Source organism: Musca domestica, unplaced genomic scaffold (assembly GCF_030504385.1).
Source record: "Musca domestica strain aabys unplaced genomic scaffold, Musca_domestica.polishedcontigs.V.1.1 345, whole genome shotgun sequence".
NCBI lineage: Eukaryota > Metazoa > Arthropoda > Insecta > Diptera > Muscidae > Musca > Musca domestica.
Genome location: NW_026712314.1, coordinates 1 through 144,179, shown reverse-complemented (window position 1 = coordinate 144,179; position 144,179 = coordinate 1). Strand labels below are relative to the sequence as shown.

At 35.6% G+C, this 144,179-nt stretch overlaps 4 protein-coding genes, 1 non-coding gene and 1 pseudogene across 5 annotated transcripts; 2 read left to right on the top strand and 4 right to left on the bottom strand.

Moving 5' to 3' along the window:
• Positions 1-27,006: 27,006 nt before the first annotated feature.
• On the bottom strand, positions 27,007-28,365 carry LOC131803866 (KRR1 small subunit processome component homolog). The gene has a single exon (XM_059125659.1). The coding sequence runs from the start codon at positions 28,171-28,173 to the stop codon at positions 27,136-27,138; it is 1,038 nt and encodes a 345-aa protein (XP_058981642.1). The 5' UTR covers positions 28,174-28,365; the 3' UTR covers positions 27,007-27,135.
• A 927-nt stretch (positions 28,366-29,292) lies between these two features.
• LOC131803865 (TBC1 domain family member 17-like) lies at positions 29,293-33,885 on the top strand. Its single transcript, XM_059125658.1, has 3 exons — positions 29,293-29,612; positions 29,716-31,050; positions 32,691-33,885. The coding sequence occupies exons 1-3, from the start codon at positions 29,436-29,438 to the stop codon at positions 33,342-33,344; spliced, it is 2,166 nt and encodes a 721-aa protein (XP_058981641.1). The 5' UTR covers positions 29,293-29,435; the 3' UTR covers positions 33,345-33,885.
• A 3,648-nt stretch (positions 33,886-37,533) lies between these two features.
• On the bottom strand, positions 37,534-140,917 carry LOC101899924 (uncharacterized). The gene is given in 20 exon segments (XM_059125657.1): positions 37,534-45,102; positions 45,175-45,546; positions 45,620-45,884; positions 46,044-46,284; positions 46,345-46,573; positions 46,643-46,907; positions 46,983-47,280; positions 47,283-47,312; positions 47,428-49,323; positions 77,113-77,724; positions 82,279-83,458; positions 85,459-85,665; positions 89,115-89,204; positions 89,394-89,685; positions 95,002-95,140; positions 95,350-95,437; positions 99,347-108,307; positions 108,372-108,713; positions 108,787-109,671; positions 140,307-140,917. Coding segments are annotated over 19 exon segments (18,426 nt in total). The 5' UTR covers positions 108,831-109,671; positions 140,307-140,917; the 3' UTR covers positions 37,534-42,227.
• LOC131803868 (small nucleolar RNA U6-53/MBII-28) lies at positions 95,526-95,611 on the bottom strand. The gene has a single exon (XR_009342806.1). It is a non-coding gene; the product is annotated as a small nucleolar RNA U6-53/MBII-28 (small nucleolar RNA).
• LOC101899239 (coiled-coil domain-containing protein 113) lies at positions 96,915-98,436 on the top strand. Its single transcript, XM_005184875.4, has 2 exons — positions 96,915-97,586; positions 97,642-98,436. The coding sequence occupies exons 1-2, from the start codon at positions 96,980-96,982 to the stop codon at positions 98,415-98,417; spliced, it is 1,383 nt and encodes a 460-aa protein (XP_005184932.4). The 5' UTR covers positions 96,915-96,979; the 3' UTR covers positions 98,418-98,436.
• A 1,532-nt stretch (positions 140,918-142,449) lies between the features above and the next one.
• On the bottom strand, positions 142,450-144,030 carry LOC131803867 (ribonuclease P protein subunit p30-like; annotated as a pseudogene).
• Between the last annotated feature and the right edge of the window lie 149 nt (positions 144,031-144,179).

The window sequence follows — 144,179 nt, the reverse complement described above, 5'->3', positions numbered from 1 at the left end:
ATTTACCTTCATGAGCCGAAGTATTTGCCATTTGGCTTTGGTGGCCGTCAATGTTTCACAATAAATCACAAAACAATGGCTAGCACCTGCAAAATGTGGCACAGAAAATTGGGAATGAAAAAAAAACACTCTTGGGTTGGAAGGGAAATGGTATTGGAAGTGAAAACAATAGTGGGCCAAACTTGTGACTTATAAGGGGCCGAATGGAAAAAAATATATATTATGGGAGTTTTGTAGGAAGATTTTATTTGGCTATTTTTGGGCATGAAGACCTCGAAAAAAAATCTCAACAATTCTTAAAAATCCGAAATTTTTGACAAGTGCTTGAAAATCTTAAAAATGTACTTTTCTTAGAGAAGTCATTAATGAAAATTTATAAACCCTTGGTCAAGTGTTATTACAAATTTCTTAAATTCATAAAAAATCTACACGTTATGGTAAGGTCCTTGAAAAAAGCTTTCCCGAGCTTCAAACGTGGTTTTAACATTGAATAATTGTACCCTCAGATACTTTATTTTTACAGACTTTTCGAAATATTTAAAGTCAGACTTTATTTCGTTTTTGGAGACTTTACCTGGCATCAATTGTTCATTTTTTTCCAAACCCCATCGGAGGTTGGATTCTTATTTTATGAAATGAAAATATTTCCTTTATAATATTTTTCATTTGACATTTATTTCCTTTACAAAAGTTTTCATTTCACATTTTCATAGAACAAGAATTGAGGCCCTGGTATTAACGAACGTATTACTTCTGAAAAAATGTTAAAGCCTTCCAAGATTCCAAATGTGGATTTTCTCCAAACTTCAAACCTCCAATAATATTTTTTCAAATCAAAAGCAAGATTCCTGGCTAAGTTGTTGAAAAATGTATCCATTTTAGAAATTTTCAAAATTCTCAAAGAAATCATGATTTGTGCCCATTTAATTTAAAATAAATTAAAAAAAAAAACATTTCCTTGAAAAAACGCACAACTCTCGGTCAAATTTTATTAAAAAATTAAGATTTAAGAAAAATGAGGTTCTGATCAGATCCTTGACAAAATTCATGAAAAAGCCGCAATTGTACATTAGGTCCTTGGAAGAAATTGCTTAAGTTTCGCGATTCTATATCAAGATATTGAAAATGGTCCAAAAAAATCCACAATTCTCGGATTCTTGATCAATCACAACAAAATTTTAAATATCCAGAATTCTTGGTCAGGTCCTTGGAAAATATTTTCTTAAAAAAACAATTCTCGGTCAAATTTTATTAAAAAATTAAGATTTAAAAAAAAGTTTTCGATCGAGTCTTGGTCAGGTTGTTGGAAAAAAAATTCAAAAAATTTATCATTCATGATCATATCCTTGAAAAAGCATTCATATAAAATCGAGGATTCTTGAACAGATTCTTGGGGAAACAACTTTAAATATTTAAGAATCATGGTCCGGTCTCTAAAAAAATTTTACAAATTTGAAATGTACTGAAACTTTTGAACAAAATTTTCTAAAAATCCTACTTTCTTTGTCAGCTTCATGTTTATTTTTTTATGAAAAAAGTCATGGGCAGGTCTTTGAAAAAGTCTTCTTAATAATCCATGTTTTCCGTAAAGGTCCTTCAAATATTTTTTTTTAAAAAAATCCATAATCCTTGGTCTGAACCATTAATACATTTTCATAACAAATGGAACATACGATCACACACACACGATCTGTCCAAGAGTGTACGGGGATTTTTTACAATAACCTATGAGAAAGCATCAAATTTTTATGATAAATATATGAAGATCATCAAAAGGATCTAAGGAACTTTTTCTGTATGTTCCAAACAACTACACAAATACATAATATCCTGTACCATAGTGTGGCGAATGGTATGAATATAGGATTCTTAGTTGGATTTTTGAAAAAACCCAATTTTTGACCAAAAGTTTTTATGAAAGTTTTGATAACACTGTGCGACAAATTTCAATTTTTTTCAATAATTACGGGGAAATTCCATCAGATTATGAAAGTTGAGCTAAAAAAAGAATAAAATGTATCAGTGTTTTGAAAGTTTACATCGCAAAGTAAACAAAATAAAGGGAGCAAGTTCCCACGTCTTCCACACTTTTGGAAATTTTCCGATTAAAATTCCTTGAAATCCGTGTAGTTAGGGTAAATAGTGTCTTCGGCAATATTTCTGATAAAAATGCGAGGAATATTTTGGTGGGAAATGTTAACCCTCAAGGGAGTAATTATTTTTTGTGTTGCACAGTGTTAGCGAAAATGTTTTGGGGAAGTACTCGAAGGAGTGATCAAATCGAGTCTGACATAAATGATATATACCCTCTATAGCAGGAACGTTCATAGAAATGCATTTGAAATCATTTGAGGGGTCCATGTAGCCAAAAAAAAAACTTTTCCATGTAAAATATTTGAAAATATCAGCCAAATGATACGGACTTGAGGCACCCACTCTGCGTATGTCCAGGGTATGTAGCCATAAGGCTGGGTTGCGTATGATAAACTGAAATCATTCATACGCTCTAGTGGACGTAATTGATTTATTGGAGTGTTAATCCTTGAAGAAATACCCCTTAAAAATCCCCGTTTATTGGGATGAAGGTCCTTGAAAAAATATTCCTTAAAAATCCACGTTTATAAAAGGTATTATTCTTTAAAAAAATATTATTTAAAAATCCGCATTTAGGGCCTTAAAAGATCTTAAAGAAATTTTCTTTAAAATGCAAGTTTTGGGCCCTTCAAGCCCTTGAAAAAATATTCTTTAAAATGCAAGTTTTGGGCCCTTCAAGCCCTTGAAAAAATATTCTTTAAAAATTCACGTTTTAGGTCTTTCAAGCTCTTCAAAAAATATTCTTTAAAAAATCCACGTTTAGAGCCTTGGAAATCCCTGAAAAATATTCTCTAAAAATCCACTTTTGGAAGTCCTTGAAAAAATATTCTCTAAAAATCCACTTTTGGAAGTCCTTGAACAATATTCTTTAAAAAATCCATGTTTAGAGTCTTGGAAATCCTTGAAAAATATTCTCTAAAAATCCACTTTTGGAAGACCTTGAAAAATATTCTTTAAAAAATCCACGTTTAGAGCCTTGGAAATCCTTGAAAAATATTCTCTAAAAATCCACTTTTGGAAGTCCTTGAAGAAATATTCTCTATAAATCCACGTTTAGAGCATTGCAAGTCTTTGAAAAAATATTCTTTAAAATCCATGTTTAAAACCTTGCAAGTCGTTGAAAAAAAGAAACATTCTTAACAAATCCACGTTTTGAGCATTGCAAGTCCTTGAAAAACTATTCTTTAAAAATCCATATTTAGAGCCTTTCAAGTCTTTGAAAAAATATTCTTTAAAAATCCATGTTTAGAGCCTTTCAAGTCCTTGAAAAAATATTCTTTAAAAACCAAGTTTAGAGCATTGCAAATCCTTGAAAAATATTCTTTAAAAATACTCGTTTAGAGCCTTGAAAATCCTTAAAAAGCTATTCTTCAAAAATCCATTTTTAGACCTTGCAAGTGCTTGGAAAAATGTTTTTTTAAGTCCACGCTTTTTGGGGTGATGGTCCTTGAAAAAATATTTTTTTTAAAAATCCATGTTTAGAGCCTTGCAAGACCTCGAAAAATATTCATTAAAAATCCACGTTTAAAGCCTTCCCAAAAATATTTTTTGTTTTAAAACCTAAGTTCTTGAAAAAAGTCCTTGAAAAAAATTTCTTTAAAAAATCCATATGTGTTGGTCTATTGGGTTCATGTGCTTACCTTGAAGAAGATAGGAGCAGCTCGTTGTAAAGCACTCAAACTGCTAAATTACAGAAATTTTGTTTGAATTATATAAGTCTTAACAGTTTTCCCCTGTGTGCGCATAGTTCTAACCATGGAAATTTTCCCGTCTCCTCACTACAGCCTAACATATTGTATTCTCATCTAACATTTTTTTTTTTTGATTGATAAGATTAAAATTTAAAACCCTAATTAAATGAGCTTTGTATATGTTTCTGGTTGCCAAATGACCCAACCAAACGGCCCAATACAATTTTTGTTATTATAATTATTTAAACTAACTTACACAAATACTTATTTAATAAATAACACTACTTCCAATTTCCCACCTTCCATTGAAGTTATTTTTCCAATTTCCCCAAAGAAAAACTTCGACAAGGCTACATTCCATCGTGGTGGACATAAACCAATGTCATTTTCCAGTTCCTTAAACTCTTATCTATTCCCGGTTTGCCCACATCTGCATCTAGTTTTGCCACAATCTCAATCAACACTTTTGTTGAACATTCGCAAAATACAAACAAACAAGCAAACATTTCATGGCAAAACAAACTTGAAAAACAAATTTCGGGTTTCTTTCTTTCATCAAAAACTCAATACCGAGATTTGCAAATGCAGGTCAGGCTAAATGAAACCTTTCGCTTAATTGAAAATGAAAATGGCCGACTCAGCTACAGCAAAATCCAAGCAATTGACAATTAATTTTAATTTCTATTTTTCTCCACAAAGGAGGGAGGGAATGCTGAAAGGGGACATGGTCAAAAGAGAAAGTAATATTTTGCTTATAGACGGACCAAACAATTCGGCTGATGTAATTGCCTTGGCGGAATTTTTTTCTGTTTGATTTTGCCAAAAAGCAAATCGGCATGAGTAGAACTCCGCCTATTCGCAACATCTGTGACAAGTTGCCATTAAGTAGAAGAAAAAGAAGGAAGGAAACGAGCATGATTTAACATGTTTGTATTTTTGTTTGTTGTGTGGTGCGAATAACCGGCCTCGTCCACTTGCAAATAATAGCTGAAGCAGTAACAACAAGTGACTCCTGACTAGTTCCAAAGATTTGTATGTATTTTTGTAATGTCCATTAATGTTAATGATGATGACGGTGATGAGTGTGGACGATGGTGACGATGACGGTACGGTGATGAGGATAACAGTGACGGGTAGTTGAAATCCACAGACGTACTCACGCAAAAAAAGAATGTAAAAAGATGGCATCAAAATGGCTGCCATATTATCGCAATTCATATTCATAACTCCATATTTTTCATCTAACGAGGGAGGGTAAGAAAATATGGGAAATTCTAAATTATGGAACAAATTCCAACTTAAACCCCCAAATGCACATTGAAAAAATATTCTAAAAATCAACGTTTAGAGCCTTGTAAGTCCTTGACAAAATATATTTAAAAAAATCCACACTAGAGCCTTGTTAGTCGTTAAAGAGCCTTGTAACTCCTTGAAAAAATATATTTAAAAAATCCACACTAGAGCCTTGTTAGTCCTTAAAGAGCCTTGTAACTCCTTAAAAAACTATTCTAAAAATCAACGTGTATTGTTCTGATGGCCCTTAAAAAATATTATTAAAAAATCAACGTGTATTGTTCTGATGGCCCTTAAAAAATAAATACATCTTTAAAAATCCTCGTCTAGAGCCTTCAAAGTCTTTAAAAAATATTCTTTAAAAATAAACGTGTATTGTTCTGATGGCCCTTAAAAAATATTCTTTAAATATCCTTGTCTAGAGCCTTCAAAGTCTTTAAAAAATATTCTTTAAAAATCCTCGTCTAGAGCCTTCAAAGTCTTTAAAAAATATTCTTTAAAAATCCACGTTTAGAGGCTAGCAAGTCCTTGAAAAAAATATTCTTTAAAATCCACGTTTAGAGGCTAGCAAGTCCTTGAAAAAATATTCTTTAAAAATCCACGTTTAGAGGCTAGCAAGTCCTCGAAAAATATTCTTTAAAAATCCACGTTTAGAGGCTAGCAAGTCCTTGAAAAAATATTCTTTAAAAATCCAGGTTAAGAGGCTAGCAAGTCCTTGAAAAAAATATTCTTTAAAAATCCACGTTTAGAGGTTAGCAAGTCCTTGAAAAAATATTCTTTAAAAATCCACGTTTAGAGGCTAGCAAGTCCTTGATAAGATATTCTTTAAAAATTCACGTTTAGAGGCTAGCAAGTCCTTGATAAAATATTCTTTAAAAATCCACGTTTAGAGGCTAGCAAGTCCTTGAAAAAATATTCTTTAAAAATCCACGTTTAGAGGCTAGCAAGTCCTCGAAAAATATTCTTTAAAAATCCACGTTTAGAGGCTAGCAAGTCCTTGAAAAAAATATTCTTTAAAAATCCAGGTTAAGAGGCTAGCATGTCCTTGAAAAAAATTCTTTAAAAATCCACGTTTAGAGGATAGCAAGTCCTTGAAAAAATATTCTTTAAAAATCAACGTTTAAAGGCTAGCAAGTCCTTGAAAAAAAATTCTTTAAAATCCTCGTTCAGAGGATAGCAAGTCCTTGAAAAAAATCCTTCAAAAATCCACGCTTATTGATCTGTGGGTCCTTGAAAAAATATTCTTTAAAAATCCACGTTTAGAGGCTAGCAAGCCCTTGAAAAAATATTCTTTTAAAATCCACGCTTATTGGTCTGTGGGTCCTTGAAAATATATTCTTTAAAAATCCACATATATTGGACTGTTTGTCCTTGGAAAAAATATTTTTAAAAAATCCACGTTTATCGGTCTGTTGGCCCTTGGAAAATATTCTTTAAAAAGTCCAAGTTTATTGGTCTGATGGTCTTTAAAAAAATATCCTTTAAAAATCCACGTTTATTGGTCTGTTGGTCCTAGAAAAAATAATCTTTAAAAATACACGTTTATTGGTCTAATGGTCCTTGAAAAAAAAATTCTTTAAAAATCCACGATTGGTGGTCTGATGGTCCTTGAAAAATTATTCTTTAAAAATCCACGTTTATTGGTCTTTTGGTCCTTGTAAAATTATTCTGTAAAAATCCACGTTTATTGGTCTTTTGGTCCTTGAAAAATTATTCATTAAAAAATCCACGTTTATTGGTCTTTTGGTCCTTGAAAAATTATTCATTAAAAAATCCACGTTTATTGGTCTGATGTTCCTTGAAAAAATATTATTTAAAACATCCACGTTTATTGGTCTGTTGATCCTTGAAAAAATATTATTTAAAAATCCACGTTTATTGGTCTGTTGATCCTTGAAAAATATTATTTAAAAATCCACGTTTATTGGTCTGTTGATCCTTGAAAAAATATTATTTAAAAATCCACGTTTATTGGTCTGTTGATCCTTGAAAAAATATTATTTAAAAATCCACGTTTATTGGTCTGTTAATCCTTGAAAAAATATTCTTTAAAAATTCACGTTTATTGATCTGATTCTATGTTTATTCCTCCAATGATCCTTTAAAAATATTGTTTCAAAATCCAAGTTTGTTGGTCTATTAGTCCTTGAAAAAAAAATATATTTTTTTTTTGAAAATCTGATGGATAAAAAGATCTATGTCACTTTATTTCTATTTCTAAGAAAATTTGTCAACCCCTCCTTTTCTAAAATACAACCTCTCTTTCTTAAGATGGCAATCTTTTTTTTATAATTTTTTTTGCACATGATGTCTAATTAAAGGGGTGTGTTCTAAAAGTTAAGCCATCATATTCTTGCACTTCATACTCATACATGTACACATGTATGTATGTATGTTCGACATACAACAACACATCTCATAATTATCAAAAAGTTTTGTACTCTTCAACAGGAAGTAATTCAGTAATTCGCCTTCGTCCATCAGTCCCCCTTTTAAACATCATCCTCATCATCTGAGTATGAAACCTGTCATGGTGGCCGAGTCCGAACAAGGCCAGCATTTTGTTTCACACACCACAGCAATTTTGCATAAATACTTAACTCATTACACACTTTTTTAGGTTCTTAAGCTCTCTCACCCCTCTCTTGCCAAGCAATTTGTTACCCCTTCACCAAACAACATTTTTTTTGTTTTCCCCATATGCTGCTGCTCCTGCAATGAGACCCAATGTCATTGGTGTTCGTTCTTTGTTAAGACATCATCAAATTCTTGATATGTTGTTGCCTCTTGACTGACTGCCTGACTGGCATGTTGCATGTCAAGACGCCATATTGATATTTGATGTTGGCTTCAGTTTTCTGGGATATCTTGTTTTCCGAGTCTGTCTTGATCATATTGTGTGTTTTTTTTAATCCATCTTTGGCTGTATGCAAAATAGTAGTAGCTGGATGGCAAAGCAAGTAAGCCATGGCTGTGTTGTGCATGTACATCCTACTTGACAAAAGGCATAGGGGGTTGTACTTAAACGACAAGAACAACATGAAGTAAAAAATGCCAGTGGTATTGTCGCAAGTGATATAAAAAATAAAGGAGCTAAAATTGAATTTTTCGATTTAAGGAAAGTTTTCAAATAATGGGTCTTACCTTTGGTATTCAAAGGAAAAATTCCCTATTTTGTTTTTTTTTTATAACAAAGAGGAAATTAATCGTTAGCTGGGCTGTTGGTGTCGACCTTATCCGTTGATCCAATCTTATGTTCGAAAAAGTTAGATCCAATGACACCTTCGTAACATAAATTGTACTAAACTTTCACGCTCTAAGCTTCCCAAGACCCAGATACGACAATTATTCTTGTTGATGTATTTTTAACATAGAATTCCGTATATTTTGTTTTTTAATTTTAAGTCTTTGAATCAGCTAATTCGCAACCGTAGGAAAGATGCTTGAAGGATCACATAATCAATTACCTTTCCTTTGCTTCCGTAAAAAAATCTCAAAGACCATCTGACCAATAAACGTGGATTTTTTAAGAATATTTTTCAAGGACCATTCCAACAATGAACGTGGATTTTTTAAAAAATATTTTTCAAGGACCATCCCAACAATAAACGTGGATTTTCAAGGAATAATTTTTCAAGGACCACCAGACCAATAAACGTGGATTTTTTAAAGAATATTTTTCAAGGACCATCCCAACAATAAACGTGGATTTTTAAAGAATATTTTTCCGTGGATTTTTTAAAGAATATTTTTCAAGGACCATCCCAACAATAAACGTGGATTTTTTAAGAATATTTTTCAAGGACCATCCAAACAATAAACGTGGATTTTTAAAGAATATTTTTCAAGGACCATCCAAACAATTAACGTGGATTTTTTAAAGAATATTTTTCAAGGACCATCCCAACAATAAACGTGGATTTTTAAAGAATAATTTTCCGTGGATTTTTTAAAGAATATTTTTCAAGGACCATCCCAACAATAAACGTGGATTTTTTAAAGAATATTTTTCAATGACCATCCCAACAATAAACGTGGATTTTTTAAAGAATATTTTTCAAGGACCATCCCAACAATAAACGTGGATTTTTCAAAGAATATTTTTCAAGGACCATCCCAACAATAAACGTGGATTTTTAAAGAATATTTTTCAAGGACCATCCAAACAATTAACGTGGATTTTTTAAAGAATATTTTTCAAGGACCATCCCAACAATAAACGTGGATTTTTAAAGAATAATTTTCCGTGGATTTTTTAAAGAATATTTTTCAAGGACCATCCCAACAATAAACGTGGATTTTTTAAAGAATATTTTTCAATGACCATCCCAACAATAAACGTGGATTTTTTAAAGAATATTTTTCAAGGACCATCCCAACAATAAACGTAGATTTTTTAAAGAATATTTTTCAAGGACCATCCCAACAATAAACGTGGATTTTTTAAAGAATATTTTTCAATGACCATCCCAACAATAAACGTGGATTTTTTAAAGAATATTTTTCAAGGACCATCCCAACAATAAACGTGGATTTTTTAAAGAATATTTTTCAATGACCATCCCAACAATAAACGTGGATTTTTTAAAGAATATTTTTCAAGGACCATCCCAACAATAAACGTGGATTTTTTAAAGAATATTTTTTAAGGACTATCCCAACAATAAACGTGGATTTTTTAAAGAATATTTTTCAAGGACCATCCCAACAATAAACGTAGATTTTTTAAAGAATATTTTTGAAGGACCATCCCAACAATAAACGTGGATTTTTTAAAGAATATTTTTCAAGGACCATCCCAACAATAAACGTGGATTTTTTAAAGAATATTTTTCAAGGACCATCCCAACAATAAACGTGGATTTTTTAAAGAATATTTTTCAGGGACCATCCCAACAATAAACGTGGATTTTTTTAAAGAATATTTTTCAGGGACCACCCAACAATAAACGTGGATTTTTTTAAAGAATATTTTTCAGGGACCATCCCAACAATAAACGTGGATTTTTTTAAAGAATATTTTTCAGGGACCATCCCAACAATAAACGTGAATATTTTTAAAGAATATTTTTCAGGGACCATCCCAACAATAAACGTGGATTTTTTTAAAGAATATTTTTCAGGGACCATCCCAACAATAAACGTGGATTTTTTTAAAGAATATTTTTTAGGCCAATAAGCGTGGATTTTTTTAAAGAATATTTTTTAGGCCAATAAGCGTGGATTTTTTTAAGAATATCTTTCAAGAACCATCGGACCAATAAACGTAGATTTTTTAAAAATATCTTTTAAGAACCATCGGACCAATAAACGTAGATTTTTTAAGAATATTTTTTCAAGGATCATCAGACCAATAAACGTGGATTTTTAAATGATTTTATCTCAAAGACTAATAAGCGTGGATTTTTAAAGGATATTGTCTCAAAGGCCAATAGACTAATCAGATCAATAAACGTGGATTTTTTGTAGAATAATTTCTCAAGGACCATCAGGCCAAAAAACGTTGGTTTTTATACCACCATAGTATGGAGGGTATATTAAGTTTGTCATTCCGTTTATAACACCTCGTATATAAAATTTTATGTAGATTTATTTCCGTTCTTCTGTCCGTCTGTGAAAATCCCTCTAGGTTCCTTACGAAATGAAGTAGGTTGATTTTACTCAAATGTGTATTATGTCTGCAGGACTTCTGTTATTGAAAATGGGTCATGTAGGACCACGTTTTGGTATAGCCCCCATATAATGGTACTTTCCTTTTAGCGGTATTTTGGTGATTTAAGCGACATTATTCACCGGATATGTTTTAAATTTGATATTTGAAATTCGTAATGGATAGTACAGCCTAAGACAGTAAATTGTCTGTGCAGGTTTACGTCTTCGTATAGCCCCCATATAACGGTACCTCCCAATATTCGATATTTTCATGATTTTAGCATCATCATTCATCGGATTTTTTTTTTTCAAGTTTCGTATTTGAATATTGTAATAGCTCATGATAAAAGTTGCCTATGCAGGTCCTTGCCGTCGTATAGACCCTAATATAACGGCTACATTCGGTATTTTTAAGATTTTGACAGAATTTTTAACGAATTATTATTATTTTTTTTTTTTTTTGAAAATTGCCTAATTCGTTCCATATGGTGGAGGGCATTCAAAGATCGGCCAGGCTGAACATAAACCTTTTTTACTTGTTATAGAACATTTTTCTCCAGGACCAAAAGCGAATAAACTTGGGTTTTTAAAGAATTGTGGGCTCAGGAAGGTGATTATGATTGAAACTCAAGTTTGGGTGACCCTGCGTTTTTCTACAAAAGAGGGTGGTGAAGCGCTTTCGAATCCCAAGCGACTTAAATCTTAATGAACTTGAGGCAAATAGACCAATGGGAGACCACTTCCACAAGACTATGCTATCTACAAAGATGTAACCATGACACAATAATTTCCAAGGTAAGGAAAAATTATAGCCCCTAATTTTTGTTTTTTTAGACATAAAAACTTGAAACAAGATTTTAGTTTCTGGTTCTAGCGGAATTCTGTTTATTTAATAGGTTATGAAGCTTATTAAACTTTAAAAAACTGTACGTGAAATATTTGTCGTTATAAGAATATATTTTACGGAGAGCCCACGGCTATACATTTGGTATGTCTTCGAAAATAATTTTTAAATGGGCGATAATTATTCAAATTTGTTGAAAAATATCCTATTTTATGCCTTTAGGAATCTTCAAAAATTTTATTAAAATTTAAAATTGAATCCCTGATACTCAAAAAATATTTCCTAAAATTTCTGAACCTGTGCTTCTTCACAAACTCTTTAGTAAAATCTAAAGTACTGTTACATTTATTAATATATTAATATTAACAAAAAAACAGGCATAACAAGTCTCATTTATTATATTGTCGACAACCTGAGCCATGGGTTGTGGGGCAACGCATTTGCCCGAGGAATCATTTCAAACTAATTTTGCAGTGAACCGTTGCCTCCCTCTTACCCACTTTTACATGTTTTTTAACATTTCTTTTTCTTTTGCATATGTCAAAGACAAACGATTACAATTTGCGGCTATTTTACCACTACAATTTATTTCGGGTTCAAGTCCCTGGGAAATGACAAAAAAACAACAGGACCGTGAATAACTTTTAAATCCCTTTTGTTTAACAACAAATTAATGCCCACAATAAAAAGCAAACGAAAAAATCCAAACTTTTGCATAGCTTCTCAGAATAAAACGACACTGAATACCGCAACCTGGCCGACTATCAGAGAGACAGTTCGCCGTCTGTCCTGACTTGTTCAGTCGTTTTTACTAATGAAGATGAGAAAGAATTGTTAACAGACAAATGTTTGTTGCGGGAATAGATGGATGTAGAGATCACCACTGGATGCATCCACTTGAGCATTTAACTGCCGCAAAGATTTCCCAAAAACCAAACAACAACAATCACCATCATCATCACACAATCACATAAGCCTTTTTTGGGGGTATTAACGTGGCCATGATTAATGTGTGGCCATATATTAAATTCATATTTCGTGGTTTTCTTAAACAAAATATATATATATGTAAAGAATTTCGGTTTTAGGGTCTTATTTTTTGGGAACACCACCACCAACAACAACAAGAACCCGATACAGAAATCACAAATCGCTTTTGTCTTCTTCTTCTTTTGGCACAACGTCGTAACAACCGAGAGAAATGCGCCTCGCGAAAAAAATCAAATAACTTCAAAATAATTGTTGACGGATTTTTTTGGTCATTAACTGTGCAACATTGCAAAATGGGTGAGAGGGGCACTCGAAGAAAAATGTTCGTTGGAAATAAAAAATATTGAAGAAAATAGATAAAAAAATCACTTTAATGTCCTGATTGTACTGGACACATATTTTAAAAATATTCCTCGAAAAAAATCTTAAAATTTACGAATATTGAAACAATGCGATGAATATTGATGAAAATTCACGAATGTTGGTATGATAGTCCTTGAAAAAACTTAAAAATCCACAAATATTGTTCTGCTGATTCTGAAATCAAATCCTTAAAAATTAATGAATATCGGTCTGATGGTTCTTGAAAAAAATCTTAAAAATCCACAAATATTGGTCCGATGATCCTTGAAAAAATCCTTAAAAAACAACGAAAATTAGTCTAGTGGTCCTTGAAAAAATCCTTAGTGTGATGATCCTTGAAAATCCTTAAAAATTGCGTAATTGCGTCCACAAATATTGGTCTGATTGTCTTTGAAAAAATCCTTAAAAACCCACGAATATTGGTCTGGCCCTTAAAAAATCCTTAGTGTGATGATCCTTGAAAAATCCTTGAAAATTACACGAAAATTGGTCTGATGATCCTCCAAAAATACTTAAAAGTCCACGAATATTTGTCTAATGACCTTTGAAAATATCCTCAAAGATCCACTAATATTATTCTGATAATACTTGAAGAAAAAGGTCCTTAAAAATCCACGAATATTATTCTGATAATCCTTGAAGAAATACTTGATGTAATGGTCCCCGAAAACAATTCCTTAAAATTCCAAGAAAATTGGTCTGATCATCGAAGAATATTGGTCTGATAGTCTTTGAAAAAAATCCACGAATTTTGGTCTGACGGTCCTTGAAAAAAGAATCCTTAAAATTTTCGAATTGCGATCAGACAGTCTTTGGACAAAAAAAACTTAAAAATCCAGAAATATTGGTCTGAAGGTTCTTAAAGAAAATGGTCCTTGAAAAAATCCTTAACAACAAATATTGATCTGATGATCCCTGAAAAAAGAATCCTGAAAATCCTCGAATTTCGATCAGATAATCCACGAATATGGGTCTAATGGTCCTTGAAGTAAAAGTACCTTGAAAATAATCCTTAAAGTCCAAGACTATTGGTCTGATGGTTATTGAAATAATCCTTAAAAATTCACGAATATCAGTCTGATTGTCTTTGAAAAAAATGCACGAAAATTGGTCTGACTGTCCTTGAAAAAAAATTCTTAAAAAACTACGAATATTTTTCTGATTGTGTTTGAAAAAAGGGGTCCTTGAAAAAAATCTTAAAAACCCGCGAATATTGGTCTGATGGTTCTTGAAGAGAAATCCTTAAAAATCCACGAATATTGGTCTGACGTTCCCTGAAGAAAAAGGGCCTTGAAAATAATCCTTAAAATCCAAGATTATTGGACTGATGGTTATTGAAAAAATCCTTAAAAATTCACGAATATCATTCTGATTGTCCTTGAAAAAAATGCACGAAAATTGGTCTGACTGTCCTTGAAAAAAAATTCTTAAAAATCCGCGAATATTGGTCTGATGGTTCTTGAAAAGAAATCCTTAAAAATCCACGAAAATTGGTCTGATGTTCCTTGAAGAAAAAGGGCCTTGAAAATAATCCTTAAAATGCAAGACTATTGGTCTGATGGTTATTGAAATAATCCTTAAAAATTCACGAATATCAGTCTGATTTTCCTTGAAAAAAATCTTAAAAAACTACGAATATTGGTCTGATAGTCCTTAAAAAGAAAGACCTAAAAATCCACGAATATTGGTCTAATCGTCTTTGAAGAAAGGGGTTCTTGAAAAAATCTTAAAAATCCGCGAATATTGGTCTGATGGTTCTTGAAAAGAAATCCTTAAAAATACACGAATATTGGTCTGATGTTCCTTGAAGAAAAAGGACCTTGAAAACAATCCTTAAAAATCCACGAGTATTGGTCTGATGGCCCTTGAAAAATTCCTTAAAAATCCACGAATATCAGTTCGATTGTACTTGACAAAAATGCAAGAATATCGGTGTGATTTTCCTTGAAAAAAAAATCTTAAAAAACTACAAATATTGGTCTGATGATTCTTGAAAAAATCCTTAAAAATTCACGATTATTGTCCAGGCGGCCCTTGAAAAAAATCCTTAAAAATCTACGATTATTGTCCAGGCGGCCCTATGAAAAAATCCTTAAATATCCACGATTATTGTCCAAGCGGCCCTTGAAAAAAAATCCTTAAATATTCACGATTATTGTCATTGATGTGATGGTCCTTGAAAAAAACCCTTAAAATTCCACGAATATTGGTCTCATGGTCTTCGAAAAAAACCTTAAAAATTTGCGAATATTGGTTTGATGGTCCGTAAAAAAATCCTTTAAAATTCACGAATATTGGCCTGATGGTCCTTGAAGAAAAAGGTCCTTGATAAAAATCCTTAAAAATCCACGAATATTGGTCTGTTAGCCCTTGAAAAAAATCCTTAAAAATTCAAGAATATCAGTCTAATTGTCCTTGAAAAAAATTCACGAAAATTGGTCTGACTGTCCTTGAAACAAATCTTAAAAAACTACGGAGATTGGTCTGATGGTCCTTGAAAAAACCTTAAAAATCCACCAATATTGGTCTGATAGTCCTTGAAAAGAAATACCTAAAAATCTACAAATATTGGTCTGATTGGCTTTGAAGAAAGGGGTGCTTGAAAAAAATCGAAAAAATCCGCGAATATTGATCTGATGGTACTTGAAAAGAAATCCTTAAAATCCACGAATATTAGTCTGATGTTCCTAGAAGAAAAAGGACCTTCAAAACAATCCTAAAAAATTCACGACTATTGGTCTGATGGCCCTTAAAAAAAATCCTTAAAAATTCACGACTATTGGTCTGATGGCCCTTAAAAAACTCACGAATATCAGTACTTGACAATGCAATGATATCGATCTGATTTTCCTTGAAAAAATTCTTAAAAAACTACGAATATTGGTCTGATGGTTCTTGAAAAAAATCCTTAAAATCTACGAGTATTGGTATGATGGTCCTTGAACAAAAAAAAAACCTTAAAAATCCACGAATATTTATCTAACGGTGTTTTTTAAAAAATCCTTAAAAGTCAAAGAATATTGGTCTGATCGTTTTTTTTAATATCCTTAAAACTCCACGACTATTTTTACGATGGTCCTTCATAACAAAACCTTAAAAATCGAAGAATATTGGTCTGATAGTCGTTGAAAACAATTTCTTAAGAATCCAAGAGTATTGGTAGTCCTTCATGGTCCCTGGAAAAAATCTTTAAAACAACGAATATTGGTCCCTTAAAAATCCAAGAGTATTGATCTGATAGCCCTTGAAAAAAATCTACGAATTTTGGTCCTTGAAAAATGCTTAAATCATGAAAATTAATCTCATGGTCCTTGAAAAATAATGGTGCTTCAAAAAAATTCTTAAAAATCCATGAATGTGGGTCTGATGGTCCTTGAAAAATATTCCATGAAAAACCAAGTTTTTTGGCCCTTAAAAAATATTTTTAAACTCCGCGTATATTGTTCTAATGTCCTTAAAAAATATTCTTTAAAATCGAAGTTTATTGGTTTAATAGTCCTTGATAGAATATTTTTAAAAAATCCACTTTTAGTGTTCTGATGCCCCTTTGAAAAATATTCTCTTAAAAATCCAAGTTGATTGCTAGAAAAGTCCTTAAAATATTCTTGAAATCTCCGATTATCATTTCTCTTCGAGTGTAATCCAGCCACAAAAAATAAACAGAAAACAAATATTTTAGACCAAGTTGAATGCTCGATTTGTGTTGCTAAAGATGATGAAGACGGCAACGACGACGATGAATGAATGCGAATGGAATATCTTTTCACGAATTTGGGTATTTCATTTAACGGTCTTCTTTAATACAAAGTCATTTTATATGATGAAGCTGTGATTGTTGTTCTCGTTGTTTCCCAGATCCTTTTGTGATTTTTCTGTCTTATTTTCTTTTGTGGCTGGAAATGGGTTTGATTCCCCTTCAAAAAAAAAAACCGAAAAAGCATTTTGTATGATGGCGCGCTTACTCTTTCCGTTTTGGATTTCGGCTGTGTAACTGCAGTTTGGCGTTGTTGTTGTTGGGTAAGCTGTGTGATTTTTGAAATGTGTTAAAAATTTAAATTTATTTGCTGTCATTAATTTGGCACCTTGCGCGAAATTAGTTCACCATGATGACTTTATCTTCTTTTTCTCGTTTCTTGGGGATTTCGTGTTCTCTTTGGTGATTCGGGAATGATGATGACGATGCAACAGCGGCGGATTCTTTCTTTTCTTGTTGGCGAGTAATGCAGTTTGCCGCCGCCGCTTTAATATGTATGAAAGGAAATTTGGAAATTGACCAAAATATTATTGCCGTTAGTATTGTTGGCATAATTGAAACAGTGGTTCAAAGAAAAAAAAATTCTTCTTATGGTCCTTAAAAAATATTCTTTAAAAAATCCACGGTTGGGATGGTCCTTAAAAAATATTCTTTAAAAAATCCACGGTTGGGATGGTCCTTAAAAAATATTCTTTAAAAAATCCACGCTTGGGATGGTCCTTAAAAAATATTCTTTAAAAAATCCACGGTTGGGATGGTCCTTAAAAAATATTCTTTAAAAAATCCACGTTTATTGTTGGGATGGTCCTTGAAAAATATTCTTTAAAAATCCACGTTTATTGTTGGGATGGTCCTTAAAAAATATTCTTTAAAAAATCCACGTTTATTGTTGGGATGGTCCTTAAAAAATATTCTTTAAAAATCCACGTTTATTGTTGGGATGGTCCTTGAAAAATATTCTTTAAAAAATCCACGTTTATTGTTGGGATGGTCCTTAAAAAATATTCTTTAAAAATCCACGTTTATTGTTGGGATGGTCCTTAAAAAATATTCTTTAAAAATCCACGTTTATTGTTGGGATGGTCCTTGAAAAATATTCTATAAAAAATCCACGTTTATTGTCGGGATGGTCCTTGAAAAATATTCTTTAAAAAATTTACGTTTATTGTTGGGATGGTCCTTAAAAAATATTCTTTAAAAATCCACGTTTATTGTTGGGATGGTCCTTGAAAAATATTCTTTAAAAAATCCACGTTTATTGTTGGGATGGTCCTTGAAAAATATTCTTTAAAAAAATCCACGTTTATTGTCGGGATGGTCCTTGAAAAATATTCTTTAAAAAATCCACGTTTATTGTCGGGATGGTCCTTGAAAAATATTCTTTAAAAAATTTACGTTTATTGTTGGGATGGTCCTTGAAAAATATTCTTTAAAAAATCCACGGTTATTGTTGGGATGGTCCTTGAAAAATATTCTTTAAAAAATCCAAGTTTATTGTTGGGATGGTCCTTGAAAAATATTCTTTAAAAAAATCCACGTTTATTGTCGGGATGGTCCTTGAAAAATATTCTTTAAAAAATCCACGTTTATTGTCGGGATGGTCCTTGAAAAATATTCTTTAAAAAATTTACGTTTATTGTTGGGATGGTCCTTAAAAAATATTCTTTAAAAAATCCACGGTTATTGTTGGGATGGTCCTTAAAAAATATTCTTTAAAAATCCACGTTTATTGTTGGGATGGTCCTTAAAAAATATTCTTTAAAAATCCACGTTTATTGTTGGGATGGTCCTTGAAAAATATTCTTTAAAAAATCCACGTTTATTGTCGGGATGGTCCTTTAAAAATATTCTTTAAAAAATTTACGTTTATTGTTGGGATGGTCCTTGAAAAATATTCTTTAAAAAATCCACGGTTATTGTTGGGATGGTCCTTGAAAAATATTCTTTAAAAAATCCAGGTTTATTGTTGGGATGGTCCTTGAAAAATATTCTTTAAAAAAATCCACGTTTATTGTCGGGATGGTCCTTGAAAAATATTCTTTAAAAAATCCACGTTTATTGTCGGGATGGTCCTTGAAAAATATTCTTTAAAAATCCACGTTTATTGTTGGGATGGTCCTTGAAAAATATTCTTTAAAAAATCCACGTTTATTGTCGGGATGGTCCTTTAAAAATATTCTTTAAAAAATTTACGTTTATTGTTGGGATGGTCCTTGAAAAATATTCTTTAAAAAATCCACGGTTATTGTTGGGATGGTCCTTGAAAAATATTCTTTAAAAAATCCAGGTTTATTGTTGGGATGGTCCTTGAAAGATATTCTTTAAAAAATCCACGGTTATTGTTGGGATGGTCCTTGAAAAATATTCTTTAAAAAATCCAAGTTTATTGTTGGGATGGTCCTTGAAAAATATTCTTTAAAAAAATCCACGTTTATTGTCGGGATGGTCCTTGAAAAATATTCTTTAAAAAATCCACGTTTATTGTCGGGATGGTCCTTGAAAAATATTCTTTAAAAAATTTACGTTTATTGTTGGGATGGTCCTTGAAAAATATTCTTTAAAAAATCCACGGTTATTGTTGGGATGGTCCTTGAAAAATATTCTTTAAAAAATCCACGTTTATTGTTGGGATGGTCCTTGAAAAATATTCTTTAAAAAATCCACGTTTATTGTTGGGATGGTCCTTGAAAAATATTCTTTAAAAAATCCACGGTTATTGTTGGGATAGTCCTTGAAGAATAATCTTTAAAAATCCACGTTTATTGTTGGGATGGTCATCGAAAAATATTCTTTAAAAAATCCAAGTTTATTGTTAAGATGGTCCTTGAAAAATATTCTTTAAAAACTCCACGTTTATTGTTGGGATGGTCCTTGAAAAATATTCTTTAAAAAATCCACGGTTATTGTTGGGATGGTCCTTGAAAAATATTCTTTAAAAAATCCACGTTTATTGTTGGGATGGTCCTTGAAAAATATTCTTTAAAAAATCCACGTTTATTGTCGGGATAGTCCTTGAAAAATATTCTTTAAAAAATCCACGTTTATTGTTGGGATGGTCCTTGAAAGATATTCTTTAAAAAATCCACGGTTATTGTTGGGATAGTCCTTGAAGAATATTCTTTAAAAAATCCACGTTTATTGTTGGGATGGTCATCGAAAAATATTCTTTAAAAAATCCACGTTTATTGTTGGGATGGTCCTTGAAAGATATTCTTTAAAAAATCCACGTTTATTGTTGGGATGGTCATCGAAAAATATTCTTTAAAAAATCCACGTTTATTGTTGGGATGGTCCTTGAAAGATATTCTTTAAAAAATCCACGTTTATTGTTGGGATAGTCCTTGAAGAATATTCTTTAAAAAATCCACGTTTATTGTTGGGATGGTCATCGAAAAATATTCTTTAAAAAATCCAAGTTTATTGTTAAGATGGTCCTTGAAAAATATTCTTTAAAAACTCCACGTTTATTGTTGGGATGGTCCTTGAAAAATATTCTTTAAAAAATCCAAGTTTATTGTTGGGATGGTCCTTGAAAAATATTCTTTAAAAAATCCACGGTTATTGTTGGGATGGTCCTTGAAAAATATTCTTTAAAAAATCCACGTTTATTGTCGGGATGGTCCTTGAAAAATATTCTTTAAAAAATTTACGTTTATTGTTGGGATGGTCCTTGAAAAATATTCTTTAAAAAATCCACGGTTATTGTTGGGATGGTCCTTGAAAAATATTCTTTAAAAAATCCACGTTTATTGTTGGGATAGTCCTTGAAAAATATTCTTTAAAAAATCCACGTTTATTGTTGGGATGGTCCTTGAAAGATATTCTTTAAAAAATCCACGGTTATTGTTGGGATAGTCCTTGAAGAATATTCTTTAAAAAATCCACGTTTATTGTTGGGATGGTCATCGAAAAATATTCTTTAAAAAATCCACGTTTATTGTTGGGATGGTCCTTGAAAGATATTCTTTAAAAAATCCACGTTTATTGTTGGGATAGTCCTTGAAGAATATTCTTTAAAAAATCCACGTTTATTGTTGGGATGGTCATCGAAAAATGTTCTTTAAAAAATCCAAGTTTATTGTTAAGATGGTCCTTGAAAAATATTCTTTAAAAACTCCACGTTTATTGTTGGGATGGTCCTTGAAAAATATTCTTTAAAAAATCCAAGTTTATTGTTGGGATGGTCCTTGAAAAATATTCTTTAAAAAATCCACGGTTATTGTTGGGATGGTCCTTGAAAAATATTCTTTAAAAAATCCACGTTTATTGTCGGGATGGTCCTTGAAAAATATTCTTTAAAAAATTTACGTTTATTGTTGGGATGGTCCTTGAAAAATATTCTTTAAAAAATCCACGGTTATTGTTGGGATGGTCCTTGAAAAATATTCTTTAAAAAATCCACGTTTATTGTTGGTCTGGTCCTTGAAAAATATTGTTTAAAAAATCCACGTTTATTGTTGGTCTGGTCCTTGAAAAATATTGTTTAAAAAATCCACGTTTATTGTTGGTCTGGTCCTTGAAAAATATTGTTTAAAAAATCCACGTTTATTGTTGGTCTGGTCCTTGAAAAATATTCTTTAAAAAATCTACGTTTATTGTTGAAGTGGTCCTTGAAAAATATTCTTTAAAAAATCCACGTTTATTGTTGAAGTGGTCCTTGAAAAATATTCTTTAAAAAATCCACGTTTATTGTTGAAGTGGTCCTTGAAAAATATTCTTTAAAAAATCTACGTTTATTGTTGAAGTGGTCCTTGAAAAATATTCTTTAAAAAATCCACGTTTATTGTTGAAGTGGTCCTTGAAAAATATTCTTTAAAAAATCCACGTTTATTGTTGGGATTGTCCTTGAAAAATATTCTTTAAAAAATCCACGTTTATTGTTGGGAATGTCCTTGAAAAATATTCTTTAAAAAATCCACGTTTATTGTTGGGATGGTCCTTGAAAAATATTCTTTAAAAAAGCCATGTTTATTGTTGGGATGGTCCTTGAAAAATATTCTTTAAAAAATCCACGTTTATTGTTGGGATGGTCCTTGAAAAATATTCTTTAAAAAATCCACGTTTATTGTTGGGATGGTCCTTGAAAAATATTCTTTAAAAAAGCCATGTTTATTGTTGGGATGGTCCTTGAAAAATATTTTTTAAAAAATCCACGTTTATTGTTGGGATGGTCCTTGAAAAATATTCTTTAAAAAATCCACGTTTATTGTTGGGATGGTCCTTGAAAAATATTCTATAAAAAATCCACATTTATTGTTGGGATGGTCCTTGAAAAATATTCTTTAAAAAATCCACGTTTATTGTTGGGATGGTCCTTGAAAAATATTCTTTAAAAAATCCACGTTTATTGTTGGGATGGTCCTTGAAAAATATTGTTTAAAAAATCCACGTTTATTGTTGGGATGGTCCTTGAAAAATATTCTTTAAAAAATCCACGTTTATTGTTGGGATGGTCCTTGGAAAATATTGTTTAAAAAATCCACGTTTATTGTTGGGATGGTCCTTGAAAAATATTCTTTAAAAAATCCACGTTTATTGTTGGGATGGTCCTTGAAAAATATTGTTTAAAAAATCCACGTTTATTGTTGGGATGGTCCTTGGAAAATATTGTTTAAAAAATCCACGTTTATTGTTGGGATGGTCCTTGAAAAATATTGTTTAAAAAATCCACGTTTATTGTTGGGATGGTCCTTGAAAAATATTGTTTAAAAAATCCACGTTTATTGTTGGGATGGTCCTTGAAAAATATTGTTTAAAAACTCCACGTTTATTGTTGGGATGGTCCTTGAAAAATATTCTTTAAAAAATCCACGTTTATTGTTGGGAATGTCCTTGAAAAATATTCTTTAAAAAATCCACGTTTATTGTTGGGATGGTCCTTGAAAAATATTCTTTAAAAAAGCCATGTTTATTGTTGGGATGGTCCTTGAAAAATATTCTTTAAAAAATCCACGTTTATTGTTGGGATGGTCCTTGAAAAATATTCTTTAAAAAATCCACGTTTATTGTTGGGATGGTCCTTGAAAAATATTCTATAAAAAATCCACATTTATTGTTGGGATGGTCCTTGAAAAATATTCTTTAAAAAATCCACGTTTATTGTTGGGATGGTCCTTGAAAAATATTCTTTAAAAAATCCACATTTATTGTTGGGATGGTCCTTGAAAAATATTCTTTAAAAAATCCACGTTTATTGTTGGGATGGTCCTTGAAAAATATTCTTTAAAAAATCCACATTTATTGTTGGGATGGTCCTTGAAAAATATTCTTTAAAAAATCCACGTTTATTGTTGGGATGGTCCTTGAAAAATATTCTTTAAAAAATCCACGTTTATTGTTGGAATGGTTCTTGTTAAGATGGCCTTGGAAAATATTATTAAAAAAATCCTAGAAAAATATCTTTTAAAAAATAAACGTTTTATTGGTCTGATGGTCCTTGAAATAGAATTCCCATAATGTCCGAGCTCATTCCTCAAATGGCTAATTTCCTTAAAATCTCCTCCTCCAAATCACTGTGCCCTCCTCATCACGCATACCAACTTTGATTGCCTTCACAGCTACGTTTTGTCCATTATCGATGGTTGAGTTTCCAAGTAGCTCCGTAAATTTTACATACACAAATATTAAAGGCCAAAGGGGACGAGAATCCATGATTAAAATGAAATTTAAAATAACGTAGCCCCGTCATCCCATCACGCTGCATCCTTTGTTCGTCCTAGCCAAGAGTTTTTGCCAACCAATTGGTGTAAAAACAGAACATTCGGTATTTGTTAGAGAGAGAGAGGTGGAAATCGAATAAATATGAGTGATATTTAATTGCACGAGGAACAGAACTCATTCCAATCCAAAGGTACCATCTTCCATATTTAATACCCACACACATGCCGTCCAACGCATTATAATCGCCCGTTCCGTCCGGGAACAAACAGCTTACGAAACAATGTTAAGGTTTTTAGTTTCGATACGGATTTTCGACTGTAATACCTGCATTGGCGTTGTTGTTTTAATGTCATTGGCCGCGCTTGCCTGCTGACCAAAGTCATTCAATTCGTTTACTGCAGGGCAGCCGCAACAAAAATCAAGCCGAATCGAGAGAGGAACATGAAAAAGATTAAGGGAAATAAATTGATACAAATTATGTTATTAAAATTTAAGTGAGAAAAATGAAATTAAAAACGCATTTAAGGTCATTTCTTTTTTCTGGTTCCTCAGGATCTCACCAGCAGTAGAATCCCCTGCCCAGTTCATGTCGATGACTTTGTTTTCATTAATAATTCAAGCCTCTTTATGTCATGGACAATTTGAATTGTTGAGCTTTTGGCTTTTTTTGGTTGGGCGTCGAATGTGGCGATAGTTTATGTTTCCTCCCGTGGCTTGTTTGTTCCAACAAGGTTGGGAAATTAATGTTTTAAATAATGTTGTTTGGCAATTCCAAGTATTCCTCTTTTCTGGCTGGAAAATATTGCTAATCATTTGATGAAACTTTATCGTTAGCGCTTGAGAGTTTTTAATTTAAACATACATATATTTGCCAGGAAGTGATAGTATCTTCTTGGATTATCTTAAATTTACTACATTTGGATTTCCGTTGATTGAAATTTAGTAAAAACCACCGATTCCTCGCTCATCGAGATGATCATCTGTTATAGCTCTTTGCAGTTACCTACAACGAAGGAGATACATATCATTGAAAATGTCTTACCGCCCACGTTTGCTTTTTTACCCTATGACAAAGGCTCTCTGGTGTATAATCGACCTCATATCATAGATCTTACTATTGCCTTTCCTGAGATTAGAAAATTTCATATTTTAATATACAGGTTTTGATCTACAAATGGACTGATGGTGTCCTAAAGAATAGATTTGATTCTCGTCGGAAAGAAATGTTGTTGGCGTTTTGGTCTATATATTATTTTCTAAACATCCATGAAGTCAACCCACTTCTTAAATTGTTGCCAACGACAGTTCACTGTATCGTCACCTCGGGAGTCTTATAATGACTTTTATTTCTTAGTCTACGAAAGCTGCATTCGGTTTTCCGGCATTGACCATAGAGTTCATCGGAGTTCATTGACTATTGTTTCTTAATCCCGAAATGTTGACCTCCAACATTTCGGAAGCATTCATGCATTCTTGTTAAGATATAACTGTCATTGTGAAGCCACTGGGGTGCAGATACAAACTTAATAATCTATTTTTCTGAACAAATTCATACTCAACAAAATGTGTGGTCAATGAAAGTCTTTGTATGTGGGCAATCTTCCAGCGAGAATTAAAGACCTTCAACCCAGGACAGATCCAAAATCGGGTAAACGCCACGGATACTGTGGTCTATATGGTTGAGGAATCCCAGATTTCCCATAGTACCTTGGTCGGTCTTGAAAGTTGTGAGAAAACGTAAAACGCTTTCCCAATCTTAGAGACTCAAATTTCAGAAACTAGTAGCATCCTCTAGAAAAAAAATGTTTTCCAAATGACTCTTTAGTGAACCTTAAACAAGATTTAAGTACAACATTCCCCATTGATAGCCTATAAATATTACATATTTTTCTTTTGCCGATACAATACTTGCATGGACCTTATAAACACAGTCCCCTTATCCCCATCTGGTAGAAAGGCAACCAACCTGCGTGTAAGAAAATACCTTCATGATCTATAGAGAGAGAGAGAGAGTACCACACCAGCTCAGCGTGTGGCACAATCCCAACTGTCGTATCGCTATGGACCCAAGGGTATATTACGTTTGTCATTCCGTTTGTAACACCTCGAAATATACATTTTAGAACCCACAAAGTATATATTCTTTATCAGCATAAAATTCTATGTAGATTTAGCGAAGTCTGTGGAGATCACTCTAACTTCCAAACGAAATAAAGTAGGTTGATAAAATTTTACTCAAATGTGTATTATATCTGCAGGACTTTTGGTATTGAAAATGGGTCATGTATGTCCACTTTTTGGTATGGCCCCCATATAACGGTACCTCCCGATATTCGGTATTTTGGTGATTTAAGCGACATTATTCACCGGAAATGTTTCAAATTTGGTATTTGAAGTTCAAAATGGATACTACCGCTTAAGACAGAAAATTGTCTGTGCAGGTCCACGTCTTCGTATAGCCCCCATTTAACGGTACCTCCCGATATTTGGTATTTTGATAGTTTTCGCGACATTATTCACCGGAATTGTTTCAAATTTGGTGTTTGAAGTTTGTAATAGAAACAAATTGTCTGTGCAGGTCCTATATTCTATTTTGACGATTTAGCTACATTATTCACCGAATTTTTTATATTCAAGTTTCATATTGTCATGGCTTATGACAAAAGTTGCCTATGCAGGTCCACGTCGTCGTATAGACCCTAATATAACGGCTACATTCGATATTTTTAAGATTTCAAAAGAATTTGTAACGGATTTTATTTTTTTAAACATTGCCAAAATCTTTCCAAATGATGGAGGGTATTCAAAGATCTTCCCGGCCGAACTTACAGCTTTTTTACTTCTTATTCTTGGAGTTGGAATCAGATCCAGATTAGGCAATAGACAATCAGCAGCAAAAGCTGCAAAAACAACAAAAACCTTTTGTATATTCTCAAAATAACATTCAATATTTTATAAAAACTCATCGTCAAATATTAAATTTCAGATCGTCTATGGATCGTTTTCAGCTTTTACAAATTATTGTGTATCGAAGCTCCATTATCTGCATTAGAGAATTAAAAAGCTTATGTAAGTAAAAACAAGATGAAATCGCCACATGTCCTTTATATATACACGAAAAGCAGAAATGGATTTAATATCAGGGTTTTGTGTTCTTTACGCGATTCCACTCCATATAATCTGTTGTAAAATAACGTACTTATTTCCGCCCTACCAATCGGAGGTTTGTACAAAGGAGTTTCTTTTTCTCTGCTCTTCTTAACCTTATTAGTTCGTAAGAATATTTTTTCTCAAACCCTCTCCATCTTCTGCATTAAATATTACCCACACAACAAATATCAACTCGTGTTAATTATTTATGGTTCTTATTCCTTCCTATTATTTTCTGAATTTAAATGTCTAAGATCTTAATGCTTTGGATTTTTTTTTACATTTCAAAACGAAATTTTAACTGGATTCGATTTTGCAATGAGAAAGTTAATATGACCTGAATCTCATTCTAAAGCCTTAAAGAAGGCGGAAATTTACGATTTCTACTTATTTAATAGGGTTCCACTTCGGGTTTTTATATAATACCGAAAAGTTTGCAAAAATCACGTTGTCTTTAAATATGCCTCTAACTACTGCTTGACCCAACCATTTAAAAGCAACATCTTCCACAAATCTTCTCCATCACAATTCTTTACACAAAAGTAAAATCTACTTTATTTCAACTAAAGTATTCCACAAAAAAATTAGTAATGTATTAAACTTAAATTCTAGTCATAAAAGCAACATCATAAAAGCTAATTATACTACGCCTTTTTCATTTTCTTATTAGCTTTCGCCAGCTTGGCTTTAAGCGCCTTAACATCCAGCTTATTATCATCCACATCGGCGGAACGTTTCTTTGCGGCAGACGGTGTGTCTTCTGTAGGCGGGATAAAATCTTTTTGACGTTTCTCTTCTTGTTTCTTGGCCGCTTCGGTTTGTTTGGCATTGCGTTCCTCTTGTTTGCGCTGTTGTTTCTGTTCTTTGTTTAGGAAATATTCACCCGAAGCCAATTGTTTATCGATCTTGCTCTCCGGTTGAGCCGGTGGGAATGGAGTGTATTCCTTCTTCGGTTTCTTAACCTTAGGCTGTTTGCGTTTGCTAATGTTCTTGTTCTTGAATTTGGGTAAGAAACGAGACCAATCCTCATTGGCCAGTTTGGGATCTTTCATTAGCTCACGTTTTATCATCAGTGCCTTGATATTGTAAATCGGATGGACGTTGTTCATGGTATCGATGACAATATCACGAACCTGTTGAAGACCTTTATAGGGACCCAACGCGGACACTGTATTACCCTGAACTAAAACATAGCAGTCGGTTAAAAGTTCAATAGATTTTAATGTGGCACCATTGGGTCCAATTAAACGTTGACGTCTCTTAACGAATTTGTCCTTCTTCCTCACCAAATTACCGATTTTGATGATATCACATCCGATCTCGTCCTGCAGAACACGTTTGGCTTGCTCAAATGGTACACTACGAGCCATCAATTTAATCATATCTCGAGCCTTTATGATAATATAGGGATCCCATGTTTTACGTGTTGTCTTCACCACCATACTGCCTTCGATCAAATCCAATTCGGCTTTTAGATGAAATTCAGCAACCGTTTGCTGCACCAAAGGCCAGACCTCTTTTAAGTAGCGTTCACGATATTTGGGGAAGAGGGTGGCAAAGGAACTCTCCTCTACCAGTCCATTTGGATTATCTTCTGGTTTGAAGGCGGGTATCTTCATGGCCCAAGCATTTTCAATGGGTTCATTTGTTTGCTTAGGCTCCTCCGTCTCGCTGTCACTCATCTCAATTTTTGGGGTGATTTATAGGTCTATATTACTTTCTGAGGTGTATTAAAGAATAACTATTGAGAATTTGAGTATATTTATTCCAATTTATCTAAATTATTTTTAATATTTTGTACTTTTAATAGACTTTTTTAACTTTTTGCTCCAAATTGCTCGCACGTGTGAGTAGTTGTTGTGACGTTTCTCGAAATGAAAACACACTGCAAAAAAATCGATAACATTGTTATCAAAATCGAGTTAAAGGTTCTTTATACTTTGCGCTTTCAGTTAAGTTGGTTGATTTTTGTCTGGGGGATATTCCTCAAAAAGATTTGTTATCAACTCGAAAAAAAATGCGAAAGTAGTAAATTCTTGTAGGTTCTGGAACGGAGCACATGATACAATTGGTGTGTTTCAGAACAAAAAGGATGTATTTTTTTTTACTACGATAATCGATTTCCCCTTAGTATATTTTGGAGTGGTACAATGAAGATAAGGTAGCAAAGTTGGCAAAATTTTTCAGGTTCTGCATGAATTGTAATGTCAGATTTGCTATCCAAAAATGCAACAAGTTGTTGTTTGGCATTAAATAAAAAAACAACTTGTTGCATTGAATTTGAATAAACAAGTAAAAGATATGAAAATTTAAAGAAAGGTCAACCTTTTTTTTTCAAATTAATATTCTATATTTCTATGTATATTGATTTTGCTAGACTACCTTCTCTTCATTGTAATACATTCCGTTATGATATCGAAAAATATGCGAAACTAGTCGATTCTTGCAGGTTCTGGAGCAGAGCATATATTCTAATGCAAGTTGTCATTCATGTTTGCTAGTCTGTACCGTACTTTACCCAATGCAAGGCATAAAATCAATTAGTCGATTATTTCCAAATTTCAGACCACTTGAGTCAAATTGACTATAATTTTCATTAAGAAAACAAATTTAGGCATTCAAGGCATTTTATGCATTAAATATAATTGATAAAACGAGAACCACAATATTTTAAATCGGTCGCCCCATGTTGGATTTTTAATCGATAATACTTGACGCGTAAAATGTCATTCAATTACTTGATTACTTTTAAAAACATTACAGTCGAATTTAACTGTTATCGATTAGTTCAAGTCGATTACCATTTTCATTGCGAAAAAAACAAGGAAAACAACGCAAATTTTTTTTTGCAGTAGAAAAAAAGGAAAACCCCTATTCTACACACGAAGATTGTTGCCGAAACTAATAAATATAGACGAAAGACTGATCGCAGGAGTCAAGAAACATGATCAATTCTGTACGCTTCGAGCGTGAAGAAAGTTGTGAACATATGCAATTCAATGTCCTCAACGAGAGTTTTGGAGCTGAATCGCCCCCGTCACAAAACCCTGGGGTAACAATGTCGGGCACCAGTACCAGCAGTACCACAAATACAGATGACTCCCTTGCGGGTGCAGGAAATGTAAGTGACCTAATAATATCATTAAGTAGTCCATATCTATATATTATGCACTACTGACTTACTTTGTCTTTGTTCTTTCTTTGTTGTTTTCGATGTTGTTTAGATATTATGCACGCATGATGGTGTTCTCTTGAAAAAAGCTAGCGCCGAACATATTGCCGATCTTAATAACAGTGGTTCCTTGTCTTTGGTGGAATATGGACCGCCACGTAGGCTGTATATTGAATGGAAACCAAATGAAAACATCTTGATTGCTGACGATAGCCAGGACCAGGAAGACTGGGCTCTAGTCGATACAATATCTCGTAGATCACGAACGATATCTGAATGTAAAGCTTTCAATACCAAACCCATGGAGACCTCAACAGGGTCGTTAAAAACAAGGTGTATACGGACATGCCTGGAAGACTTGTCCGGCATTGAAGTTAAACATCGTGGCCAAACTTTACGATTCCTACGCAAATTAGATGGCACCTTGCATTCGGAGTTCTTTTTCCAACACGGCAATGCAGATTTGTTTGTACGAAGTATGCGTCAATTACACATCATCGATATGACACCCTCAACACGCAGTGGCGAGGAGTATGTCATCCTTACCACCGAAACCCAAAAACTGAAGAAAACATTTGCTGAATTGGATATTGGTGAAATCAAGTCCAGTAACATGGGCAATGAAAGTTGGTTGCCCCACAAAGTTGTGGGATTTTTGGTGAATATTCCCGACTACGTGTCGCAGAAGGCGCCACCACGTGTTAGACCCGGTTCCTTGGATGCCAAAGAAAGGCAAATATCATCGCCACCATCGGACAACTATCAAATGGTTGGTTTGGCTGACAGCTCAAATACATCTGGATCGCATAGTAGGGGCAGCAGTTTGGATAAATCGCCCGACATGGATTCCAGTGGCATGGAAAATGTCAAAGAAATAGATGAAAAAATTGTTCCATCATTGCCAGAAAGACGCACAGTAGAGCGGGGTAAACCGCTCAACGAAAATCAATGGCTAGAATTTATGACACCCGAAGGCCGTGTCTCGGATTCGAAACGTGTCTTGGAAATAATTTTCCAAGGTGGCATTGAACCTAGTCTAAGGCCAGAGGTATGGAAATATCTTCTCAACTACTATCAATGGAACGATTCGGAGGTGGAGAAAATTGCAAGACGTAAAGAAAAATCAATGGAATACTACAACATGAAAGCCCAATGGCTGTCAATGACTACAACACAAGAGGCCAACTTTTCGGGTTATCGTGATCGCAAGTGCCAAATCGAGAAGGATGTCAAACGTACCGATCGTTCGTTGGAATACTTTGCCGGTGAAGACAACCCGAATCTGACAACGTTGCAAGGCATTCTTATGACATATGTTAAATATAATTTCGATTTGGGCTATGTTCAGGGTATGTCGGATTTGTTGGCACCCATATTGGCGATAATGGTAAGTTTGAAATAAATGAGATTGTCAGATATAAAGATAATGAAATTATTCCGTTAGTGGTAGTAGATTAGAGAATGGATTTGCAGACATTCATATGCTGCTGGTTGTTGTTGTTGTCAACAGAAATACAAATATGTCGTGACAATTACTCTTGGGTCAATGAATCATTTAACATCGCCTTATCGGAAACCAAATAACATCACAGATAATCGAATTTAATTGCATATTTAATAATTGTATTGATGATTTTGTTTTTCAAAGGTTATTGTGCTTATCAATTTTCCAAAAATTTTAGTGGGCTATGAAAAATCCCCCCGATATCGAATGTAGGATAAAGATAAAGCAATAGTAACAGAAATCTTAGATTATGGACATGGAAAGGAGGGTGTATTAAATTTATCCCTCGTCTTGTAACACTTCTCAATATTCGTGGTTGGTCCCATAAGGTATATATATTCATAATCAGCGTAAAATTCTAAGTCGATTTAAAGTCTGTCTGTTGAATTCAAGATACATACAGGATGAGATAAACAACAAAGTTAAACGTCATAATTTTTACTTTTTTTAATTTTATTGAATGAAAGCAAAAATGTCGGAAATGGCATCGCATTTTAGAATAAGTTTAGATTTGTTAGAATTGGTCAACTTTGACACGAATTATTGCCTTCTAACGGCCAATCACACGCTTCCCGAATGTTGCTCTGCGGTATTTTGGCCCATTACCGGGGAAACACTTGCTTGAGATGGTAGACACTTTGGTATTTTTTAGTGCCAACCTTGCTTTCCAAAATACTTCAGACACAATAGTCCAGTGGATAGGAACCGGATATTTTGGTGGCCATTGTGAGGTGGAAATGAAGGAAATGATCTCATTTTGTAACCATTCCAAGGTCTGCGGCCAAAATGTTTGCATGCCTAAGGCTTTAATACACCCTCCAGAATATTTTCGCGATAATATTGGACATTTAATCTGATGTCACGGTCGATTAATACGAGCGAAAAGCGACTATCGGCTGTTATGGCGGCCCACGCCATCACCATGGCCGGCGCTCGAGTTCTTGTGGCCAACCGAAGGTGCACATTTTCAGCTGACCTCTTTGGCAGGTAAACACGATCATTTTGTTTGTTTACAAACTGCTGGACAACGAATGTTTTCTCATCGGAGAAAACCAAATTCGACAGTTCACCACTATCGGCCATGCGAAGCAACTCTTTAGCTCTTTTGAGTCTATTTTCTTTCTGTTGCGGTTTAAGTTCTGGCACTTTTTGGATTTTCAATGGCTTTACCCCACCCGAGCTCATTTTTCAATATTTGCAGAATAAAATATTGCGATATGTTATACATGTATGTGATATGTGAGCTGTCACTGGAATAATTTTGTCTGAAGTTGGTTGCAGTTTTTTCATCTCACCCTGTACATAGCAATTTGGAATAGAAAGTTTCATGTATAGGTTTCCGTTCCCATATATTGGTTCCACCCGTGTTCAGGAACTTTGAACACTTTGACTACATTCTCCAACCGATCTTGCTAAAATTTGCAGTTTAAATTCGAACACGATCGAATATTGAATCCACTTTCTTTTTGTAAATTTTTTCTTTACCCCATGGCCACAATCAATCACTTTCTTCTTTCTTACAGGAAAACGAAGTCGACGCCTTTTGGTGTTTCGTGGGCTTTATGGACATGGTGTTTGCCAATTTCGACATCGACCAAGCCGGCATGAAAACCCAGTTCAATCAACTGCGTACCCTCTTGGAATTTGCCAATCCACGTCTGTTTAAGTACATGAAAAATCACGATTCGGATAATATGTATTTCTGTTTCCGTTGGCTGTTGGTGTGGTACAAACGAGAATTCTCCAACGAAGACATACTCAAACTATGGGAATGTCTATGGACCAAATTACCATGTCCCAATTTTCATATTCTCATCTCGGTGGCTATACTGGATCAAGAAACCGACATCATTATCGAAAGTAAATATGAATTTACGGAAATTCTGAAACATGTCAATGAACTGTCGGGCAACATAGATCTACAGAAAACGCTAAAAATTGCCGAATCCATATACTATCAAATAAAGGAAGCTGAAAATCTACCCAACGAAATACGACAAATTATTGGCGAACCATTATTGGAACCCGATCACCGGGATGAGGACAATAGTTCACCGCAATCATTTGATGATGGCTTTGATGAACTGGTGCGAGAGCTGACACCAGAAGAAATGAAACGAAAACAGGAATTGTTAGAGGAAGCTTGTGAACGTTCCATGTTTTTACAATACATGTAGATGAATGGTTAAGCACCTTCTTTTGTTAAATATTATGTGAAAACTAATTTTAAGTTTATTTTTGTTTAGATATTTTAATAACCTCCCTTTCCTTTGTTGATACTGTGAATCCTATGCAAATCCTACACCCACCCTTCATTTATAAAAAAAATACAAAGTTTCTTTTTTTTACTTTTAGTATAATCATCAAGAGAAACAAGTAAACTGAAATATATAATAATATCAAGTAAACAATAATGCCTACAACAACAACAAAAGCCACAAAAATGAAAAAAAATGTTTTAACAAAACGATTTATAGAAAATATTCGATTAAAAGATTAACACAAAAAACAAACAATTGCTATATGTAGTATACCATGGCGATAATTTTGATTTTTTTTTTTTTTTTTTTTGTCAATAGAAAATTAAGCATTATTATACACTTACACACACCAACACACAAAGAAAACACATATGTATTTCACTCGATATTGCCACAAAATTTAATTAAAGGGCAAATAAAATATACCAATTTTTTAAAAATATCAAATGGAGAAGAATTGCATTTTTACTGCTTCCGGAGATAAATATAGAGGGATACTGCAAAGAATGTATGTGAGTTATATTCGGCTAGCAATGGCTTAAACCACCTGAAACTGAGTCGAGCCAGCAAGAAAAACAGGGCGGCTTATTAATCCATTTAAGAACAATTTTATCTCGAGAAGGGAGCAAATATTAGAGATTCTTCCACAAATATTCGAATTTTTTTCTTAATTCTAAAAATAAGTAAGTAGGGATATTTCGAGGCCAGAGAGCTTTACGTTTTTACTTTCAGAACGTTGATAATTGTTTTCATTTTCTGAAAATGTATTAATGGGAATTTATCTTAACAAAATTACAGACTAAATGGAACCCTGTATAAAAATTAAAAATGATGATATTGAGCTTAATTGAATGTTCTCAGGGAGTACTGTCATGTGTGAAACTACAAAAGTACGGAAACCGGTAGGTACCGTTTATTTGGACTATGCTAAAAAGTGGACCTACGTTGAACATTTTTTTAAAAAAAAGGTAAACTACCCATTGAGAAACAGAAATGTCAATTTTCAGGTGATTTGCTTGGAATTTGAGACAGAAACCTCCAAAAACAGGAAATTTCGTTATGTGAGAGCTATACCGAAAAGTGCACTTATATCGAATTTTTTTTAAGAGGAGTTAAACTCACCATCGAGAAATCAAAATGCCGCATTAGAACTAATTTGGTGGGAAATTGGGATGCAAACCTCAAAATAATACAAATCTGGAGGGCGCTTGAAACAATTTTTATTCGGGAACACTTTTCTGCGAATCTGAAGTTGACTAAAGATGGGAAAGTGATTTGGCTTTAACTTTTATTTAGAGTCGTGGGCCTTAAAAAACCCTAAAGGTTTCTAGCGCAATGATTTCCTGAAAACTCCGGTCTCGAATAACAAGAATGCCTTACACATACACATACCTTACATGGCGCCCAACGAGGGGTCCGAATCCACATTCCAGATATTCAGAGTCTTGGGTCTTAAAGAAGCCCAAATGGCGCCCAAAGGTTACTAGCGCATTGACTTCTTTAAAGCTCTGGTCTGGAATAACAAGAATGCCTTACACCCTACTTGATTTCGTTCCAATATGGCGCCCAACGAGGAGCCCGAATCCACATTCCAGAGATTAAGAGTTGGCCGTTGCAAGTGAAACGGGCCATGGGCTGGTAAGAATATGGTTGAGATTTACCTCAAATTTGATTGGCAACCGTGGTCCAGTGACAGTACCTCTGAACTTGCTCACAGGGTTTCATAACAAATTATCAGTTCACAAGATGAGGCTGGTCATGTTATATAAAGAAAATTCTTAGGAGACCAAGAGTCAAAAAAAAAGTTCCAAAATAGAGTCGTTGCATTTTCAGAGCACTAGAGTTGAATTCCTGTTTAATATGGATACAAAGGGTATACAGGGTGAGATGAATTGAAATTTCAAAAAGTGCACAACAGAAAGAAAATAGACTCAAAGAGCTAAAGAGTTGCTTCGCTTGACCGAAAGTTGTGAACTGCCGAATTTGGTTTTCTCCAATGAGAAAACATTCGTTGTCCAGCAGTTTGTAAACGAAGGTAAACCAAATGATCGTATTTACTTGCCAAAGAGGTCAGCTGAAAATGTGCGTGCACCTTCGATTGGCCACCAGAACTCAAGCTCCAAAAATAGTGATGGTGTGGGCCGCCATAGCAGCCGATGGTCGCTCCGCTCGTATTAATCGACCGTGGCATCACAATAAATGCGGAATATGTTTGCGAAAATAATCTGGAGGGTGTATTAAAGCCTTGGGCACGCAAACATTTTGGCCGCAGACCTTGAACATCCCAACAGGACTCAGCACGCGCCACCCAAGAATGGTTACAAAATGAGGTTCTTCGCTTCATTTCTAGCGCACAATGGCCAATAAAATCTCCTAATACCAATCCGTTGGACTATTGTGTATGGAGTGTTTTGGAAAGCAAGGTTGGCACTAAAAAATACCAAAGTGTTGATCAACTCAAGCAAATGCTTCGCCGGGAATGGCCCAAAATACCGCGGAGCAACATTCGGGCAGCGTGTGACGGTTTCATTGGCCGTTTGAAAACCATAATTCGTGCCAAAGATGACCAATTCGAACAAATCTAAACTTAATCTAAAATTTGATGCTGATTCCGACATTTTTTGGTTTCATTAAATAAAATTTAAAAAAAAATGTAAAAATTATGGCATTTAACTTTGGTGCAGTTTTTTATCTCACCCTGTAGATCTTTCTTTCAACAAGAGACATGATTTGAATTTGGAATTTGTCGACCCATTCCTTCTGGTACTTCCCCCACAAAGGGTAAACACTTTGAATAATTATAACTTCATAACATGCGAACTAAGTCGATATTTTTCCTACCTTTTTTAGTTTGCTGGTAATACAGAGGATATTGGGTTATGATTATTTTTGGGGGACTGGTAATGCAGAAGGTTGTGCCTAGTTATAAAAAAACATAGCACACACCCCTATCAATTTGTTTGCTATGAAGGGATATACTCATCCTGGTTACCCGTGATTTTACCATTTTTTTTACAGAACTTTTTCCATGCCATAAAAATTACAAAATTCGCTTTAAATTTTTAAATTAAAACAACAATTTGTTTATAATTTTTTTAGTATTTTTTATTAATTATTTTTAGTTGTTTTTCACTTTTTTAAGATTTATTTTTTCGTATGTATATATAATTCAAATATCAATTTGTTGATGGTTGGTTTGTTTTGTTGTGATAGTTGTTGTTGGAGTTCTTCTATATGTATATATTTATAGTAATTAATAATTATAAATCATACTTATAATTAAAAGTAGTCATATTTTGTTGTTGTTATTATTGTATAAAGAAAATACATACAAATGTATTGGGTTTTCAAGAGGAGTCAGACCAAGAGGGAGAGAGAGAGATACAGAAATAGGTTTCTGATAATTGGTTTATTTAAAAAAAATGTTTATGTTTAATTAGTTTTTTTTTTTTGTTAATATATTTTCAATATTTATAAACTCTCCCCTGTTTTGTATGTATAATCATAATATAATGCAGCAACAAGTTTATTAAATATATATATAATTTGTTTTCATTATTTTATTCTTATTAATTAAGATAAATTCTATTCTGTTTGTTGGTTGGTTTGTTTTGTAAACATTCTAATTGTATTTGGAAATTGTTGTGGGGGGTGTTGGGGTCAATGAAGTAAAAGAATTAAGAAAGTCATGGATTCGATGGCTCACTTCAAGGAACTTCACGAGAACAGTAAATAAAGAGAAAGGTAATGATTCCCTTTTTAGGTAAATTTGGAGTCAGACAATACATATTTTTCAAAAATTTCCAAAGTTTAAAAAATAGATATTTCTTCGTCTTTTTATATAGAATCTGTTATTCCTAAACCAGAGATTTCTTTATTTTGAAAAGAGAAATAAATCTAAGGAAAAAAATAATTTTAAGGATAATTCCAATACTACCGCCATTTCTCCAAAAACGATGAAACAAACCAATGTTGTCAAGTGCAAGGAGTACAAGACGGGAAAAAATATAATGGAAACATTTAGTATTTCATAATTACAAATCTCAGTACTTACCAATGTTTCTTGGACAAATCAAAATCAAAAGTCGGACGAGGCCTATTATTGGATACCCTACACCAACCACTATGCGTATTTAGTAGAGCTCCCGTAAAAAAGTTTTTATTGGAAATTTATGTGAATGATATGACCTTTTAATGAGAACTGTATTAAAAAATATTTATTGGAGCAATGGATATACCGGACCGAGTTTCACCAAATGACAAAATTCGGTTGAAAATTAAAAAAAAATATCCAATTTGGGCTGATATTACATATATTGTGGACAATAACCGCAAAATCGGATGAAGATATATATCGAAGGTACCGATCTCGATAACATTTGGCAGAGATATTTTCGAGCTGTATCTGAAGTCCGGTATCAAATAACCTTGTTGTGAAGGACTTAAACCCCCAAATCGGATGAAACAAATACATGTGAGCCATAGCCTTATCTGAACCGATTTTTACCAAATTTGAAGTAATTGTTTCGAGAATGAATTCATTAGCCATTTGGTGCACAATTACACGAAATCGCATAAAGGTATATATGGGCCCTATATCCAAATCTGATCCGATCTCGATAAAATTTGACAGAAGTGTTTCTGAGCTGAATCTGATCTCTGGGACCAAAGATCAATGTTGAGTAGTGCATATTACGCATGTGAGGGACCCCAAATCGGATGAAAAATATATATGGGAGCTATAGCTATATCTGAACCGATTTTTACCAAATTTAAAGTCTTTGTTTCTAGGATGAATTCAGTGCTAAAATACAGGTAATCTGGACTGATATTAGCCATTTGGTGCACAATAAACCATATATCGAATAACGATATACATTGGAGCTATATCCAAATATCTGAACCGATCTTGATAAAATTTGGAACAGCTATTTCTGGGACGAATTCAGTCGGGTGTGTCAATATTCAGTTCATTTGGGCTGGTATTAGCCATTTGATGCACAATAAACCTGAAATCTTATAAAGGTATATATGGGAGCTACAACCAAATCCGATCCGATCTCGATAACATTGGGCAGAGGTATTTCTGAGCTACATCTGATATCTGGTACCAAAGATCAATGCTGTGGTTTGCATATCACGCATGTGAAGGATCTAAACCCTCAAATCGGATGAAACATATATAGGGGAGCTATAGCTATATATGAACCGATTTTCACCAAATTTGGGGCACTTGTTTCTAGTATGAATTCAGTCGGTCAGTTCATTTAGACTGATATTACTCATTTGGTGCACAATCAACCCGAAAGTGGACGAAGATATGAATTTGCACCGATTCTCACCAATTTCAATAGGGATCGTACTTGGGACAAAAAAAATTGTTCGGAAAATTTCATCTCAATCGGATAATAAATGCGACTTGTATTTTGTTCACAAAAATACATGGACAGAAGGACGGACGGGCTGACATGCATAAATCGACTCAGAAATTGATTCTATGAAGATCCTCAAAAGTAACTATGGGTATATTTCGCTGTTACAATCAAATGCACAAAGACAGAATACCCTTACCCTTAGAGTATAAAAATTGTGTCAGTCGGGCTTGCCGTCAAATGTGTACCACCCTCAGCCTATGCCCATTTTTAATTAGTATTTTTTTTTTTTTTGACTTGCGTTATAATTATTCCAAATGTTGACCTCAAAATTTTTACCCCTTGTGAAAAAGGTGCCAGATTTATTGGAGAATATTTCTCAGAATATTTTCTTTTTAATTCAAGGACCATCAGGATTTTTTGAATAACTTGGATTTTTTTAAGAATTTATTTCAAGGACCAACATGATTTTTTGTAGAACGTGGATTTTTTAAAGAATTTATTTCAAGGACCAACAGGATTTTTTGTAAAACGTGGATTTTTTAAAGAATTTATTTCAAGGACCAACAGGATTTTTTGTGGAACGTGTATTTTTTAAAGAATATATTTCAAGGACCAACAGGATTTTTTGTGGAACGTGTATTTTTTAAAGAATATATTTCAAGGACCAACAGGATTTTTTGTAGAACGTGGATTTTTTAAAGAATTTATTTCGAGGACCAACAGGATTTTTTGTAGAACGTGGATTTTTTGAAGAATATTTTTCAAGAACCATCAGCTTAAGAAACGTGGATTTTTTAAAAAATATATTTCAAGGACCATCAGGATTTTTTGAGGAATATTTTTTCAAGGACCATTAGTTCATGAAACGTGGATTTTTTAAAGAATATCTTTCAAAGAAAATCAGGATTTTTTGAATGATATTTTTTCAAGGGCCATTAGTTCATAAAACGTGGATTTTTAAAGAATATTTTTCAAGGACCATCATTTTAAGAAACGTGGATTTTTGAAGAATAATTTTCAAGGAACATCAGTTTAAGAAAGTTGGATTTTTTTAAGAATATTTTTCAAAGATCATCGATTTAAGAAAGGTGGATTTTTTGAAGAATATTTTTCAAGGAACATCAGTTTAAGCAAGTTGGATTTTTTGAAGAATATTTTTCAAGGATCATCGGTTTAAGAAACGTGGATTTTTTAAAGAATATCTTTCAAAGACCATCAGGATTTTTGAAGGATATTTTTTCAAGGGCCATTAGTTCATGAAGCGTGGATTTTTTAACGAATATATTTTAAAGACCATCAGGATTTTTTAAAGGATATTTTTTTCAATGGTCATTATTTCATGAAACGTGGATTTTTAAAGAATATTTCTCAAAGAACATCAGTTTAAGAAAGGTGGATTTTTTGAAGAATAATGTTCAAGGATCATCGGTTTAAGAAACGTTGATTTTTTTAAAGAACATGTTTCCAATATTAACTAATCCACACAATTCTAAATGAGATCAAGGCACATCTCCTTCATTACAATGATTTGCAACTGTTCCATTGAATGAAAAGAGTTTTTTTGCAGCTCCTAGTTATATGTTGGAAAACCCCTAAAGAATGAGCCCATTTCTAAATCATCTAAAACACCATCAAAGAAGTAATATTATTTAAATGCTGATTTCACATGTGAAAAAATGTACATACCCTTTTTCCCCACATAAAAACGTAAGAATTTATTTTCTTGGATTTTTCGGAAAAATAAGAAGAATTTGTGTTTTGTTTTTTTTTTTGTCATTTCATTTGTTATATATGAAAATAAGCTTTTTGTTTGTTTTTCTTTTTTTGTTTATTATAGTTACATTATATTTGTTGTTGTTGTTGTGGTTGTTTACTTTATACGAAAAACTATATTTATATATAGATGTGATAAATTTTACAAGTGGAAATCGAATAAATACGAAATAGTATAATCAATTTATTATTATTATTATTATTATTTAAAAAAAATAAAAGAATATGTATATTATTTATATGAGTGTTATTATAAGTAAAATTTGTTTTATTTTATTTTATGTAGAAGGGAAGTTGAGATGAAAAGAAAACATGCAATTGACAATGACCAACCAACAAGGACAACAATAACATTCACTTATCCATGGCATGTTGGAAGATGTTATTGGAGAAAACCACAGCAGCATAAAATGGGTTTTGTCAACATGCCATTGATAATGAATGTTACTGTTGCCATTGTAGGTTTCTATTCTTTTGCATAACTTTCCGACAACTCAATAGTTAAAAACAATGTAGTTTTTGTTTTCAAAAATTATTTAAACCAATATTTTGTACATTTTCAATGAGTTAAACTTTACATTTCCTTTTTTTTATAAAACAGCAGCAATAAAGAAAATTGCAAAGTTTAGTCCTTGAAAATGCATAAAATATTGGGGAAATAAATTTTGAAATTACCACGAAAATCAATTGAGAAAAATTTTGAAAATTGTCTTAGATAAATTAAAATTTACTGTTCCTTCTTTACTTGTAGTTTTTTTTTGCTTTGTTTTTATGCCAGTATCTAAAAAAATTGCTAAAATATATTTAAGGGCTTGGGGGGAAGAGGGAGTTTGCTTGTTTGTTTTGTAGTCGGGTTTGTGTGTGTGTCCTTTAAAAATGAATAAAATTACTAAAAAATAAAACTAAAATTAAGCTTATATTTTACAAAATTAAAAAAGAATCTTTTTTTTTGTTGTTTTATGATTTTTTGTTTGTTGTTTTCTCTTTTCTTTTCTATTTTAGCATAAAAATTTTAAAACTTTTTTCTTTTTTGCTCTCAATTGTTTAATAACTATTTAATTTTTTATTATAGCTTAAATTTAAAACTAAACTCACTTTTAATCAGTTTACTGTTGTGTTTGATGCTGCGGAGAGTTTTCAAATACTCTCCTAACTCTCTTCTTCTTACTGTTTCATATTATATCCTACACTAATTATTATAATTTATCTTTTTTGTTTAATTATTTGCTACTAAGCAGCAGTTGACGCGCTCCACTTCTCTTTCTAATGTGCGGTTCAAATGTGTTTTGAAAATTTCGGAAAGAAATTTATTGGTTTCGGGTGGTTATAAATCTGTACGACGACTATCCCAAGCCAGTTATTTGCAAAATTTAAAATTTCATATTTTTCTTCCACCTTTCGACTTTACATTTTTTGAATCTCTTTTCAAAACTTTCAAATCACATTTAAACTTTATCTTTTTAGCAATGTTCATTTACAATATTCGCTTGCTATTAAATATTTTTTTATCTTTCTTTATTCTCCTCTTCTTAATTCGCTCTATAGCTCCGAGTGTTTGATGGTTTGTTGGTTTCACTCTATTGTTTTTTTATTTGTGTGTGTTGCTTCTCTACTATTTATTTATAGATTTGCTCCTTAAACGCCTTAAACCTCATTCCGGCCTTTCGTCCGTTTCACTGTTCGTCGATAGATTCAAGGAATTATCGGCACTACCCGACGACGATTGACGTGTGTGACGCGTTGAGCGTAACTCACGTCTCTTCTCTGGCGGTTGTTCGGCTATCAGCGAATGATCGGCACCCGATCTGGGTCGTTTTAGCCGGCCCGAAGATCGGCGAGTCTCTTCGTTATTCGACGATGCACTATTGTTGGCCGAATCATGTGTCAAGTCTTCCACACTGCCGCCATGCATTGAGCTGGCCGCTGAGTTGGCCTGGGAGGTGGGTGTTTGAGAGGATGGTGGTGGTGGAGGCGCTTGAGAATTGCTGTGCGACGATGACGACGAATTGGCAGATGGACTTGGTTGCTGTTGTGTCGGCTTTTTGAGTATTGGTTGTATTATCAGTTCGTCGGCTTCTTCGTAGGGAGGTGGCATTTTGGCAGCCTCAGCTGCATTAGTTATGGTCAGGGAAATTCTAGACTCACTTCGCTCAGACCGCTCACTACTGGAGCTGGCTCCGGAACTAATTGGTGGGGCAATGGTAATGGTGGTCTGTGAAGGTAAATTGGCCGCAATACCAGCCGAATTCAGAGGTGTTAGTGTGACCTTATCTGCCTCTGGCTGAGCTGAGGATCCCGACGATGCCGAAGAGGAACCACCGCCCGATCCGCCACCTCCCATACCACTACTACTTCCGCCACGTATACTCTTTTCTATGCTCGTCATTCCGCCACCCAAATTCATTGGAAAACCTGCAGCAGCCAAAGCAGCGGCGGCATTCAAATCGTCCTTCAGTGATGACGTTGATGTCTCAGTTCTTTGCCTCTTTGACTTGGTGGTCGTGTGGTGATCATCACCATACGAAGGTCCAGATGATGACGCCGATGTAGGTATGAGTGATATACCTGAGCCTAGGCCCAATGTTTTGGTATAGTAGTCCATTTGTTTCTGGAAGGCATCTTTGGAAAGTGCATCGTGTTCCCTTTGTCTCTTTGATGAGGACGACGAAGTCGCTGAAGATGATGTTGATTGTGTGGATGAACCTCCCGTCAGACCGGCCAAACTGCCCGTTAAACTGGCCAAGGAACCGGGACCGGTTAGGGGTAATGGACCTCCAGCAGCAGCCATAGCCTGGGCTGCCATTTCAGCCAGGAATGCCTGACTAAAGTCAGCAGGCATGCCAGGTATTTGTGGCAGAGAAGCTGCAGCAGCAGCGGCTGCCGCGGCAGCAGCTGATTTCGCACTCTTACTCGAAGATGAATTGTTGGAAGATGAATTTGCATTGGATGAGGAACCCGAAGAACCACCGCCACCTGTCATGGAGGGTGGAAGTTTTCCCTGTGACAAGGCCTGCAGCGTTGCCAAATCTGTGGGCAATTGACCTCGAGCCAAGGCCTCCATTAGTTTCTGTTGTTCCTTGGCGGCCTGCTGGGCAGCTACAGCTGCAGCATTGGCCGAAGAACTGGACGAGGACGACCGTTTATCACTTACGGTGGATGAGGATGATGTACTGGCTCCCGAAATGGGTGGCATACCCAGAGAATTCATTAGACGTGTGGCTTGAGCCAAATCCATATTAGCCATACGTGAGAATTGTTCCAATAGCTGGGCATCAGCGGGTGGCATAAGAAGATTAGACAACTGAGCCATTTCAGCGGATGCTTGCGCTGCAGCTCTGCTGGCCGATGATTGACGACCACGAGAACTACTCTGCGAGCTATTGGATCCGGTATTTGAAGACCCTGCCATACTGGCAGCCATGGCATTCATAAGATTTGCAGCTTGGGCCGCCGATGATGCAGCATTAGAAGACGACGAAGATGATCTGGAATTGGAGGATTTCGAGGACTGTGATTGGTGAGCCTTGGTTTGGGTGGTGGAAGTGGAGCCGGCTGAAGAGGCTCCATTCATAAGATACTGCTGTGCCAATTGGTCGTAGGCAGCACCCAAACCCGATGAACCCAAGCCAGCAGAGCCCAACGAGTATGGATTTAAGCCACTCATACCCATGGGCGGATACAGCAGAGATGGATTGCCGAAAAGGAATGGAAAACCGGCCGCCAGTTGTGAAGCACTTGGTCCGGAATTTTTCGAGTTCGATCCAGAACCGGAATTGCCAGTAGATAAAGCCGAGGCTCCTAAGGCAGCTGCAGCCACAGCTGCTGCGGCGGCATTTTGCTGCAACAACTCAGCTTTTGTGGGTTTCTTATTCGAATTTGAAGAGCCTGATCCTTGTCCAGAATTCTTACTTGAAGAACCACCACCGCCGCCGCTTGACGACGATGAGGAACCTGGCATACCTCCTAAGCCACTCAGTGCAGGTCCAGCTGCGGCCATCAAAGTGGCCAATGATTGAGCATCCATGCTAGCCAAATTTCCCAAACCACCCATGCCAGCCAGACTGGCAAACAAATTCATGTTGTTGAGATTACCCAAGCCCGGGATGTTACCCATACCTGGCATGCCGGCAAAAGGCATGGAGAGCAAGGGGTTTTTGGGATCAAAAGCAGCCAATGGATTTTTGGGATCAAAGGAACCCAAACCTGGCAAACTGGCCAAGAGATTAGGATTCAAGCCAGCCAACGATCCAAATTGTTGCATGGCAGCAGCATTCGCCTGGTCCATGGCACTTTGCCTTGAGGACTTTTTCGATGAGCTCGATGTGGGCGTCGATTGGGATTGTTGTTGGCTATTGGAATGACTGTTGGAAGAAGCATTGCTCGATGTTGAGGATGGTCGGCCAGTGTGGCTCTTGCTTGATGTCGAATAACTGGACTCCATTGGTTTAGGTGAGGGTGCAGACATGGGATTTTGCATTTGCTCTAACCATTTGGGATCCACTTCATAGTTGGGATTTTCCGTTAGCCTGAAAACAGAAAAATTGGAAATAGAAATTGTAAAAAAGTTGACTGACTGATTGAAAGGTTATGAAACTTACCATTGCATCAATCTCTTTAATTGCGGGGCTTTGTTGCCCGACAATCGTTTGCCGGTTTGTTTATTGATCACAGGAACTGGCTCATCGCCGGTCAAACCAGGTGGTGGACCACCCATTGATTGTTGTTGCTGGTGTTGTTGAACACTTGAGGATTGACTGTGTGACTGGGAGGCAGATGATTTGGAAGATGACATTTGTGAAGCAGATAGAGATTGCTGGGATGGCGTTGAAGATTGACGATTCGATCTTCGGCCGCTGGATGAGGTCGAGGGATTACTGCTACCACTGCCACCTGTATAATCCATGGAGGGTGCACCCATGTCCGTCAGCCATTTGTCTACCTTTGTGTCCATTGGACCACCGTATTTGGCGCTGTAAAAACGGAAGCAAAAAAAGAAGAGATTTAGTAAAAAATTCAAACCAATGACCTTAATGAGAAACTTACTTCATTTTCATGGTCTGCTCCATTTCAGCCAACATCGATTCATACAATTTACGCTGAGCGGCTGGTAGGCATTGCATCATTTTCTGTTGTTGTTTGATAAAGGTTTGCGGATCTGTGGCCATGGTCTGGGCCAATAAGGCATTCAAACTATCTTTGGCCGAAAGACTACCCATGCCAGCCATATTTTGTAGAGCCGATAGTCCGGAACTAGATGAACCTCCCGAAGATGATTGGCCTCCAGAGGATTGAGAACTGCCTTTTCCTTCTAGATAATTGAATTTGAAGAGAAAATGAAAAGAAAATAGACATATGTTAATTACAATTATTCAAGGGAGAGGGGAGTGTTGCAGGTGAATCGAAAATCTCCCCCCATTTGGTCACATCAATCTCAAGTTAAATGTAAAGCTCAGAGACTCAAACTCACTTCCGGGCACTGTCGTAACAGTGATTGTAAATGGTTTTTGATTTTGTTGCTGTTGCGAAGACATGGCAGAGGCGGCATTGGCCGGTGTCACCGATACGCTGGGTGGTATTTGTGGTTTCTTCGATGAGGGCAGTGATGGGTCAGGGAAAGTCTTTTGTTCCTTTGCCGCAGATAGACCCAAAACTATTTCATCCAATTTCTTGCGTTTCTTTTCCTTGCCCACAACGGGTTCTTCAATGGTCTGTAAAGTAAGATAGGATGAGATAAAATTGTTTTGGGTGGCAAGTTTTCCAATACTTACACAATTGTTCTTTTTCATCAGCTTATTGAGGGTATCATCTAATTTGCCACCACCTTTGCTGGCCATTGAGGGGAATGCAGAACTCAGGGCTGCATGAATGCTTGATGCCGAGGATTGTGAGTTCGATGAGGATTTCTTGGAACCCATTGAAAAATCTTGTACTTCACTCAAATCAATTGCTCCAGCTGAGGCGGATTTCATGATATCAGCCATGTTCATTTTGGGCAAGCTGTAATTAAAATTTAAAAACCCGAATAAATAATATGACGACAATTGTTTGCTTTTTTTACTATCCTACCTCGATGACAAATCCATGGCACCGCCCATCGAAGAAGGTGGCGGAGTCTTGAGTGGTGGTACGGCAGGTTTATTGAATTGTCCCGATGTTTGACGACTCAAGGGAGCATGTTGATGGGCCGGTGGTGGTTGCAAGGCAGAGGCCAGTGAAGAATTAGAAGCCGGCGAGGCAGCAGATGATGAACGCCTTGAAGAACCAATCGTGGTCCCAGCTCCCGATGCAGCAGCCGCCATATTTGCTATTTCGGTTTCCCAGTCTTTAGCAGCTACTGAAACAAATCAAAAATTGCATTAAAAACTACATCTTTTTAGGTTTTCGCATGGAAATCTAGGATACTTACACGACTGAGAACTATTTAATAAGGCATGCAGCTTGGCTCTCTCGGTTTCCACATCGATGGCAATGTGACGTTTACGTTTCTTGCCCGAATTTGTTGTGCTGGTGGTGTTCGCTGTGGATGCTGATCCCGAATTACCAACACTGGAATTGGGTATGGTGAGACCAGACAAGGCTGTCAATGACATTCCCGGCAGTAGAGCACTTAATGCACTGGCATTTCCACCGGCTGCAGCAACAGCTGCTGCCATGGCAGCATTTAGGGTATTGGCATCTAGACCAGAAAGACCAGCGGCTGCTGCTGCGGCCGCAGCTGCCGAGGATATACTTGAGGCTGTGGGTGTTGATGACATTTTCGGTGCTGTTATGGTATTGGATGTAACCACCGGTGGTGTCATGGGTATTGGCACCGGAACCTGGGTTGGTGGTACGGGTGGGGGTGGTGCCACCACTGGTGTTGCTGCTGCCGCCGCCGCAGCAGCTGTGGCAACCTGTTGTTGCACTTGTGATGTGGGCAAATGTTTGGTAACCCCTTGGTCAGTGGTAATGGTAATAACATCTGGTGTGGTAGAACGTTTCTCTATGCCCACACTTAGATGGGGTATGGCATCGTGTAAGGCAATCTTCAGATCCATATCCTTACAACCAGCCAATGCTGAGTAGCTTTTGTCCACAGGCCATTTTCCTGTTTCAACACAGGTGACAATGTGGCAGATGCGTCGCTCCAAGGCAAAATCTTTGAACCAACGTATCATGCACATTTCCAGTTTGGGTTTCTCCAGCTTTTGCTTGGCGGCACCTGGTTGTATGACTTCCAGGTCGGGGAAACGAGCCTTCAATTCGGCCGCTTGTTTATTGCATTCCTCTTCCACGGCCTTTTCTTTCTCCTTCATAACTTCCTCATCATCGGGATCATTGGAACCGCTTGTGGCTGAGGCCAAATCCAAGATTTCATCTTCTTGTGTAGATGCCGTCTTTGCACTTTCCGCTGATTTTTCTTTCTTCTCGGATGTTTTCTCTGCTTCATCCTTGGTTTCCTTTTCTTTTAGTGAGGAATCCAATTTGGAGTCTTGTTCCTTGTTTTCTGAACTCGATTCTTTTTCCCCATCTTCTTTCTTTTCTGGTGATTCTTCCTTATCTCCCTCCGTTTTGGATGATGGTGTTTCCTCTTTGTCCTTTTCATCCAAAGACTTTTCTTCCGTTTCTTCCTTGGATTTCTCTTCCAAAGATTCTTTAGTATCCTTTTTAGGTGTGGACAAATCTTGTTCTTCAGCATCCATGGCCTCAGCTTCATCTTGAGCTTCCTTCTTTGGTGTTTCATTTTCCGCCTCTGTGACCAAGCTGCTGCTATCCTTCTTTTCGTCCTCCTTGACTTTATCATTGGTTTTTTCCAAAGCCAAAGGCAAATCATCGTCATCATCATCGTCTTTTGTCAAGTCTTGACATTCGATTTCCTCCTCTACCTTTTTCACCGACAAGTCATGGGATTTTTCCGATTTATTTTCTTCGCTGGCGGAGGTCTCCTTTTTACACTCCTCCACGACAGCATCTTCCGTTTTAATATCCTTGGGCTCACTTTTAACTTCACTTTTCACGGGCGAATAATTCTCCTTTTTAATGAGGCTACTCTTTGTGAGCAACTCATCATCCAGATCAATTATTTCATCCTTGACGGATAATTTTTCGGCATTCATGGCCTCCAGTTTAATGGAACGCTGAATTTGAGCCTCCAATTCACGTATGAAACGTTTTTCCGAATCGGCAAAGGAAAATGTGTGATCATTGAAAATAAAAGTCTCCGAACGATATAGGCCATGTTTGAGAACGGCAGCCATCAATTCTTTGTCATGTTTTCCGGGCTCCCACCAATCGGGGGTATCGGCATTAACCATACACAATTTAAGGCGTTCTTCCAATTGCGGATGTTTGGCAATTTCTCTCAACTTCGAAAGTAACTCCAAACGATCCAATATTAATTTGGCATGATCTTCACTTATATCTTCGATAATGCCCTCTAGACCCTTCTCATTGTCGTTTAGCTTAACGCCCGCTTGACGTTTACACATTGTAATGAATACCTTGTAATAATCACTCATTGTTTCATCACTCTTTCGCTCCAAATGGGCCATCTGTTTGAATTTGGTCCAATCGGGCATGAGACTTGTGGGGGTGTTGGTGGTTCCCGGCGCCAGAGCGGTGGGTGGTAGAAAATCAATACCATAGCCGGTAAGGACACGTAAAAATTCATACTCCTCACGGCGATTCCATTTCTTTGGAATACACTGCAAGCGTTGCATTTCACGCTCTTTGGCAACCATTTCCATTTTGCCTTGACGTTCCATTTTCTGTAAAAAAAAAGAGAAGATATTTTTTGGGAGATTAGTAAACGGATATTTTTGAAATAGAAAAATTGGTATAAGTTCGGTTTATAGGATGAAAGGAATACAAAACAAGAAAAAAATGAAAACAATGAAGATGATGTTCGTATAAAGAATGATTTTTGAGGTTGGGTTAAAAATAAAATAATTGCCACTCAAGGAGAGATCCTGAGATCTGATTGCATCTTTGGCGGGAGTCGGATCCATGAAATTTCATTTATAAGGAAATGAATTGTGGGGTTAGAAGAAATGAGAAAAGCATTACTCTCTCTCTCTCACTTTTCTAAACTATTCCCCAATAACTCAGTCATTTGTCGAAGCTTTCAAAATTCACTTCCAAAACATAAAAATAATATTCAAATCATTATTATTACCGATATATAATATTGCATACAAGGAAACCTTAATCGAGGCCTTTATAAGGACGCCCATGTAGACTACTTTTAACCACAAAAGTCTAAGTATCCAACGATCCTACCAATTAAACAACGACGACACTGAATACTGCAGGCTTTGTCAGGATTGGGAGGAAACTGAGACGGTGGAGCCCTTACTCTGCCACTACACAACTCTTATAGGAGTGAGACAGAGGCTGCTACTGGGTAGGGTAAGCAAATTCTGCCAGACTTGTCCTCCCTCTCCGACATTGAGCAAGCGGTCATTCTTCAGTTAGCCAGAAGACTAAAATGGCTAAGGACGACACGCTGATACACCGGGGATGCAAACCTACTAACTTTTCTACTCTTTATTCAGACTCTCGCTTCTTCACTATCCGTAATTCATTTTATTCTCTTCTCTTTATTCTACTCTCCTATCTTATTAAATTAGGATGAACACAATGGACCAATAGCTCTCCGACTGGAGGTCTATAGGTCTAGCCTAACAACAAATTGACAATAAACTTGAAGTTTTGGCACTATTGGAATTTGACTTTTTTTAAATTTCAAATCTCAATATGTCTTAGTTGTCAGCAGATGGACTTACTGTCTGACTTTATGAGGACATGGCCCTTGTTTATGGGAGAAAGAGAAAACATGTGTCATAGGAATATGTCAGTTTTACTTCAACCCTTCTTCTATCTGCCAAAAATCTAACTTTTCTCTATTCATATATTCTGTATGTACGTATGTGTGTGTGTGTTTGAAATTTACACGTGGAATTCTGAATTATAATCAATCTAAATTGGGAATCCTTCAATAAAAATTACTAAGGTCACCACCCACAAGCACTCATCAATTACACTTGCAGCAGAAAAATCAATAGTCATTTTTTTTAACAAAATGTGTGTTTTTGTTGCTGTTGTTCTCATAAATAAACAAACAACAATATTCTAAACACCTCTGCTTTGCAAAAAAAAAAAAAAAAAAAAAAAAAATCAATAATTTGTCACAACATTTGTATAATTGTGGGGCAATTATTTATTTTGTTTGTACGGTGGGCAGATGGGTGTTTGTGGTCAAGTTGGTAGCTGGCCAAGCAAAAAGAGAGATACTTTTAGGAATTGTCCCATTCTTTTACGGGGAGAAAAGAATGGGGCAATTATTGTAATAATGTCCTTTTTGATTTAGGTCATAATATTCGCTTTTATCAAGCACTTATTTCCACTATGTAATTAAAGATGTTGGTAGGTGGGTGTGTGTATAAGTGTCAAGGTTGCCGGATGATATAAGGATTGAATGAATAGTTGACTTTAATTCTTTCAAATAATTTAGGAAATGTTTTATGAAAGAAAAGGCAACTATTCCACGTTTGGTTTTAAAAAGGTCCATACAAGACACAATTTAATTGAAATCTTATTTTTTAAAGCAATTATATAGGAGAGCACCTCCCTTCAACTTGTTTAGATCAAATTTCGAAGAAAAGAATGTTTTTGGTAGACAATGAATGATTAAATGAGGAGACATTTCATCTGGGATATTATCCGAAAAAAATCGATGAAGTTGGATTTCTTTGAAAAGAGATTTGAATATGAGTTTTTTTTATTAAAGTTTGGAATTTGGCGTTCCACCCTAGCACATTCTGTTCACACGTGTCAAATGTAAATGAAGTATCAACGTAAAATTTCTTTTAAATGTAAAAAAGACATTTCAAGCCGTCACAGACTTTCATAAATATTGAAATGCTAAACAGGACAAAATTTCTTCATACAACATAGGCCCTTGTGGAATGTTTTTCGGGTCTTAAAAATAAATTTTGAAATTCTTTTGAATAAATTTAGTTATGGTTAGTTTACACATTGAGTTAAAATTATATGTCAAGTTACTGTTTCACATTATCATTTGTCATTTTTAAATCGATCTTTCGGGGGTTCGAAATTAAAGTAAAACTTTTCATAGAATAAATTAATGTTTTTATAGTATATTTTGTATGGTCTGTTCCAGAACTGCATGAATGTAACCGATACGACGATAACCGGTACGATAACCGATTTTCCCTTTATGATATCGAAAAAATTGCAAAACTAGTAGATTCTTGTAGGTACTATAACAGAGCAATAGTATAACTTTTCTAGGTTTAAAATTGTTGGGAGCACTTAAAAATTCTAAATACCTAATACCTTCTAAATGGTAAATCTAGTAAAAGAGCGATATGTGAAGCTTGCTCTTAGAGAAATGCTTTTACCAGAAAATAAAGGAACAGAAATCGAGCAAAGATTTCAAAATTATGCTTTACAATTTACATATCAGCCAATCAAAAGCTGACAATCATGCTCCAACTCTTTTCTCCACAAATTTTGGAAATCGGGTTCGTAGCATAAATATGCACTAATGGTAACAATTGTAGATTCTTGCTAATGTGCATACTAGAATTTGGAAAATTTGTTAATGAAGAATTCATTCAAAAAACACAAAATATGACTCTTAAAATGTATGTTTCAATTACAGACAAAATGCCCGAGAGATTCACTAACGTCCCGATTTAACAACTGAGGCTAGGGCCTTCAAATTTTTACATGTAGGTAAACACCGATGCAAATTAGAAAGGAACTAGCAGTGTGTGTGTATAAATGTACAATTTAATAATTTAAATTTATCCATATCAATTCAATTTATTCTTATTAAGGCTTCATGTATCAAAAGAGTAATATGTTTGCATACTTTTAGGCGAGAATTGTTTCTAAATGTTAATAATAATAAGGTTTTTTAAGCTAAATAAGACATGTGATTGATTAGGAGACCATTAAAGTACAACCGAAACAACTTTGGCCAGGATATTGAGCTTTTCTTTACTGGTGCAGGATAAGGTAGAAATTTCAGAAATTATTCAAAGGAATCTAAATAAAACAATAAACAATCTTTTATCAAGCAAACAGATAATAGATGTCAGAAAAATATATACCGATATACCATCTTCGCAGCAGACATTGTGTTGGTAGAAATACCAGATGCTTATTTACGAGTTTATGATCCTTTTGGTTATTCAAAACTTTGACCCTTTGTGGGGGAGGTACGTGAAGGAATGGTCCGATCTCTACTATCTTTATAACAGATATTGTGTTGATGGAAATATTGAGATGTGTCAAGTCAGAATTGAATTGGATGTTAATTTCATGTTTTTATGAGTTTCATGAATATTCAATATTTTGAACCTTTGTGGGGGAGGTACCAGAAGGAGTAAATCAATATATTCCATCTTCACACCAGATCTTGGGTTAATAAAAATATTATGATATGCGTTATTTGAAGACAATCGGAGACGTACATATCTCATTTTAAAAAAATTTATAATTATTCAAATTATTGTGGGGGAAATGCTGGATGGAGTGGTCCAATATTGTCAATTTTCGCACTTGATCTAGCACTGATGCAAATGCAAATTTGTAGCAAAATCGGATTATCCTTTCTCTTTCTGCGCAGTAATTTTTTTTCTTTGAAAATTTTGATATTTTGTGGGGGAGGTACCCGAAGAAGTGACCGATATTGCAAATCTCCAAACTCGATCTAAGTTTGACAATAATATTACGATGTACCAAGTTTGGACCAAATCGTTATAGTGCGCAGCAGCTAGCCAGACAGACAGACAGACATCGCTAGATCGACTCCAAATGTTCTGAAAAGAATTTGGTCCAAAGAGACCTAGGGTCTAAAACCGTTATTTCGATGAGGTACGTTTTGGCTGTATCAAATGATATATGCCCTCTTTAGCAATATGGCGGCTGGGGGCATAAAATATCCATAAGACATTGAGGAATTTTTGAAAAAAGATGTTCTACCTAATAATAACCTAAATTGTCAAATTATAGCTGATTTAGTGGCAGACAACTTCAAGATGATGAAAATCGGCAAGTGGGGCCAATAAATAAACCGATATACATATAAACTTTTTTTTGGCAAATTTCGAAGGTCTATAGAAAATAATGTATTTTATCTTAATAACAATAGAGAGACCTAAGGCCCGATTACACATTATGTTAGAGTAAATTTTAACACGAATTTTTCATATTTTGCATTTTTATAGCATACTTTAAGGAGTTTTTGACTGATTAGAAATTCTTTTGAGCATCTAAAAGAATACTATAAGGAGTGGCAGATACTTGACAAAAAAAGTTATATTCTGAGTAAAATCTTCCGAATTGTCAGAAAAGTGACCATTTCAGAGGGGCTCTGCTTACTCTTCCTTCCCAACTTATATTGGACGGTAAAAAATAATTTACTATTTTAAAAATTTCTCCCAAGTTCTTCCACATTTGAATCATAAATAAAAAACAATAATTAAAAAAATAATTACCCAGCCAGTCTCAAATTACAAATGTGTACCTAACCTCAAAAATAAAATAATGCAGCACAACACATCATATTCAATTAATAAACCCCCATGCATGTACATGTGTTAATAAATGAAAAAAAAAACAGAAAATACATACACGTGTGCATTTATTTTGCACATGGAGGGTGCTTGAAAGTGTTCTAATTTTTAACCCCCTATTCACAATATATATAAAACACACACACATATATACAGAAAAGAAAGAGATAAATCAAACTAAAAAAATTGTAGTCGTCACAAACAAAAAGGGGGAAATGTATGTGACACACACAGACACACCAAGACAGGAACTTTTCAATACAGGATTAGTAAAAATATATGATACGAGTCAAAAAGTTTTTTTTTTTTTTGACAAATTATGAGAATGGAAAAAGGTCCTTGCGACAAACAAACCATTGCAGTTTACAGTAAAAAATTGCTAGTTGGTCAACATGTGTCTGTGTGTGTACTATAATACCACCTCGAAAAATTGAAATTGTCATTTCCCCCAGGAAATAGATGAGTACTCAATAAAAAAGCACGCAAATGTTAAGAAACATTTTCCACCTAAAAACCTAAGGAGATACCTACGACATTAACCTATCCTTGCTATACACATCTTAGCTAGCCAGCCAACAGTGTTTTTTTATTTTTTCCTTTTTTACAAAGAAAAGCAATTGTGCCAAAAACAAAAAACCCCATCAGCGAATTCCACCAAAACGGAATATGCATCCTTCTTCTTTTTCTCCTTGGTTGATTTTTAGCTTACATCTGTCGTTTTGCTTCTTTTTTTGTTTTGCAAGAGAATGGACATTTTGGTTTGACTGAGTGATGGCCTACCAACAACAACGAAAATAACAAATGATGAACATTAAACGCCAACAAAGAGTAGAGAAAATGAAAATAGGTAGGTACATAAGTAAGAAGAAAAAAAAAAAACGAAATAATAAATATAAAAAGTAAAATCCATTTTTGCACCCCTAATTTTATCCAGCAACATCATAATCATCAACATTACAATTTTCTCATCCCCCACACCACCATCTCATTTGCAATATCTCTCGCTCTCTCATCAACCTTTATAAGCCCCGCCACATTCACCCAAAAATACACAATAAAACAAACACCAGCAGAAGCAGCATTGGAACACAAACGGCAGCAAATGATATCTCCTCCGAGTATTTTAAATGAAATACAAAATTCCTTTTTTCCTTTGGTAAGGAAAGAGAGTGGTTGATTATTTGTTGGAGACACACAAAAAAAGGAAGGCAGTGAGAAAGAGTGAGAGAGGGGAGCCAAAAAGGAGTGTGTTTGCCACACGTTGAATTTTTCGAAAATCTTTGGTTGTTCCTCAACAAGGTATTACAACAAAAACACACAAAGGTTTATTGCAATAAAGCAACAACAACAACAAAAGAGCTAAACACAAGCCGAGAATCAGCAGCAGCAGCAGCAGACAAAAATTCAACCGATATAATGTTGACGACATACTGAGGCGCAATGCTAATGATGATTATGTATACATATGGACAAATAAATTTATGTAGATCTCCTCTCCGTGTGCAAATGTTATACCACCAATTGCACGGTTTTCGTACAACAATCTCTAGACGAAATGAGAAAAAGTATTGAACCTAAACCATAAAAATACACATCAAACATACACCCTCCTCCCCTCTCCACACATTGAACACACGGCCTAGCACTTCACATTTATCCACACAGGAAACAACAAAACGAAACGACGACACAAAATACTCTACTCTCGGTGTGTGTGTGTCTTGCTCCTCATCAACACAACTCATTCACATTCGTTGTGGTCGGCCGTCGTATGTAAACACACACACGAGGCACGTAGACATCAAAACAAAAAAAAAAAAAAAAACAAAAACGACCAAGGGAGGAAGCAATACACACATTTATTTACAAAATACTAAAAACTTTTGTGACGCTGCTGCTTCGGCTTACCCAAAAAGAGGACTCAAAACAGAAAAAAGGAACCAAATAAATGGGAGGAGGAGGAGAAGGAGGACAACAACGACTATGAACGAGGACATCTCAACATGACAAAAACAAATGGAGCTTACATTGAACGAAGGAAAAGAGAGAAGGAAGGGAGGGAGAGGAGATTGTGTGAGAATAAAACTAAACAAAAAACGACAAGTTATATTTATTGAACGATAGGAGGGAAGTGGGAGGGAGGGAGGCAACTACCACCACCAACCATACCATCGACCAAATAAGGAATAAATGTAAAACAAAAACTTCATTATTTGTTAGAAGAAAAATGTGTTGCTGCTGCTGTGGCGGCTGCCACATTTGGTTATAATAAATTTTCGTATAAGGCTGGCTTGTGAAACAGGTATAGGGTTGCCAAGTATTATTCTTTAAGAGTTAATAGATACAAATACTATAATAAATGGCAAGTCTAAATGACAAATCAAATAATGGAGTAACAGTCATAAATATTAAAGATAAATAAACCAGTAAGAAAAAGTCAAATGTCGGGCGGGGCAGACTATATGATACCCATATGCATATTTAGTAGATCTCTCGTAACAAAAGAATTTATTCAAAGTAGATCACACCACCTGTCAACATTTGGCTTTAGAGCAGTTACAGATTGGTTTCAGAGGGAACAAATATATGTGGGAGACATATCCTAAAATATATAACGAAGCCACGTTCCACAAAATGGAAACGTACGTTCCGAAATTCTCTCCATTTGGGTTGATATTAGCCATTATGAAACATATATTTATGAGAGAGGATGTACCAAAATTCAGGACTTTTATACTGATATTAGACATTTGGTGCACAATGAACCCGAAATCGGTTGAAGATATATATGGGAGCTATATTCTCTGCATCCTATATCTGCACCAATCTCGATAAAATTTGACAAAGATATTCTCTATAAGATATCTGGTACCAAATATATTTTTTGTGGAGTGCATATTACGCATGCGAGGGACTTAAACACCAAATCGGATGAAACATATATGTGAGCTATAGCTATATCTTAACCGATTGCTTCTAGACTGAATTCGGTCGGACGTACCAAAATTCAGGACTTTTGGGCTGATATTGGCCATTTGGTGCACAATTAACCTGAAATTGGATTAAGGATATTTATGGGAGCTATATCCAAATCTGAACCGGTGTTTTGATACAATTTGGCAGAGGTGTTTCTGGGGTACATCTGATATCAGGTACCAAATAATATTCTTGTGGAGTGCATATTATGAATGTGAGGGACTTAAAACCCCAAATCGGATGAAACATATATATTGAAGCTATAGCGATATCTGAACAGATGTACAGAAATTCAGGACTTTTGGGCTGATATCGACCATTTGGTGCACAATTAACCCGAAATCAGTTGAAGATATATGGGAGCTATATCCAAATCTGAACCGATCTTTACAAAATTTGAGGCACCTATTTGAGAGCTGTATCTGATATCTGGTTCCAAAGATCATTGTTGTAGAATGTATATTACGCTTGTGAGGGACTTAAACACCAAATCGGATGAAACATATATATGGGAGCTATAGCTTTGATGTACTTGCTTTTAGACTGAATCCGGTCGAATGTACCAAAATTCAGGACTTTTGAACTGATATTGGTGTACAATTAACCTGAAATCGGCTGAAGATATATGGGAGCTATATCTAAATATGATTCGATTATCACCAATTTCGATAGGGATCGTCCTTGAGCCAAACAAATATTGTTTGGCAAATTTCAGCTTAATCGGATAATAAATGAGAAGATCCTCAAAAGTAGCTATGTGTCTATCTCGCTTCCTTCTCCATACAAAAATGCACTCACCACTATGTATGCAGGTGTATAAAATAATTTGTTGTGGGAAATAGAAAATAGGGAGATAACGAGAGGGAGAGTGAGAAATAAACATGATATAAATCAGCTGTTTTGTATTGGGGTTCTCCTCTTACATTTTGATAGCGAATTTGCAATATTTGCGTCGAGATAAAAACAAAATATTAGAAAAATTGTTGTATGGTCATACCATGTTCTTATTGCGATTGAATCACAATTCGTAACACATAAAAACATAGTTCCTTTTTTTATTTTTTTATTTTCTTGATATTTGGACGAAATTATATTTAATATGCACTGACGAATTGTATTTTTTTCTAAGAGAAAACACCCTTTATTGGGATATAGAATTTGGAAGATTTTATTTAAAACTTATGTTGATCATATAAACGTAGGAACAGCCATTGATTTCATTTTCCCATAAAGTACCTCTGTATATGGCAACCCTATACCAATAACACACATCCTCCAAGTCACTCAACCAGCCCAGCCATACTTTGAAATTCGTCTTGATGGATATAGGAGCAACATACATACACACACACTTATGTACCCATTTACATTTATAAATAATCCAAACACAATCATTCACACAGATACCTAGAGATCCATCCAATGCAGAAAAAAAGAAGAACGATATACAACGGTCTATTTCAAAGGGATATAGGCAAATGAGTAGTAGATTCGACAAATATAAGTAATTAACCCATTAAGGGATTATGGATAATTGCAACTCCAAATATGTAAATCAAATCGAATAACAGGGAATGTCCCTTATGTAAAAATATGACAAATCAAGGAAAACACAAGAAACAGAGAAACTTCACGTTTCTCATAAAAAAATATTTAATTAAAAGAATAAAAAAGTGCAAAATGAGAAAATCTCTGCTAATTTCATTATAATAATTTTAAACAGCATTTGTCCATTGCTCTCAAATACTTGGCGTTTTCTTTCACCTCTCCTCAATGGGTTAAAGTTCATCACGTCAACCAAGAGGGACACAATGATTTATAATTACGACCAAAAAAGTGCACACGCACACACAGGCACACAAAAAAAAAAACGTAAACGAAAAAGGCGGCAAGACAAAGTGCGGTGTTTTCTTGTATAAGTCAGTGTCCTTTTTTCCTAGGCGGCGCACACACAATAATTACAATATAAAAACAAAAAAGAAAACTGAGATGATATTTTTCGTAGAACCGAAAAACAGCAACAAATTCTTTGCTCTCTCTCTCCCTCTCTTTTGCACATACTGGCATACTCAGTGGAGTAATAATAACAATAATGAAGAAGAAAAAAAAGATAAAGATTATGTGAGAGATTGAAAATATTAAAGAGCGCAATGGTGGATTTGCTGTGCAGTGATGTCAATTTGGGGTTTTTTTATTTTTTGAAAAGACAATTTGGACATCTTAAGAAAACTATGAATATTTTAGAGAAACTAAAGAGAAAAATAACTCAAACTCTACAACAGCCACGAAAAAAATTTTAAAAAGCTATTTTCATTTAAGGTCAATTTTTTATAAAATTGTTACAGTGAAAATATGTTGATCAAGGTATAAATCATAATTTTTCCAAGAAATTCTTGTTGAAAAGCAAATCCTTTATAACATGTTGTAACTTGGAAACATTTTAATTTTAATTAAATCATTCATAGTGATTTTAACAACGTCGATAGTAATTTGAGTATTGATAGAGACAAATCGGTTTTGCAAGCAACTGAAATTAAACGTGATTTTTTTAGTAATTTTTTCAAAAGCTTACTCAGGTTTCGTGTATGGTTGGTTTTACTGTCAAACATTTCTGTGGTCTATACTTTAACCATGAATCGTCTTACAAACGGACAACGCTGGCAAATCATTGATTTTATTAACAAAATGCGGGATCTGTTAAGAAAGTTCATTGCGGGAAAAATTGTGTTCAGCGACGAAGCTCATTTTTGCGTCAATGGATACGTAAATAAGCAGAATTAGGATCTATGATCAATCAGAAGCATTGCAAAGCTGCCAATACATCCAGAAAAAGGTACAGCTTGGCGCGGTTTATTGTCTGGTGGCATCATTGGACCGTATTTCTTCAAAGAATGGTGAGCGCACCACCATGAGATAACATCCAACCTTTTTTGGTTAAAATGCAAGGGCCATAATTGCATGACATGTGTTTTGGACAAGGAGCAACATGCCTCACAGCGCGCGTAACAATAGACTTATTGAGTAGGAGAGTTCTGCGAACATTTTATTTCACAAATGGGAACGGCCAGCTGGCCTCAAATATCGTACGATTTAAATTGAGAGGACTATGTTAAAGTGCATGTCTATACAGACTAGCCCGCTTCGATTAACGAAGGCAAGGAAGGAAGGCAAAATTGACAATTTTTCGCGTGAGATACTGGATATAGTATGACAAGTGGACAATTTGAGGACCAGTCGCGATCAACATTGGCATGAAATAATCTTCCAACATTAAATTATATGAAACCGTAATATTAATTTAAATAAAAATTTAATTCATTTTTTGGAAATGTAAGCTTGTTTTTTGAAAAACAAAAACTAACATTTAAAAAAAAAATTGTCATAAATATTTTTTGAAATCACTGTATAGCTTATAGCAAAATATATTACATTTGTTCCAAATATAGCGGACATTTATTTAATTTAGTTAATGAATTTAGATATCCAAATGAATCGGTGAAGACTTATTCAATATCATATTCACATTCAACACAGATAATCCATTTCAATTACTTTTAAATAGTATATAAAAGTGCATCCCGATTTTAGGTTTTCACCGAATTAAAGAATCTAGTACAGTATTTATCAATTTTTAGGCCAACTTTTTTCTAGAGTAATGTCACAGAATGTGTTCCAACAAATCATAATTTTTGGCAATTTTCATTTTCATTTTTTGATAAGAGTACTCTAGATTGCATATTTGGTATATTAAAACATAAATTCATAATTGCAATACTCGAAATTGATAAAATATAAATTTAATCTTCAGTGAAATTTAATTGATTTCACCATTTCACAAAAAATATGCGTTTATTCACCCCCCCAACAAGTTGGCCACATTGATGCATTGTTACAAACAGTGAGAGAGAGAAACGAGAAAACAGGCGTCATTTCACCCAAAATGAAAGCATAACAACAAATTATTTCAAATAATTTACACAATTGTAATAAACATAAAACACTGTTGTTGTTGTTGTTCTTGTCGTCGGCAGCCGTCGCAAAACGACATTTAAACAAAACAAAAATTCAAATGCATGCGGCTCAAAATAACGTCGAAGTTGACGTCGCAGCTTGCGCCTTATCAAATAAATGAGAAAAAAAAAAACACACACACAAGAGTACTCGCTCTCTGTTGTCATATGGTGATGTGATAGAAAGAGAAAGAACTTTCAAGAGAGCAAGAGCAATTCGATTAGAGTTCGTTGAGATGAAGAAGAGTATAGGTTATAAAAACAATAAATAAAACAAACAACAAAGAAAAGAAGTGTACAAGAGAAGATGAAGTAGAAAAAAATTATAAATTGAAATTAAACACACAATACATGTAATGAGCCAAACAAGTGAAACAAAGAGGGAGAAGAACGGCAAAAAATTAAAATTGTGAGCTATTGATTATTAAGTATAAAGCCCAAAAAGAAAAAGTCATCAAGTTATGTCCCCCTAATTGTTTTAATAAAATTAAGATTTTTTTCTTAATTATTGGGATTTGTCATATTCGTTTTCCAGTATTCATTTTTTAGGTTTGTTACCTCTAAATAAATTGTGCCATTTATCTGAGGCGTTGGAGTATCATTATTATGGTTATTGGTCGCTGCTGTGTATGACGATGACGATAATGATGTTGGTGGTGGTGGCGGCGATGATGATGACAATGGCGGCGTCGGTGATGGCGTTGTTGTTGCTGCCAGTATTCCTGTCGAAGGTGAAGATGATGGAGTTGATGGCATGGTGGTGGCTGTCACCGCCATTGTTGTTGTTGTACTGGATGTTTGCGTTAGATTTGTCGTTGAATTCGAGGATAGCTTGTTCAAGTGCTCACAGAACGCAGTAAAACTGCTAAAATCCATTGGTTTAATTATTTCCATGTTTGTTGAACTTTTTTGTACATTGGCGGCAGCGGCATTGGCTTAATTATTTTTTTGTTGTCACACTTGATAGATCATTTGCATAGAGTAATAGGCTTCAAAGAGGGAGGCTCGTTGAATTTTTTTCTTATAAATTATATTTAAATATAATTTTTCTTCTCTTGTTGTTCTTTTGTATTCTTTTTGTACTAACAACAATTTAAAATATAAGACATCACAGGTGCGCTTAAACGTAGTTGGTTTTTTTTTTCTCAGACCGCCGACCGACTGCTCGCTGCTGGCTGTTTGATTGGTTGTTTTATTAATTTTATTCTCTTTTCCCTTGTTGTTGTTGTTGCATTTGTATTGCTTTTTAGTTTCACATTCTTTTTTTATTATTATTTTTGCATATTTAATTAATTTTCTTTATTATTGAAATTATTTGCATTTTTTTAATTGAAAGACGAAGAAATTAAAACAAAACCTCTCACACACACGCAACACAAAACACACACAATGACAACGATGCGCGTCAGGCGACTAGAGATGATTGCTTTCGTTTTAGAAGAGTTCAAAGAATGTTATGCTGCTTCTTGTTTTATTTTGTACTTTTTTTTTCACTTTGCACTCTCTCCCCGTGTGAAATTCTTCTTTTGGGACGACATTAAAGAAGAAGAAGAAGAAGCAGCATAAATGTTGGTTAAGTTGCTTCCTTTTTGGGCTTAGATGTGTAGCAAAGCAGCAGCAGCATTTAGCTGGCTGGCTGGCTAGTAGGGATATGCCTACTGGTTCTACAACTTTTTCTTTATCTTCTTCTTCTCCTCAAAAAAAAAAATATTCTTTGTCTTTTAATGTTGCTGGCTGGTGAATATTGTTGTTGTTGGTGGTATTGCTTGCTATTATTCCATATTTCTTCGATTTGATTTTATTAGTATTCCTTGTTTTTTGTTGTTACTTTAGTAGCCGTGTTTGCTGTTATCCATTTGTATGCGTCGCGTCCGTATAGCCTTTTTCTTTGCCGTCGCGTTATAGTCTTCTTCTTCTTGTTCACACACAACACCGACCGTCCGTCACACAAGCCAAGCGTCGTAGCCGTGTTTTAATGAATTGAAATTTTTCACAACTTTACAGCGCGGCGCTCAAACAAATAATGAGCACAGCGCGTTGTGCACAAGAGAGATAAACGTCGTTGTCGTCGTCAATTCTTTCTTTGTTGTATGGTAGTAGTTTATGGTGCTGCTGCTGCTGTTGTTGTTGTTCTTGCCATTATTGCCGTTTAGCCAGCCATGGGTATGAGTGAGCGAGCGAAACAGGCACATGTAGCATTGTGGTACGTACTTATTGTATGTACGTACATACGTACAAGAACTGTCATTGTAACCTCCTATATGGTTGTGTGTATGTACAATTGAGAGTGGTGTTCAATTTCCAAAAAGAGGAGCAATAGCAGCACAACAACAACAAATACACAAGTCAAAGACAATAATGGTAATCGTAGGAAAACAAAAACACACAAAAATGTTATGCTGCTGCTCGATGGCTTCTTGGCTAGCTATCTATCTAGCTAGTGGAGGAGCAAGCATGACGGTGTGTGGCATAAATCTAACAACAACAACAACACCATTATTATTTCATTTCCAATAATCAAATCCCATGATTAGCATGCCGCCTGTCTCATCATCATCATCATCACCACCACCGCCAAATGGGAAAATATCATCATGTAACGTCACATACGTTGTACTTACATTAAGTATACGTATGTTATGTTACACTAACTATATGCACAATAATCATCAATAGAGATGGATATTCTTTATCCACCAATGTGTTTATTGGAAAGGAAACAAATATAAACAGAGAGCAAGCAAGAGTCCGAGACATGGAGCAGCAGAGAGTGAAAGATAGAGATGCTCAGGAAGGGAGAGATTGTGGCTCAAACACTGGCTTTGTAGTAGTATGATAATTTCTTATGCTTTTAGATATGTTTTGGTTGTTTTTTTTTTTCTTCCTGTAGTCGAAGAAGTATTGATAAGGTGACTTGCCTCATTGTGTTGCCATTTTATTCAAGAGAGGGATAGAGAGAGAGAGTACTAATTTAACAGTTTTTTCTTTATTACATTTGATTATGAAATTTCGTACATCCAACAGTCATCCATCTCCACACCGCAGACAAACACACATACAAAAACAACAAATACAAAAAGATTTACAAATGAGCCAGCAGCCATTGAACCATTGAAACAAGGCTTTGACGGTGTGTAATTGCCGGGGATGGGAGTTTTAATTTTTAAAAATTTATGATAGGGTACAAATAGAAGGTTTATGGCAAAGAGCCTGACACTTTTAAGTGTTTAAAAATATAAAGTAATAAATCTATATTTTGTGACATAGTGCCAAAACTAAAATCAGGAGATGGCAATTTCGAGTAATTAGAATTAACAATATTAATTAATTTTTTTTTTGCAACATACTGAGATGGAAATAAGATATATTAAAAAATTCAGCTTACTAAAGATAATAAACCGACGCTCTAACCGCTTATGTCCGCAAAATGTAGTGATGGAAAATTTGGATTATAAAAATTTGTTTTGTAGGGGAATATCAGGGATGGAAAATCTGTATTTACATCTGAAAGAAATTAAGGCTATTTTTTCAAATGGACAAACTGACTGATTCAGCCCAATAAAAAATATATGTCGTGTGTTACCCACACAAAAAACAAAAGATGGAAATTCTTTATTTAATTTTAAATAAAAATTAAATTCAAATCGTTTTATAAAAATTCCAAAGATGGAAATTTGTAATTATTAGAACTTCCACCTAAGAATAAATAGAAAATACCCAATTAGCAGGAAGATAGGTCTATAAAGATCTATATATATTTGGATTTGGTCGAATGCAATCTACAACTAGATTTTAAGTACAAAAATGTTTGTCCCTCAAAAAGGACGTCCTGTAAACTACCCAAAAATGTGGGTCTGAATTCAGAATTTATTTATTTCTAGTCTACTCTTTATATATGACAGTTATTTTTCATTTATTTACTTCTGTCAAAAAAAAATATTAAAAGAAAGTAAAAATTCAATAACTCGTACGTCAAAAGTATTGAAAAGTCCCAGCCCTGCCATATGATTGCGTTGTTTTAGAAAAGTGGCCCGACCGTTTTTATAGACACGGTGATACGCAGCTCATCACATTCGGTGGTCTGTTAGGACGACTTACGTTCATGTTCTCAAACTATAACTGTGCAGTTGGAAATTATATTGGCTGATTTTAAAATGTTCAATTACTTGGCTCTACTCTTGACATTTGGGATTGAGCGAATTAGTGCAACTGAGTCTCTAAGTGAATATGTAGAATTGAACTGATTACATTATTCAAATGTCACCAAATTTAGAACAAAACAAAATATACCATTATTGGGATCAAATCAATAAAAAGGTGTCCACACTAATACGTTATAATTTTGTGGGACACTGGAGTACCCATTTGGAAATAGTGAAAATAGCTACCTATACCAATTTCGGCAAATACTATTTCAAACGATTTTTCCAAAGGAAAGTACAACTGCACAGCATTTTTAGTTTTTATTTCCTTTTTACATTCTATTAACGTTGGCTCAGTCTGCTGCTGTCGCCGCAGTTTGTTTGCCTTGCTGGTGAATGTAGTGTGGCGTTGGCGGCGACGGCGGCAGCAATAGAAATAAAAATAAAGAATTTAATTACAAACAAAAACAACGACAATTTTTTCCAGACAATATTTATTTTTCCTCAATTCAAAAGGACCTGAGATTTCTCAACATCAAAGAAAGAGAGGGAGCAGTACAACAACAGCAACAATAACGATGATGATGGTGTTGTGTGCACTGTACTCAAGTAGCTGGCAGAGCATATTCCAACAAACAAACAACAAAAATACAATAATAATAACAACAGAGACCATAACTGAAAAATTGTATTTGTACATTTTTTTCTTCGTTTGGTGAGAGTAGAGAATAAGTGATTTTCTTTTGGTAAGAGAAATGGGCAATGTCAAATGTAAATGAAATGTATTTGGTTTAATTGGTGATGGTGGTGGATTTCATTAGAATTTTGGGTGAATTTGTGCTATTAGTTGTCGTTGCTCCTTTTTATAAATCATTTTTTAGCCTGACATTTTGTCAAATAACAGGGAATAGAAATCGGGATTTTTTTCTATGCCACACGAAGAACACAAATAAATTAATCAGGTCAATGTGACAGCCAAAGACACATGGTGTTGCGTGAGGAAGGTAAAAAGAGAGACTTAAATGTTAAGCCATTTTAGACGTCATAAGTAATATCAATTGCATTTCCCACTAAAATAGGCAAATCCTTTTGTCTGCTAATGAAAAAAGTTAATGTTTCACATAATTTGAGGGAGTAACATGCCTTGCATTAAATGAGTAGGAATTTATGGGTGAAAAGAGAGCATGCTTGCCGCCGATAACAACATCCGTTTTCACCATTCAAGATATCGATAACCATATGAGAAGGGATATATTATATCGATCGATGGTTGTTATAAGGAAATGAAAAACACAATTCATTGATGATTTTTATGAGAAGTAAAATAAAAACTTGCAAATTTTGAAAAGGCTTCTTAAAAATTGACTGTTTTGGTCAAAGGGGAAAGATACGTAAAGGCACATGTTAAGTCATTGCCAGTTGAAGTAGGAATAAAGTATATATACTGCAAACTTGGGTTGGGCTTCTTCAACACTGGTCATTTTGGTCAAAGGAGCAAGACACAGATAAGTCTTTGAAAGTCAAAAGGTAATATTATTAAGATGTGTTTCTATTTTCGACGAAGTCCTTGGGTGGGAAAACTTAGCAAACAAGCAGATGATTTTGGGTAAGGAACTTCCATGCCTTAGAAGGGTAAATCGACTGTACTGATAAACGTTTTAATTACAGGTAAACGGATAGTAACAGATTCAAGCCAAGATAATTTTTCCAAGGCGAGGATAACACACAACTAAGCGGCAATTAGTTTGATTGATACTTTTCCACAAATCATGCAGCTGAAGTATTGACAAAAGTGTAAGAACATTCCTGGGGGATATACAACAACTAAAAATGCAGGTGTGTAAACAACAACACCGCCTCAACAGGTAGATGACCATAAAAAAATGAAAATGAATTTTGAGTAAAATACCAATAGAAATTTGGAATTCCGAGTAATTTCCAGTAAGCAAAGGACATTGGCGTTTATAAATTTTATTCAGAGGTTTTTCTATTATTGAAGTCTATTAGAATATTTTGTGACAAAATCCGCAAAATTATCCTTCGAAATAGGGATCAAATATTTAGGGTTCCTTTGATGTCAAATCCTTGTAGCTAAATTATATTGATATAACTTTATAACAGCCCAAATGTTTCTTAAAACCTGTTACGTTGGAAATATTATTATCACTATCTAGAGAAAATCTGTTTGCAAGCCGTTAAAAAATCAAAAATATTGTCTTATAGTCTTTCCTTTGTATTAAAACATGAATTTTCTCCGCTAAAAGTACACCTTCGATAGCAGTCAAGCTCTTGCGGTAACGATGATTAGGAGTGTATTAACTTGATTGTCAAAATTTTAAATTTTCTGTGGAAATTCATGTCGTTATTGAAGCCTTTACTCTAATCAGAACCCTTCATTCTGCAAATTACGACTTTCCTTAATAAAAAATGGAGTACAAAAGGGGTTATATTCAGTCGTGTTACACTTTTTTGCTTCAATGTGAAAACTTAAATTATGTACAAATCAGTTGTTATCGATGTCCCAAAAATTTGGGAAATTTGTTGCTTGGTCGATATATTAATATCAGTAAATACTGAATTGAAATATGTGAATAGGTACTCTCCATCTTTTCCTGTGTTTATTTAATATTCATTACCATCTTTCCTTGCAATTTAACATTTCCACCTCTGATTATTTACAGCCGTGTCACATTTGTCACAATACCAAACAGGAAAAGAGAGCACAAAAAACAGCTGAGAGCATTGCAAAGAGCAAAGTCAAATGAAAATTCTTTGTTTTACAAGTGGTAAAGCTGCTGCGGAAGAACGAATAAGGAGACTCAGCAACAACAACAATGTTAAAAAAATCAGCGATTTATTATTTTATTTAACAGCAGCATTCATATTGGCTGGCTGGATAGATGGATGGATATTTGGTTGTTGTCGTCGATGTCTTCTTCTTCTTCCTCTTGTGTTTAACTTCTTTTGGGTTCTTAATGCTTGTCATTATGCATTGGATGGATGCTGCCACCACCACCTTAGAGCTACTAGTTGGATGAACCAGCCACGTCTGGTGAGACAAATTTTAGCCATAGCTTAAGTTGAAAGTGGCAACGATGGCACAGAGACAACAACGACAAACAACTAAACCAATTTGATGCTATGAAGGAGGTACGTACAAATGTAGGTATGTCGTTGTCTTCCATTCGATAGATAACCTCCTATTATTTTACAATTTCTTCTTCTCGTCTCTTCTTCCTTCTTAGCTGTTTTACTAGGAAAATGTATGCAAAGATTTTGAGTTTGCAGAAGCAATATCTTCTGTTGGAATTGGCTGGGAGAAGAAGGAGAAGAACAGGGCCACATTATGTGGAGATGAAATTGTGGATGCCTTACATTTACCAATTTGCTCTAGTGTTGCCAAAGGGTTAAGCTGCCGCACTTGATGGGAAGAATAAACAGTTACACATCCATTTTGGACGTTTTCTCGGGAGTCGTTCTTTTAAAGGGAATATGCAGGATTTGGAGGTGGAACAGTCATACTAATAGATAACTGATTGGTAAATGTATCCAAAACGAAGGGGGTATGAGTTTTATGCTTTAAGCAGTGTTTCCCACATTAAGCATAAAGGAGCCTTTTCCAGCGGAAATTCAGTCTCTTCTGCCATATATGATTTGAGAAATTTTAAGGTACACTTTTAGAATATTTTTTTGAGATTTATTAATTTATGATATCATTATTTTCATTGCAGCTATATCATCAATCCTAGAAGTTCAGTATTCCTTTCATTTACCTCGTTAATTTAGTACTGCCAAGGAGTTTATCACCTGACACAAAGCATAAAACAGTTCCTATTTGGAATATGATTTGAAGTGGTCCAAAGAATTCAAAGTCAGAAATTGTACCCGAATTTTATAGTCAATTCATAAGCTCGGCATCCCAATGGATCGGAATTGGTACTCAAAGCGTCTCAGTTCCGCGGAAAATGGCTCATTTACTGTGCCACTGTCTAAATCAGTTTAACAAAGATATTCAAATTAGCGGGCAAGAAAACTAAGCTCTCAGCGCCTTCTCCAAGACGGAACCAACAGTTACTTATCCTTCAAATAGCTACAAGTTCAAAGTTAATCATTTTCATCATCTTCCCACCACCTAATACTTTTTAAAATTCAATTTCAGAATGAACGCTGCAACTGTGGGGAGTAGCTGCCTGACCTAGATATGTAATCCATGCAACATTGAGGGCAATGAAGTTTCTGATCAGGAAGGAATAAGGTTGGATTTCTCTGTCTTCAGCATAAAATTTAATGTCAACATCAGGAAGGCATTGAGTTCGAGGCTATAAAAGGGTTTTGTATGATTTTTTAGATTATTTTTAAGAAGTTAATAATTATTACACTTCAGATTCTTCCTCATATCAACGAAACGGAGACGACCAACAAAACGAGTTTTTTCTTTCCAGAGTCTAAGCTTGTTCTTGAAAGGCCAGTCCAATTTGTGGCAAAAAATGAATAAATAGGTTCCATATTTATCCCCCCGTCAAACCCTTATCCCAGGACCACCAAAGTATCTTGAAAAAAAACTCCCAATTTCAATAACATATCGGAAACCACCCCTCTTTCATTTTGTATTAACCCCATGTGCCAAACTAATTCCCATTGAATAATTAGCAAGAGCAAATTTGCTGTAAAACAAACCACACCACAATCTCCTCCACCACCTTCGGATGGTTGGTTGGGTTGATTGTTTTAGCTTGCACACCAAAATTGTATAACAAAAACTTCATTTGCCCTTTTTTACAGATAACCAACCAAAAACTGCTCGATACCATTTCAAAAACACCCGCCAGGATAACAGAAAGAAAACGAAATGGAATAATGACGAAGACAACAACAACAACAAACCAACAAAAGCCTAAAATTTATGATTTAAAATATCTCACACAACTTTTACATATTGCCAAAATGCCGAATGAACGGCCGACCGACGACGACCAACTGCTACTAAAATTCTTTGCACCCCTTCTCGTCAGGAGCAAACCAAACAAGCAGCGGCAGCTTGGATTCTTCCTTTATTTTTTGTGTCTAATCGAAAAAGTACAGTCATCATGAGCATGTCGTTGTAGTCGCAGCAATACTCCTTAGACTACCTACCCCTACTACACACTCCAACAACTAGCATTCATATTACCTATCTAACTACCAACCAACCTACAAACGACACCCTTCTCATGTGGCATTAATAACGTGGTGGCGGCGGTGGGCAGCACGACGATGGCGTTAACGAAAAAACAAAATCCTCGAAAAATAATAACACAAAAATCGAGAAGAGAAAGAGAAAAACGTAAACACATTAGTTGACAATTATCAACGTCATTTCACATTTACATCAGTCGGCGGCATAGCCAAATCGGAGTAGTTGTAGTAGCTCATTCAAAGGGAACGATGAGCGAAAGGCTATGTGGATGATGATGATGACAATAAATCCAAATACAGCAACAACAATATCGGAACATAAACTAAGATTTATTCAATATTGTATACAAAAATCGGAAAAAATCATTTTCATTGAATCCTCAAATGGCATGGAATAAAAAGGCAAAAGAAAAATCTCATAAAAATACACCACCACCAAAACGTTGGTTGGATGAATGGAAGGTTGGTTGTTTGACACCCCGACCGACACCACTACCACACACATACATGTGTGTCCTTTCAGCCATCCATCCATCCAGCCACCAAGCAAAGGATAACCTTTTGCAAAACGGTGAAATATTTAGCTGTGACTTTCACGATTCCGTTCGCTGTGTGTGTCCTCTTCTCTCTTTTTGAGGGCAGACAGTGGCATGTAAGCAAATGAAGGGCTTTGCTTACCCCTAAAACGAATGAAAGAAAAATGAAATCAACAAGCCAATATTGTATCGTGTGCAAATCTGTATTGGTGGGATTCAAACGCTGACGTGCACGCAGCACGCACTCACATTTAGCCAGGGGCATACGTAAGCGAAGATGATGAGTTGAGTGTTAAAATAAATTGTGGCTATTTCGAGATTAATGTTGGTACCATGAAGGAGGCAACAACACTCCGGACACTGTCATTTGTTTGTGTTAATGGTGGTTGGTGGGTGGATGGGGTGGTGGTTACCAATTGGGAAAAAAATCAAAGGATTTTACGAAGAAAAAATATTCCCAAATTGATAATTATGCCATGAAATCGGTATATAATAGAATAGGAAAGCAGATATGAACATCAGGATTATACAGGGTGAGATGAAAAAACTGCAACCAACTTCAGACTGCTGTCATTTCTAAGCCTCTCGTCCGACAGCTGTTACAATTATTCCAGTGACAACCGCCATAACAGCCGATGGTCGCTCTCCGCTCGTATTAATCGACCGTGGCATCAGAATAAATGCCGAAAATATTCTGGAGGGTGTATTAAAGCCTTGGACACGCAAACCTTGGACATTCCAAGAGGACTCAGCACACGCCACCCGAAAATGGTTACAAAATGAGTACCTCGCTTTATTTCCAGCGCACAATGGCCCCCAAAATCTCCGGATACCTATCTGTTGGACTATTGGGTCTAGAGTATTTTGGAAAGCAAGGTTGGCACTAAAAAATACCAAAGTGTCGATCACCTCAGGCAAGCGCTTTGCCGGGAATGGGCCAAAGTACAGCAGAGCAACATGTGACTGTTTTATTGGCCCTTTGGAGGCCATAATTCGTGCAAAGGTGACCGATTCGGACAAATCTAAACTTATTCTATAATTTGATGCTATTTCCGACATTTTTTTGGTTTCATTCAAAAAAAATTTTAAAAAAATGTAAAAGTTATGGCGTTTGATATTGTTGCAGTTTTTTTATCTCACCCTGTATTAGACGGTTAAGAAATTATTAAGGTAGTCAAATCATTTTCGATCAGGACATAGGGTTTTATTTCAATGGGGAACCTAGTAGCTTCTTTTTCAATTGAGACATAATATTTTCTAACGAAGAGGCTCTCTCTCCGGACAAGTCTTGGATCATCAATTGCAGATGCGCACTGGGAATCGTTGGAAGTTCATTTCGTAACAATTTTTTACAATTCTGACTTCACCCCTGCCCTCAACCATAGTGCAACAGAGGATATAGAAATGTGCCTCTTCAATGCGCCATCACAACTTCGAAAATTTCCATTATTTTGCCAAACACCTCCGAATCCCACCATAGTTGGAATTGCGATTTTTAATGTTCCACATAAACTGAAGGAAAATCCCACTTCATAGGTTGTTCTCCAAAGGAAAAAATCAAACCTAGTAGCTTTTTTTCCATAGAGGCATAATAATGTCTAACGAAGAAGCTCTCTCTCCGCACAAGTTTTGGATTATCAATTACAGATATGCAGTGGGAATTTCTAGGAAGGTTGTTCGTAATAATTGTTTACAATTCTGACTACACCCCTGTCCTTAACCACAGTGCGACAGGGGATATAGAATTGTGCCTCTTCAATGTGCCATCACAACTTCGAAAATTTCCATTATGTTGCCACACACACATCCGACCCCCACACCCCATAGTACGAATTGCGATTTTTAATGTCCCACATAAACTAAAGGAAAATCCCACTTTTCTTTCGCATAGCAGCAATGAAAAGTCAGCTCACGTACAATGCTAGCCTAAAAAAAGATAAAGGAAAACGGCAAAGCCAGAGGAGGCATCTCTAGTAATGGGCACAATATATTTTTGAAGGAGGGTGGGTGGTTTGGTTGCTTATAACAATTATAAATTCAACATATTTCACATGAATTATTTTCATTGTTTCTTTTTCTTGCCCCACAACTCAAAAGAAGAAGGTGAAAAATCGAGAGAAACAAATCTCTATTCTATGGCAGTGTTTTGTATCCTTTCAAGTTTTTAGTTCACCAAAATTTCCTTCAGTCGACAAAATGACAATCTACTGGAAGGAAGAAATGAAAAATGCTATATTGCAATTGTTTGGGAGTGTGTGTGTGTTTTTGTGGGGACAGGAGGTGGGTGGCAGCTTGTGCAAAGGATGCTTGCTTGCTTGCTTGGGAGCATCGAGTTTATGAATTTTTAATGGCACAGCCAGCCATTTCTGCGTCTTGCTTGTTTGCTGCTCGGCAACGAAATAAAATGTGTGAATTTGGGGGTAAAACAACGTTGCTTTCAAATTCACATTTCTTCTCATCTGTTTAGATTTGGAGCAACATAACAGCAAGAAGCCGCCTCGTAAGACGGAAATGGTTCTAAGAGTAACTAGTATTACAAATAAACGAAAGCAAAAAAAAAAAGATTTCATCGTAAATGAGCAGGCGTTTTGCACAATCCGTACAACAATGAGAAAGAGAGTAAAATAGTATCCAATAAGTATCCTCCACCTTACTTGGTTTTAAGGCAGAAATACGGGTTTTTTGTTTGGGAGGATATTAATAGATATCAATTGATTTTTTCCACCATGCCTTGGATTTTTTTCTTGCTCATGAGTACAAAAAAGGACACAGTAGAAAAATGATTTGTGTCCTCTGTTACCAATGAAATAGAAAAACATGGGAAAGGGTTACATATTTCATGAGTGGGGGTTAAATTTGTTTGATTTACGTCTTATATATGTTATAGATTGAGACAGCCGTCATGTGTGACCGAATTTTAACTAATTTTCTTCAAAAGTATTTTGAATTATATTTCACTTCCTGCTAAGGTTTTTTTAATTTGAATATGTCTGGATCTGTAGCAATTATTTTATATATAGCTGTTTTTCAACATTATATCACCACAAAATTTTTAAATATTTTATATGACTTATATTAACAAATATATAAAATTATGGAAATTTAAAAAAAAAATAATATGAAATGTTGTAAAGGTTTAGGCTATTGAACTAAATAATTGAAATGAACATGCTATTAATGAAGCTAGTAGGATATGCGGTAAATTCAAATATGAATAATGCGGCTAATGACTACAATGAAGAAGAATCATTAAATCGGATTAGTGTCTATTTGAGAGAATAATAAAATGCATACAAAACTAGGTTAGGTTATAACAAACTATTTTACCTACAAGGAACATTTTACAAATCTAATTTTTCAAACATCTAAACACCTAAAATAATTAAGAATTGTCAAATCCTAGATTATTTGAGTGTGAGGGGATACTATGAGGGGCTTTAGGAAATTACAAAATTACATAGAAGATCAGCAAGAGGCTTTCAAATAGTAGGACTTAGTAGAGAAATGTGGCAAAAATCATCAAAATACCAAATGTCGAGCGGTATCGTTATATGGAAGCTATGCGAAAACGTGGACCTATACATACAACGTAACGTCACCGGAGCTAGAACCAATTAAGAACTACAATTACCAATTTTTAGACAAATCCGTGCAAAAATGTAGCAAAAATCATCAATTTACCGAATATCGGGAGTACCGTTATATAGGGGCCATACCAAAACGTGGACGTATACATACAAACTACAAATACCAATTTTTAGAGAAATCCGTAAATTTAATGTGGCAAAAATGATCAAAATACCGAATATCGGGAGGTACCGTTACATGAGGGCTATACGAAGACGTGGTCCTGCATAAGTAATTTTTATTTTGTCATAGGCTGTAGTACCCATTAAGATTTTCAAATATGAAATTTGAAGGAATTTCGGCGAATAATGTCGCTAAAGTCATCAAAATACCGAATAAAGAGAGATACCGTTATATAGGGGTTATACGAAGACGTGGACCTGCATAAGTAATTTTTATTTTGTCATAGGTTGTAGCACCCATTAAGATCTTCAAATATGAAATTTGAAAGAATTTCGGCGAATAATGTCGCTAAAATCATCAAAATACCGAATAAAGGGAGATACCGTTATATGGGGGCTATACAAAGACGTGGATCTGCATACAACATTTTTAGGCTTAGGCATAGGCTGTAGTACTCATTACAAACTTCAAATACGAAATTTGAAACAATTCGGGCGAATAATGTCAAAAATACCGAATATCGGGAGGTACCGTTATATGGGGGCAATACCAAAACGTGGACCTATACATACAATATTCCACCACCAGATTTAGAACTCATTATGAACCAGAAGTACCAATTTTTAGACAGATCCTTGGAAAAAATGTGACGAAAATCATCAAAATACCAATCATCCTAGATACAATACAAATTGTTCTGCCAAATTTTGAAGGTCTACCTCAAATAATGTGAACTGTATAGTGATTTCAACAGACAGACAGAGAGACAGACGGACATCGTTAAATCGACTTAGAATTTTATGCCGATTATGAATATATATACTTTATGGGGTCTACAATGAATATTTAGGGATTTTACAAACGGCATGACAAAGGTAGGGTATATTAACTTTTCAAAAAGAAGGGTATAGCAGAATATAAACAATTTAGGCTCTTCTGGATTCCAAAAGTCTGACGGGCATAGTAAAATCTATTTAGAATTAAATTCTGCTATGAAAATGTATGAAGCCCGGGTTAATACCATCTTAACATGTGGAAGTTGGGCTTGATAGTAGAATTTAATTGAACCACTCAGCAAAAAATCGGAAGTCATATGTGTCACTTTAAACATTTTTAGTAATTACATCTACATACGGTAAGCTAAAGAAGAGTAAGTCCTATTAAATTTAGGCAAAAGGCAAAATAGCCTAATTGTAGTAATGAGTAACGGTGGTACTAATTGAGAACGTCCGACTACAAGCAAGACCGCTGGTTTGAATCTCCACGCCAGCAAATACGACGTTAGTAAGTACATCTACATACCCTAAGCTAAAGAAGAGTTATTCCTATAAAACTTTGGCAAAAGGCATAGTAACCAAATTTTATCATACCAAGTAATGAGTAACGGCGGTTCTAAGTGCGAACGTCCAACTACAAGCAAGACCGAATCTCCACTTCAGCAAATACGACGTTAAACAACAATAAAGAACATTAATCCAAATCACTGCGACGGTACCACTATTAGTCATATGCATATTCAGTGAAGGAATCAGTAACAGCCCAAAATTTGAGTGAGTGAAACGTTCGAAGATATATGCATCCGAACTTATCATCATTGACTTCAACACGTTGAACATCATCGTCTACGCTAGCTTCTCTTCTTTTCCAGCCTAGAATTATAATTTTTCTTTTTCACTCCTTTTCCTATTTTTTAATTATCCTTTTACATCCCTGATTAATGTGGCTAATGCCTATAAAACATCTCTTAGGTTTGTTTTTTCAAAGATTGCTTGGAATTTGACTTTATGGATAAATTTTACATTTATTTTGAGAAGATAAATTATGTTCTTGTTTTTCTCTAAGCAAGACTGCCATGAATAGGAAACCAATGAGTTTTGGAATCGATTCGGATACTTTCAATTTTAATTTCTTAAAACAAAATATTACGTTCTGACCAAACGAGAGTTTTTGTCCTACAACAACACAAAAAGTTTTTGTTCAAGGACGGTTATGGTTTGATTCGATAAGTTCTGAATATAAATGCCTTTCCTTCATTTTGGACGAAAATAAACATTCCTAGGCATATTGGTCCCTAAATTTTATATTTCTCTAGGGCTAAATGCAGACTAATCAAGTTTCCGATTAAGAGTCCCAAATTAAAGGATTTTTCTTCATTGTAATACGCCGCGCTCGTTGTTTGTGTATAAAAAATTATAAATAAAAAATGGGATGATATTTTCTGTTTGAATGAATTCCTTACAATTAATGGAAAAAGCAAAAGGGATGATAAAACATTAACAAAAACCAAACATAAAATAGAAAAAAATATTTTTTTTTTTTTGAAAATTGTGGGGGAAAATAGAATTTGGAACGAAAATTTACATTGTTCATACTAACCAAGTACATGGCCAGTTTATTGATGTCCAAATTAGCCAACTGACTGACATCGGTTGTGTTGAGAATGTTCAGCATTAGGCTAATATCTGCGGCGGTTGGCATGGGTGTTGAGGTTAGGGCAGCTATGGCAGCCGAAGCAACACTGTTGCCCTGTTGCTGCTGCTGTTGTTGTTGTTGCTGCTGATGTTGTTGTTGGTGCAAAGACTGTTGCTGTTGTTGCAAAGTCTGTTGCTGTTGTTGTAGTGATTGTTGCTGTTGTTGCTGTTGCATAACTGATTGCTGTTGCAACTGTTGTTGTAGTGTTATATTCTGTGCAGCAGCGGCATTTTGTGCTGCTGCCGCAGCAGCCGCTGAAGTACTTGGTCCCGTTGACAATGTACTATTGTTGCCTTGTATCAACGATTGTAGACTTCGACTACCAGGATCCTGGGGTGTTGTGGCTCCACCACCTCCAATTGCGTTAACACCTCCTGCACCTGTTCCTGTTGCCGATCCAACACCACCAGCAGCAGCATTTTGCATTTGTAATTGTATCGATTGTAAGGTGGGTGTTGTCGGCACCGACAGTGGTGGCGTTGACGAAACCAATGCCTGTAGCTATAGATTTGGATTTTTCAAAAAAAAAAAAAAAAAGTTGGGTGGGAGGGAATTTGTAAGAAATTTGCCATTGAAGATTTATTGTATCCATTATCAAATAAGGATGTTGGTATGTTGTGTGTGAGGGTGTGGGTGAGTGTGTATGATGAAAGTGGGGGATGGGGGGAATGTGTTTGATTTTTTTGCGAAAAGATATGATTTGTTATATTTTTTCCTAGTAAAGGTAGTAAAGTAGCAGAGCGATATTTAGCTTAGACATAACCTATGTAAATTAAACAGACACAGACTTCAGGCTGCAGGTGACTTTTTGTAAATATCTTTTGGAAGCGAAATCTTTGAGAGGAGTTCTATTACGAGAGAGAACCGTTTAAATACTATTTTAAATAACATATTTTAGGAATATAAAAAAGTGCAATTTTTGCAAAAACTTTCTCCTTGTCATGGTAACTGGTTTATCTGAATTACTATTTAAATACCTCAAAGCCGTAATATAAAAAGGAATACCTTTTGCTATATTCTGTCGCATTTGGTTAAGATTTAGATATTGCTCCCATATATGCATTTCCCCTAATATGATTCAAATGATGCCCCAACAACTACGTTTGTCCAATTGGATTGAATTTAGAATCATACGACCAAGATCCGACTAGAATAAAGTCTGAAGAGTTTGAAACGAATCAAAGTTTGGATTTTTTTTCGCGTTTTACTACAATAGTGATTATTTAAATTAGATTTTTTCGGGGGAGGTATTAAGAAGGGTTCGTCGATAGTGTCTACTTTCATATATAATGTAAACCGTACATAAATATTACTAAGTACAAAGTTTTGTTCAAGTCGAGATATATGATTTTTCGTTGTTGCAAAACTGTCAGGCTTAATCCCTTTATTGTTGGGTAAAAAATATTTTTTTTTGTCATAGAAGTTATTTTTTAAATAACTTCTGGGGAGAATATCCCAGACAAAAAACAAGGGAACTGATGAGGATAGGCGGCTCTTTCCGAAACCTAGGTATTCCCTGCCTTAACCCCTGATAAACATTACCATCGTTCTCCACTAATAAACAAACGTTGTTTTTAAAGAAACAACAATAAAGGGATTAAGCCTGACCATTTTGCAACAACAAAATACTACGGTATCCCGAACAAACAGGCCAAGACTGTTCTATATGATTTTTCTCTAATCTCAAAAATTTTGGGAATAGGGAGAAATTTTTCAGTTAAAAGGGTTGTAAATCCACCAATGAACAAAATTAAAAAATTCTAAATCCAAAAGGTAGTTCACAGCAATCCAACAGACATCATTACGTCCAGGGCAATCAGGTCAAGGCTATACTGAAATAGGACTAACTTCTTTGGCAGATATGGGATGACAGTGGTATTATTGTTCTTTAAGTGTTATATGCTCTCTAGCAAAAGATATAATACAGTTGAGATGAAAAAACGGCAAACAACTTCAGACTGCTGTCATTTGTGAGCAACTCGTCCGACAGCTGTTAAAATTGTCCCAGTGACAGCTTATTATATTGTTTACAAGCGTACAAAAGCATTTTGCTGAGAATTTTCCAGAAAAAAAGTTATTTGTGATTGAATTCAAACGTGATAGTGTGATTTCTTTATATTTGGCTGGAATACCACAAGTGACTATCGTTAGAGCACTCCAGCATTTAAATGTGAATAAATCTTTTGTGTCTCGTACCATCGCTCGTTACCGTGATACTGGTAGCGTAGCCCGACGTCAAGGAAGTGGACGGAAGAAAACAGTAACATCAGCAGAAATGGTTCGAAAAGTAAAGAAGCGACTTGATCGAAACCCGTGTCGCAGTGGCCCAAAAATGGCTTGTGGGCTGAACATATCGCAATATTCCGGCAATATTCGGCAAAAATAAGCTCGGGGTAAAGCCATTGATATTCCAAAAAGTGCAATAATTTACACCGCAACGAAAAGAAAATAGACTCAAAAGAGCTAAAGAGTTGCTTCGCTTGGCCGAAAGTTGTGAACTGCCGAATTTGTTTTTCTCCGCTGAAAAAACATTCGTTGTCCAGCAGTTTGTAAACAAAGGCAAACCAAATGGCCGTGTTTACTTGCCAAAGAGGTCAGCTGAAAATGTGCACCTTCGGTTGGCCACCAGAACTCAAGCGCCGGTCATGGTAATAGTGTGGGCCGTATTAATCGACCGTGGCATCAGAAAAAATGCCGAATATTATCGCGAAAATATTCTGGAGGGTGTATTAAAGCCTTGGGCACGCAAACATTTTGGCCACAGACCTTGGACATTCCAACATGACTGAGGACGCGCCACCCAAGAATGGTTACAAAATGAGGTTCCTTGCTTCATTTCCAGCGCACAATGGCCACCATAATCTCCGGATACCAATCCGTTGGAATATTGTGCCTGGAGTATTTTGGAAAGCAAGGTTGGATGACCTCAAGCAAGCGCTTCGCCGGGAATGGACCAAAATACCGAAGAGCAACATTTGGGCAGCGTATGACGGTTTCATTGGCCGTTTGAAGGCCATAGTTCGTGCCAAAGGTGACCAATTCGAACAAATCTAAACATTTTCTATTAACAATAATGGCGTTCGACTTTGTCGCATTTTTTATCTCACCCTGTATATTTGACAGATATGAGATAGATACAAGAGTTCCTTTCTATTACTAACTAGGTATGATCTAAGAATCGCAGTATGTATACTGACTGGCCACTGCACTGTAACTCAAGATGGGTTAACAGTGTTCTTGACTACTATAGACTATGCGAAGATGAAGAAGAGGCGGAGACAATTGAACACCTACTATGCTGTTGTCCCATGTTGTCCAACAATAGACATAGGCTATTTGGCAGATAGAACCTCTAATGTTTTCTTAGGCATGGATCCTTTTATCATCAAGTTGGTAAAATCACTCCAAGATAAAGCAGATGAACACAATGGGCCAAAGGTCCCCGAGTGAAGCCGTTGCTGACTCCCGTGTAGCTGCGCGTTTTTACCAAACCAAACCAAACTAAATCCTATAACCTATCTTATAATTTTTACAATGATATGGATCACGGTAAGGACGGGATCCCTATTAAAGGATAGGTTGCTCCCCACAAATTTTAGGGGTGAGAAAGTGTGACTTAAAAAAATTGATCTAATTTGACCAGATAACTAGGCACAAAGTGCACCTACCTTAAGTGAGTGTTGGAATTGAAATCGGTCATTGACGGGGATTATTTTAAATCATATTATGGTTGAAATTAGTAGGCTATTCAGTGGTTAAGAAATAAATATTTTTATTGAAAATATATTCCGCATTTAGCTTTGTTAAAGACTTCTCTATACTTTCAAATAAAAACACGGTTATTTCTTTCTAAAGTGAAATATCGACAGGGCCGCTGAACCTCAAACCAAGCATTACTATATTATTAAAAATTTCAAAATATATACGATGTTTTTTTTATAAAAATTGCTAACCAACCTCTAGCATTTCCGAAATTACAAAACTTATAATTACACTGATCAAATGTATATTTATATTTCTTTGAGATATAAACAGGTTCCTGTTAAGAATTTAAAGTAAATTTTATCAAAAATCACATGGTGGAGACAAAAGAATTGTTTGTTGTGAAATCAACCTACTTACTTCTTTTTAAATATGTTCAGATAAATTGGGAAATTGCTTAACTTATAACAATTTCATAAATAATTACACCTCCTTTCTTCTTCATTGCATTACACATTACTTCAGTAACTATACATTTTCTTTAAATAGAGGACAAAATACTTTTTTGGCTACATTACTACTTTACTACACAAAAAATATAACAAAATTCTGGTGGTTATATTTTCAAAAAATCGTTATGTTGTGAGTTTGGTTGGCCAAAGGGAGATAAAGAGTCGGAATAGGTTTTTGTAAACCCAGAAAATTTAAATAAATTTATTAAAAAATGAACTTAACAAAGATTTATAAAAATAGAGTTCATTGCAAACCCATTCCGACTGCAATTCCAACAATGACCATTTGGGTTATGGGAAAAGTAGTTTAGGTTAATTGAGAGGGATAGTAATAGTGTACAAAGATGTGTGTGTTTGTGTGAAAAAGGATAGATGTCAATCAAATGATATGATATTCATTTTGCACATTTTAAGTAAAGAAACAGAACCAAAAAGAAGAAGTAAAAACTCAAAACTAAAACACAAATACTAAAATTAAATAATACAATAATAAATTAAAGCCAAACTATAATTACAAAATTCAAAAATAGCAAAAGAAGAACAAAACAAAATTTTGGACAAATCAAAACTACATTTCAAATCCTTCTTTTGTTTTAAAATCAAAATCGAAAAATGTGCAAACTTTATTTGAGATATTAAAAAAATGGATATAGTACGTAATTCAGACACAGAAAGCTTCATAAGAGATAAACTGAACCAAGAGAATGTGGACCACAATTCCCCATCCTTCTTCATACTGATCAATTTATCTTCTTTAATGAAATTTTCTGTGGCTGACTTCCATGTAAAGGGATTATGAATTATATATTGATATAAATATTTGCATTGTTGTAAAACTCACCTTGGCCTTTTGTTGTTGTTTCAATTCTTCTTTTTTGTAATTCCTTTGATAGGCAGTTATAACACGTCGCAGACGTGTATTTAGATCCTGCATTGAGGGCCACATTGTTGCCGAATTATCATCGACCGGCGCTTGTGTGGGTGGATATGAACCGGCACCACTCTCCTCCTCATCTATGCCTAAACATGGGTTGTTTGGGTTTGTTGTAGTAGTTGTATTAACAGTATCATTTTGCGTTTGCTCTGTCGAGCTTGTTGTTGATGATGAGGTGGTGGTGGTAGTGGATGATGTAGATGTGGTAGTAGATATATTGGTAGTAGTAGTGGTGGTGGTAGTTGAGGTGATGGTGGTGGTAGTACATGTATTTTTGGCCTCTGTTGTGGCCGAATTTGGAGCAGCTTCCTCAACGTCAACAGTTTCAGTAGTTGACGGCGGGGTTGTGGTCTCAGCTGTTGTTTTTGTTGTACTACTGGCAGCAGCGTCTGCTGAAGAATTAACCTCATCACCTGTGGCGCCAGCAACAGTTGTTGGTTCAGATTCCGATACACTAACATCCATGGAATTGGAATCATTGGCAGTTGTAGCGGCAGCAGCAGTAGCTGTATCACTGCTATCCGCAGCCCCAACAGCCTCGGCTGATGATGATTTATCATTGCTGGCGCTGCTGGCACTACTGCTACTGCATGCTTCAGCTGTTTCTGTTTCCATTTCCTCAACATCGCTTGTATCTTTATCTGATTTTGTATCGGCTTCATTTTTATCCAAAGGATTGCCATCATTATCCGTTGCCGACGAGGATGATTTGTCATTTTCATCCTTCTCAGCTGATGTTTCTTCTTCGGCTAACTTGGAACGTTTACGTTTTTTACCAACAACTGTAGGTGGCGTCGTTGTTTCGGCGATTGGTTTACTCTCCTCCTCTTCGCCGCCGCCACCAGTGGCACTTTCAACAGCTTTGCCATTCTCATTATCAGCCACTTTAACTGTTGCATCTGCGGTTGCTTTTTTGGCCAATTTTTTATTCTTACCCGAAGAGCTGGGACGTTCGGGTGGATCTAAAGAATCTTTATCTTTGTCGCCCGTAGTCAACTTGGTGGAATCAGAGTCTTTGGTGGCAGTGCCATCATCGTCGACTTCTTCATTGTCGGCATCTTGTTTTGAGTTGGCGTCTTCTTCAGCGCTGTAATTGAGATATGGTAATGGAACAGGATTATAGTTAGTGGTTGGAAGTGAGGTTGAATAAATAATGTCAGTTTATAGTTTCATAATACTCCTGCATCAATCTGTATGTTTTTTATAGAAGTGTTTGAAATATTAGAAGTTTTCTATTCAAAACCTCCCATTTTCTATACGAAAACGTTTCATCCGAAAAATTTTCTGTACGAAAACGTTTCATCCGAAACATTTTCTGTACGAAAACGTTTCATCCGAAACATTCTCGATACGAAAACGTTTCATCTGAAACATTTTCGATACGAAAACGTTTCATTCGAAACTTTTTCGATACGAAAACTTTTCATTCGAAACTTTTTCGATACGAAAACGTTTCATTCGAAACATTTTCGATACGAAAACGTTTCATTCGAAACATTTTCGATACGAAAACGTTTCATTCGAAACATTTTCGATACGAAAACGTTTCATTCGAAACATTTTCGATACGAAAACATTTCATTCGAAACATTTTCGATACGAAAACGTTCCATCCGGAACATTTTCTATACGAAAACGTTTCATCCGAAACATTTTCTATACGAAAACGATTCATCCGAAACATTTTCTTTACGAAAACGTTTCATCCGAAACATTATCTACACGAAAACGTTTCATCCGAAACATTTTCTATACGAAAACGCTTCATTCGAAACATTTTCTATACGAAAACGTTTCATTCGAAACATTTTCTATACGAAAACGTTTCATTCGAAACATTTTCTATACGAAAACGTTTCATTCGAAACATTTTCTATACGAAAACGTTTCATTCGAAACATTTTCTATACGAAAACGTTTCATTCGAAACATTTTCTATACGAAAACGTTTCATTCGAAACATTTTCTATACGAAAACGTTTCATTCGAAACATTTTCTATACGAAAACGTTTCATTCGAAACATTTTCTATACGAAAACGTTTCATTCGAAACATTTTCTATACGAAAACGTTTCATACGAAACATTTTCTATACGAAAACGTTTCATTCGAAACATTTTCTATACGAAAACGTTTCATTCGAAACATTTTCTATACGAAAACGTTTCATACGAAACATTTTCTATACGAAAACGTTTCATTCGAAACATTTTCTATACGAAAACGTTTCATTCGAAACATTTTCTATACGAAAACGTTTCATTCGAAACATTTTCTATACGAAAACGTTTCATTCGAAACATTTTCTATACGAAAAGGTTTCATTCGAAACATTTTCTATACGAAAAGGTTTCATTCGAAACATTTTCTATACGAAAACGTTTCATTCGAAACATTTTCTATACGAAAACGTTTCATTCGAAACATTTTCTATACGAAAACGTTTCATTCGAAACATTTTCTATACGAAAACGTTTCATCCGAATCATTTTCTATACGAAAACGTTTCAACCGAAACATTTTCTATACGAAAACGTTTCAACCGAAACATTTTCTATACGAAAAAGTTTCAACCGAAACATTTTCTATACGAAAACGTTTCAACCGAAACATTTTCTATATGAAAACGTTTCATCCGAAACATTTTCTACACGAAAACGTTTCAACCGAAACATTTTCTATACGAAAACGTTTCATCCGAAACATTTTCTATACGAAAACATTTTCTATACGAAAACGTTTCATACTAAACATTTTCTATACGAAAACGTTTCATCCGAACGTTTTATCACTTAAATCGAGTCATAGAATGATGTAGAATATTTTCCCTAAATCTATAAAAACCATAAATCATCATGCCAAAGAAATTCACACAAATAAAAAAATGTTTAAATATTTAAAACATCTATAAGAAGAAAATAGTCATAGAGGTTTCACATAGTTTTTTCATTTTCTCAAAAAAAGCAAAATAATATGAGGTTAGATTGAAAATTTATTTCTTTAATGATTTATGATTTTATGGAATGGAACACGATGATATCCTTAAACTATAAAAAAAAAACTTTTAAAAAATATTCAAAACTTACACAGGCAAATTGGCTACGGTTGTCTCCTCTGTGGCTGTGGCTCCAACATGACCGGCAAAACATAGGGCAGGATCGGAACGCATTATACGATACATTTCACAGCCGTGTTTAAAGGTGCCCACCAAAAGACTCTTGTCGCAGCAGGGAGGATTCCACCAAGAGGCCGGCACCGCTTCAGCCATGGTTGGCGGGCGTATTGGCAACTCGCTAAATAATGATACATAGTTATAGATGAGGTAAGAGATGTTGTTGATAGGTAGGGGGTGTGGTGGTGAGTAAACAAATGTTGTGATAGGAGAAATAAATTAAAAAAAAAATCAATTTTTTTTTTATAAAAAAGTAAACAACAAAAAAAAATTTAAATTCAAATATAATACAATAAAAATAACAAACTACAGCCAATTATGAAAAATATAGTTATTTTCTTTTAAATTTTAATGTGAAAGGGAGAGTTTATGAAAGAAATACAGAGGCATTTCGTAATAGACTGCTGCTGTACTTACAAACAATGTATGGATCTGAAATATTTTCTTTTTGAATTTTTTAAAATAAATGTCTTAATGAAATCTTATGAGCATTTGTTTCTTGTAATGAAATGTTAGCTTTGAACGAGCAAGGGATATTTATTTAAGCAAATAAACATTGAAGGAAATTGAAATATTTATTTTTAATTTTGTAGAGCATGAACATATTCTGACAGTTAAAAGAGGGGATTTCGATTTTTTAAAAGGTTAACCGTTAATAATAATTGGTGGTATAAATAATTAACACCTAGAGCATACGATATATTTTTGCTCTGGAAGATAGCTTCAATATTATATGACCCAAAAAAAAAAAAATAAAAAATAAGAAATAGTAGATCCCATTTAATTGAAATGGAAGTTTAGCTTTACATTAGCAACCTATTGTGATAAAGCAGCGGTCAATATTTTCCAAAGTTTTGATTTTTCTATTATAATTTATTCGATAAATGACAAGTTGGAAAGTGAAATAATCAGTTTAAACTTTGGAAGAAGTTATTTTAGACTACTTTTCCTTCTAGTGATCTTGACCTTGTAGGGCCATAAGTCTTGTCCGACATAGTTACTAAAAGTTGCAATGTAACTACTTTCTTTTTGGACGGTATAAAATCTAGTCTAGGGGAATGCTCTATTATTACACTGTTAACAAATTAATAGAAAAGATTAGAACCACATTGGGAAGCTAAATACTTCGAATGAGGTATTGAATATAGGGGGTTTACAGCCCAGTCTCATTAAGGAAGTCTGCTGGGTATAATTAAAGACTGCAAATCATACATTAATTTCCGAGGAGCATTAGAATGTATATGCAGGGTGAAATGAAATAAATTCAACCAAATTAAGAGTGCTGCCATTTCTAAGCCACTCGACCGACAGCTGTTATTATTATTCCAGTGACAGCTCATTATATTGTTTACAAGCGTACAAAAGCATTTTGCTGAGAATTTTCCAGAAAAAAAGTTATTCGTGATGGAATTCAAGCGTGATAGAGTGACTTCTTCATATTTAGCTGGAAAACCACAAGTGGTTATCGTTAGAGCACATCGCTCGTTACCGTGACACTGGTAGCGTAGCCAGAGGTCAAGGAAGTGGACAAAAGAAAACCGCAACATCAGCAGAATTGGTTCGAAAAGTAAAGCGACTTGATCGTAACCCGCGTCGCAGTGGCCGAAAAATGGCTCGTGAGCTGAACATATCGGAATATTCCATTCGGCAAATATTGGAAAATGAGCTCGGGGTAAAGCCATTGAAATTCCAAATAGTGCAACTTACACCGCAACAGAAAGAAAAAAGACTCAAAAGAGCTAAAGAGTTGCTTCGCTTGGCCGCAAGTTGTGAACTGCAGAATTTGGTTTTCTCCGATGAGAAAACATTCGTTGTCCAGCAGTTTGTAAACAAAGGCAAACCAAATGATTGCTTTTACTTGCCAAAGAGGTCAGCTGAAAATGTGTACCTTCGGTTGGCCACCAGAACTTAAGCACCGGCTATGGTGATGGTGTGGGCCGCCATAACAGCCGATGGTCGCTCTCCGCTCGTATTAATCGACCGTGGTATCAGAATAAATGCCGATTATTATCGCGAAACTATTCTGGATGGTGTATTAAAACCTTGGTCACGCAAACATTTTGGCCGCAGACCTTGGACATTCCAACAGGACCCGTCACCATCGCACTCAGCACGCGTCACCCAAGAATGGTTATAAAACGAGGTTCCTCGCTTCATTTCCAGCACATAATGGCCACCAAAATCGCCGGACACCAATCCGTTGGACTATTGTATCTGGAGTATTTTGGAAGCAAGGTTGGTACCAAAAAAAATACCAAAGTGTCGATCACCTCAAGCATGCGCTTCACCGGGAATGGACCAAAATACCGCAGAGCAACATTCGGGCAGCGTATGACGGTTTCATTAGAATTTGGCCTTCAACATAATTCTTGCCAAAGGTGATCATTTCGAACAAATCTAAACTTTTTCTAAAATTTGATGATATTTACGATATTTTTATGCTTTCTTTCAATAAAATTATGGCATTTGACTTGCTGCAATGTTTTTATCTCTCCCTTTATGGGGGCTATATGAATAAATGCCGAACCTACATGGCCTATTTACGAACTTAGCCTGCCTATCTCAGTGCATACGAAAGATAGCGTGATTACAACAGACAAACACAGGCAGACGGACATCGCTAAATCGACTTAGAATTTTACAACTGATCAGGAATATATATACTTTTTGGGTCTGACATGACTATTTCGAGGAGTTACAAACGGAATGACAAAGTTAATATACCCTTCATAGTTTGGTGGAGGGTATAAAAAGATCTGTATAGACCGAAAACATTACATATTTCCCTTTAAAAATTCTAATTTAGACTAAGAAACTTTCCAAAGTACCTTGTCCAAATAGGAGGCCTTTTAATTGATATTTTCCACACAAATAGTTTTCTTTAGACAGAAGATCTTTAACAGATCTTAAAGAAATTCTAAATATATTTTTAAATATAGAACGCCTTTCAAAAATATACATTTAAGGGACAATATCAAAGCTATCTTCGAAAGAGGCTTAACGTATGGTTATAAAAGTGAAACAAATTTAAGGAAAATAATTTATTAATGTCCTTTTATTTACAATTAAGGACATAAGGAAAGGACATTTTGAAGATATAGAAGATAATTTCGAATGGATTAGCATATATATTTTACAAAACCCAACAAGGAAAAGAGCGAGCAAAATATATAATCCTTTAAAATATTTTAATCCTTTAAGATAGGGATAATTTGAGGGAATTGAATTTGAATTTTTTTGTGACGAATTTTAAATTTTGTCTTTCACACTTAAAGGATTAATTATGGTCATGTGTAAAAGGAAATTGAGTTAACAGGTAATTTTCAAAAAAGAAGAGCCACATGTCAAAAAAAGGAAACCCCGCTGATGTGAGCTTCTTTGTAACAATCCCAAAATGAAGCAAACAAATAATGAAAACACACGCATACACATAATTAGCTGAATAGTTTTAAAAGGGGGAATTAAGAAAACATAACCAAAAAACAATTATCACAACAACAACGATACGAAAAAAAAACCGACAATAACAACAATGAAATTGCTTTGAAACATTCGCCCAACACTACTTACCTGACAGGTGTATTATCCTTAATCTGTTGCACCAAATCTCCAATCACCTCGTGTTGTATATAATACAGCATACGGACGCGCAATAAAACTCTGTGTTGGAGGTAAATAGGAAATAAATTGAAAAGAAAATGATAAGAAACCAAAAGAAATAAAAAAACCAAACATAATCGAAAGTAGAAGAGCCAAAAAAAGATAAAAGAAGAAGAAAAAGGAGTTATGTTAGTTGAAAAATTCCTTGAAATTGGGTTAAAAGAATAAATTCGATTCCACACGACTCACTTATTCGCGTGTCTGCTTAAATGTTTTTTATATGCCCCCTCTAGATAGGAATCAGCATCATATTTCTCCTGTTTGCTCCAATGACTGGGGTCCTGTATATTCTGTAGACCATGGGTGCCGAGCTCTTTCTTGGGTGGTTTGGCGGCAGCTGTTGCTGTTGTGCTGCCCTCACCACCACCTGTGCTTTCGGGAGTTGGCGGAGCCGTAGCTGAATCCGTGGGCGTTGGTGTTGTACCACCACTAGCCGTAGTAGCAGTCTCACCATCCTTTTGCGTTTTACCACCATTACGTCCTGTAATGAAATTGCATTTTTATTATCAAACTGCTAAATGGGATAGGAGAGGTGGAGTGTATATGTAAATATTATAAAAACAATTTGGGTAAATAAACAGAATTTTGAATGCCAAAAAGCTAACAATGTAACTGAGAATAAAATTAAAAAAAAAATCAAATATTAAAATGCTTTTATTTGAACCTTATGTTTGGAATCCTAAAATGAGTATCGAAAATGCTTTTTATCTGAGAGTAAATCTGAATTAAAAATATTCATTTTGAAAAATAGTCGCGATTGAATTGAAATTTCGAAATTTTTACACAGTAGAAATTGCACTGTGCAAAAGAAAAAATAATTATGGGGAAAATCTAGCAGATTATGAAAGTAAAGCTAAAAAATAGAAGGCATGTGAAAGTTTAAATCACCAATAAACCTAAATAGAGAGGGCAAGTTTATCATTCTTCCGATTTTTTTAAATTTTCGGATTAAAATTCTATATAATCCTTTCATTTTACCTACATAATATATCCAGCAATATTGCTGGCAAAAGCACGAGGATTATTTTTTTTTTTCTAAAAATTTAACCAAAAGTGGTCTTTTTGGCAATTTTGATGTCAATATGGTTAAATACTTCCTCCAAACGAGCATAAATGTTCGTATGTCTGAAGAGATTTGTATTAATCTTATTTCGCTTTTTTTGAGCATTTTGTGATTCAAAATCTTGAATCCCTTGTGGGGGAGGTACCAGAAGAAATGGTCCGATCTCTACCATCTTAATAACAGATCTTGTGTTGATGTAAATATTGAGATGTACCAAGTCTGAATGGAATCGGAATGTTAATTTAGTTATTTTATGAGCATCATGGATATTCAAAAATTTGACCCTTTGTGGGGGAGGTACAAGAAGGAGTGGACCGACACATCCCACCTTCAAAGCAGATTTTGTGTTAGCAAAAATGTTTGTATGTGTGCAATATAAAGAGAACCGGATGCTTATTTCGGATTTTATAAACGTTTTTGGTTATTTAAAACTTTGACCCTCTGTGGGGGAGGTACCAGAAGGAATGGTCCGATTTCTTCCGTCTTTATAACAGATCCTGTGTTGATAGAAATATTCAGATGTGCCAAGTCTAAATGGAATCTGATGTTAATTTCGCGTTTTATGAACTCCATGGGTATTCAAAATTTTTATCCTTTGTGTGGAAGGTACCAGAAGGAGTGGACCGATATATTCCATATTCACACCAGACCTTGGGTTAATAAATATATAGTGATATTTGTAATTTGAAGACAATCGGACTCTAACATCAAACTTTATAGGAGCTATAATTATTCAAAATGTGTAGCCTTTGTGATGGAGTGGACCGATATTGTCCATTTTCACACCTGAACTAGCACTGATGTAAATATTAGGATATGCAAAGTTTGAGCAAAACCGGATTATCCTTTTCCTTTCTGTGCAGTAAATTGTTTTCTTTGGAAATGTCGACATTTTGTGGTGGAGGTACCAGAAGGAGTAGACCGATATTGCCTATCTCCGAACTCGATCTAAGTTCGACAAAAATATTACGATGTACCAAGTTTGGATCAACTCGTTTTTGGCAGAATCAAATGATATGTACCCTTCTCTAGCCACATGGCTGAATGTATGAAAAGCTTATTAATGATTTTGATTTTGTGATCAAATTATGCTTAAAAACTCCCTTTAAAAAAGATCGTAGCAAATCAAAATATTCTACAAAATTATTCGTCACTAAATTCTACAATAGGTCCTACAAGGCGTCAAAAGTATAAATCTTATCTAAACGCCAGGAAAATGAATAATTTTTTTTAAAAATACGTTTTAGGGTTAAATCTGTTAAATCTGTATGTGGTTTTATGTAAAAATCTCCTACAAAGCATCATTTCGAAGAATGATGTCAAAGACAAAAAAATCTTCAAATTCACTACAGGTCATCAAAAAAAAAAAAAAAAAAAAAAAAAAAAAAAATCTCCATTCCCGTTATACATAAAAAAATTCAATTAAAGTCCAAACAAATATTTTCTATTTTTTTTACCAATTTTTTCCTTTACCTTTTTTCGGGTTGACGTCTGAAAGTAACATAATCTTTCGTTTTAGGGAGAACGTGTCAAAAGAAGAAATATTCTACACAACATTCCCTGTTACTATTAAAAGAAACCATATACCTAGCTTTAATAGTTTTTAAGAAAATTGCATTCGAAACTTATGTTCACAAGTTAAAATTATGTGTTTGCCTTCTTAACCGTTAATTTCACATATTTTCATTCCCAGACAAAATCTTTCTGCACACTTGATTTTTTGGGAAAAGTGCCAAAGGAAGAATTGTTCTAGATCAAATTTCATGGGGAGCTTCTAAACAAAAGAAATTTGTATATTCAATATGCAGCATGAAAAACTATTATTACCCTGTTTGTTATTGAAAAATGTTGCATTTTTCTTAATTCTCTGGTAAATTTCTTATAATTTTGTTGAGATAGGAAGATCGGTACATAACATCGTCTAGGAAAAATATTTCAAGGTGTTTTGGCCAAATCAAAATTATAATACACATATGCTCTGTTCCAGAACCTGCAAGAATCTACTAGTTTTGATTTTTTTTTTTGATATAAAGGGAAATCGAATATCTTTGTGAAAACTTTTACATTCTTGCAAATCTGGAACTGAACAATAGTGTTGTAGAGTGTAAAAACATTTATCCGAGTAATATTTCTATAAAAATATTTTATCCAAGTCATTTTCTTTACGATATTTAATTGAAATATCTGTATTTTCTTCTTCAGTTACATTGCATTATAAAATAAAAATTATCAAAAACAAATTTTTAACAAAATTTTGAAGACCAAATGAGCAAAAAATAAATAAATAAAAACAATAACTACTCACAACGTATAAATTGTTTACTAAAAAACTTTTTGTTTTTAAATATAGTATAATAAAAAAGGATATATGGTACAGTAAGACAGAGCATATTACAAACACATTTTGGATTCACATTTTTCTGTTTGGAAGAAATTTCTTTACAGGTTTGCAGAATGACAAAAAACATTTGTCATTATATTGTTTTTAAAATTACAAAATTACACACACGACATAAAACACACTTCTAATATACAAATTAAGGCCTTTATAAGATCGGTCTTCATGCCACTTTTAACAACAATTTGACAATAAAATTAGCAGTTTTTACACAATTGCTATTTGATTTTCTTTGCATTTAAAATCACAAATATGTATTTCGATCGTAAACTAAGTAGTCTGATTTATTGATTGACATCATATGACATTGATATAAATCAAGACTTATATACAGGGTGAGATGAAAAAAACTGCCACCAACTTCAGACTGCTGTCATTTCTAAGCCACTCGCCCGTCAGCTAAGCCACTCGTCCGACAGCTGACAGCTCACTATAATGTTTACAAGCGTACAAAAGCATTTTGGTGAGAATTTTACAGCAAAAAAGTCATTCGTGATGGAATTCAAGCGTGATAGTGTGATTTCTTTATATTTGTCTGGAAAACCGCAAGTGACTATCGTTAGAGCACTCCAGCATTTAAATGTGAATAAATCTTTTGTGTCTCGTACCATCGCTCGTTTCCGTGATACTGGTAGCGTAGCCCGATGTCAAGGAAGTGGACGGAAGAAAACAGCAACATCAGCAGAAATGGTGCGAAAAGTAAAGAAGCGAAAAATGGTTCGTGAGCTGAACATATCGAAATATTCCATTCGGCAAATATTGAAAAATGAGCTCGGGGTAAAGCCATTGAAATTTGCAAAAAGTGAAAGAACTTATACCACAACAGAAAGAAAATAGACTCAAAAGAGCTAAAAAGTTGCCTCGCTTGGCCAAAAGTGGTGAACTGTCGAATTTGGTTTTCTCCGCTCCGATGGGAAAACATTCGTTGTCCTGCAGTTTATAAATACAGGCAAACAAAATGATCGTATTTACTTGCCAAAGAAGTCAGCTGAAAATGTGTGCACTTTCGGTTGGCCACCAGAACTCAGGCGCCGGCCATGCTGATGGTGTGGGCTGCCATAACAGCCGATGGTCGCTCTCCGCTCGTATTAATCGACCGTGGCATCAAAATAAATGCCGAATATTATTGCGAAAATATTCTGGAGGGTGTATTAAAGACTTGGGTACGCAAACATTTTGGCCGCACACCTTCGACATTTCAACAGGGCTCAGCACGCGCCACCCAAGAATGGTTACAAAATGAGGTTCCTCGCTTAATTTCCAGCGCACAATGGCCACCAAAATCTCCGGATACCAATCCGTTGGACTATTGTGTCTGGAGTATTTTGGAAAACAAAGTTGCCACTAAAAAATACCAAAGTGTCGATTACCTCAAGCAAGCGCTTCGCCGGTAATGGGCCAAAATATAGCAGATCAACATTCGGTTAGCATTTGACGGTTTCATTCGCCGTTTGAAGACCATAATTCGTGCCAAAGCTGAACAATTTGAACAAATTTAAATTTATTTGATGCTATTTTCGACATTTTTTGCTTTCATTCAAAAAACTTTAAAGAAAATATAAAAATTATGGCGCTTGACTTTGTTGTAGTTTTCTTATCTCACCCTGTAAGCTCGGCCAATAAGGCTATCTTACTACTAAGATAGCTGTCAAAATACTTATTGTCATTTAAAATTAAAAGGAAGTCAGATCCCAATGGTATAAAAACTACTAAATTTATTGTGATGTTGTTGTTAAAAGCAGACTTCTTGTCCAACCTTATGTAGGCCTTGATACAAATTTTAAATATTTTTTTTTAAATACAATACAAACAATAACGGTTATAAAGACAGAGATTGATGATGACATTTTGTCTAAATTTGATAAAATGTAAACAAAAAGTCTCCCATCTTCCTTATAACCATATTTGCCTGCATCTACGACTAAAGATTATAAGACGACTATATACCAATCAGGTTTGTTAGGTTTGGTTAGTTTAGTTTTTTACATATTAATCTCATTTTACTATTTACAGAAATTAACTCTACAAATCAAATTTGACTTTCTTCAACGTTTTAAGAGGAACTTTTACGATTTTCACGAGATTGCAATTAGTTTTGTTAGTATAAGACTTGGTTTTAGTAGTGATTTACAAAATAGACTTGTTTTACAGATAGAAGATATTTTTTGCCAAATATTAGTGTGTTTTGGCGTGCATATTTTTCTTGCTTTGATTCTTGTTGTTGCTGTTGTTGAGGAAATTTTCACAAAAGAACTACCATTCGTGCAGTTGATCTTCGGAATTTGAATGTGCGTGTTTGTAGCTATTTTTGTTTACCGTACCTTTTGCATTCCTACCTCGTGGCACCAGATTATGGAGGCCACTATGATCCCTGCTGATTTTTGTCACCTCACCATCCTCGGAGGGTGTTATCAGATCCCAGATGAAGGTTTTGATCTTCTCATCGCCCTTGTAGACTTGCAGGCAGTACAATAGCTAAAGAGGACAAAATACAACAAAAAAAATTGTTATCAAATGTTTTGTAAAATTAATATAAATAATTGGTATGGATTTTCCAATCAGTGACATTCGAAATAGTTTTTCTCAGCGAAAACCTAAAGTTTTCTCCATATTAGCATGGTTGGTCATCATATTGGCACACATAAGTGAAAAATGTGTATGTAAACGGATATCTTGTGACTTACAATTATACGTGAACACTCCTCAACGTTAATGTCCCGCCATCCACGTTTGAATTGTCCCAATTCCAAGATTTCTGGCCAACGGCCCCAGCTGAAAGACAGAAAGAAGTTGGAAAGAAAAATTAATTAATAAATTTGTTTGTTGATTTTATAGGTCAGGTTATAACTTCTTTAATAATTTCCATCAGTTTAAGTGAGAAGTTTTGTTTTACTCAGCGAAAACCTATAGTTCTCTCAATATTAGCATGGTTGATCGTCATGTGGAAAATATAAAATAGAATATATGAATATTACAATGGCAAATATTACAAGGACAAAGTAGTTTTAAAAACATTTTTCCAAAAAAATAAAAGATTATGGATGACATTGGTTTATCCCAAATATTTTTTTAAATCAACCCATTTAACCTCACATTTATGCCCCCAAAATTTTTTACCGAAAAAAATTTAAAAAGAATATATATTTTTTTGCCATAAAAATTTTGGTATCTGAACAATTTTCTATAAAACGTTTCATGCGAAACATTTTCTGTACGAAAACGTTTCATACGAAACATATTCTATACGAAAACGTTTCATACGAAACATATTCTATACGAAAACGTTTCATACGAAACATATTCTATACGAAAACGTTTCATACGAAACATATTCTATACGAAAACGTTTCATACGAAACATATTCTATACGAAAACGTTTCATACGAAACATATTCTATACGAAAACGTTTCATACGAAACATATTGTATACGAAAACGTTCCATTCGAAACATATTGTATACGAAAACGTTCCATTCGAAACATATTCTATATGAAAACCTTTCATACGAAACATATTCTATACGAAAACATTTCATGCGAAACATTTTCTAAATGAAAACATTTCATGCGAAACATTTTCTAAATGAAAACATTTCATGCGAAACATTTTCTAAACGAAAACATTTCATGCGAAACATTTTCTAAACGAAAACATTTCATGCGAAACATTTTCTAAACGAAAACATTTCATGCGACACATTTTCTAAACAAAAACATTTCATGAGAAACATTTTCTAAACGAAAACATTTCATGCGAAACATTTCATCCGAAACATTTTCTATACGAAAATATTTTATTCGAAACATTTTCTATGTACGAAAACGTTTCATGCGAAACATTTCCTATATACGAAAACGTTTCATGCGAAACATTATCTATAACGAAAACGTTTCATGCGAAACATTTCCTATATACGAAAACGTTTCATGCAAAACATTTTCTATATACGAAAACGTTTCATGCGAAACATTTCCTATATACGAAAACGTTTCATGCGAAACATTTCCTATATACGAAAACGTTTCATGCGATACATTTTTTTATATACGAAAACGTTTCATGCGAAACATCTCTATACGAAAACGTTTCTAGCGAAACATCTCTATACGAAAAAGTTTCATTCGCCACATTTAAATTAATTTTGGTCTGCTTTTTTATCCGTAACGTTTTTGTAGAAAAATATATTATCCACAACCCTGCAAAAGCAACTTTTCCTATCCAACAACAAATTTTTATTTATTTATTTATTTTTTTTTTTTTTGACATTTTTTCTTCATCTTTCCAAAAAAATATAATAATAAAACTTCAATTATGACACTATTCAGTTCACAAAACTCTTCGCGCATTGAAACAATTTCCCGTCATGGCGTTGGTGGCAGCAACACCAATCCCAGCACTTTGTCGCGTGGTGGTCGTGCCCTAGCTGCACTTTCCCAACAAGAAGATGCCAAATTGGCCCTGGAAACGTTTATCAATGGCTTACAATTGCCGGTATTCTTTCAACTTTCGGAGGAGGAGCAAGATGAACGCTTGTCCAAAATAGATGCATTGGAGCTGTTTCAGGCTCTTCAAGATATCAATCGTGATTTGGCCATGGCTCGCTTGGAAAATCTTTATCTCGCCGATTTTCTAGAGAAAAATGATCCAAAGCTTTTGATTGGTTTGCAACAGCGTAGGGCCACAGCTCAAAATATGAATCTGTCGCGGGCAAAGGGTGATGCCACAACACAGTCGGTGAGTAGTTCCATGGGCACTAGGCCAAGGGCGTCCATGTCGAGATCGCATTTAACCACCACCACTGGTAGTTCGCAAAAGAAAACCGCTTTTGATTATAAATTGAATTTTCGTGCCAAGGCCGATATGGCGGAGAAGACCGCAAATGAAGTTGAAAAGAGGGTCAAGGATATTGAGAGTAAAGGTAAAGAAGTAATTACTGCCCATAAACAAGGATTTTAATTGCAATATCTTTATAGCTTCCAGGGAAATCAAAATCCTTCGCGGCCACATGGAAGAAATGCATTTCATGTGTGAAGAGACACGGGAGACAATTAAAAACTTCCAATTACATTTTATGCGTGACGAGCAGGACCTGGAATTTCTCAGCACCGCCACTGAAAAGCAATTGGAAAGGAAAGTCCGTAAATTCGTAAACAACTGGATAAAGAATGCTCGAGCCCTCTTGGCCACAATGCGTTTGAAAATTACAGCTCTGCAGGAAAACTGTCAACATTTGCGCAGTGAGCTGCTGACCAAAGCCGATCTGAGTGGCATCCTTACAGCCATCGATTTTGAAAAGCTAATGATAAAACGTTCAGAACTTTTAACCTCGCTGGATGAGAAAAATATGTACATGGCTGGTTTGAAGGCAGTCACCGGCAAGGCATCGCTCTCTATGACAGAAGACAAACAAATTATGATGAATATTGAAGCGGAATCGAAGCAATTGAATCAAAAGACTATAGATGTCATAAGAGCCATTGACAAATTGGAAAAGGAAGCCAATATGGTGGAGCGAGAAAATCAAAAAGATTTAGAAGCTTTGAGTAATTTACGACAGCAGTTGGAACGTTTCGAAGCGCCAAGTGTTCGTCAATATATTGAGAAGAAAAATGAACTGATGGCGCTGGAGAAGGAGGAGAAAATGTTGCAGCGTAAAATTTATATTTTGAATATGAAATTGGAAAATACCCAGAAGAAATGTAAGGGGCAGAGAATGGAAGAGAATATTTTCATAAATAATTTAAAATAAATTTTTGTGCAAAGAAATAATTTAATAAAATATTTTTTTCATTCGAAACATTTTTTATACGAAAACGTTTCATTCGAAACATTTTCTATACGAAAACGTTTCATTCGAAACATTTTCTATACGAAAAACTTTCTGTACGAAACATTTTCTATACGAAAAACTTTCTGTACGAAACATTTTCTATACGAAAAACTTTCTGTACGAAACATTTTCTATACGAAAAACTTTCTGTAGGAAACATTTTCTATACGAAAAACTTTCTGTACGAAACATTTTCTATACGAAAAACTTTCTGTACGAAACATTTTCTATACGAAAAACTTTCTGTACGAAACATTTTCTATACGAAAACGTTTCATCCGAAACATTTTCTATACGAAAACGTTTCATCCGAAACATTTTCTATACGAAAACGTTTCATCCGAAACATTTTCTATACGAAAACGTTTCATCCGAAACATTTTCTATACGAAAACGTTTCATCCGAAACATTTTCTATACGAAAACGTTTCATCCGAAACATTTTCTATACGAAAACTTTTCAATCGAAACATTTTCTATACGAAAACGTTTCATTCGAAACATGTTCTATACGAAAACGTTTCATTCGAAACATGTTCTATACGAAAACGTTTCAATCGAAACATTTTCTATACGAAAACGTTTCATTCGAAACATGTTCTATACGAAAACGTTCAAATCGAAACATTTTCTATACGAAAACGTTTCATTCGAAACATGTTCTATACGAAAACGTTTCATTCGAAACATGTTCTATACGAAAACGTTTCATCCGAAACATTTTCTATACGGAAACGTTTGATCCGTTTTTCGCAAACTTTTCTATAAAAATGTTGTCCCACTTTGTAATATCCATACATTCCAATCTAAGAAATAGAAATTCCAGTGATTTATTTTTCTCAACTTACCCAAATGACAGCAGACCCTTTTCGACCTTGAAACACTCCGATTTGGCCCAATTACCATATTGGATCTCATCCAAACCCAGCGCGGCTAAAGCATCCCGCTCCCTGGGTACATATTCCTCATTGGCTTTCTTATCGCGGCCACGTTCACGTTTCTCTTTGCGTGAACGCCTTGTCGAACGTATACCAATGCCACCCTCTTCATCGCTGTTCTCATTCGATGACTCCTCGGAATTCATTTCCATAACATCCTCATGGCCGTAACGTTTAATTTGTGTACGACGTCTTGGTTCGGATATAACCAAATCTTCTGTTTCATCACGTTCCACGGCATCGGGATCGATGTCGGCTTTCTTAGCCCATTTGGTCCAGAAATCAGGATCATCAATTGTGATGTCGGAACGATTACCCGATGCAGCGAAAGAGGCCTTTGAGAATGTGGATCCCTTCTCCGATTCCATGGTAATAACCTGGGTACGTCTTTTCAAAATTGAGTCGATATCTTCTTCACAGAACTTATCGCCCGCATTGTCGTCATCCATGACAGCGCCATAGGCACCCTTCTTGAGCAGATCTTCAATTTCCTTTTTCGTGAGCTGTTTGTTGCTACCATCTTTGGAATTCTGGGTATTCATGGACTGTAGAACAGCCTTGTCGAGACCTAGTTTCAGAGAGGCCTTATCGAACATTTCACGTTCGTAGGTGTTGCGGCAGAGTAGACGATAAATTTTCACCATTTTCCGTTGACCAATACGATGACATCTGGCCTGGGCCTGCAAATCGTTTTGGGGATTCCAATCGGAATCATAGATGATGACAGTGTCGGCAGCTGTTAAGTTAATACCCAAACCACCAGCCTTGGTACAGAGCAGGAAAACAAAACGATCTGAGCCAGGCTTGGAATACCTATCAATGGCCTCTTGACGCAAATTACCACGTATACGACCATCGATACGTTCAAATGGATATTTACGGTAGATTAGATAATCTTCCAAGATATCTAGGCAACGTACCATCTGGGAGAAGATCAAAACCCTGTGGCCATTTGCCTTTAACTTGGGCAATAGCTTGTCGATGAGCACCATTTTACCCGAAGATTGAATGATGTTTTTGTAATACGATTCATGGTCTTCGCCATGTTGATTACGATAGTCGTACTGGATTTGTTCCTCGGCACCATTCAGCAGATATGGATGGATACAACATTTACGCAGTTCCATCATGGTGTTCATTAGATTGGGTATGTTGGCGGAGGTGGTGCCCTTCTTGAGGAAAGCAAAGTTCTGTTCCAATATACCACGATAGTATTTCTTTTGGATATTGGTCAGTTCCACTTCGATAATTGTCTCCTCTTTGGGTGCCAAAGATTTCTCCACATCATCCTTCAAACGGCGCAACATCATGGGTTTGAGCAGAGCCTGCAATTTATTGACCTCCTCTTCGGTACGCAGGCTGCCAAATTCTGACATGAATTCTTCGGCCGACGAGAATTGACTGGGTTCCAAAAAGTTGAGCAGTGAAAACAATTCACCCATATTGTTTTGTAAAGGTGTACCGGACAACAGCACCCTGTGTTCCAAGTTCAGTTGACGCAAACCATCCAATAGTTTACAGTTGCGATTCTTCAAACGATGAGCCTCGTCGATGACACACAGACGCCAATTGAAAGGTTTCAAATCCATGTGATCGGTAACAATCATTTCGAAGGTGGTAATTAGGACATTAAATTTAACCGGTTCCTTCAGCATTTTGCCGGATTCCGTTTTGTAAAAGAACTCATAGTCCTGTATCATTTGTTTACTGGTCACCGAACCATGGTAGACCACAATATTCATGTCTGTCCAACTTTCAAATTCACGCTGCCAATTGGGTATTGTGGAGAGGGGAGCAATTACCAGGAATGGCCCCCTTATGCCATATTCATAGACGGAATGGACAAAGGTCAAACTTTGTATGGTCTTCCCCAGACCCATTTCATCGGCCAGAATACAGTTGTGTGAATTATACCAAGAGAATTTCAACCAATTGAGACCCTCCAATTGATAGGGTCTCAAGGTGTTGCCACCCTTGTAGACGGGTGTCTTCTCCAATTTCTTCCACAAATCCGGTGTCGGACGACGCTTACCCTTCCACTCGGAACGTGGTGGTATCTTATTGAAACGTAGATATTGTTCAATCTTCTCTTCGTCCACATCCTCCTCCAGTTCCCATGTACAATCTTCATAGGGCAAAGACTTCCATTTGACCAAATAATGTTTGGTCGTCTCACCGGTTTGTTCATCGGTATGCACCGACATGTCCAAGACACGATCCACCTCAACAAAATCTGGATTGAAATATTCCTCATCGAGGGTTTCGAAACTCATCTGTTGGGCCTGTTTCTGTTGGAAACGTCGTATTTTGGCACAGACACGACGATCTCCCTTCAGCAGCTCTTCTTCGGTGCGCCACTCACAATGCAGATAGGAAAAGTTGCGATATTTGACCAAGTATTCTTCTACTTCTATATATACAGGTTCGGGTTTTGGTTTTTCTTCCTCTTTTTCTTTATCTTCCTTTTCCGATTTATCTTCATCAGCAACGTCATCTTTTTTATCATCTTCTGTGGCTGGTTTTTGATCTTCGGAGCTTGGCTCCTTAGTTTCGTCATCGGTTTTGGCGGTCTTTTCTTCATCTGGTTTTTCTGCCGATTCTTCAACTTCCATGGCTTCTGTTTTCTCTTCTTTCTTTTCTTCAGATTTCTCTTCCTCCTTTTCGTCTTTTTTATCACTTTCTTTCTCTTCTTTTTCTTCTGCCACCTCCTTTTCTTTGGGTGATTTGGGAGACTCATTCTCCTCATCAACCTCCATTGATTCTGTGGTAGTTTTCTCATCATCCACCTCCTTCTCTTTCTTTTCCTCCTCCTTTTCTTCCTTTGGAGTTTCGTCAGTTTCCTTCTTAGATTCACTGGCTTCCACCACTTCAGCCATCTTCGATTCATCCTCCTTCTTTTCTTCATCCTTTACTTCTTCTGTTGTGCTGGTATCCATTTTTTCTACTTCTCCCTCAGTCTTGATTTCATCACTCTCTTTGGATGCAACGGCTTCTTTGTCTTCAGCCTGGGATTTATCCTCAGCTGACTTTTCTTCATCCTTTCCTTCTTCTTTAGTTTCTTTCTTCTCACCACTTTCTTCATCTGCTGTGGCAGTTTCATCTTTCTTTTCAGCATCCTCATCTCCTTCTTTTTTGATCTCTTCTTCCGCTGCTGGCTCCTTTTCCTCTTCCGGTTTTGGTGGTTCTGGTGTGGGAGGATCTGGCAAAAGTTCTCGTTTACCCATTCTCACAGCCAAGACATATTGAACCACCATACTATCCTCATCTCCGGTATTGATATAAACATAATTGGGTTTGGCCGAAGCTGTGGGCGCCACGGTGGCCTCTTGTGATTTTTCGGATTTTTCATTGAGTATCGAGGGGGTGGTTGTGCTAGATGTAGCCTCAGCTCCTCCCCCACTACCCACTTGCATATCTTCGGCTAAATTGGACTTTTCATCTGTGGTGGTAGGTTGTTCCTGGTTACTGTCTCCACCAGCTGCCGAGCTACTGGCCGCCTGTTGCAGTGCATTTTCTCCATCGCTGGAATTACTGCTCACCGCTGCGGCAGCTGATGTAGAGGCCACAGCGGCAGCAGCTGCTCCTGACTTTTTATCTTTTTTCAATGGTGATGTTCCCAACAGGGATTCAGTCTCTTCATCGGAAAATCTTAGCATAACATCATCGATATACTTCTTACGTTGGGTATTTCTAGATGAACGCCGTTTATTGGTATCCAACTCAGATTCTGGTGGTGGCGAGGGTGGTGGTGTTCTATCTAAGTTATCATCCTCACCATCGGATTCGGGTACAATGCGTCCACGATTTCGACGCTTTTTCAAAGCCCGAGCTGATAGATTACCACCACGGCTACGTCTTGGTCTGCCGCTACTGCCACCCTCACCCTCATCACCGGTGCCTCCTCCACCGCCGCCGCCACGACCTCCACGTCGTTTCTTTTTAGCTCGTGTAGGAGTAGCTGTTGTATCTCCGGCCGAATCTGGTATGCTGTCCACGGTTTCATCACCCACTTCGGCATTTCCGGCGGTATCGGCTCCCTCACCCTTGGGTATCTTGGAAACTGGTATATCATCATAATCTTGGGGTTCACTGCCATCCAATGTACTGGGTTTAGCCTCATCTGAGGTTGTAGTTTCCGGCTTATTTTCAGAATCCTGTTCTTCAGAGGTTTCCGCACTGGGATTTTCCCCGGTAGATGACTTCTCAACCAATGGCTTGTTATCTTCATTTTCACTGCCATCTGCTGCAGGAACTCCTCCTTCACCCTCTATACCTCCATCGGACAATTTCTTTTTACGTGCCGCACTGCCGTTGCGCTTACGCACCGCAGCTGGTGTTCCATCGGCACCCTCTTGGCCTTCCTTTAACTTCTTGGCCTTGGGTGTCCTTTCGCGGGGAGGTTTGTTGGGGTCTTTGGGAGTCCTCGGCTTACGTGGCTTCTTTTTCTTGCCACCAGCATCTGTGGAAGTGTCCAATTCATTGGCTGAGTGAACATCTTGAGAATGTTCCCCACCCTCTCCTTCATTGTATTCGGTCATACCCACAACTGAGTTATCACCAGCTCCTTGGGTGACACAATCTTCGGAGACTGGCAACTGATTGGGTGGAATTGTGGTCATTTGTGTTACCACATTTCCGCTTATATCCATTAGCTCACTGCTATTGGGAGTACCAACGCCAGCAGCGGCCGCCGCCTTATCACCCTTTTTGACCCGGGGCTTACGTGGCTTGTTCGTTCCCTTGCCGCGTCCCCTGCCCGTGGTGCTGGACACCTGTGGCGATTCAATCATTTGTTGTTGCATTATGGGAGTGGGTCCTCCAAAGATTTGTGGTGGCATCGACTGATAGAACAAACATTGGGGGCCACCGACGCACTGATCATTGATCTCATGTTGTTGCACCATATTTATACGCTCCTGAATCCTCATGATTTTCTCTTGCTGATCATGCTGCGGTGGCATACAATAGAGCTCTTGGAGTTGTTGTTGCAGTGCGGCAATTTCCTGTTGATGTAACATTGGTGGCGGATGATGATAGGGCATGGGTGTTGTATAGCCCATGTGGCCACCTTGAGGCGGTGGGGGTGGTGGATATGGTGGCATCATTGGATGTGGTGGTGGTGGCATTCCAAGTGGCGTTAGCTGTGGCTGCTGACCTGGAACAACACCACTTCCATCGTAGCCTGGTAAGGTTGTCATGCCGGTATTTGTGGCTGTTATACTGGCAGTTGGTGGTGGAGCTGTTGTCATTGGCGGCATAACGGGATGACCAGAGGCTGTGGTATGCGGTGGAAGAGTTGTTACACCTGTAGTTATGCCCGATGTTTGGTTGCCCATACCAACAGGTGTTGGCTTTGATTCCATGGGTGTTGTGTTAACCACCGGTGTGGTTTGGGAAGTAATTTCAGGGCTAGCTTTAGATTCCAATGCTTTTTGTGACTCCAATTTATCTTCTGTCAGCGATTCGCTGGGCTTGGAGCCAATTGTATCAGCTTCTTGTAATCCCTCTTTGACGCTGTCCTGATTACCACTGTTACTGGTCTCTTCACCACCACTTATACTTCGGGAAATCTCCTCTTCTTTGCGCAGATCCCCGGTGGTGGGAGGTGGAATTTCATTGTTTGGTTTCTCCGGGGCCATCAGTTCCTCCGGTGGTTTGTCGTGTTGTTGTACCGCTGCCATAGCTCCCATAAATGAACTTTGGGAATTACTATCCAATAGAGCAGCTGGTGCTGGCGTGGATGATGGAACCCCCGTCACATTGGCAACTCCACTATTTGAAGACATGGAATTGTTGTCGAAAATACTTGCGCCAGCGCTTTCTAAAATACCACCACCACCAACAGAGGGCCCACTGCTGCTGTTGTTGCCCGCCGTAGCACCCAGACTTCCTGCTGTCCCTCCTGCTCCGCCCATGGCTGTGGCAGAATTTGAATTCGAATTCAATAATCCACCGCCACCATTACTGCTATTGTCCATTGCCGCTAGGGTCGGAACATTATGACTGCTATTTATGGAACTTTGGGAGTTACTGTCATGTATCGATGTGGGATGATTGTTGACCGTACTGTTGGTGGATGAATTACTGCTGCTATTGTTGCTATCATTGGCCGCCACTGCTAGGGTGGACGAGTCGTTGGAATTGGCAGTTTCATTGAGTATACCACTGATCAAATGATGTTGCGTTGGGGTGGAGGGTGTTGAAGGTTGTTGTTGATGCTGCTGCTGTTGTTGTTGATTATTTGCAGACGCTCCAAGTGCCGAAGTAGGCACTGGAGAAGACACATGAGCTGGAGACATTGTGGATTGCTGATGTTGTTGTGGTGCTGCTTGAGCAATAGAAGGAGCTGTGGATACGGCAGACACTGTGGTCTCCTGTTGCTGCTGCTGTTGTTGTTGTTGTTGAGGTTGTAACATTGAGGAGAACGGATCCTGGGGGTTATATTGGGGTGGTTGAGATGCTGTATGTTGTAGCTGGGGTGAAGGAACATGTTGGGTTTGCGGTTGCTGCTGCTGCTGCTGTTGTGGCGGAGGTTGTTGATAACCCGTCGTTTGTTGTTGGTGCTGTGTTGGATGCATTGGTGAAGGCTGTTGTTGCTGTGTGGGATGCATAGGAGAAGGCTGTTGTTGCTGTTGATGCTGTGGCGTCGCCTGATGGGGACTCCTTTGCTGGTGCGCCTGCTGATGGTGGGGACTTTGTTGTTTTTGCTGTTGCTGTTGCTGCTGCATTTGATTCGATGGTGGTTGTAAAGATCCAGGTGCAGGCTGCTGTTGCTGTTGCGGGTGATGCGATGGCTCAACACCCCTAGGCTGTATTGATGGAGATGACTGATGCATCTGATCACCTGGACCCATTTGATGATGTCCTGGTGTGGTCATGTGATGCAAAGTCATACTTCCTCCGGCTGTCTGCTGATGATGCATGGGAGACATAGAGGATGCAGCATGTGATTGTTGCTGTTGTTGGGAATTTGAGGATGAAGTATTGCCCACAATATCATTGATGGAATGCTGCAATTGTTCGGTCAAATGTTGCTGTTGATGTTGTTGGTGTTGTTGTTGTTGCTGATGCTGCTGCTGTTGTTGTTGTTGATGTGAATGGGGTTGAGTATGAGGAGGTGTTGATTGCTGCTGTTGTTGCTGTTGGGCTTGGGAGACAGGTGTTGTCAGCTGACCAATGCCATGAGGGGTGGGTGTCTGACCTCCAGTTTGCTGTGAAGGCGCAGGAGCCTGCTGTTGTTGCTGCTGCTGCAGTTGCTGCTGATGATGTGTTGGCTGCGGCGGTGGCGCTCCATACATACCCATTTGTTGTTGATGTTGTTGCTGCTGCTGTTGTGGATGGGGCATTTGTGGTGGAGCGGTCATCTGACCCACACTCATGGGATTTGGTGGCGCCTGCTGACTTTGTTGCATATTCAGGTGGGCCGACCATTGTTGGTGTTGAGGCGACACAGGCATACGTGGTCCCATCGGACCATGTTGAGCTGCCGCCGCTGCCTGCCTATAGGCTGAGGGATAATCCATTGGTCCACCGGCCGATAAGCCCTGACCCGGCATTACCATCTGCTCCAAAGCCTGTAAGGTATTGACAGGTGTGGAACCTCCCGTCTTGGAACTTGGTGGACCACCTCCGGCCGTTGTTGGTTGCCTGGGTGAAGATAAACCCACCATACCCGATATGCTATGATGTGTGTTTTGCTGCTGCTGTTGTTGTTGCTGTTGGGTACTGGGTGAATTCACACTAGACTGCTGCTGCTGTTGCGTTTGAGGCGAAGGTCCCTGTTGTTGTTGCTGCTGCTGCTGTTGACTGGAAGGTGGTTTCGCTGGCGACATACCTGGTCTTGGAGACATTTGTGGGTGGGGTGACATGGTCGGTGGCCTGGGTGACATTTGTGGTGAAAGTTGCGGGAATGGCGCCCGATATTGGGGCGAAGCTGTGGCCTGATGTTTTCCCGCCGATGTCATGTAGGAAGGTGCTCCTCCCACCGGCTGCTGTTGTTGGGGTGGAGGCTGTTGGCTTTGTTGTTGGTGTAGGCCAGCATATGATGGTGGCACCACTCCCATATGGGGTGGCGGCAGTTGTTGATGCTGACCCGTGGCCTGCATGAGGCCAACATGGTTTTGTGTTTGCTGCTGTGGTTGTTGTTGTTGTTGGCCTTGCTGGCTTTGCAGCAAATGGGCTGTACTTTGCTGCTGTTGTTGTTGTTGCTGCTGCTGTGGTGTACCTAAACCCGGAGGTACTCCATGTTGTTGCTGTTGCATACTAGGTGGTGGCTGTTGCTGCTGCTGTTGTTGTTGTTGTGGTCCTGGACCACCCACCATATGCGAACTCAATTGGCCAGCCTGTTGCTGGGCACTTAAATGATGACTGGGGACAACGCCACCAGGTGCTGCTGCTCCACCTGGCACATGTTGCCCATATGGACTTGGCTGATCAAGACCAGCATGACCATAGCCCACATGCTGGGGCGCCGATCGACTGGTTTGATGCTGCAAGGGTGCCCCATAGGGGACACCATAGCCTTGTGGAGCGCCCGTTACACTCGATCCGGCGGGCACACCAGGTCCCGGTCCCGGTTGTGTGGGTGTGGTCGAGTAGAGGGGGTGTTGGCTGGGAGCTTGGGGATAGTGTTGTGGGGGCAGGCGTGATTGCTGGCTCTGTTGTTGCTGCTGCTGCTGTTGTTGTTGTTGCTGTTGGGGCGTAGGTGCTTGTTGCTGCTGTGGTTGTTGTTGTGTTAGGGCACCATAGCCGCCAGCAGGTCCAACATTTGGTCCAGGCTGTTGCAGTAGACTGCTCATCATACCCTGCTGTGAGCCATAGGGTAATTTTGATTGATCCTGTTGGCCATAGGCGGGCATGTGTTGACGATAGCTGGGTAAGAATAAGTAAAAGGTTAAAGGAGATGACAAAGTAGGGGGTTTTTTCGGAGACTTACCTTGGCTGTGATGATGACTGCCTTTGTTGTGTCGGTGGCCCCGCCTGGGGATGACCATAAGCTCCTAATGTGGCACCTGGATAGGCACCTGCCTGGCCGGGTACGGTGGGTCCGGCACCCCAACCGCTTAAATCACCCATACCCATGCCGGCATGTTGATCGGCGGCACTTAGGCCATAGATGTTGTCCGCCGTTGGCTGATAAGTGGGGTACTGAGGCTGTTGCTGTAATGGATGTGGGCCTCTGTGCCGGGGATAGCCACCGGGTGGTCCCATGGCCCGTGGAGATGCTGCAGCCGCAGCTGCTGCGGCAGCGGCTGGATCATAGCGGTAATAGGGATCTCTGAAAAAAGGACAAAAAGAAGGGGAAATGAGTAATGATTTAATAAAAAAAAACGTGGCGTCGGGAGACTTACCCTTGATGATTGCCGTGAAACATATTTTGGGCATTGCCATCCATCAGTTGTAGACACACACAAAAAAGATTAAAATGTTGTCTCTCTGCTTGCTATTTTGAAAAATATCTTTTCTCCAAATGTAGATGTTTTCCAAAACGTCTTCCAAATTCGATGGACGTGGGATTGACTCGACGTGCTGAGTCGGGGGGAGAGGAAGTTGAGTTGGTTGCTTCTAAAGGAACTGAAAATCCTTGTCGTTTGTTGTGTTTTTAGAAATACATTTTTTCAAAAGTTTGGATTTTTGTTTTGGAATTGTTGGGAGGAGGAGCGAGCGTCGTTGGAGCTTAAACGAGGAGTTTGCAATTAAAACGAACGAACGGAACGAAACAGCACAGGACACATTAAAAAATATATATAGTTTGGAGATAAATAAATTATGAAATTGCCACTCAATAAAATATTTATATTGATTTTGCAAATTGTTGGGGGTGGGGTGGGGCTGTTGGATGGTGCGAATGCCAATGAATTGCAAATAGGCAAATAGAGACGCACACAACTCCCTTTCGAAAATGATGAAGGAGTCCACTTGAAGTTTCTTTTTTGGAATTGAAGTTGTTGTAGGTTGTCACTTGCTTGTTGGGTTTGTTGTTCGTGTTGTTGTTGTTGATGATTGTTTTAAAGTCCTACACTTTTTTCTTAGTTGTTTGTTGTTGTATTTAAAATCTACAAATATTGTTTTGTCTATTTGTTGTTGTTAGTTTAATTTCTTTTATAACTTGAGTTTTTTTTTGGTTAATTTAAACAATTTTACTTTTAGTTATATTGTTTTAAATTAACAAATGGAGTACAACGACATGTTGTCTTTTTCAGTAATGAGACATTTTTTGTGTAATTTGTTCACAGCTGTAAATAGAGTAATTGAAATTGGAAATTAATACAAAAACAAAAAATAAATAAATAAAAGTGTTGAAACCCACACCACTACACAAGTACTATTTATCAAGGAAAATGTGTTTCAGGATCACATAATCTGCTCTAATAGTCACAGTTTATTTCCCCTAAACAGTCATAGGAAACTGAGCTTTAGGAGGTTGCTTTAAACGTATGTGTAACTATTTTGATCATAATTCTGAAAGGCCAATTTCTTGGCAGTACATGTGTAGTGGTGTTAAGGGGCATGGCACATTTTGAGCCATAATATAATCAATTTTTTGTAAATCAATTTTGCTGAAAATTATTGATAAGTAAAAGCAATAAAATGATGCAATCAGACGCAGTGATCGAGGATTATTTTGGGGTTTGACGGGCAGAATGACAGTATTTCGAAAATCTGAAAGAAAAAATAAGAAAAATGGGTTTTAGTGGGGTTTGAAATATAAAAAGGTAGAGGTTATAAAAAATACAACTACAATCATTACAAAATATACAAAAGTTTGAACAATTGGTTTGAATAAAGGGACGTCCTATGAAAAATATACAATTAGTTGGTGTAACTTCTACCCATATCCGATCGATTGAACGCATTTTGAAGCTCTAAACATCATTTTTCGATTCAAGTGCATTTAAAGGGGTACGCACTTTTGCAAAAAAAATGTTCAATGTAGGTCAAGGTTTTAGATAGCTCCAATTTAATGGAACCTTAAATGGTTAAGTTAGAAAAAAACCTATCACGTTATTTGGAAGGGACTATATCTAATATAAGGAGGGTTTTTATACCCTCCACCTTGAAAAGGAGGGTATATTAAGTTTGTCATCCCGTTTTGTAACCTACCTAAATATATTCATGATCAGTATAAAATTCTAAGTCGATTTAACGATGTCCACCTGTCTGTCTTTTGAAATCGCGATACAACCCACATTGAATATGAGATATATCAGTCCAGGTTTTCATAAAGCCACCATATAACCGTACCTCCCGATATTCGGTATTTTGACGATTTTTGCCACATTTTTTCACGGATTTGTCTAGAAAATGATATTTGTAATTCAAATTAGGTTCTAGCACTGGTGGCGGAACATTGTATGTATAGGTCCACGTTTTTATGTAGCCCCATATAACGGTACCTTCCGATATTTCGAATTTTGATGATTTTTGCCACATTTTTCTATGGATCCGTCAAAAATTGGTATTTGAAGGTCATAATGAGTTCTAGGTATAGGTCCACGTTTTCGTATAGCCCTCATAAAATGGTACCTCCCGATATTCGATATTTTAATGGCTTTTGTCACATTTTTCAAGGGTATTTGTAGTTCTTAATGAATTCTCGCTCCGGTGGCAAAACAATGAATATCGAGGACCATGTTTTACGATGTCGCACATATAACATTCGATTTATGCATGTCTGTGTATTTTTAGAAACCAAATACAGGCCGCATTTATTTTTCTATTGAGTTGCAATTATTAGGTTAGCCCAAGGACGAACCCTATTGAAATTGGTGAGAATCTGTTCAGATTTGGATGTAGCTCCCACACATGTCTTAGTTCGATTTCACATTTATTAGGGACCAAATGGGTAACATACGGCCAAACATTATTCAGCTTTGAAGCAAGTACTTTAAATTTTAAAATTGATGGAAATCGGTTCGGATATAGCTATAGCTCCCATACATATGTTTGATCGGATTTGGTGCTTAAGTCCCTCCCATTCGCAATATGTACTCCAAAATAATGATATTTGGCACTACATATTTCAAACAGCTCAGACATACCTCTGCCAAATTTTATCGAGATCGCTTCCGATTTGGATATGGCATCCATATATATTTATCCGATTTCATGGTTATTGTGCACCATTTTATATCAGTTTGAATTGATTTGGTTTCTGCATTTTAACCGGTTCTTCCATTTAGTTAAAATCGGTTCACTGCTTCTCGAAGTCATATCATACACTCTTTATCAATGTCATTTGTTACGAGAGGCACAAACGCCACCATCAAATTTATTAGAAGTCGATTCAGATTCACCCATAGAACAGTTACCTCTTATTCCAAATTTTTATCACTCTAAAGCCACAATATGTATTCAACAAGTAAAAAGGCTAAGTTCGGCCGGGCCGAACTTTCAATGAACTACACTATTTGGCAGGAACTTGAAAATTTTTAACGAATTTCGAAAAATACCATCTAAATGATGACCTTTATACGGCGGCTATACGAAGACGTGGACCTGAATATTACGATCTTCAAATACAGAAATTTAAACAATTCCGGCGAATAATGTCGCTAAAATCATCAAAATACCGAATAAAGGGAGATAAGCGTAATATAGGGGCTATGCGAAATTGTGAACCGACATGGTCCATTTACGAACTTAACCGGCCTACTGATATAATACACATGGTCCAAAATTTTAGCCTTCAAATTTAAATCGTTCGAAAGAGTGATTACAACAGACAGACAGACGGACATCGCTGAATTGTCTTAGAATTTTACGCTGATGCAGAATACATATACTTTGTAGAGCCTATCATGAATATTTCGAGGAGATACAAACGTAATAACAAAGCTAATATACCCTCCATAGAATGGAGAGTATAAAAATCTATTTTGCAGAAAATCTATTTGAATATTAATTGAAACTCGATTGAACGATTTGCATTTACATGGTAATAGCTTGTAAACTATTTAATCAACTTGGCTTAAACCCTGAACCTAAACTTAGGAGCATCGAAGCTGAATAGATCAAACATGATTTGTGTCGTGAAATACGGCCTCAACAGCCCAAATGTGTCTGTTCTGTTTTGTCACATCTGAAGTAAAATAGTCACACAAGACAAGTGTTTTCGAGATATCAACATAAACCTAACATTTTGACAAAAAATGGATTAGAATATGAACTTTTATCTTTTCTGCAAAAGTATTAATTTACAATGCTTTCCATTTCGTGAGTTATGCCCTTTTTGAGTTAATGGTTCAAAATCCACAATTTCAAAGTGACTCAGTGGGGCTATTAATAGTTTGTGGAAAATTAGTTAAAACGCTACGACGATAAGATAGATACTCAAAATTCTTTTCCAATGATAACTGATAATTTACACATGTTTTGTACACTTTTACGGGATATTATATTGATATTACACAAATACACACACACATTAATACAATTATAAATACAATTTTTTTAGTTTTGATCGACGATATTTGCTACCGACATTTAAGGGGAAAAGCTATACGCTTATGCATATCATATAAACGGAGTTTAGATATTTTCAAATAAACAAAACATACAACGTACAGCATTACCCCTCAAAGATGTAGCAGGAGGAGGATGCGTTTTGTTTCGCTCATTCGTTGTTTTCACTTTATTCACTTCACTTTTAATTTTTTTGTATCACTTTTTCGTTTGATATTGGAAGTGCAGTTCTTAAAACCGATATTTTAAATCCCGAAAACATTGAGCGATGAGATATTTTTTAATATTTTATACAATATTAAACACAAACTGATTTACTATCGGCTTTCCGGCTTTCTCACCATGTGGAAACTTAAATTTAATTCCCCTGAAATTTTGGTATAGCGGCAATACCTGGTCAGAGTACTGTTATTAAGTACTGTGTAATCTTCTCAGATATTTTTCATTGGCTATGAACCCAAAATACTAAACCCGCAGTAATAGGCATTTATTGAGTATTCTCTCTAGATATGCATTGAACAATTTATGCACGAATGTGTTCTACCGATAAAAAAATATGTGTTTTAGATCTTTATTCGGTCGTTGCCTCTATATAAGGCTTATGTCAAAATATGAACCGATATTGGAAACAAAGTAAAAGGCATATTTTTATAACCTCAGCCATATGGCTAGAGAGGGTATATATCATTTGATGCGGCCAAAACGTGCCTTATCGAAATAATGGTTTCAGACCCTAGGTATCTTTGGACTAAATCCGATTCAGGACATTTGGTCTAGATTTGTCCGTCCGTCCGTCTGTCTGGCTGGTACTCCCACACAAAATGTCAACATTTTCAAAGAAAATTATTTATTGCACAAAAAGAGAAAATGGACAATATCGGTCGGTCCACTTCTTCAAGTACCTCTCGCACTAAGGGTCAAATTTAGAATAATTATAAATCTAATAAAATGTAATGCAAGTGTCCGATGGTCTTCAAATTGCACACATCACAATATATTTATTAACCCAAGGTTTGGTTTGAAGATGGAAAATATCGTATCACTCCTTCTGATACGTCCCCCACAAGGGAATTTTGAATATTAACGTAGCTCATAAAACACAAAATTAACATCCGATTCCATTCAGAATCTCAATATTTCCATAAATACAAGATCTGTTATAAAGATGGTGGAAATCGGATCATTCCCTCTGGTACCTCACCCACAAAAAAAAACAAAACTTACACCGCAACAGAAAGAAAATAGACTCAAAAGAGCTAAAGAGTTGCTTCGCTTGGCCGAAAGTGGTGAAATGCCGAATTTGGGTTTCTCCGCTGAAAAAACATACGTTGTCTAGCAGTTTGTAAGCACAGGCATACAAAATGATCGTGTTTACTTGTCAAAGAAGTCAGCTAAAAATTTGCACCTTCGGTTGGCCACCAGAACTTAAGCCCTGGCCATGGTGATGGTGTGGGCCGCCATAACAGCCGATGGTCGCCTCCGCTCGTATTAATCGACTGTGGCATGAGAATAAATGCCGAATATTATCGCGAAAATATTCTGGAGGGTGTATTAAAGCCTTGGAAACGCAAATGCGAACATTTTGGCCGCAGTACTTGGACATTCCAACAGGACTCAGGACGCGCCACCCAATAATGGTTGCAAAATGAGGTTCCTCGCTTCATTTCCAACGTACAATTGGCCACCAAAATTTCCGGATACCAGTCCGTTGGACTATTGTGTCTGGAGTTTTTGAAATCAAGGTTGGCACTGTCGATTACCTCAAGCAAGCGCTTCGCCGGGAATGGGCCAAAATACCGCAGAGCAACAATTCGAACAAATCTAAACTAATTCTAAAATTTGATGCTATCTCCAAAATTTGTTGCTTTCATTTAAAAAAATAATGTAAAAATTATGGCGTTTGATTTTGTAGCAGTTCTTTTATCTCACACTGTATATTGGGGCGATTTCAAATATTTAATGCAACAAACACGATATGTACGACCGATTCCAATAAAATTTGGAAAAAAATGACGGAATTTGATACAAAAAAATGTTGCTCAATTTTATTAAAATCGCTTCAGATTTTGATATAGCTCTCACCTACATTTTCGGCCGATTTTATGTATTTGATGCACCTAACATGCTATATACTTCCAAATTCAATGAAATTTGGAATTCGGAACAAAAATAAATTTGCCAAATTATAGTGAAATCGGCCATATAAATTTTCGGACGATTTCATTCGTTAAAAATGTGAATGGTAAGAGACCGGGATGAATACACAAGCTCCTTTCGAAACCAGTGTACTCCATCTTTTAGAAAAAATTATTTTTTTCAATGCGAAAATTACAAATAATAACCATTCCGGAGAGGTCCCATGCCATCAGTACTCCCCGGTGAGGGACCTTCATGGGCACTTAGAATAAAAACTGTCCGTTCTATGGAACTTTACTCAGACACTTCAAAACTATTGGACACTGTTCTGATGGTAGATTTGAGATATTTTAGTGACATGCCTATAATGAAATATTTTAGCAACAAAATATTGAATTCAATACCACTTTTCCACTAGTCTTTCACGCAGAATTTTTTGTCTTTCAATTCTAAAAAATATGATTACTGATCCATAATTTATTCGCATGGTATAGACACAAAATGGTGGGTCACAGCAGTTTTTTTTTTTTGTCTTTTATTTGCTTCGCCATCATCACCCTTTCCTTTCGCGTTTTGCAGCAGCAAATTAACATTTTTCATAAGGAGTAGAAAAAAATAAAATAAAAATAACGAACAGCGAACCTATGGCTGGCTGGTTGGCTCCTCATTACCACCTCAACAACTACAACCCAGCGATGACAACAATAATAACAACAACAAACAGAGCATAATAACAGAGGACATAATCGAGAAAAAAAGAAGGAGAGCGACGACCACATTCATTCCCAAAGAAAGGATGGATGACAAGGGACAAAAAAAACCTTCTTAAAAATTTGAAGTTATTGATTTTTTCTGTTTGGTAGTGGAATAGAAGATCCGCAACCGAACAAGGGAATAACGGTGAATGCGTCAAGGATTCACAAAAAAAGGGAATACATTAATGTGGTACTAAGAACGAGAAGAAGATTAGGAGGCCATACCACCACCTACCTTTCATATCATTCAACTATGAAGAGAGGAGGGGGTCAAACAGAATTCATTGGGTTTTTCCAGGAGAAATCTCATCTTGGTCTAGACAATTCCCGAAATAGGTATCTATTTTTATTTCGTGGAATTCCATGAAAAAATGTATTTAGTTCCAAACTTACCTAAAAACAAAAAAAAAAGGATAATGCACTGCTGCAAAATTTGAGTGGGAGTAGGGGTTCTACTGGCTGGTGTCATGCAAAGGCAACGAGAAGAGCAGAAAAAAATTCACAGGACCAGACACTCAATTGACATTTTCAAACACACACACATACATACATTCGCACATATACAAAAATAAATCATTTGCCAAGGAATAGATACTGTTTAGTTATATGACCGACCGACCAACCGTCCGATAGATAGACAATAAAAACCACAGAAATTTTCGAGATTTCTTTTTTAAAAATTATCCCCGTTTGTTTTTGTTTTTACTCAATTCCATACTTTTTTTTCAAATCACAATTATGATATATTTTTCATTCGATTTTTTTCGCATGTCGTATTGAACTCCGGTCTGTCAGCTACTACTCCATACTCAGTTTGGGTTGTCGCACAAAGGAAAAAAATTCGTGTGATATGTCAAAAAATCACCAAAAACGGGAGGTAGGCAAGCAGACAGACAGATAGGAAGAAAAAGAGGTAAAGCAATTCGTGAGAGTTGCAATTGTCATGCTCCAAACACGACGGACACACACGCACTCACAGTGTGCCACCATAATACTCATTATTATGATTGTCACAATTTGACTGTCACATCTTGGGCTGGAGGATGTAGGGTTGCCAGCCAAACACAAGAAACAACAAATGGGGAAAAATCTCCAACTACAAACAGGGTCAGAATTTTTAAGGAAGAGGGATGAGTGATTGTCTTATATGTTGATCGTATGCACTTTTAAAACGATAGAATGAACGTTTTTGGAAAATTAACAAAAATTATTTTTACAATTGGGCGCCACTAGTTTGTTAAACGGAATTTTAGTATTCTTAAATTTTGAAGGATTTTAGAATTCATAAATTTGGTATATTATGATTGATGGAGTGTAGGATAGATGTGCCAAGTTTTAAAATAGTACTAAACATCTACAGGGTGAGATAAAAAAAATGGAACAAAGTCAAACGCCATAATTTTTACATCTTTTAAATTTTATTGAATGAAAGCAACAAATGCCGGAAATGACATCAAATTTTAGAATAAGTTTAGATTTGTTCGAATTGCTCATTTTTGGCACGAATTATGACCATCAAACGGCCAATGAAACCGTCACACGCTGCCCGAACGTTGCTCTGCGGTATTTTGGCCCAACCCCGGCGAAGCGCTTGCTTGAGGTGATCGTATTTTTTTTAGTGTCAACCTTGCTTTCCAAAATACGGATTAGTATCCGGGGATTTTGGGGGCCATTGTGCGCTGGAAATGAAGCGAGGAACCTCACTTTGTAACCATTCTTGGGTGACGGGTGCTGAGTGCGATGATGCTGAGGAAACCAAAACCAAATTCGGCAGTTCACCACTTTCGACCAAGCGAAGCAACTCTTAAGCTCTTTGGAATCTATTTTCTTTCTGTTGCGGTGTAAGTTCTTGCACTTTTTGGAAATTCAATGGCTTTACCCCGATCTCATTTTTCAATATTTGCCGAATAGAATATTGCGATATGCTCAGTCATTATTAAATTAAATGTCTCCAATATAACATTTTTGATTGGGCGCCAGATTTTCGAAAAATCCGTAAATTTCCACAAATATTTAAACAAAAAAAAAGTTTGATTGGGCGTCAGAATTATATATAAAATTTATCCTTAATTGGGCGCCATGAAGCTACTATAAAATTTCGACACGTCGTCAGGGTTTTCTAATAAATGTCATCAATATAACATTTTTAATTGGGCGCCAGATTTTTAATATCTACGCTACTTGGCGTCAGAATTGTCTATACAAAATTGATGGGCACCACAAATTTTGTATAAAATATAGTCACGACTTAACAATTTGGCGCAATTTCTATAAAAAATGTCCATAAAATATAGTCACAATCGATCGTAGGACTATTTTTTTCTTTACAATTTTATTAAAATAATTAACAATTGAGCGCCAGAATTTTCTATGAAATTTTGGATAAAACAAATCAACTATTTAGCATTATATTTAAATATTTAAAAAAATAGATTAATTCTATATTTTCAATAAAATTTGTTGCCAGAATTCTCTGAAAAACATTGCTTTGATTGGTCGCCACAAAAATTCTATAAAACATCGCCGTGATTGGTCAATTTTTCTATAAATTATATAAATTTTCCGTTAAAACCTTGAAACATTTAAAAAAGGTAACCACAATGAATACTTTTTTAATATTGAAAAATATAATTTATTGGGCCCCATACTTTCAATAAATTATATTCACCATTTGGCGTTATAATCGGTTACAAAATATATGTTCAAGAAAATGTTTCCACAATTGGACGTTAAAAAAATGCCTATAAAATTTTCAAGAAAAAGTATTCCTAATTAGGATTCGGAAATTAAAAAATATAAAATATGTATCCACGATTTGGCTCGAGAGTTTTCAAAAGATCAATAAAATAATTTCTTATTTATTTCTGGACGCCAAAGAATTCCAAAGAAATATATTCACGGCTAGGCTCTAGATTAGTTTTATTAAATATATTCACAATTGTGCTCCAGAATTCCATAAGGTGCAGATTTTTTGGAAAACGAACTGAAACAATTGTATTTTATACCAAAAACAATCGAAAAATAATAAATTGCATGGCAACCATGACCATAATGCGTGCTTCTCTCTTGTACATTGGTATCTCTCTCCTGGCACGAAGGAATCTCTCACAGAAATGTTTTGTTTATTTCACACAACCGAAGCAGAAGAAGAAGAAGAGGCATCAAAACAACAACAAAATGCCAATTTTCATGAATGATACAGAAGTACAACACTGTCAGAGTTGTTCTACCAAATTGAGAATTGTCAAAATGCTGTCAATAGAAGATGTGGAGCAAAACAAAAGCAATTAAAGGATATTGAACTAAAAGCAAAGCAAAAAAAAAGAAAGAAAAGACAAGTCAAAATACCAAAACATAAAGTGCAAGTTAAAGAAAAATGTCAAGTCCTTTTTAGACATTCGTGGAAAGAGATGCATAAGAGACGAAGAGAGGGAGAGAAACTGGCATATTGAGAAGAAAAAATAATATTAAAATTATCACAGCACGAGCCAGAGTTGGAAAATTGAAATTAGAACGTTAGGATTTGATGTTATTTTCACGAAGGATAAAAGAATTGGGTTAAGGGAGAGATGTCGGTGGGTGAGAGAGTTAGGGTATATGGAATAAAAATATTTGGAATACCAGACACATAAAATGCAGTATGTCACAGGTCGACCTGGATTTTATGACAATTTTATATCTTCCAACTAAGTAAATTGTAATAATTTTTTCTTGAAATTTTCATTCGATTTTCCAAGCTTTTTAAGCAAACAATGACTGAAGAAATAAAATAAGAATTAAATATTGAAATTGTGGTCCAACAAAAACACATCTACGACATCTCATTAAAATATTTCAATTGAGAGAACGGATGTAGGTAGGAAGGTAGCTGCTAAGTATGATTGTTTGTGTTTATCTAAAATGTTACATTGCACGAGAGAAACAGCAGAAACAAACTGTACTTTTAGTGTCATTTGTCATACCAACAAACAAACATACATACACACTAAATGGTTGTGTGCAAATGTGTGAATGAAATGAGAGAAAAACCAGGAGGGAGAACGACGAACACAAATCGATTATAATTTATTATAATATGAAATGTGGATATAAATAATTGTTGATTGTGTACGTCGTGTAGCTACGTACAACGGAGATGAGACGATGACGGCAACGACGTCAAGGTCTGGACAATCAAATACATACATACAGACAAAGGGGGTAAAATTGCCATTTTAAATACAACAAAGAAATATACGTACATGTAAATGTCATAGACAGTGATGTCAAAATATATGTGACAGGAATTGGGCGCCAGTATGGCACAAATTTTAGAAACAATTTGATCCCACAACTTCAAAAAAAAAAACTGTTCACTATAAGATTCAGTAAAAAAACTGTTATCTTTGGCCGGGCGGAACTTTTTATACCCTCCACTACTGGGAAGGAACTTGAAAATTTCCAGAAAAATACCGTTCAAATGAAAATCAGAAAATTTCTACAAAAAATTATGCGCGGTTGGAACCTTGAATATTTTTAGTCTTTTCTAAAAGTTAAATCCACGATTGGGCGCCAGTTTTTTCTATACTTTAAGCGTCAGTCTATTGGGCGCCAGTCTATTTTCTATAAATTATACCTCCGAGTGGGCGCCAGTCTTTTCCAAGAATTATATCCCAGATCGGGCGCCAGTTTTTTCTATAAATAATATTCCCGATCGTGCGCCATTCTTTTCTATAATTTACAGGGTGAGATGAAAAAACTGCAACCAACCAACCAAAATTATTCCAATCACAGCTCATAATATTGTTTACAAGCGTACAAAAGCATTTTGGTGAGAATTGTCCAGAAAAAAAAATCGTGATGGAATTCAAGTGGCTATCGTTAGAGCACTCCAGCATTTAAATGTGAATAAATCGTTTGTGTCTCGTACCATCGCTCGTTACCGTGATACTGGTAGCGTAGCCCGACGTCAAGGAAGTGGACGGAAGAAAACAGCAACATCAGCAAAAATGGTTCCAAAAGTAAAAAAGCGACTTGATCGAAACCCGCGTCGCAGTGGCCGAAAAATGGCTCGTGACCTGAACATATCGCAATATTCTATTCAGCAAATATTGAAAAATGAGCTCGGAGTGAAGTTCCAAAAAGTGCAAGAACTTACACCGCAACAGAATGAAAATAGACTCAAAAGAGCTAAAGAGTTGCTTTGCTTTGCCGAAAGTGGTGAACTGTCGAATTTGTTTTTCTTCGATGAGAAAACGTTCGTTGTTCAGCAGTCTGTTTGAGGTCAGCTGAAAATGTGCAACTTCGGTTGGCCACCAGAACTCAAGCGCCGGCCATAACAGCCGATGTTCGCTCTCCGCTCGTATTAATCGACCGTGGCGTCAGAATAAATGCCGAATATTATCGCGAAAATATTCTGTAGGGTGTATTAAAACCTTGGGCACGCAAACATTTTGGCCGCAGACCTTGGACATTCCAACAGGATTCAGCACGATCGCACTCACCACGTGCCACCCAAGAATGGTTACAAAATGAGGTTCCTCGCTTCATTTCCAGCTCCAAAATTTCCAGGCCACCAAAGCAAGGTTGGCACTAAAAAATACCAAAGTGTCGATCACCTCAAGCAAGCGCTTCGCCGCAGAACAACATTCGGGCAGCGTGTGACGGTTTCATTGGCCGTTTGAAGGCCATAATTCGTGTCAATGGTGACCAATTCGAACAAATCTAAACTTATTCTAAAATTTGATGCTATTTCCGGCATTTGTTGCTTTCATTCAATAAAATTTAAAAAAATTGTAAAAATTATGGCATTTGACTTTGTTCCAGTTTGTTTTTATCTCACTCTGTATATGCCCGTCGACAAATATTCAAATGATTGGACTCAAAAATCTTTTACACCGGATTTGCACGATTGGGCGCCACACATAATTTCTTTTCAAAATTTCCCACTTTGGGCGCCAGCTTTTCCCACTACATCTGTAACATTTGTTAAAAAAAAAAAAACATTTCACCTCCCATTATCTCAACTGTATACCACTAAATAGTAAAACAAAAATTGTGCTGTAATTGTTTGTGGATGTTTGTGAATTTGTTGTTGTTTTTGTTATTTTTTCTCTTTTCAAAGAAGTAACAAAAAGTGGGAGATCAATGAACTCTTCTTATTAAAAAAAATCATAGGTATTTCAATTTGGCGAGAGTGAAAAAGATGAGTGAATGAGAGTCATGGAATTAATGAGTGAGAGAGACGAATTAAATGACTCGGTTGATTGGTGTTGCTGTCTAGCTATGGGGGGCCTACTCTGCTCCACTCTACTCTGTGTTGTGTTGTGTTTGATTACACCAACAACAGCAACAACAATCTCAACACAAAAAAAAACACATCAAATGAGATTTATTCGGTTTTTTCTGTGTGTGAAACCCTAAAGTAGATGGTTTTTGCTTTGTTTTTTTTTGCCATTTTTATATTAGTCGCTCTAATGAATATTTGTAGCAAATGTCTACACCATGTCTACCCCACAAATTTTTTAATAACGTTACTTTTTTGGTAGAAAATAAATAAATTCAGTGGGAAAATAAAAAACGTCTTTACGGTGCTTTGGATTTACGAAACCTGTGTCTAATCGAGATAGGTGTCTATAGTACTCGAAATCAGTTATGATCAGCTTATTGAAGTGGCATCATAACACAAATTGATGTGAAGCTAAGCTAAGCTAGGAAGGAGACAATCTTTGGGTATTAAGGGATAGATATAGCGTCTTCTATAGATAGGAAATTTCTGAATATATTTTATAAAAAAGAGGTATACAAAATTCTGGTTCCCCGTCGTGGATATATAAAGGGTGAGATAAAAAAACTGCAACCAACTTCAGACTGCCGTAAATTCTAAGCCACTAGTCCAACTGCTGTTACAATTATGCCAGTGAGAGCTCATTATATTGTTTACAAGCGTACAAAAGCCTTTTTGGTGAGAATATTCCAGAAAAAAAGTTATTCGAGATGGATTTCAAGCGTTATAGTGTAATTTCATTATATTTGGCTGGAAAACCACAAGTGGTTTTCGTTAGAGCACTCCAGCATTTAAATGTTTGTGTCTCTTACCATCGTTCGTTACCGTGATACTGGTAGCGTAGCCCGACGGCAAGGAACATCTGCAGCAACTTCAGCAGAAATGTTTCGAAAAGTTAAGAAACGACTTGATCGAAACCCGCATCGCAGTGGCCGAAAAATGGCTCGTGAGTTGAACATATCGCAATGTTCCATTCGGCAAATATTGAAAAATGAGCTCGTGGTAAAGCCATTGAAATTTTCAAAATGTGTTAGATCTTACACCGCAACGGAAAGAAAACAGACCCAAAAGAGCTTAAGAGTTTCTTCGCTTTGCCGAAAGTGGTGAACTGCCGAATTTGGTTTTCTCCGATAAGAAAACTTTCGTTGTCCCAAGAATGATTACAAAATGAGGTTTCTCGCTCATTTCCAGCGCACAATGGCCACCAAAATCTCCGGATACCAATCCATTGGACTATTGTGTCTGGAGTATTTTGGAAAGCAAGCTTGGTACTAAAAAAATACCAAAGTGTCGATCGCCTCAAGCAAACGCTTCGCCGGGAATTGGCCAAAATATCGCAGAGCAACATTCGGGCAGCGTGTGACGGTTTCATTGGCCGTTTGAAGGCCATAATTTGTGCCAAAGGACATCAATTCGAACAAATCTAAACGTATTCTAAAATTTGATGCTATTTCCGACATTTTTTGCTTTCATTCAAATAAAGTTAAAAAAATGTAAAAATGATGGCGTTTTATAGAAAAACAAGCGTTAAACTGGCGTTGGGTACATGTTAAGGCAAACTTGTGGCGCCCAATCTCAAATATATTTTTATAATATATAAATGGCGCCCAATCTTTGGAATAAGTTTCGTATTTTTTACTGTTTCCAATTCAAAGCTGGCGCCCAATCGGTAAAGTATTTTACCAACATTCAATCCAATCGTGGGTACGTTTTATTCGCTACAAATATACAACAAATATATTTTGTAAATATATTTTACCGTATTCTGGCACCCAATGATAAGGGCAGTTTTTAGATTCTGATTCCAAAAAGGTATAATTTATATGAAATTTTGGAGCCCAATCGTACGCATGCAATACATGAAGTTTTGTCGCCCAATGTTTTTTTCATGCGATTTCATGAACAGAAGACATTTGGCAGGTTATCTATAGAACTTTTTCAAAATTGCATTTACTGAAAATAGGTATATTTTAGAGCCAAATAATGAAAATTATAATTCTAAAAGACACCATGTTAAGGTAATTCATGATCCATGATTTTTGAAAGGTTTCCTAAACTTTCAAAGGTTTGGGAGCTGGAAAAGTTCTGTAAAAATTATCAACAGTTGGCCAACAGAACTTTTTTAATATTGGGCGTCAGTCTTTTATACAAATTGTATCCACGATTGGGCGCCAACCATTTCTATTAATTATATCCCCGATTAGGCGCCAGGTTTTTCTATTAATTATTTATATCCATCTATGTTTAAGGCCATCTTTATACAAATTAACTTTTTTTTCGACCTATAGGCTGTTTGTCTCCGAAGGTCTTCACTGGGTTCCTGTGGGTTGAAAAAAAACATTCACCACCAACCAACCCTCAGCATTACACAAATCCGCCAATAGACATTTTTGGCCATTGAGTGCTAAATTTAGATAAAAAAGTGTCTCCATGTCAATGAAGGGCGAAAAAAAGACGTTGCCATTCTAAAAGGTATGTTAAGCACAGCAGTCAGTCCACAAGAAGAATTCATTCATTCAGTCATCATCACCATTGCCACCACACAAATAAGTAGTTGGTTGGTTGTTACACACAATGCGACACACACATTTAATAACAATGGTAATGGCAGCAGCAAGGAGAGAAGAATGAAAAAAAAGTACAGTTGGGCAAAAGAAAAAATTAACATCAAATATAATCAAAAAAAAAGTATCTCTAAAGTAGCAGAAACAGTAACAAGAACGGCAACAACAACAACAAACATTGGTGGTCGCAGCAACACCATCATCCATCCATCCAACGACGACGACGACAACAACGACGACTACGACCACGATGACGACGACGACGATGGGCAATAGTAAAAACAATACGAGGCGCAAACAAACATACCAACCAACCAACCAAACGACCTACCAACAAACAAATGAAAAAGTAAAAACAGCAACAACAACAACGGCAGCTACGACGAATGATTGGATTTTTTTATATTTAACGATTTTCTAGAGCAAAACCATTGAAGCAATCAAACAGCCAACCAAACATCCAGCCAGCCAGCTAGTCAGCCAAACTCTTCTCACCTCTCCTATAAATATTAAATATCTTGGATACATACCTACCTATTTGATGTGGTTGCTGTTGCTATTATTATTACTGTTGCTGTATTTATTATAGCTGTTTAGTATTTGTTTTTGTTGTTGTTGTTGTTGTTGTTTAATACAAATACATACAATGAAATGAAATAAATAATGAAAAATAAATGCAGAAAATGAATGAATGGGAAATTGGATACTAGGTAACTGCAACAGCATCTCATCAGCATCAGAGCAATTTCCAGAGAATCCAAAAAGCCAACTCAGGCAACAAACACAAAAAACAGTGATCCGTCTGTTCATCCATGCATCTAATGCCACCAAACCTTATTGAACAACAAAAATCAACGGATAAAATTTACAGCAAACATTTGTTTTCACCACTTCTAACCACTACTCCCTCCCCACGGTTTAGTTGCAGAATCACAAACAATGAGATCTGTCATCATTTATTTTTGTTATATTTTTTCCATTTTTTCTTAGTTTGATGGAAATATAATAAAACACATTGCTAGAGAGAATATGGGCTAGAACAAGGTAAGCAACACTGTTTGTTATTGGTTGACATTTCCTTTTGAAAATCCATCAAAAATTCAGTGATGCCAACTATGGCGTTAATCATTTGCTAATTTGTGTTTTGATACAAATAATTGCCGTTTGGTGGGAGAGGTTGTTTGCGAGGCAAATATTCTCCATTTGTCCATACTCCTCTCTCAGCAACAACAAGTAATAACGGAAGTTAAAGATGCCTTGTTGTGTTAATTAGGAGTAAATATTGATATTGTTTTTGATACAGTGTAGAGGGTGAGATAAAAAAACTGCAACAACGTCAAACGACATTTTGTTTAAAATTTTATTGAATGAAAGCAAAAAATGCCGGAAATGGCATCAAATTTTAGAATAAGTTTAGATTTGATCGAATTATTTACCTATGGCACGAATTATGGTCTTCAAACGGCCAATGAAACCGTCACACGCTGCCCGAATGTTGCTCTACGGTATTTTGAACCATTCCCGGCGAAGCGTTTGCTTGAGGTGATCGACACTTTGGTATTTTTAGTGCCAACCTGTACTTTCCAAAATACTCCAGACACAATAGTCCAATGGATTGGTATCCGGAGATTTTGGTGACCATTGTGCGCTGGAAGTGAAACGAGGAACCTTATTTTGAGTCTACTTTCTTCCTGTTGCGGTGAAATTTTTTGCATTTTTTGGAATTTCCATGGCTTTATCCCTCCCCGAGCTCATTTTTCAATATTTTCCGAATGGAATATTGCGATTTGTTCAGCTCATGAGCCATTTTTCGACAACCGCGGCGCGGGTTTCGATCAAGTCGTTTCTTTACTTTTTGAAACATTTCTGCTGATGTTGCTGTTTGATATCGGGCTTCGCTACCAGTATCACGGTAATGCTTTTGTACGCTTGTAAACAATATAATGAGCTGTTAAGGGAATAATTTTAACAGGGTGATTTTTGATATTATTTAAAAGCGTGCGGAAGCATTTAATACTAAGAATTGCACAAATTTTAAGGCAATTAACATGAAACACCTTCCAAAAATTGAAAATTTGTTCTTTTTGGTACGTACAAAAAGGGATCAAATGTTGAAACATTTTTAGTTTTTTCTTCTTCAAAATTATTTTTTCTATTAATTATTTTTTTTTATTTTATTATTTTTATTTTATTAATTAATTTTCTCTGCATCAAAATACCTATTTTTTATTATAAAATGCAAATGATCGAAATAAATAATCATCTGTCTACCGATTCTTTTAAATTTTAATTGCAATCCGTTTCCTTTATTTTATTCATTCATCTTTGACATATAATTATATTTGGCGTTTTTTTAAATTGCAAGTAGGCAACACTCTTCATCATTTGCAAAATATGAATGAATAAATAAACAAAGAGCTTCTGACGCAAAGTCCACAACGAGTGAGAGAGATAGAGCGAGCGAGAGAACATAACCACAATTCTCACACGAGTCAATTGTGCTGGCTCACTGCAAGCACAAACAAAAGGGAAATAAATAAAATAAGCAAAAATAAAAAAAAGCAAAAGGAATTCCGAAAAACGACGATGCATGTCGGTCGGAATGGAGGAAAAGAAAAATAAAACAAAAAAGTAAACAGAAAAATATACAAAGTGAAAACGAAATAAAAATAAAAATAAAAAAGAATAATAAAAACAATGAGGCAACAAAAAAAATAAATAAAAACCGTATCACGTGCAGAGACTCGCCAGACTTTAGACAAGTACACAACAGCATATAACAACAAAAACAACCGGCAACGGTAGTAGACAACGAACAGACGGTTGGTCGGATGGATAGACGGACGGACAGGCAGACAGACCGACCGACCGACAGACATAAAGGCAAATAGGCGGACATGTGAACGTTTGCTGGTTAACTTGCTTGGCATACAATGGAGCGAGCGTGCATTCAACGGTTCATAGAGATGAGTGTTTTTTGAATAAGGAAGAAGAAGAAGAAGAGAGCACACACATCTTCAACGACGACGGCGACGACGAAGGTCGGTGGCCTGGTTGTTTGTGTTTTTTGTTATGGATGATACTGGGTAGAGTATACGACGACGTCGTCGTATGCTTTTTGTTTTGGGCAAAGGTCGTCTCGTTGTGGTAAAAGTATTACAAACAAGACACGACCGGCCGATCAACCGATCAAGAGATGTGTGATGCCCCCACAATACGAAAATATTACTTTTAATAAAAATGTGCAGAAAAAGCAAGAGTAATACAAAAAAGTGCACACACACACGCCGACACACATTGATTTGCCACACACCTACAGTAAAGAATGTTTGCCGAAGAAAATCGTGAAAATCGTCATCGTCGTCGTATTATGAGAGTGAGAGCCATTAATTGCAGCACCTCTGCTGAATGCTGGCCGACGGCGACACACACAATACAGCGCACAAATCATTTGGATATCAATTTTATATGCATACATGGGTGTATGTATGTGTGTGTATATGATTAAATAAGTTTCTTTTTTTGTGTATGCAATTACAATTACAACAACAACAACACAAATTAAATTTATAATGGCGACACAGCGAGCTAGCGACTAAAGAAAATTCAAACAACATTCACACATACATTCGTGTATGGCTAGTGCTAGGTGTTGTATGGCGACGTTTAGAAAAAGACACAAACGAAGTAGAAGAAGAAGAACAGCAAAAATCACTCAACAATCAACTTGGAGGAAATTCCGTTAAAATAAACGTCAAATAAGCAACGGCGTTGGCAAACCAACAAGAACAAGTACCACAACTTGATTTGTGTATACGTATGTGGGGGGTTGAGTGCGATAAAAATATTATGCCGATTTTTATGATGGTGGTGTCGAAGACGGACGATGAAGAAGAGATAGTGTATAAAACTAGAATTAAAAATTACAATGACAAAAAGATAGTATATAAAACTAGAACTAAAAGTTACAATGACAAAATGCAATGGATAAAACTAAAATTTTCAAAAATATGATAATAGTAGTTGACTAAAATACCATGAAAATGAGATGTTTTTTTGATTGGCAAAGACCAAAACGTTGGAATGTTTGACAGTCGATAAAAAACCGAAACATGCATAACAAAGTGAATTCGTTCATTCTGTCTGCCGTCGTGTTTATATACCTATGACAAACAATAAACGCTGCAATAACCGAGAGCTTGCTTGGCAAATACAACTCTAAAAAAAGAGTCAAATATTTTCACATAACAATAAATTTGCACCGAAGAATAAAAATAAGAAAGATAACATAAAAATAACACAAAGTGACAAACGAACCACGATTAAACTCGATATACACCACCACCACCACTTCGTCATTTCGACGAACACCCCATCCCACCCCATTAATTTTTCTCACATCACCCACAACAATAACAGCCTCACATCATCTCACATGTATCTCAAAACGTGAGAGAGAGGAGAATAACAAAATCATAGAGAATAATAAAATGCACGCTGTTAACGGTGGTGTAAAACAGGACTGGGAATGTTGAATTGCAAGGTATTACGGGTGAACAAGAAAAAACCTATGACAATTGCAAAATTAAAAGAATTGTTATGGAGGAAATTAATGCAATTTTTAAAGAAAAATACCAAAATGCATTAAATTAAAGACACTTATGAATATTCTTCTTTTATTTATCCTGTACAATATTATAGAGATAATTTCTTTTCTGAATTGTGTAACTGAAAATTATGAAGGGAGATTTTGTAGCTAAGATATTTTTGAAAATAGCTAACGAACTTTTCGTGTTCTGTTTCATTGTCAAATATTTTCTGTTTGGTCTACAATTTAACAATGAATCGCCTTACAAACGAACCAAGAGCAACATTTGGCTAGCGTGTGACGGTTTCATTTGCCGTTTTAAGGCCATAATTCGTGCCAAAGGTGACAAATTCGAACAAATCTAAACTTATTCTAAAATTTTATACTATTTCCGACATTTTTTGCTTTCATTTTAAAAAATTTAGTAAAAATTATGGCGTTTGACTTTGTTGCAGTTTTTCTATCTCACCCTGTATATATGGGAGCTATAGCTAAGTATATCTAAACCGATTTTCTCCAAATTTGAAGCACATGCTTATTGGCTTAATTCGATCGGATGTGCCACATTTCATTGCATTTGGGCAGATATTAGCCATTTGGTGCACAAAAAACCTGAAATCGGATAAAGATATATATATGGGAGCTATATCCAAATCTGAACCAATCTTGACAAAAATTAAAACACTTATTTGTGAGCTGTATTTGATATCTTGCTCCAAAGTTTGTTGTTGTGTAGAGCATATTAGGCATGTGAAAGATTTAAAACACCAGATCGGATGAAGCATATATGTGAAAGCCATAACTATATCTGAACCGATTTTCACCAAACTTTATGTACTTACTTCTAGACTGAATTCGGTTAATTTGGACTGATATTTGTCATTTGGTGCACAATTAACCTGAATTCGGTGGAAGATATATATGGGAGCTATATCTAAATTTGAACCGATTCTCACCAAATCTCAATAAGGTTCGTCCTTGGGCCAAACAAATATTGTTTGGAAAATTTCATCTCAGTCGGATAATAAATGCTGCCTTCATTTTATTGACAAAAATGCATGGACCGATTGACATGCAAATACCAATTTTCAAATACCAATTTTAAACAATTCGGGTGAATAATGTCGCAAAAATCATGAAAATAATATAGGTAGCGTTATATGGAGGCTACACGAAGACGTGGACCTGTACAGACAATTTTCTGTCTTAAGCTGTAGTATCTATTACGAACTTCAAATACCTAATTTGAAACAATTCCGGTGAATAATGTCGCTAATACCAAAATAACGAATATAAGGAGGTAACTATTATATGGGGGCTATACCAAAACGAGGGCCTGCAATAATAATTTTCTGTCATAGGCTGAAGAATCCATTACGAAATTCAAATACCACATTTGAAACAATTCAGGTGTGTCACAAACGGAATGACAAACTTAATACCCCCTCCATACTATGGTTATAGCTTTAAAAATTTTACCTACCTTTTAAGAAATTTTAAAATTCCCATCCCCGTCTTAGGTTTTTTTTTTGGGAGGGAGAGAGTAGCGAAATTAGAATAAATTTCAAAAATAATAAAAAAGAAGTGCTTTGATTTGGCCACCCAAATGTCATGTTCTCTCCCACCTTTGGGCGAAAGACTACTCTTACATCAGTTTTTTTTTTTGGGTCGGGAGAGGTACTAAAATGTAACTAAATTCCATAGTGAGATATCAGAAAACCTAAATAAAACGTGTTTTCATTGCGAATTCCCATTTAACTGTAAAAAAAATGTCAAAACGCATTGCTCGGTGAATGGAATGTCTGGTGGCTAGATAACGGCTTTGGAAGAAAAAAAAAAACACGAAGCCGTAATGCTACTCGTTTTTTTTTCTACACAGAATTTTCATTCAGACAACAACAGCAACAACAACAAAAATAGTTGATTTATATTAGAAGAGAATAATTCCCACTGACATTTAATAATGAGCACACAAATATGGCCACTATGTGGAGCAAGAAAAATCAAGAGATGGATAATCCAAACAAAAAACATACACACAAACAAATTTCAAAATGGTGAAAAAATTGCTGCGAAACCATGAAACACTTGTACATATTCGTGAGAAAGAAAAAAAACAACACAGAAAAATAACAACAATGCGTACCCCGAGTTGTCTGGTTATAACCATTTTCTTTATGGAATCGCTTGCTTGACTTTTATTTTCTTCTTTGCCCACTGGAGCAGCTATCTAACAAAAACAACAGCAACAAAATTATAATAACAGCAACAACGTCAAACATGACAACCAGAGTTTAAGCGTCGTCATCGTCGTTCATATTGTACTCACTCGCTCTGTTTGGTATCCCCAAAGAGGTTGAGTGAGTGTAGAGCAAGAAGTCTCCTCGTCGTTATTGTCGAGTCGAGAAGCATGTCGTGTATATTCCATCGGTAAATATGATTGTTGTTGTTGTTATTTTATTATAATGCCGAGTGTTTTTCTGTTTTGTTGTTGTTGTTGTTGCTGATTTAGTACACAAACATTCATTACTGCTGCTGCTACTACTGCTGCACACAATCAGCCAAGCATTTTCGCAATATCTCGGTTGGCTTTGCTGACTGGTTGGTCGGCTGAATATTTGTTGCTATTTGTTTGTTGTTGTTGTTATTGCTATTTGTATTTAAAGATACACATAATTACAAACACAACACGACTTCTAAAAAACATTTTCTGCCTGACCATTGTCGTAAATTTCTCGAAGTTTCACCAATGATTTTGCAAAATTTTGTATTTCATCAATATTGTTCTTGTTTTATAATGGCGTTTGAAAAATGTATTTTATAAAAAATTGAAAATAATTTTGTGTGCTACTTACCTTTAAATTCTCTTTTGTATAAATCCATGGGTAAAAAAATATTTATTGGTTTTCTTCACTTGGTATTTGTTGCAGTAGAAAAAAATGGTAATTTTTGTTTGTTTTGTCAAAATCTATAAATTGAAGACTTTTTTTGCCGTAAACATGCATGCTTGTGTTAACTGTGTATGTGGATTAATGTGTTAATTACTCTCTTCGTTTATTTCTCTTGCAAAACGGTAGTTATGTTCTCATAATGTGTGAAAACATAAAGTGGCCTGGCCACACATCAATTTGAAGGGAAGTGGTGTTTAAAATCGTGAAAAACAATAAAAATACGTGTTTCTAATCATACAAAATAGCTACTTGAATGAATTCACTGAATTACAAAAAATGTACCTTAATTTGAAAAACATTTGAATGCACAAAAATATATAATAAATAAAATAATCGATTTTCACCAAATTTGACGGAGACATTTTAGTCTCCGAGAAGGATTATATTAAAAAAATATATATCAGAGCCGATTTCCACCAACTGGAAATGTGCGTCCCGAAATTCACTTCATTTGGGCTGATATAAGCCATTTTTTCCACAATGAACCTGAAATCGGATGAAGGATATATATGGGAGCTATATCCAAATCTTAGCCGACCTCCATAAAATTTGGCAATGGTATTTCCAATCTTTATAAGATATCTGGTACCAAATATCATTGTTGTCGGATACATATTACGAATGTGAGGCACCTTAAACCCCAACTAATGTGTGGGACTTTTACACCAAATCGAATGAAATATATATATGAGCGCTATAGCTATATCTGAACCGATTTTCTCAAAATTTGGTCGGATGTAACAAAATTCAGGTCATTTTGACTAATATTGGCAATTTAGCTAACTGTGCGCTAAATTGTCAACCTGAAATTTGTTGCAGATATATATCAAAGCTATATCCAAATCTGGACCGATCTTGATACAATTTGACAGAGGTATTTCGGGACTGTATCTGATATCTGACACAAAATATCATTGTTTTCGAATGCATATTACGAATGTAAGGGACTTTTACGCCAAATCGGATTAAACATATATATGAGAGCTATAGCTACTTCTGAACCGATTTTCTCCAAATTTGATGTACTTGTCTCTAGACTGAATTCGGTCGGATGTACCAAAGTTCAGGTAATTTGGACTTATATAAGCCATTTGATGCACAATAAACCCGAAATCGGTTGAAGATATATATGGGAGCTATATCTACATTTGAACCGATTCTCACCAATTTCAATAGGATTTGTTCTTGGGCCAAACAAATACTGTTTGGAAAATTTCATTTCAATCGAATAATAAATGCGACCTGCACTTTGATCAGAAAAATACATGGACAGACGGACGCACGGACTGACATGCATAATTTGGCCCTGAAAGTGTAGGGTATAAAAATTGATAAAAATGCGTTGTTCATAAGTTTGAGCAATACTTTTATAAATTTAAACGCAAAATTGATGTGTGGCCATTCTGCTTTATGTAGTTTTTCACTCTCCTCCTTTATTTCTTTTGCAAAACGGTGTTTACGTTCTCATCATATGTTAAAACATAAAGTGGCCTGCCCACATATCAATTTCAAGGGTAGCAGTTTTAAAATTCATAGAAAATATAAAGAATCGTGCTTTTGCTGATTTTTCCTTTAAAAAATTCTGCTTGAATGCATAAAGAAATAGGATGCAACCTATAAAATGTATGAAAACATATGGAAAACTCTCACAATTTTAAGAAAATTTTGCGAGTATTGTAAATAAAAAGTGAGCCTCTTAATTTTTGCAGCCAATAAATATTATTTCAATATTTTTGCAAAGATATGCATAAATTGCAATTTATAAATATCTATTATTTTTTAAAAATAAAATTAGTATACATACACGACGACATACGATGATGACGACAAGACATGACGATGAGGGCAGGCAACAATTACAAATAAATGGCGAAGAAGATGGTGAAAATTTGATTTTTGCAATGGTGGCAGTAGTAGTGGCAGTCTGCTAGTAATAGCTTGAATGGCTGCAACGCCAAAAGAAAATAAAAACATACACACCCGATGATACGACGAACAAAAAAGACATTGACACACAGAGAAGAAAAAATGGAATCAAGCTACAATAACAACACCTCGACTAAATAATCATAACAACAACAAGAAAAACAATACAAGTAGCTAAAGTAGTAGCAGATATGAAAAGAAAAACACCCAGAAATCCAAACGGCGACAATTTGTAAAAAAAGAGCTAAAACGACAACTACGATGGCGATGACTAGGTAGAGGGACAACACTAGGCAGTAAAAAGTAATTGTAATATAGCCACAGTAGAAATATAAGCATGTATGACCAGCACCATTGCCTAACTACAGATGGTCGGGTGTTGTTTTTGTTGTACATATGTAGCTATGTATCTTTGATAAAACAAAAATCATACAAAAATATTTATTATTGCTCTTGTATCGACGAAACTAAATTCTCATTCACTCCATCTCTCACACACACACTCAAGTCTACATGGGCAAAATCTAAAAACAAGAGAAATAGGTATAGTACCTAATGAAGAATAATTTTAAGAATAAGTAGCTACTATTTATTTAAATTTTTTGTTGGTTATTGTTTCCATGTCGATTATTAGTGACTGTCCATGGGGTGGTTGGTTGTAGTGGTAGCATCAATGCTATTTGCCTTTACTTTTGTTTTGTAGTTGTTGTGTTTTATTGTATCTTTTTCCATAATTACTCAGAAACAAATATGGATTTTTATTCGTTTGAAGTGTCTACCTATCTCTTTTTCCCAATTTTCTCATGTACCTATATTAAAACAGACATGGAAAAAACTGTTTAAATAAATACAGAAATATTGAGAAATTCACAAATAAAAGTAGGTACCTATCTAATTAACATAAATATGCAGGTATTTTCTACAAAATATATATTTTTTATACTACCACTAACTGATATTAATGACAGTCAATACGGTCTCAAATTCCAAAAATTCAGAAAACTTCAAATTTAAAAAAAAAATGTCATTGATTAAAGAAGTTTTTGGCAATCAAAATAAATTTAGCGCATATTTCCCATATAATTTTCATAGGTCAATTATCAGGATGAACTTGCATAAACATATGTTAGTAAAAATCTTTTTATTCACTCTCCTCATTACTTGTTTCTCTTTCAAAACGGTAGTTATGTTCTCATCATTTGTTAAAACATAAAGAGGCTGGTCCACATATCAATTCGAAGGCAAGCGCTGTTAAAAATCATTATTTTAATTTAATAAATTCCAAATAAATTAAATATATCACCATGCATTCAATAGTGTGTACCGCACCTAAATTAATAAACCACTAAAACAGAAAGCGTCCCCACCGCTGTCAGAAGTATGCTCCGTTATGATCAAAATTCTCTCTTACTCCCTTATTTCTCTTGGTAAACGGTAGCATATGGTAAAATATAAAGTGGCCCGGCCACACATAAATTTCAAGGCAAGTATTGTTGAAAATCATTAAAAACTAAAAAATTAAGCTTTTTCTTGCTTTTTACTTACAAAATATTTGAATGGATAAAGAAATACGGGGAAGCCCCTCACAATGTTATGTCATAAGGTATTGAATATATATACAATAATTCTCATAACAAAATATATTCTGGTTTTTTCCCAATTTATATTCTCGCCACGCATTGTTCTCATCATATGTTAGTTTTAACTAAATAGAGTGGCATGGTAACATATCAATTTAAAGACAAGTATTGTTGAAATACATTAAAAATTAAAAAAATATATATTTCATTTGCTTTTCACTTACAAAGTACTTGAATGAATAAAAATACAGGAAAACCTATCACAATGTAAAGGCCTTTAAATATTAAAAATGTACAAAATCTTTTTCTGTTTTTTTTTTCAAACTACATTTTCCCCACGGAAAGGTACCTATGATATTATAAAATAAAATGTTAAGCGGCCTGGCCACATATCAATTTGAAATCTGAGTTGAAGGTTGAAGTAGTGTACAAGTTCATTATTAACTCAAAAAGTGTGTTTCTATCAAATTCATTAACAAAGTGAACAAATAAATATAAATTTCCAAATTTCAAATAATTTCAGGGAAAAGTGTGGCTAAAATATCACCAAAATACCAAATATAGCTAATTATCTGCCGGAAAAGACAGATGATTTGAAAGATGTTACTAAAATGTTCAATATACCAAATATAGGAGGCTATACAAAGACGTGGATCGACGTGGATGGAAAATTGCAAGTATAGAGGTCTACCTGTCTGCTTTGTAATGTCAGAAATACTATCAAAACAATCAAAAAACCAAACAATTTGTTGCATTGATTTTGAATAAATCATTAAAAAATTCGAAAACTGAATGAAATGTCAAAATCTCTTTTTAGAATCATGTTCTGTACATCTCAAAAGATTTATTTCGCTACAAAAACTTTAAATTTTGACCATGCATACCTTAGCATAAGCACTTTTAAAACACCTGAATTTGAATATTTTCTCAACAAGAGAATGGAAAAAAAATTAAAAGCATATGGTATCATAGTCCTACCTTGATATCATTGTACCCTTACGATCCCCAAATTTAAAGTAATTCCAGGAAAAGTAAAATTTTAGGTGTTATAGTTATATGGGACCATACGAAAACGAGAACCTCTATAGCCAATTAGTGCCGGTTACAAACTCGAAATGTCATGTTTGAGATCATTCTGTCGAAAAATGAAGCTGAAATCATCACAATACCGAATATTGGGAGGTACCGTTATATAGAGGCTAAAAGCCAATGATGACCATAGACAGCTTGATTTCAACGATATTTACATTGTTATATTAATAATGTCTTTTGTCAAAATTATGGATTTTTTTGTCAAAAATAAACATCTAGAGTCAAGCTCCACTTTTATTAAAAAAGTTGGAGTTCCAAATAAAGAAACAGAATACTTTTTTTATTTGCACTGTGCTAAATGCCATTTTTTTTTTAAACAACTTCAGTTGTTAGCACCATTTCCCACCAATTAACTGTGATGCCACTCACTACTGTAATGTTTACGATCCGTAACCTGAGTTTTACTCTAAAACATCAGTAGGGTTGCTGTATCAACATAAACAAACTCTAAGAATTACCGCTAGTACAATTGTAAATAAAGGAAATGATCTAATTCTCTGAGAGTAGAGGTACTTATGGATAATTAATAAATGAAGTTAATATAGGAAAATATATTTTTCTCGGAGAGTAGAGGTACTCATCGATAATTAATGAATTACGGTATAGGAGAAATATAAAATGAAATGTAAAAGGTATTTAGATTATTAAGAATTACCGCAATTACAATTGAAAATAAAGGAACTTATCTCTGAGAGTAGTTGATGAATTACGGTATTAGGAGAATTATGAAAAGAAATGTAAAAGGAATTAAGATTATTGAGAGTTTAGGGAAACATGTCAAATGTGCATTGTTTACATTTGGCAAGATGTGCCATATTTTTCTGAGAGTACTATAGTGAAGGAGATTATAAATGTATTTCCGGTGCCGAACAGGTGAAAGTATTTATGTGAGAGGAGAAGGGGACAAAAATTCTCTGAGATGTCAAAACGAAAATTTACGACACAAAACAATGAGCAAACGGATCAATTACAAATGCAGTAATAATACGGAAATTAAATAGGCAGTCCGCTTTTTTGAAAATGCTATAATCTTCCCATTACTACCTGAATTAAATAACTAAGAAAAATTACAGAGAAAGTATTGTTATGAGAAGAGTGAATGAATGAAACGGTAATATGTGTGAAACCTCAATGCACTATTTGTACAATAGATTTGATTATTTGATGAAAAAAATATGATAAAATTAATATTTACGAGGAAATTCATGGAACGTGTTTTTATGAGATTTGGAACGGACAAAATGAAAGCAGGTATCTATAGATTTGAAAAGAGACGAATCCACTGATGGTCATTATAAAATTAATAAATGACAACAGTATATAAATAAAAGGAATGGTTTAGAATTTGGAAGCAAATCATTTAATTTTTACATAAAAGAGAGCAAAATGAATGAATATAGCGGAAAATAAGACATTTCTTTCACGAGACAGTGGAAACATTTATGTAAAATAGCTCTGTTGTTGGTGGTAGAGAATATGAATAATATTGCTCTATTGTTTTTAAAAAATATATATTTTTGGACTTGTAATTTTTAAGAAGACTGCAGTAGATCGATAAGGCTTAAGAACCTATTCATTTTCATCCATTACAACATTGACCTATTTTCTATTCAAAATCGTATTCCTACGTAGGTCTATGGTTTTTGGTAGTTCCGAGTATATTTCATTTCACAATAAAAATCGCTCAAGTTTTTCGATTATTTTTCACGGTGAATGTGTTTATGGGACACTTGGTTTTTGTTTTCTCTTGTTCTTTTTTTAGCACAACACAAAAAATATCTGTACCTGTTTTTTTGCAACAAACACACGCACGCACACACATCGCAGACATGACGGATGTTAAAATAAAAACTGGAATAAGTGACACCGTGAGCTTTAGAAAATGATCAGTGGCGAGTAGTTATTATAAAATAACTGTATTTCACATAGCTATAAAGAGTAAACTACTAATTGAACATTAAAGAGATTTAATTACCACGTTATTTACAACGACTGCGATTTCAAAAAGATTGTCAATTCTTTTGGACATAGGTCTAATAAATATCGAATTTTCTTAAAAGAAGGAATTTGGTTTAGAATTTATCCATCGTCAAACTCTTTTAAATTTTTATTTAACTTGCTTTTTTTTCCAGTTAATGACTCCAAAATATTCCTCGAGTTGAGCTGGTCATGTCTTCACATGTGTATGTATGTACATACATACATACAAGAACAAAAAATAAGCCGGTATAGTAAATGGTGTTACGTACGTTCCCCGTCCCTCTCGCAAATGAACCACAAACACCGACACTCTCATACATACTCTCCCTCTCTGAAGTTGCTTGATCGTCGTCACCCAACACATCACAGTGACAACCAACCAAGGTACAGGTGTACAGCACAAATATAAACTTCAAACCCACCGAATGGAAAGAAGACTAAGAAGAAGCACATCTCATCATGTTCAAATAAAATATGTAATCAATGCACCAAGAAGGTGGGATGTAAAGTAGGTAGGTAGGTAGGAAGATATAAATACGAGCAACCCGCAACCGATACATTGCAATGCTGCCACACCATGGATGGTGATGACCAACAACAACAAAAACAACAAGAGCAGCAACCATCAAGAAGAAATGTTGTTTTGGTGTACATAACTACAGTACGAAAATTTGCAGCACTGCAATTATAATAAAATAAGGCGAGAGCGAAAAAGAAACACAATCAACCACACATCACATTGACATTTCTTGGTACAAAAGAAAAATACCAAATTTCTTGAAACTTTTAGGAAATAAAAGCGAAACAAAATGAAATGATAATGGTTTGAAAGGAAAATAAACACAACATGAAATGGGAATAGCCATCAAATGTTAACAATATACCATCATAAAGATTGTCCAGTGTTAAGATAGGCAGACAAACAGGGCAAAAGAACCACGAGAATGACAACCAGCAACGTCAATTACATTTTTTGTATATGCACGAAAAGAAGAAAAATCGCGGCGTCACAAAAAAGACACTTGAAACAGAAAAAAACAACTAAATTTTTAATTTTCTCTATACACATCTAAAACAGCACAGCACCAACAACTGCACATAAACGAGCAACCGACAAAGCAGCCACACTCGCACACACACACAAACACATTTAACGTTGTTCGCACTCACGCACACTTTTATCATCACACGCTACTCACAAATATGCAGAGAAGACAGACACAGCAAACATACAGAACTAACTATTCAATCAATTATGCAAAAAATTTATCGATATCTGCTATTTATTTCTTTTTTTGCAAAATCTATTTTATTTACTTGCAAGCCAACCCCACAATTCTCTTCCGCATTTGAAATTATTTTTCTCCGGTGGCAGTATGGCAAAACACTTCATTTTCTTTTCTTTGTAAAACAAAAACACATGCGGCGACGGCGACTTCAATTTTAGATTTTGACATTTCCTTTTTTCGCTCAATTCTTTTTCGTTTCTAGGTTTCACACATGTTTGAACAATACTTTGCAACATTTTTTTCTTTTTTCCACCAAAAAAAATTATTTTCCAAACATTACAATTCTTTTTCATCTTCTTTTTTCCTTTGGTACTGATTTCAAGTATGTATATTATTGCAAAAAAAAGCACACACCAACCGCTTCGTGTAATTATATCTTTTTTAATTTCTTTTCCATCATCATTTGCTCAAGCCCAATTAAACAACACAAAAAATCATCGAATCACTGTATACACATATAAGAGCCATATCGTCGTCGTCGCGTTTTATTCGTGGGCAAATATAATTGTCGTATGCGATGCGGCATTCGTTAATACACTTAGAGACGACGTCGTTATTGTCCGTTTTTTTTTTGTATTGTTGTTGCTGCCACTGCCGCCGCTGGTGCTAATAATCTTTTTTTTTTTCTTCATCAATTTCTTCTTAAAATTTTTTCCTTCATGTATTTTCCCAAACTTTCAAAGGCATTTTCCTTCACAAATTTTCCAACAATTCACTTCATTTCAACATCATTCTATTGCTTTTGTTCAATACTTGAGAATTTTTCAATAATTTTACAGCAATTTTTACTTTTAGTTACGTTTTTGCAATTTTTTTGTACTCATCACTTAAAGATTAATGTACGCACAACATCAAAGACCTCCATTTTAAAAGCCAAAACAGGGTTGTATACACAGATCGAGGGCGAGGCGTGTGGAGTAACGGCGTTGCACGGCATATTGAGAGCGACGATGGAAGTTGCTGTGTGTCAGAGTTGTATTTTTGGGCGAGTTGATTTAGAAACGGTTTACCTTCATGGTGTTCACACGGAGGTATGCTTAAGGTCTCCTTAGCAATATTATGAAATCCTAATAAAATACATAAAAAGAGGATAAAGAAGTAAATAAATAAAATTTATATTTTTTATTTATTCGAACCAAAATGGCATATTAAAAGCGAATTTATTTAGAAACAGTTTACAGTTATTGTGTTTACACAGAGTTGTACCTAAGATCTTCTTAATAATATTTAAAAAAATATAAGAAATCCTAATAAAATACAGAAAAACAGGATGAAGAATCTGATAAATAAAATGCATATTTTTCATTTATTTGAAAAAAAAATGTTTAAAATAAGTATTCATTAGCTTTGATAAGCCTCTGCAAGGAAAATAATGTATGTTTCAATGTATTTGGATGAGCTAATACAGTTTTAAGTTCTTGGATTCCGTTCGAAAGAGATGTATTAACAAAGCAATTGGGTTTACGCTTGGATTTTTTGTATTGCTTAAATGAAAACCATTTTTTCAGTATTAGTATGTAAATGCTGTACCAGATTTAAAATAAGCAGCAATAAATCTTCTTACTGTGGGTTAAAAGCACATTTAGACAACAAAATGCACTCGATTTCAAACATGGCAGAAGAATACAGGTAGATGCATCAACGCTTGGGAACATTGATATGTCAAAAAATTTAAATGTTTTTTTAAATATAAATAGATTTTTATATGTTTTCTTATACGACGTCTTTCGGAGGTTATTATAATTCGTTTTTTTCAACAATGTTTATAAATTCAAATAATTTTCATTCAACATTTTCAATTCCAAAATTGGTTTGACAGTTCATTGTCTCAGCAGCTGTGTCGATGCGTCTACCTATATTCTTCTACCATGATTTCAAATGTCAATTCCATAGCGTAAATCATATCCATAAATCCAGTGATATGCTATGATATTGAATCGTTAATCTAAACGTACTTTAAGTCTTATTTACACTCATGGTAGAAGAATACAGGTAGATGAAAGAATACAGGAGATGAAAATGTGGATTGAAAAATTATTCAAATTTGTAAAAATTGTTAAAAAGATCTACTTATTTAAAAAATACATTAAAGAAATGTTGACATATCAATGTTTCCATGGTAGAAGAATACAGGTAGTCGAATCGGCACATCTGGTCGAAGAATGAACTATCAAATCAATATTGGAGTTGGAGTCATTCAATAAATTTAAAAATCATGGCCGACCGTATGTACACCTTGAGTAGATTACTGTATGTTCCTGAACAGAGGATTTATTGTCAAATCGTTGTAAAAAAGTAGTCTTCCTAGCCAACCTTATGAGAACCTTGTTCTGAACTACAAATGTTATTTTTTTTAAATATATATTTTTTGAAGTACTTTTCAAAAATTTTTCAAAACTATAAAAAGTTCCTAAATATAGCTTTCTCGTTCATGAAAACAGATGTTTCAGGTTTGCTAAGAAAGTTTTTTCTTTTTATTTGGTTGTTCATCATCATTGTCAACACTTTCTTGTTCAGAATCGGAACTTTTTGGAAACTTAATGACATCTTCCTGATCTTCTTTTTCTTCTGCATTTAGCATTCCCTCATCTTCTTCATGTTCCGAAGATGATGAGTCAGAGAATACAATGGGCCCTGAGGATTTTACAAACATTATTGTTTTACCAATACGTCGGGATTCTACAAAAAATGGAAAATTTTAGTAATATAATGCCATCAATGTGTAACAAAAGTTCTCAAGTCTTACCTGCCCTCAAAAACAATTGGCGACAGAAACGATCTATGGCACATTTACCTTGATCTTCAGACAAACCAAGATGAATGACCTACAAGAGGAGGAAAATAATAATTTAACCAATTTTTAATAATCCTTTTTGTTTACTTACAAAATTTGCCACATCATAGGGTCCCCTTAGTTCAAAGGGATTTGTTGCTCCACTGCTAATGATAATACTCTTGGATTTTTCCTCTCACAAAATAGTTGTGGGCTATTTTTATAATATCCTTGCGAAAATTTGTATCCACAATCAGTGGTGAATATTTTATTTCGAAAAATATTCCTCGTTTAACGGCTACTTGATAGGCTTTACGATTAACATATAACGTGCCCCCGCCTGGGCATCAAATGTCACCAAGTCACCATTAAAGGTTGTGCAACATGCTGCAAGAAAATAGGATCAATTAATGGCTTTTAAAAACTACTAATATTAGTTTAACACATACTGTTAAGGCAGGCATCAGTTTTGGGTTGTCCAGCAACCAAATTAAATTTCTTCAAATTCATTGAATTGCACTGGAAAATAGAAAAATGATAATCTTTTGATTAAATGAATAGTAGCGTAGGAGTAAGTAAACGTGTATAAAGCAGGAACATTGATAAAAACTGATAAAGATATAGACAGCGGAATGTTAATTTCTTCCTTTTAGCAAGCTATCCCAGAAAAGTTTGGGAAACATAAATTGCTTATTGCACTAGTCTGTCTGTTCGATGAAATCAAAGTTAATACATTTCTTCTATTTCACTTAAATCCATAAAATAACATGGTAGCCAGCCGCTGGAACGATATCTTCCATGATAAGCACCCGGAGGTAGTACTCCTGTTGCATTTTGATTGGGATACACTTTTGTCTATTTCACATGAAATTTATTGTCCCTTGCATCCCCCTACCATAGCATGAGCCACTGCCACATCCCTATAAATAATTGTCAGCCTTTGTAGAATTTTCAATTTATTTTTGAATTCATCCTGCAGCCATTTGAGGTTGATCGGTTCCGGAAATATATCAGACGCCCTCTTGACATTCTCTTTTTGCTGTGATCGAACACCTGTTCGATGGCAATGGTTTTGTAGCCACTGCAAAAGATTATAAAATTTTATTTTAATTATAAACTTTTTCTTATTTACATTTACTTACAACCACCCATTCATTGCAAATTGCTCTCAATAGCTTCTCATCTTGTTGTAGGGCACACAAAAATCATAGAAACCTTTTGTTTCTTCCATCGTTTAAAATATTTCAAAATTATTCATTATTTAAAAGAATTTGATGTAATTCATTTATAATTTGCAAAATAATGATTGTTGGTCTGGCTGGAACAAAAATGATTTTTTATTGTTTTTTCCGGCTTACACGTGTTTTTTTTTGTTTAGAA

Excerpts from the sequence above, each read along its gene's own strand:
- LOC131803866 (XM_059125659.1), bottom strand. The coding sequence starts at position 28,173 with ATGAGTGACAGCGAGACGGAGGAGCCTAAGCAAACAAATGAACCCATT.
- LOC131803865 (XM_059125658.1), top strand. The coding sequence starts at position 29,436 with ATGATCAATTCTGTACGCTTCGAGCGTGAAGAAAGTTGTGAACATATG. Across the intron at positions 29,613-29,715 it reads CCCTTGCGGGTGCAGGAAAT|ATATTATGCACGCATGATGG; the intron begins GTAAGTGACCTA and ends GATGTTGTTTAG. Across the intron at positions 31,051-32,690 it reads CACCCATATTGGCGATAATG|GAAAACGAAGTCGACGCCTT; the intron begins GTAAGTTTGAAA and ends TCTTTCTTACAG.
- LOC101899239 (XM_005184875.4), top strand. The coding sequence starts at position 96,980 with ATGACACTATTCAGTTCACAAAACTCTTCGCGCATTGAAACAATTTCC. Across the intron at positions 97,587-97,641 it reads CAAGGATATTGAGAGTAAAG|CTTCCAGGGAAATCAAAATC; the intron begins GTAAAGAAGTAA and ends ATATCTTTATAG.